Below are 126,475 nucleotides of genomic sequence, written 5' to 3'. Positions count from 1 at the left end.
ACTATTTTTATTTATGAAATCTAGATTTCATTATATTAATCAAACATGCTTTATAATTTTCAAAAAATTGAAAGCGAAAACTATTTTCTAAAAAATAAATAAAATAAATTAAATTAAATTAAAACCAAACAGACCCTAACTATATTTTGCTCATTTCATTTTCATCATTGGAACAACATGGTTAAAAGGAAATGAATGTATAAAAAAAATGGAAACATGTATATCATTTTTTACATAAGTTAATAGTGTAATCAAAGTGATACTATTGTGTTCTAATTGATGGGAGGTTTCAACTGAATTCAACTGGAGAGATTAACCCCCTTACCCGAGCACCGAATGTCGAAGAGGTTCGTCAAACGTTGTTCATGGGATCCTATGAAGGTCCCCGGAATTGATGGTTTCCATGCGGGTTTTTTTCTAGAAAAATTGGAGTATTTTGGAGGAAAGTATAATCCAATTTGTAACCCATTTTTAAGCAAAGGTGAGCTTCCTGAATGGGGTAATAAAACCTTGTTGTTTGTCATTCTGAAGGTTGAGAATCCGCAGAGGATTTCGTAATTCTGATCTATTAGTCTTTACATGGTGCCGTACAAGGATTATCATAAAAATCCTGGCCAATTGTTTGAAGCCATTGCTACCGGATTGGATCTCTTCTAATCAATCTACATTCGTTCCTGGGTGGAATATAAAGGACAACGTAATCCTAGCTCAAGAGGTTATTCACTCTATGAGCATCAAGAAGGGAGCTGAGTCTTGGATGGCGATTAAAGTGGACTTGGAAAACGCCTGCGACATATTAGAGTGGGAATTCATTCAGGAAACCCTTTTTGAGGTTGGATTACAACCAAAATTTTTTGGATCATGATCTGTGTTAAAACTGTCTTCACCCAGGTTCTCTGGAATGGTGATATTTCGGAAAGCTTCAGACCCTCGAGGGGAATGCGCTAAGGGGACCTCTCTTCCCGTACTTCTTCGTTCTATGAATGGAACGTCTTCCCCATGCTATAGAACGTCGTGTTAATAGAGGAAGCTGGAAGCAAGTTCGTTTGTCAAGGAATGGACTAGGTATATCTTATTTCTTCTTTGCGGATGACTTAACTGCTTTTTGCGGAAAATACTATGGATCAAGTGATGGTGATTCGAGAGGTTCTGGATCTTTTTTGTTGGTGCTCGGGTCATTGTGTTGGTAATTTTAAGACCCAGATATTCTTCTCCAAGAATTGTGATGATAATAAGAAGCTCTTGATTGCAATTTGAAGTAGTAGCTAACTTAGGGAAGTACTCAGGTGTCCCTCTTCTCAATGAAAAAGTGACTAATGCAACATAAAAATAACTTAAAGACAAGGTGGAAAGCAGATTATATAATAATTTAAAAATTATAAGGGACGACCACACTCACCCAGCTCTTGGATCACTCTCTCAAAAAACTCGTATTACTATAAAACTCCTCCAATAATGGCCTAGAGTTTGGTCTTTCTGCCTTCCTAATTTTCCTTTTTCTTGGTGGATGAGTAGAACCATAGGATATTCCGATTGTTTTACCATGCATGTAAAATTGTCTGCTGCAAATAATAATTGGTAGGATAATAAATTCGTTTTATTATAATTTGTTTATGATTTATTTTCATGTTTATAAATATTTATTAATAAAAATCAATTCAAAAATTTAAAACATAATTAAATTAATAAAATAATTAAATATTAATGTGTCGTTATTGATATATATATTTAATTTTATATAAATATTCATCAATAGTGACAAGTATCTATCTGAATTCAATATTTAAAATTTATTATTAAATTATTTCAAATTACAATAAAGATCAAATTAATAAAAATTTTAAACATTAAAGATTTATTAAATTATTTTAAGTTGAGATTAATTTAATAATATATAGTTTTTAAAAATAAAATTTATAATTATATTATATTATATCATATTTTCATTTTTATTTAATTAAATTTTAAATACGACAACATGTAAAAAATATAAACTAATATAACGTTAAATATAATTAAAAAAATAATCAAACGATTAAAATATAAATATAAATAAAATATTAAATAATTAATTTACCCAAATAAAAAAGGATAAACTATACCAGATACTACCCAACTATAGTTCCTTTTCATTTCGACCACCATTTTTGAATTCTTGTCAATCAGACTACCCAACTATTTAAATGCATTCAATCAAACCACTAATTGTTAACATTTAACGGACGTGATGTCGTGGTAATTAATAAAAATGATATAATTATATATTTGATCCTCAATATTTACACATTCTTTCAATTTAGTCCTAATTTAATTTAATAAATTTAATCATCTAATCATATTATAACACATGTTGGAAGCGTAGATAGGCACTCGATAATTTATAACACTCAAACTTTTTATTGATACGAAACAAAATATGTTACAATGACACTACCTCAATATTACAATACTGTAATACTAGCTGCGGCTAGTTTACAAACACAACATCACTATTTTAAGCTTTGCTAAGCTCTCTTAATTCTCTCTATTTTTTCTCTCGTATGTTTTCTTTTTCTCACTACTCACACATAACTTGGACCTAAAACACACATATTTATAGGAGACTTAAACCGACTTAAATTGCTTCTAAAATCTTCTAGTCGCGTCATTTGCTTGTTGTACTTTCCAATTTCCAATTGTTTTGTTGCTCACAAAAGTTCCACGTTTCAAATAATTCCAAGCCGACATATTTCAGTTCTAGTTGCTTCTTCACGTTGAAATGCTTCATTAGCATGCTGCCAAAAACTAATAAAAGTTGATGCCACCTAACTTTCAATTATTTCCAATATATCTTTGCCACATGTGATTGATTCTAAACTCTTCTTTAACATGTTGAGTTTGACTTTCCAACACTCCCCCTCAAACTTGACTTTCCATTCTAAGCTTTTCTTTGAGTCGGTTGAATATATATGCTCTCAATAGTTTTGTGAAAATATCTGCTAGTTGATCTTTAGTTCTGCAGTAAATTAGCTCCACATTTTTGTTCTTCACCTGCTCTCGTATAAAGTGATACTTTGCATCAATATGCTTGCTTCAGCTATGAGAGACTGGATTCTTGGCAAGGGAAATTGTAGACTTGTTGTTGACATAAATTGTAATTGGTTCTTCTTGTGCCAAATTTAGCTCGTTTAAAATATTCTTTAACCACATTGCTTGGCAAGAGCACGTTGTTGCGGCTATGTATTCAACTTCACATGTTGAAAGAGCTATCGTTTGTTGCTTCTTTGATGACCATGAAAAATGCTGCAGAGCCAATATGAAATAGATATCCAGTTGTGCTTTTCTGATCGTCTAAGTCTCCCCCATAATCACTATCAGAATAACCAACCAGCTTCGAATTTTATGAATGTGTGTAGAACAAACCATGACCTGTTGTACCTTTGACATATCTGAGGATTCTTTTTGCTGCAATCTAATGATCTTGTTTCGGATTCTCCATGAATTTGCTTACCAATCCCACAACGTATGTTATGTATGGTCGTGTGATAGTCAGATACCTTAGACTTCCAATGATGCTTTTAAACAACGTCGGATTCACTTGCTCTCTTGTTGAATTCACACTTAATTTGACTCCTGGTTCTGCTGGAGTGGCTACCAGCTTGCAATCTTCCATTCTGAATTTTCTTAAAGTTTCTTCTGCATACTCCTTTTATGATATAAATATTCCTTCTTGCATTTGCTTCACTTCAACTCCAAGAAAGTATGACATTTCTCCAATATCTATCATTTCAAATTCTTTAGTCATAGTTTTCTTAAAATCATTGAACATACCTGAATTATTTCCTGTGAAAATCATGTCGTCCACATATAAGCACACGATCATGATATCACCGTCTTCATTTTTCTTTATGTATAAGGCATGCTCGTATGGACTCTTCATGAACCCGTTTCTCTAGAAATATTCTTCAATTCTTGCATTCCATGCTCTCGGGGCATGTTTCAGACCATATAGAGCTTTCTTCAATCGATAAACTTTGTCTGCATGTCCCTTTTTAATGTATCCAGGTGGTTGCTCAATATAAACTTCTTCTTCTAGGTAGTCATTTAGAAATGCTGACTTCACATCCATTTGATAAATTTTCCATCCTTTTGTGCTGCGAATGATGTGAGAAGTCTGATGGTCTCGATCCTTGCTACTGGAGCAAATACTTCATCATAGTCTATTCCTTGTGTTTGCTTATAGCCTTTGACAACTAGCCTCGCTTTGTGCTTCTTGACCTTTCCTTCTTTATTGGTCTTTGTCTTATAAACCCATTTTACTCCAATTAGGTTATGGCCTTCTGGTTGTCTTGTTAGCTCCCATGTATCATTTCTTTCTATTGATGCAATTTCTTCATCCATTGCATTCCTCCATTTTTCATCTTCAACCGGTTCTTTGTATGTTATTGGATCACTGTTCACAAGTAAGCAGAAAAATGAAACATTAGTTAGCTCATAATCGTTGTACCTTTCTGGCATTCTTCTTTCTCTTGTAGATCTTCGAACTTCTGTGGGAGGCACTTCAGAATCTTCTATTATGTTGCTGGCATCGCTGCTGCTACTTGACGATGATGATATATTTTGTTGAGGTCCTTGATCATCAGCTTGTTCATCATCTTTATCTTCATTAAAAAATAGTCCTTCAACTTTCTTTTCCTCTTTGCTCCACCTCCAATAGTCTGCTTCATCGAACTCGATATCTCTTGAAATTATTACCTTCTTGGTAAGAGGATTATATAATCTGTAAGCTTTGCTTCTTTCATCATAGCCAATAAAAATACATTTTTCTCCTCTGTCATCAAGCTTCTTTCTGGTCTGTTCAGGAACGTGGACATATGCGATGCATCCAAAAATCTTGAGGTGTCCAACTCCTGGTTTCTGTCCACTCCATGCTTCTTTTGGCGTCATATACTTCATGTTTTTTGTTGGACATCGGTTCAATAGGTAAATTGCACATCGAACTACTTCAGCCCAGAAATTTCTCGGTAGTTGCTTGCCTTTTATCATGCTTTTCGCCATATCCAGGATTGTGCGGTTCTTTCTTTCTGCAACTCCATTTTGTTGTGGCGTGTATCTGGCTTTCAGCTGATGGATGATGCCATGCTCTTTGCAGAATTCTTCAAATAACTTTGATGTATATTCACCTCCTCTATCTGATCTGAGTATCTTCAAATATTGATCGCTTTGTTTTTCCGCCATTGCTTTAAATTCTTTCAATTTTTCCAGCGCTTCTGACTTTTCTTTCAAGATATAAAGCCAACATTTCCTGCTAAAATCATCAATAAAAGTTAGGTAGTACCTGTTACCTCCAAGAGATGGTATGTCAAAAGGACCGACTATATCTGTGTGTACTATCTCCAGCGGTCTTCGGGCACGCCATGATCTACCAACTTCAAAGCTTTGTCTATGTTGTTTTCCTTTATGCAAGCCTCACATAATTGATTTGGAGGGTTGATCTCTGGTAGTCCTTTCACCATGCTTATTTTTTATAACAGCTTTAAACCAAAAAATCCAAGATGTCTATATCTTAGATGCCACAGCCATGAATCATCTTTGATCGCGGTCTTCATACACTTGACTTCTCCCGACTCGATATCAATTGTAAAGAGACGATTTCAAGTCATATCAGCTTGGGCTATCAATTCTCCTTCTTTATTTTTGATGGCAAGCGAGCGATTCTTCATCTGCACTTCGTATCTTTTTTCCAGGAGTTGACCAAGACTGATAATATTGCTTTTCAAAGCAGGTACATAATAAACATCTGAAATATATTTCTTTTCTCCATTTATTTGAGCAATCACGACTTCGCCTTTTCCTTTTATTTCTGTGTACGAGTCATCTCCGAACATTACTCGCCCATGAACTGTTTCATCTAATTTCACAAACAGTTTCTTTTGATCACACATATGGTTACTCCATAATTATCAAGATACCAAATATTTTTCTTGAATTCTTCATTTCCTTTATAAGTGAGGAATACACGAGATTTTTCAATTTTTTTTCTTCAGCTATTGCTACGTTATTTCTTTCTTCTTGTTTAGGAGCAGATCTACAGTCATAACTATAATGACCATACTTATTGCAATTATAACATTGTAACTGAAATTTACTTCCTTGTTGATATCTGCCCCTACCTCGGCCACTGAATCCTCATCCACGACCTGATGTTGGATTGCTTTCACACATTTAATCGGTGTCATATGATCGTCTACCACGTCCACAAGTTCCTCGTCCTCCTCTGTATCTTCCACGATAACCACCATGATTTCCTCGACCTCGTGTGTAGCTGCTGCTAGCTTCTCCTTCGTTGACATTCATCTTGCTTTGTAGAGCTTGCTCTAAATTTTCTGAATCTTCATTTTGTTTTATTTTCTGCTCATGTGCTTGAAGTGAACCCACAAGATCATCGATCGATATCTGAGATAAATCTTTTGATTCTTCGATTACCACAACCACGTAATTAAATTTTCTTGTTAATGATCGTAAATTTTTTTCCATCACTCTAACATCGTCGAGTGATTCGCCATTTCTTTTCATTTCATTTACGACCGCTTTCACACCACTAATATAATCATCGATGGTTTCAATATTTTCATTTTTAACATCTCAAACTCAACTCGGAGAGCTTCTAAGCGTACCTTTTTTTCTTTTTCGACACCTTGTAGAGATTTTTGCAAACTCTCCCATGCTTGTTTTACGGGCTTCGCATCAGAAATTTTTTCAAACGTAGATTCGTCTACTCCTTGAAAAATAAAGAACAACGCTCTTTTATCTTTTTTCCGGGATTCCTTCAATACCTTTTTTTCTTCATTGGCCAGGGCTGCTTCTGCTGCTGCATTTTCAGGCTCGCTGTAACCATCCTCAATGATATCCCAACAATCTTGGGAGCCTAGTAACGCCTTCATTTGAATGCTCCAATTTTCGTAATTCGTCTTTGTCAATCTCAGGATTTGTGGTTGAATCATGTTGGCCATCTTCTTCACCACGTTGAACTCGAACCAAGCTCTGAGGCCACTTGTTGGAAGCGTAGATGGGCACTCGGTAATTTATAACACTCAAACTTTTTATTGATACGAAACAAAATATGTTACAATGACACTACCTCAATATTACAATATTGCAATACTAGTTGCAGCTAGTTTACAAACACAACCTCGCTATTTTAAGCTTTGCTAAGCTCTCTCAATTCTCTCTATTTTTTCTCTCGTATGTTTTTCTTTTTCTCACTACTCACACATAACTTGGACCTAAAACACACATATTTATAGGAGACTTAAACCGACTTAAATTGCTTCTAAAATCTTCTAGTCGCGTCATTTGCTTGTTGTACTTTCCAATTTCCAATTGTTTTGTTGCTCACAAAAGTTCCACGTTTCAAATAATTCCAAGCCGACATATTTCAGCTCTAGTTGCTTCTTCATGTTGAAATGCTTCATTAGCATGTTGCCAAAAACTAATAAAAGTTGATGCCACCTAACTTTCAATTATTTCCAAAATATCTTTTAACCTTGTGGTCATGGGATCGAGTCCTACGGAGGGCAATTCATAATTCGGAGGTCTCCCACGGAAGCTGCTCTCAACCTGACGTTGGGGGCAGCCTACTATTCTACCTCCCTCTTACCCCATTACATATGGGAATAAGGGTCAACTAATTTTTTTTATGTTGTCATATGATTGAAGAGTTTTTTTTATATAAATTTAATTCATTTAATATAAAATTTTTTGTCAAACTAGATGGTGACCGTGTTAAAGGAAAAACAAATTTCAACAAATTGATAGGGGTGGGTTCAAACCAATGTACTACCACATGGAGAAGGAAAAGCAAGCATTGCCACTTAGCCAAGCCTTCATTTATGTTCAGGCCTACATAATTTTGTATAAAACCTATTGTGGCTACTGCAAAAAGAAAAAAAAACCCTACTTATTTAGGGATTTAAATCTAAGCAAATTATATGATTAAAGCACTTTAATCACAAATTAATAAAAAATTAAAATAAATTAAGATTTTTTATATTTTTATACAAAATTTAATAATTTTTGTCATAATTATAATTTAATGACTTTAATTTTACATTTGAATTAAAAAATATTTTGACTCTATTCAACAATTTTTAAATTCAAAATTTAAAACTTTTAACTTTTACTTTTGAGTTAAAGAAATTATTTTAAAAATGAAACTTTTAAATCTAAAGTTAAAGAAATATTATTGGACTCAATTCTAAAAATTAAAATCATTAAATTATAATTATGAAGAAAAAAAAATTGTCTTAAAATATAAAAGTCAAAATATTAATTTGTGATTAGAGTGCACTAATCATATAGTTTGCTTAGATTTAAGTCTCTAAATAAGTAGTTTTATTTCTTTACTTTTTTGCAGTAGCTACAATATGTTTTATACAAAATTATGTAAGCCTAATCACAAACGAAGGCTTGGCTTATAAGCAAGGCTTGCTTTTCTTCCTCCATGCCCCAAGACATGGTTCAAACTCCATCCCGTCAACTTGTTGAAATTTGTTTTTCCTTTAATGGTGACATGTGTCATAATATGATTAGATAAAAAAATTATATTAATTTAAATTAAAATTATATTAAAAACTCTCCAAACATATGATGACATGTGTAATCATATGATTAGAGCATTAGATTTATTGATTTAAATTAAATTAGAACTAAATTGAAAGAATATATAAATATTGAGGATCAAATGTGTAATTATATTAGTTTTATTAACTGTGAATTTTCTTTTATATAGTTTACCCTAAAAGAAACATTCAATTATAAAACCGAACTGATGGCCAATCTCTCAACAATCATAACTGCAAGTCTGCAATCACCATCCTCGTCTCCGAAAAAACTCTCCCCTTTTGCCCTATATTTCTTCCCTCAAAATTTCAAGGGATTACGTTGAATATGTGGACGGATCTACTTTTACAAGCTGCTATAATTCTGGTTACGATCTTCATGTTCCTCGCTATGCACGATATTCCTCAAAAGATCTTCACCAAAATCCGTTACAGGAATCGAGCTGGCTACCAAGCTAAGCGCCACTTCGTCCTCGGAGCTCAGCTCCTAGCTCAAGCCAGATCCTCCGAGTCCCGTTCATCCACCGCCTCTTTAGCTCAGAAAGCCGAATCCGAAGCCGACAAAGCCATTTCTCTTGATCCGAAAGACGCCGCTTCCTACATCCTCAAAGCCCTCGCTCTTGACCTCCAGGGCTTCAAGTCCTCCGCCCTTGACTCCCTCGACGTCGCTGTCTCCCCTCTTGCTTCCAAGTCGTTGACTGATAAAGAACGGGGTGACGCGCTGTTTAAACGAGCCGAGTTGAAGATGAGCATGAACCGCCGCGGCAGCCATGTCGACTCAGCGATCGACGATTTGACCAAGGCTGTAGAATTACTCGGGGATAACGCCAGGGCGTTTTGTCTGCTGGGAGATTGTTACGAATCGAAGAAGATGATAACGGAAGCTATGGCTGCTTTCCAGGAAGCTCTTAAGCTCGAGCCAACCTCCACCGTTTCTCAAGCTGCCATTGACCGATTGGGATAGTAGTTTTGACTTGTTCGTTTTAAGATTTTTCAATATTAAGAAAGTTCAAATATTGCTTTGTTGTATTTCACTATTTCGATTTGTTGTACTTTTCTATGAAATTGGAAAACATTCCCGATTCCATTTTTCTCATAAATCTCTCATTGTTTTTAACAAAAAGAAATTTGCAATTTTAAAAAATTATATTTCAGTTTTATTTAAAATGTATTTAAAATTAGATAAAACTGAATTCATAGAATAGATTCACTAGTAAAATAAAATGTTACTTTGTTAGAATTCGAGTTCTAACACTTATCGTTATAAATTTATAATTAAAAAATTATAAACAAATGTTATAAATAAAATTAATTATAATACAAGTTTAATGGTAAGCTTCGAATCGGATATTGTACCTTTCTTCCTATTATTATTATAGCCAATCCTACAGTTTCCGAGCAAGTTAATTGAGAGGAAGAAACACTAGCAAACACGTTGACTTCCATTAGTTTGACCAAATAAACTCCCTGCTTTTGATTTTCATTGAATACTGTTTGTTAACAATAAATAAAGCAGGACTCGTAGAACCAACTCGGCTTCTAACTCAAATGTATATAAGTACGAGGGCTGTCGGATCATGATAAAGGCACAAGTGTTTAACGTTTTCGTTTCAATGGAGTGTTGTTCCAGAATAAGCCAGAAAGCCAATATAAAGCGTAAGAAAAGAGAAGTAGCTCTTGGTGTCTTATAATGGCGTCGAAGTTGAAAAACATGAACAAAGATACAATTTTCGTGGCCTTGCTTGGGGCTGATTCTTGTTGTCTTAGCTCGCTCATCTGTTCATTGGCTGCACAAGAATTTAGACGAAGAGAACGGAAGCAATTCCCTACAACAGTTTGGTGAGTTTAAAGTTCATAGTTCCTCAACTAACTGACTCAACATGAGTCCTTGTTTGGTGAGTTTAATGTTCATAGTTCCTCAACTAATTGACTCACTCAACATGAGTCTGTCTTGAGAAACAAAAATTATCGAAAAAGAGAGAATGTAAAGCTCCAAGCTCTACTTATGGTAAATATCAATGAGAATCAACCATGAGATCCAAATCTTAGTGGATTTTCTTAGTTATGCAAGTTTATCTTTTTTAACTTATGAAGTAAAAAAAATCATCTTTGCATGATGCAATGAACTGGTATCCATTAAGGGAATGTGAAACCAAAATTTTAAGCATACAACAGTAACAAAATAAAACTGTTTTTCATTCTTCAAAATGTTCAAAACCCACAATAACAGCAATCATATCTGAACCCAGCTACAATTTTCCTAATTTCCAATAAGTTATTATAATAGTGAAGATAAACGCTGATGCACATAACAGTTCACTCCAATTTGCTAATTGTGCAAAATTCACAACAGTCTGTAAAGAACATACCTATTCCTTCCATTCCTTTTTCTCTTACCGCAAAATAAAATCCGGACGATTGAGCTACCTTCTACTTTTTCTAGGACCTACCCTTGGCCTGCATTTGCATGGATCCTTTCTACTGCCTGGTTTATCTGACCCAGAGTGGGGTCATCCATTGAAGCTATCTTGTTGCTGTCAGTCAATTTAACCAAATCAGTTAGATCATCATAACCAATAGAATGTTCATGTTCCATGTATGGAGCCGCATGATTGCTGTAAATAGAATTCACAGCTGTTAAAGGCCCATTTTTAGAATTATCAGCAACCTGGTGAGCCAATGCAATATCTGCAGAAGGCATATCTCGCTTGCATGAGTCACTCTCTATCTTTGTATCTAGGGGACTCCCCCTAACTTCTGTACCTAGTGTTTCCGAACTCAGTATAGTAAAAGAATCAGTTTGAACCGATTCTGATTTTAGCAGATCATCCGAGCCAATGACCGAAGTGCCAGTTGTTTTGTCTTGAGAAGGTCCATCGTTTTTCCCATAGTTTTTTCTTTTAAACATTTTCTTCTTGTACCGGGCTTTCTTGGCCTTAGGAACTTTCAAAGTCTCATCAGGATTACTAGCTGTCTCTGTTGCCCTCTTTCTGCAAGGAATAACCATTAGCTGAGAGTTGTTGAATGCCTGATTAGATGAATCCGATGTAGTGGACTGAATAGCCAGTAAAGCAATTCTGGCAGCTTTGATCTCTGCTTCTTTTTGGTTTTTGCTGCAGCTCCAAATACCGAATGCCTCCAATCTCAACAGTACATGAATAATGAGGCAACCGCCCCACTGATTCATCCTTCCGGCACTGATATATGGGCATTGCATAATTCATCTTTTGCGCATACTCCTGTAGTAGATTTTTGCACAAACCAGTCTCGTGCTGAAGCAGAAATCCATAGAACAAGATAGTTCAGAAAATCCAAAACAAAGTTACCTAATAAAGGAAAATGCTAAGCACTAACCAAATATCATAAACTAAATCATAGTAAAACTTACAACAGGTTGAGAGATGCTTTCATTGATTTCACCAGCCTTGCACAACTCCCTGAGAGCAACTTCAGCAGCTGAGTGTTCTGCTGCCTTGCGATTAAAAAATCCGGGCAACGAATCATATCGAACATTATTTACCGTCACGGTTGAGCTAAACGACGGTTCATGGGAAGGGCCTTCCTTAATAGTCTCATATACAGGTGTAGGAAGGCCCGCTTTTTGCGCATACTCCTGCAATTGGCTCTTGAAAACATAGCAATTGGAAACACCTGGAAACAATATGAGTAAGTGGAAACAAATAAGTTGCAATCCCACTTAAATGGGGTATGAAGAATTCTAAGGAATAATACATTAAAACAATCAGCCAGAAAACACAATTCCAACATTGAATCGATATATCATGCAAGATCTCAAAGAATTATTATCTTTGAAAATCTTCAATGGGTCTGAAATCATGAGTATTCTAGGAAAATCATACTGGAACAATCCTCTAAAACAATCAGTCAGAAAACCACAATTCCAACACCGACCCATAATTTAAAGCTTGAATAAAACCTAGACAATCATAGCAATTAATCGCTTGGATTCCCCGAACAAGTCTTTCACAATCAAATTTCACCATTTACAATCTCATCCATGATAATCTGAAGCAAATTCAAGCTCAGATAAACAATAAGTTTGATTGAAAAGAATACCCATTCCATTAGTTTGGAAGGGAGATTAAAAAAAAGGGTGAAATTTAGCAAAGAATTCCCAGCAAGAAAAAGAATTAAAAAAATATGTATTACCTGAGAAGTTCACGTTGGTGGGCATGTCTTGCAGTGATTCTTGGAGTTTTTCGTTTGACTGAAAAATTGAAAGAAAAATCAAACAAAATAAACGTATTTAGGTGGGAAATTGGGCCCGCTGCCAGAAACTTTCCTAGCAGTATGCAACACACTGAATGAGAGGGTTTGTGGAAAACTCCCGTCCATGGTAGTGTTAATGAAGCTGAGAGATCAACACCATCCGCGGTGTGAGACCGGTGTGAGACTGGGGTTAATCGCACGGCCAGTGATTTTTTTTCTTTCTCTTTTTAGGGTAATTATGGATCAATTTTTATCAAATCCCTCTTGCTTCCTCGCCCAGATAAGGTCCTGGGAAAAATAATTTTCCAAGGCAACTATCATATTATTTGCTGAACTAACTTCTTATTGGTCTTAAAAAGCATTGTATTTTTAGAGTTTTTTTATTTATCATTTTAGAGTCTTTTTCATTTATCATTCTTGGAGTCTTTATATTTGGCTTGAAGATCCGTTGAGCACCTGATGTCTTTGAATTGGTACTGTATAATTCACCCTAGATGAAAAAATAATCTCGAGTTAGATTATATTGAGAATTTTCCCCCACATCATTTACTCAACCATTTTGCCAGTCTCTCTATTATAAAAAATATAAAATAATCACTTGACTTAAAAAATAATAAGTTGATTCTTTTGTGTAAATTTTTAATGAGGCATAATATATCAATTAATAAAAGGGTAAAGTATAGTAATAGTCACTGAACTTTTTTAAAGCTTTTATTTAGGTCCCCAATTTTAAAACTTGCAATACAGTCCCCCAATATTTAGTCCGTTTGCAATACGGTCCCCCAACATTTAGTTCGTTTACAATACGGTCCCCTAACATTTAGTCTGTTTGCAATATGGTCCCCAGCCGTTTAAAGCCGTTACACTGCAGTTAGTACGTTTGCAATATGGTCACTAAACTTTTCAGGTGCTTGCATTTAGGTCCCCCAACTTTTAAAATTTGCAACACAGTCCTAAATTTTATTTTAAACCTCAAATTCCTTTTCGATCTCAAATTTCATTTTTCGCTTCTCTTTTCTTATTTCCATTGTAACTTTTCAGTCGGGGATGCAAGGGAAATTCTAATCTAACTTTGAATTATGTGGAGGTGTTGACTTGAATAAGGGTCCATTGAGAGAAGATTCGACCAAGGGACTATCAGGACTATCAACGATTCAAGGTGTAATGTTAGATACATGTCATCTCAGCTGAAGCATAGATGTTCGATGAAATGCTTGTAAGAAAAAAATTGGGTTAGAAATGCAGAGTTGACAAATACTGCTAAGATGAACTAAGTATCATTGTTGAAAGTCACCAACAAAGCTGGAATTATTTTGTATAAATGACATAATAATTTCTTCGTTTAATCATTGTGCTTAAAGGTTTTCCAACAGATGATAAAATATAATGAAATCTCAAACAGCGCATTCAACTCTCGTTTGATTTTTGTTCTTCAATTTTCCGCCATGTAAAATTGTAAACCCAAGCAGTGCTCTGTCTTTCAGCTTTTTATTTACAAAGAAAAAATGGAGGAAGAATTGCTGGAATGCAACACCGATTGCGTTTATTTCTTAATCTATCCCCTCACTTGCAAGAAGGTATTTATTTCTTCTTTTGAGCTATCCAGAAGTAAGTCTTTCTTCTTTTGCACTTTCCCATTTTCAACTCGCATTGTGTGTTTTTTGTTGAAATTTTTATGTTTATGGAACTGTATGTCAATTATCTGGATATTCAGTGTTAGTTTTGAATCAAAACCATCTAATTTTCTTTCTTCTTAATCTAAACTTTTAGTACTCCTTATGAAAGATATTCAGTCCATTAGAATAGAAGTGAAATAGGGTCCTAGGCTAATTTTTTTTTTATCTTCTTGTTTGGTTTTTCTTTAAATCAGGGAATTGGATGTGGGTATCGACATAGTGAAATTGCTAGGCTCAATCCGAGAGACTAATGGTACTAGTTTACTGGGAATTGTATTGATCTGACCTGTGGTTTTCAGTGTCATGTGAGCTCGTATTCTTTTTAATAAGTTCATGTTGATTATGGGATTGGTATATCGTGAACGAATTAATATTTTTTACATGTTTTGGAAATTTTACAGTTGAATTGTATTAATTATATCTTTAGAAGACAATTATGCATGCACTCAACTCGAAAGGCATCATGACAGGGTAGTATATTCGGAGCAGCTACTTGACCCTGTCATGATGCCTTTCAAGTTGCGAAAGAGACTGAGAGGTGAATGTACTGTTTGATATTTCATTATATTTGATCATCTGTTAGAAAATCTTTAAGCACAAGGATTAAACGAAGAAATTATCATATGCCATTTATACAAAATAATTCCAACTTTGTTGGTGACTTTCAACAATGATACATTGTTCATCTTAGTAGTATTTGTCAACTCTGTATTTCTAACCCCATTTTTTTCTCACAAGCATTTCATCGAACATCTATGCTTCACCTGAGATGACATGTATCTAACATTACACCTTGAATCGTTGATGGTCCCGATAGTCTCTTAGTCGGGTCTTCTCTCAATGGACCCTTATTCAAGTAACACATCCACATAATTCAATGTTATATTAGAATTTCCCATGCATCCCCGTCTAAAAAGTTACGCTAGAAATGAGAAGAGAGAAGCGAAAAAGGAAATTTGAGACCGAAAAGAAATTTGGGGTTTATAATGAAATTTAGGACTGTGTTGTAAGTTTTAAAAGTTGGGAGACCTAATTGCAAGCGCCTGAAAAGTTCAGTGACCATATTACAAACATACTAACGGTAGTGTAACGACGTCAACGGTCGGGGACTATATTGTAAACATACTAAATGTTGGGGGACCATATTACAAACGGATTAATGTTAGGGGACTGTATTGTAAATTTTAAAAGTGAGGGACCTAAATAAAAACTTTTAAAAAGTTCAGTGATCATTACTATACATTACCCTTAATAAAATTAGCATATATTTTTATTCTTTATTATAATTTGACCTTAATTGTAAAAATATAACCTTCAACATTTAGACATTACAATAATACATTTGGTAATATTGTTTAAAAGCACTTTTAGTTAAAAAGTTCGTTTTGACCGTGAAATCAATATCAAACAAATAAAATTAAAAAAATATTGTGAAAATTGTGGTTTCAAACCAACAATAAAACTAAAGATTTTTAGGGGTTTCCATTTCCAACTTTCATTTAGAAACAAATTTATATTTTAAATGAGTAATTATAGTTATATCATAATAATTAAAATATTATTTTAAAATTTAGATATTAATAATACTTTTTCTTAATAAATATTATATATAAAAATACTATTAATGAATTATCTTAAAATATTTTTATATTTTTATTATAGTTTAAGTTAGCTTAATATATTTTTTTCTTAAAATATTATTAATAAGTGTAAATATATTTTAAATGTTATATTTTTAATTTATAATATAATGTCTAAAATGGACATTTAATTTTTTTTTTCAAAATTATTTTAACAATAATTCCAAATAGATAAATTTTAAAGTGCACTTTTAAAAAACATTTTTAATTTTTTAATCAAACTTTTAAAATTCACTTTTTAAAAACAATGTTAAACTGATATCTATCTTCTAACTTGTTTTATTTTGGATTAATACCGAAATAAGTGCCTAAATTATATCACTTTTCACGAATAGCTGTCTAAAGTATTTTTTTTATTCATCTTGGTGCTACTCCTTTACTTCTCGCCATTGTTTCACTCTTTCTCTAGTTGTCATTCAGTGAAGTAAGGTGACTAGAGTAACAATTACCTCACCTCATGTTCTTCCCCCTTGATCAGTCGTTCGTTGTTCTCTTTCCTCACAATATAAGGAGATCGCGAGTTAAGGATCACCCTTTCGTCGCCGTAACTATCCTCGGTCGTTCTTGGTCATTGTGTCAGCGAGGTTGCGTGGGAATGCCAAGGCGGTCGCTTTTGAAATCAGACAATGCCTCGGTTGGTCGTGGGGGTTATTACCTCTCCTTTTCTTTTGTTGTTTCTTTCGATCGGGTTGTTTTTGTGGTCTTATCTCTGACCTACCATGAGAGCAGTAGTTTCGAGTTGTTTTTCTTGAATCAACAACCTTTTTTTGTTTGAATCAACATCTTTAATTTCGACTGAAACCCCTATTGCCTAGTTCCCCTTATCGAAAAAATAATTAATTTAATTGTTGATCTAATTGTTTTATTTATCAGAAATTGGTATATTGGATTTTGAAATGGATGTCATAATTTTTGCAACAAAAATGTAACACCCAAATCCCACGGATTAAAATGCCACACAGGATCACCAAAGTGGTTAACCCAAAAATGTTTCCTTGAAACCATACTCACTTAAAAACATTTGTACAAGGTATAAAATCATAAACAATTACAAAAGGGCCCCAAATTAAAAACTAGATAAATAGAATAAATAATTAAAATGTTACAAGCGACTTATTTCAAATCATAACCTCTATATGCAGAAGTATATCAACAAACATAAGATAGGTCTAACAATGTGATCGGAGGAATTTTATGTGCATCTCGGGACAACACACTAGCCTATCTAGAGACGGAATAGTCCTAAGGTAAGAGCCAAAATTTTACGTGCATTGAAACTTATCTCCTTCACCTATCCCGCCTACTCGAGAGTTTTGGGGTAAGGATCAAAATTTTACGTGCACTGAAAACTCACATCTCAAATCCCACATATACAAGCTCTCGAGTGTTGATTACGATTTGAAATTTTACGTGCATCGGATGCGTAATTGGCCAACTTACTACGTCGAGTCTTGAGGCGTTCACCTTAGTTTGGATTCAGTGGCTCTTGCCTTTTTGGCGGACCCACTTCAGACGATGCTAGTAGAGAGTGGTTCTGAGGATCCTTTCGGAGGGTATAAGGTGTATGGGTGCATTTCATTCGGACAATGAACATTATTTTGATTCAGATAGTGCTTTTGACTTGTGATTGAGACTTCTGTTTGTTTGCACTTTAAAGATACACTAAGCTTAATAGTTTACACCCCATAGTTTCTTTCTTTCAAATACTCGTACTTAGGTGATCCGGTACTTGGAGAACCATTTCACCTTTTAGATAAAATTGTTATATTGAGTGTGAAATTTTATTTCTAATTTTTGAAATTTTATTTCTAATTTTTATTCATACTTTATTATTATTATTATTATTATTATTATTATTATTATTTATGTATTTGTTTGGACATTATAATTAATTTTGGAACTGTGTATGTATGTTTTTAAATATTTATTATTTACATCAGATTTTTCTAAGATAATTATTTTAATAAAATATATTGAAGTTTGAAATTGAAAAATGCTTCTAAGTTTTAAATGAAACATGAATTTCATGAGAGACAATTTTCAACATGGACTCTCTAAATCCAACCTATTTAATAAAATAGATTTCGAAACTCAGCCAATGTAGCTTCCAATTTTGTGAAATCGGAATAAAGATTTTCTGTGAGTGTCTTCTCCAATTTTGTGAACCGATCATCGAGGGTAGTCTCAACAGAACAAACCTGAACGTCGAAACTTGAATTTTTGATTGACAATTTGCGATTTTAACTTCTTGTAGTGCTGTTTGACTACGCGTTTGATGTCCTTCACCCATTGTTTCATAATCGTTTGGCAAATCTGCTACGCTTGTAATGTACTAAATGTGAAGGGAATAGCAAACTAAGGAAGTAAAAGCAGAAAAAAGCTAGAAGAGTGACAAATAGCAATAAAAAGGAAAACCAAAACGAAATATTTCATTTCATAATTCTCATTATATTCTCTTAACCCAAAACATATTAAATTTTTAAAATCTATAAAGTGCAAATCCAAGAGCCCACACTAATATTCACTTATTCACTAATATTCACTGCTCTCCACCGTTACCCATTCATCAACAACCTCCACCTCTCATCGGCTCTCTGTCCCTCACCGACTCTCTTTCTCTCATCAATTTTTTTTATTATAACTCCAACGTTTTCATCAAAGGTAAACTTCACATGTTTCTTTTTTGTTTTTTTTTCCTTTTCAAAATGAGTTCTTGATCTTTCTGAGTCTAAAATTTTGGGATTTTTTAAAACGCAAAAGAAGACTCATGAAAGCATTAACAACATATTGACTCGTGTTATGAAGAGTGGAAATACACTTTAGGTAGCAAAATTGTTCTTAAATCTCTCAGAAGCTTCAAATGTATTGTTTCTTTGTCTTTTTAAAATTATGTTTCTTTGCCACAACATTACTGAAATATTCTATTGTTAATATGTTTCTGAAACAATCCTATTGCTAATTTTGAATATTCATAGTACTGAAGTTGAATGAATTTTCTTTTGATTTTTTTGGTTGAAATAGTGTTTAACTTGGATAAGGGGTTGAGGTTTTTTTAATTATAGATTAAATGGGTTTTGAGTGATTATCTTTTCAAAAAAGAAAAAAATGGAAAAGAGATCTAGGCTTGGCAAAATCTCGTTCTTGATTGTTTTTTTAGGCTTTGATTGGTTTCTTATTTTCAATAAAATAGAAGTTTGAATTTTTAATTGTCATTGATCAGCATAAAAATATTTGTTTGAATTTGGAGTGAATTACATAAATCTTAAGAAATGTTATAAGAGGCAAATTTATAGATAAGAAGAATCAAGTTTTCTCACTTTGTTTGTCATAAGTTGAGATCATTTGGATTGGATTCTTTTCCTTTGAATCTACAATCGACAATTTGGTGACTTGAGGTCTTTTGTTGAGGTTCTTTCGATTAATATGAAGAAAACTGTTTTGGTGAATCTTTCGAGCATGCAGGACAAGGGCTGGGATGGTTTTGACTGGTCTGAGTTTTTTTTGTGATCATGGATAGGTTGATTGTTGAGTTATTATTTGGTAGAGCAAGCAGGCTGTTTTCTTTTTACTTGTGCATGTTGTTGTTGAGTCTATATAGGTTGAATTGTGTAGGGGTTTTATTTGGGAAAGAATTTACAAAGTTACCTAAATAAAAGACATTTTATTTCTTTCCACATTACAATTTCCATTAGTTATAAATATTTCCTAATGCAAATAGATTTTTAAATAGTGTAACTTTAGAGATTATATCAATATTTTTAATTAATAATTTTAACATTTATGCAATTGAATCCAAAGTATGAAAAATTAATTAGCAGCTAAAAATAAAGATAATATTAAAAATGTCATTGAATAAAAAATAAAAAATTTTGAATCTAAAAGAATATATATATAATACAATCAACATAAATTATTCATATTATCTATTTTATAGAAGAAGATGAATGAAATTAATTTAATTTTATGTACTTAAAGAAATAAAATATTATAATATATAAAAAACTTTTTTAAAATAATTTTATAATAATAAAATTAACTTAATTAAAAACAAAAGATAAAAAAATACAATGAAACAAATTTCATAAAATATTTTTAGTAAAAATTATCAAACAGTGAAAAATGAATTACACAACATCATCTAAACACCATAAAATACTTTCCATAATTCATTTTTCAGAAATTGTAATTCATTTTCTAAAAAATCAATTACAATGAAACAAACACACCATTGGAGTATAATTTAAACATTTATTTTTACATTAAGTCTTTTGAAAAACTTGAAACTCTAAAAATATAAAAAAAATTATTCCAATTTTTTTTTTTGAAAGATGGTACTTTGTATTAAAAATAACAAAGTAAACCACCTCAAGGACCTCATTAAAAAATCTCTCTAATCCTAAATGGAGAAAAAAGAGTGTACCTTGGGGTGGTAAAGATAAAAACACACATAAAACACTTACATCATTGAGACGGTACCCCCGCCCTCTCACAAGTCCCATTCTTGCACATAATAAGACCACCACACACAAACCGACAAGGTGAATAAAGGACACACTGAGAAACAAACACATACATCAAGACCCGAGGAAAGAACCTAAACAACAGAACGAGACAACAAAAACCATAACTTGGCCAGAAGCAACATACTAAGAAAAGCAAGCTCACTAAACGACCCTAATCCAAAAAACAATAACCTTAAAGCTCGAAATATAACTTCCAATCACCCAACAACCACCTTATTTTCCACAGAAGGAACAACACGCGAGGGCCTACATATCAGAGCACCATCTCCGATGAGGTACAACATTTATGCCCCACTTTGTCCACTTGAATTGTCTTCATTGATAAAGAACTTCACCCATGCATAATTGTTGCGGAAAAGGTCTTGCCGCCATTGTTTACTCCAAAAGGGCCTAACTCCGTCATCGCGCCGAATAAAAAGAACATGCTGGTCTTGCTAAACATCCAAAGGAAAACACACCCAAAATACAGAAAATGCCAAGAATCTCATACCAGAACAGCAACAAACATCCAGGGAACGAAAGCTTCTCAAGGCTACCGGCTAGCCCAACTCGACTGGTAAAGAAGAAAATAAATTCCCATCAAGAACAGAACTTTCAAAATCTGAATTTCCACACGGAAATATGGATCACCCGATAAGAAATGTCCACTAACATCGAACGCCGCTCATAGATGGCCCATTGTACAACATTATGGGCACTTCTAATAAACAATACCAGACAACCACCACATTTCCACAACAGAACTGCATGCAGATTCCAACTTTTCAGGGCACCAACTTCACTTTTTTGTCACAGTGGAACAATGAATCTTTCTTCAAAATAGTTACCTCGAAACCAGCATATGCAGCAGATCACTCCTTCAACCTAGGGAACAACTTATCACCGACTACTGTTGTAATCACCGCTCTACCACCGGCCAAATGCCATCAATGAACACACTAAGCATTACACAAGCCCAGGAACGGACAGATGACAGCATCAAAAAGCTACACCAAGGAACATAACACTAGCAAAAGTAAACACAAAACAGCTGTAGTAACAACACACAATCGAACCGGCCGATCACCAAGGCAGAAGAACGACACCACGCACCTACACACAGGTCACTAAACAACCACACCCACCAAACAGTAAACGAAGAACGGAAGTAATCCACCAAAAGACAGCTTGTCAACCAAAAAAAATTGAGCCACAGCAAATCAGATTAACAAAACAACCTACTAAAATCCTTACACTAACTGCTATATAAAAACTACTCCAACTCCTCTTAAAACCCCGATAAAACATAACACCTCCACAACCCCTGACAGCCTCGCATCAAACTCCATACATTCAGGAGACGCTAAAATCTTAAGAACATAACTTTCAGAACCAACGTCAATAACGGAACCAAACCTAGATCTACTCGACACCTCTTCTATGAAAAAACACACTCAGAACCTCGCCAAAGCGACCCACAAACTGCCCTAAACCTTGCCCAATAAAATATTATAGATGGCATATCCACAAACAATGAACAGATTCCGACGAAAGACCAACAACACTTTCCACCTACTGTATTTCTCAAATGAGCAATAGACTGGTTTGATAAGGTTTATGCACAAACAGCTTGAATGCAGAATTCACAATCTCAATCAGACTCCAAAAGCTGACTAGAAACCCACCCAACAAACCAATACTTTGCAAAACTAAATCGTAATAAAACCAACACTCAAGCACGAACCAACAATCACTTAGAACCAGGAATAAAAACACAAAAGGCAGAGAAATCAACGATCTCACCATGCTAGAAGAGAGACCCAATCAATCGAGTAGCAAAATAGGGGATGAAATCCAACGAACCCTAATCCCCAAAAAAGCCAGGTCAGAGCCGACCAATTCCTTGTTCAAAGAACAAAAAATTGTGTTGGGCTTTGGAGATCTTGAGAGAAGCAGTCGTAGGAGAGCGAAAAACAACGAGAGCGGCGGTGGAGGCGGCCACCACAACCCAGACGACGACCCTTCTTTTTTTTTTTCTCTTTCTTTCTTTCGAACTACTGCTACCTTTAAGCAAATGTAATCATTTAATTCCGATAATTAAGTTGCAATTAACTTTCGACTGATAAATTTATTTTATTTTGTAGATATAATTTATATTGCAACTAAAAAATTAAAAGTAATTCAAACACGATTAAAAAATATTGCAAATATATCAAGATGAAGACCAAAAAATTGTTTATATAGTTCGATTAAATGATCTACCTTTGTGAGACCTTTCTCTAAGTACATTATAGTACAAATTTTGTTAAGCAATACAATCTAATCAATTACAATTAAACAATTTATACCATTGTATTCACTCTCTCAATTCCTTAAGCCTTTGCTATAGATGGTTAAATACTCTCAATAGTTTGTAGAATAAATCTTGTCAATAATAGAATTGAAAAATCTCTCAAAAGATAATAATTGTGTTCATAATATTAACCTCAATTCGACACATACGAAGAAATTAACCTATCCATTGGATATACGTGAAGCTTTTTGTAAAAGGTTGATGAAGTTCTCGAGTAGTACCTAAAATAATCATCTTGATTTGACAAATTTTAAATCGCTTGATTTTCTTATATTTTGAAAGTCTTGGACGTGAAACATATACCTTTTAGACGAGCTAAATTTTCGTTAATCTTTCGATAAATCTCCGTGATACTAATAATAAACTATTTTCATAAATATCCCTAAAAATCTCTTCATAAAGTCAAAAGTTAAACATTAAAGCACTTCTTAAATGCTATAGTTTCCTTTCGCAATTTAAACTCTTATATTTATTGTACATTTAGACGTTCAATATCATATCTAAATCAATAACATAAAATAGTTCAAATATTTTAGAAATAGTTGGCAAGACAAACAATATATATATATATATTTTATTTAATTATTAGTATCTTATTTATTGATTGGTTAATCTAAATTAGATATTATAAAAAAATTATGGACAACCTTTTTTTTAATCAAAGTGGAAGTCGCCTAGATAAGACTAGGTTTTACAGTAGGGTGGACAATAAAGGTCTCTCAAGAAGATGCTGCAAATATATTCAGGGAAGTGTAGCTGGGAAGCGCAAGTTTGGCGATAGCATCTGCTGGGAAATTTTCTTCACGTGGTGTCCAAACAATGGTAGTCGACCACGATCTACGCCGGAGTCGGTTAATAGCTCTCACCAAAGGAGTTGCGGTAGATGCCGCGTTGCGATCTTGAAGAAGCTGAGTTGCTTGCAGACAATCAGATTGCACAATAAGGGATCGAAAGCCAAGAGTTCATGCTACTTGGAGTCCAATTTGAACAGCCCAGAGCTCTGCTGAAAGACAATCCATAGCTCCGATTGTTTTATTAAAACCAAGTAACCAGTTACCAGAGCTGTCACGCAAGATGCCACCTGCAGAACTATAACCAGAGTTCGCCAAAGATGCACCATCAACATTCAGACAAGTGTAGCCTAGGTTAGGTCTATTCCATTGAATGGAAACCGCAGTGGATGGTCGAGTAGGGGACGCCGTGAGAATGAAATGGATATAACGTGCCCAAGAGAGGCCACGATTGTAAGTACTTCTGCATGGACAACCTTTTTAATCTAATTTGGTACACTTATAACATCGGAATTTAAACTATGATCATATCTAAGAGATTAAATGTGTCGTCTTATTAGACTCATTTATTGTTAGTTGAACGAATAAAATATTAAAATTATTAACTAATTTTTTCTTATTAATTTATTAATCATGCGGCAGATTTTGAGTTGTCAAATGTATCTTCCAGCAAACAATTACCTGATTCAAAATAATTTAAAATTATTGATAACCTTAACAAATTTTATTGTGAAAATATAAAATTGGAGGATGGATTTTGTTTTATTTTTTCCTTTATTGAACCCGTTAAGTTCCCCCTAAATTTAATCGTTTTTATTTTTAATATTTGTAATTTGTTACGTGATTATTATTTTTCCCAATAGAATAGAGATATAAGTATAGTATATCATAACAATATACAGACTAATTCTTTCTGTACAAAGATTTTATTTTAAAGGTAAAAATATCGTATTGAGCATTCGACCAAAATATACGTACCCTTTATGAGATTATCCCTTTTACATACAAAGTCTTCGAAAATGACATATAAGCAAACAAATTATACTAATAAGCAGCTGCAATAGCTTTAAACTAAATTAATATTATTAAATTGTATTTAGACGCATACAAAATCTAAGGTCTATACTAGTTGATATACAGTGAAAACTTTCTATAATTCAACAATGAGGATTGATGTGATTTCTATTTGCTAGGTGAAGCTTATGATCTAGGTGTTATTTGAGTCCTTTAGGAGACCACCAATTAATATGCGATCGGAAGATGCAGAGACTGCGACGTCAATGTCGATGCATATGGTCTCTTTTTGTGATTTTTTTTCCTATTGGGTTTCTATAATGTAATATTCAAATTGTAAGACTAGAACTGTCTGCACGTTAAGTACGTACATGTTATAATTTAAGGGTAAACTATGTAAATGGTCACTAATTTTTTATTAAATATTTTTATTGAAGTTTCAAAAATAACAAATTAATCACTCGTCGTTAATTAAAAACTTACTTAGCCTGTTAATCGCTGATGTGGCAATCTTTTTGTCTGCTTTTTTTCATCTAGCTTTCTCTTCCTTAAGTCTCCATCTCAGATCTTTCTTTTATGCTAGTCTACTACACGCCATGCTCCGTCTCTCCCTTCTACAACACCGTCTCCACCATCTAGGTAATAAAGTTTTGACAGTGAGTATTGGATTTTTCTCTCTGAGCACTGAATCTCAAAAAGACGTGCTCTCTCAGGATTTCAAAGTTACATAGGTGGCTAGGAATAAAAAATGAAAGAAAAAAAATTGGTCGTGTCTTTGCAGATTGCATCTGTAGAAAGATGAGGATGGCTTCAGTTGCCAAGCTTTTTGTCATCGGACATTCGAATTAGCGGTTACTCGTAAAGGCATGACGGAAAACATTGTCAATCTCATATTTGCCACACAAAACACAACTAGTTCGGTTCTCACCTGGTACTTTTATAGTTTCTCCAAGCATCCTTGCATTGAAGCTAAAATCAGAGATGAAACATCTGAAAGTAGCCCGCAAGAACTGAATAAATTACTTATGGAAGAATTGTACTGCATAAAATATATATTATATAAAGGATTAATTCATTATAATGATGTATGCAGTTCCATAATAATAAGGAAAGCAAATATGCATACGCGCTCCATGATACATACATACCTGTTGGCTGCTGATAATCTGATGCAACAACCGGTGATGCTGATACATTGCTTGGTATACGCTTAGACAGCAGGTCTACGGTAGGAAATTGTGGGAGGTTGAGGACTACCTTTTTAACTTTTCTAGTTCGTTGTCTAGATTTGTTTGATGCAAACGCATATAATAATTAATGAGTAATTACAAGTATCATACTTGAGAATAAACTAAAGTATTGAAGATTAACTCACTGAAGAATGCCCAGCTCCATACATGTTTCGTACTGTAAAGTGAGAAAGAGCAAAAGTAGTTTCTTTCTCTTATTGACGTGCGTTTACTACGGTCCATCTCTTCAAAGCACGTTTAGATTCAAAGCACGTTTAGATTCCTTGTAATGGCAAAAATTCCAAGTTAGTAATTCGGGTCAACCCGAGACCCATAAATTGAACCAAAGGACCCATTAGAATGGTTGGACTTAATTAAGTTGAGAGTGGGCTTGAGTTGGGCCCAAGGGTTAGTGGTGATTTAGTTGATTTTAGAAGCAGAGGGACTAAAAGAGCAAATTACCCATTTTTATTTCAAAAGTTGAAAACCTCTTCGTTATTATATGTTTTACTTGAACCACACTCCCTAAAAATCTCACCAAACCCTCATCCTTTCATCTCATCTTTCTCATCTTCTCCTTCCTCCTTCTAGTGAAGATTTCAAGCTTAGTTGAGTTTAGTTAAGGTAAGCATGATAATCTACAATATAAGAGCTTTAATTTAAGCCTCATTTCTCAAGTTTTACACTTAGTTTCCAAAAATGGGTTTTTGGGGTGTTTAAGAGAATTTATGGATTCTAAGTTGTTTTTTATATATTCAAGTTCTTGGAAGTGTCATTATCTTTAATCTAACCACCTAGTAAGTTTAGTAATTCATTTTCTTACTTTTGATTAGTGAAAGCTCAAGAGCAAAGGGAAAAAGAGAAATTGTCGCTTGAGTGATTTGAGGGCTTTTCTAGCAACCAAAGAAGCAAGGAAATACACTCACAACTTCCTTGTACAATTTGTGAGTCATTTAAAGTGTTTTATAGCTATAAAGTTGAGTTGAGTCATGATGAGTTATTTTTATGGTAGATTACATGATTTAGAGTTATAACATGTTTTAAAGTCTTATTTATGACCCTCTATGATCACATAAGACATTAATAATAATTGGGAACCTCAAAATAGCAAAGTGGGCGAGTTTGAGTGTAAAATTTGATCATAAGTAAGGCCATTTTGAGCAAGAGGTATCGTTACTATAAGAATAATGTAACATCCCGAAATCCGGGTCAGTGACTAAAATAAATTTTTTTGAAATTTGGATATCAATTTAGGAAAAATTGGAAGGTTTAAGGATTTTAATAAGAATATTTCAATATTGGATAAAGGGTAAATATGAAATGATTATAAGGTTATATTGGTAATTTGGCTTGGAGGATATTTTTATCTCCCTTATTTAGGAAGATAACACGTGGGGATGGGGAGAGTTTTCTGGAAAGCTTATTTCTTCTTCTTCCTTCTTCACGTTGGCTTCCATTGTTAAAGGTAAGTTTGATTTTAGTTGTTGATTTCTTGAATATTAAGTAGGTTTTGATTATTGGGTGTTATATAAGCTTAAGTAAAGCTTATATAAGCTTAAAACACCAAGAGGAGAGAATTAGAAAGGAATTTCTATTAAGAGTTTAGAAATGAACTTTTGTTATAGAAAGGTTTTTGAAGTTCTAAGGATGGATTTGACTTGTCAAAGGGTTAATTAAGAAGTTAGAGGTGATAGAATTGAATTAAGAACACATGAAAAATTTGATGAAATTCTTTGATTCAAGAATTATGGTGAATTATGAGAGATGGTGAAGTGTTATAGTGTTATAAGAAGGTTTACGTATGTATAGATAAGTTTTAAGGCATAAGGAGGGGTTAATAAGTAAAATTTGAGGACAAAGTAAGAATTTCGGGCTCAAAATGTAATTTCTGGGTTGTGTGCATCGATGCATCTTCAATGTGTATCGATGCACTCTCAAATAAATAAACATCGAATGCAATTAGTGCATCAATTCATAAGGAGTACATCGATGCACCCCCTTAAGATTAAAACATCGAAGGTGATTTGTGTATCGATGCATGGATAGTGCATCGATGCACATGTTAAGGGATACATCGATACACTATAGAATGTACCGATGCACTTCAATGGGAAATGGAATAAATCTTTCTTTCAGTCTAAGAAGTGATAGATTATAGTATATCAATTGGATACTGATAGTATAAATATATGATTGTGTAGACATCGATCGGAAGCAAAGTTCAGATAGGTGGTCAGAGTTAGATACGCAAGAAAATGCAAGAGCTTGGTAGTGTTATTGGAAACCAGGTGAGTACATGATATTAAATGTATGTTATGTATAGGGAATTAAGACTTGCGATGAGTTTAATTCCGTTATTATGTGATTAGGGGTACTGAAGCATAAACATGTAGTGATATGGTACTAAATGTATTGTATATGAGTAAATGCATATGTTTAATTGATTAAATGAATCTTTATATGTGAACTATGTAAATGTATGTATGTGTGATAATAGGTTATGTGATTCCATGAGATGAAATATAAGTGAAAATGATATGACTTATATGTGTTATACTATAATGTTACATGATATGCTATGTATGCTAAATAAGTGATGTGAATACATGTTAATGTAATAAGCTAGGTTAACTTTTATAACTGAATGAAGGGATTGCATGAGAATATGTATATGCAAACATGTGTTATGAGATAAGAATCATGACTATGAGCTATGTGAAAAAGAATACAAGTAAAGGTGAAAAACTATGTGATAAGTGAATGTGAATTACATGGAAATATTATATGTGAAAGTGAACTATGTGCCTACGTGAATATGTGAAAAGATATAAAAGGTAATGCCTATGTCATGTGTTCTGAGAGCTAGGTATAGTTGGCATGCCAAGAGTCGAGATTCAGTGGTCCTTCGGGACAGAGTGGTCCTTCGGGACATAGTGGTCCTACGGGACAAATTTCTATGCGCCCCTAGTGGGATTTATACGAGCTGTGGTCACAGCATTGTGCACAACTTCTATGTACTCACATACCTTAAGTTCTCAATAGTGTGCATGGGCTTTGAAAAGAAAACATAATTTGATATAATGATAGTGTTTCTCGTGAAATGATACATGTGATACGTGATATGTATAAGCGATAAGTTAGGATCATATGATAATAAGAGTAACAAGTACATATATGTAATGGTGATATGAGATGTTATATGGTTATGTATGATATGATCATAGTGATTATTCATGTATTGTTGTGTTTTGAAGTTATATTATATGTTTATGTTGAATATATGCTCATATGATGAAATTGAATTAATGACAAGGAAATAAGTAAGGATAAACATATAAGTGATGGGTTCAATAGGTATATAAGTATAATGTGTATTATATAAGATGTTCATGCGTTTGTTAGTTTAATTTATGCATTTACATGTCTCACTAAGTATATGGCTTAGCGTGTAAGTGTCATACACGTAGGTGTGGTTAAGCCAGAAGATCAAGCTTCTGACCCGTAAAGCAACATATCTCCGCGCAAAGTTTAGATCAGAAATATTTTGTAAAGTATGTCTTGTCATATAATTTAATATGTTGGCATGTAACTAAGTCATTAAATATGTACGCTCTGATGGAGTCTGTTAAGGTTTTAAACATATTTATGTAAATGAACTACTTTATAGAATAGAAGTTTTAAATTTTTTATGGTTTTTATAAAAGTATATGCTTTGACTGGTCAATGTGATACTTTGGACTCGTATCCGGGTCGGGTACGGGTTGGGGGTGTTACAAATAATACCAATATTATTCTTCCATCAGTGTAATATTTCTTAAGTTATAGAGGGAGTATCGATACTCAGAGAGTAAGTATCGGTACTGGGGCATTTTGAAAACATTGAAGTCAAATTTGGTATCGATACCCTGGTTAGTATCGGTACCTGAGTTTTGAAGTATTAATACTATTATAGGGTATTGATACTATCATTTCCTTATCAGTTGAAAATAAAGTAGAGTATTGATACCTAAGAGAGGTATTGATACCTAAGAGAGGTATCGATACTAAGGGATACTGATAGGGCCAGTATCCCCTCGTATATTTTTTGACATAAATTTTTAGGGGATTGTAAAAATGAAATGAGATTCCCAAAAATCTATAATTACTCTCAAATAAGACTACAAATGAAAACAATCATAATGCTAAATTACACTTAGAAATGAGATCAGTTAGGGTGATATAAAACTTTCATTGATTTATGCTCAGGAAACGATCAGAACACCCTAGTTCCTTTAGTAAAGATAACAATGTCGATGTATAGAATCGGTTTGAATATCATTAGGTAGTGCGCGAGGCACTTTAAACTGACTAAAGGTCTGACACCCGCAAATGGTGGGTTAGTCGAAGTGTTGTATCGATGTAGAGATTACGAGCTACATACTTCGTAGATTAGAGGGGTGTATGAGCTTCAAGATACAGAACCCTCAACCGCACCATGATGTCTACCATAGAGTAGAGAGTGAGTATACAAGTATACTCACTGATGCATGAGATCTGATAGCTTGAGCTTTTATCTGATGCACTTTTAGTATGCTTTAGTTGTTAGTGTGACATTGGGCTAGGTAGCTCAGTGTTTGGAATTTGTTTCCTTATACAGATTAGTAGAGGAGCAGTTGAAGAGCCTTTTGTTCAGCCTTGATCCAGACCAAGAATCATAGCATAATACGTCTCTAGTTCTTCTTTAGAGGGCATGTATTTTGTAAACATTGTTTTGTATATTCGAGTCGTAACTTATTTTCAATAATGGTCTGTATTTTGAGATTTATTTATTTTAGGGAGCTCCTAATGTAAACCATTTTATTTAAATTGTGATTGATTTATTATATCATGAGTATTACAAATGATTATTTTAAATTGAGTAAGTAAAGAAAATTTTTTGTTAGCCACTTTGGTGGTTTCGTCTAGCATTCTAATGGTCAACTACGTGTCGTATATGTTTAAAGTGTTACATTCCTAGCCTCCTATGTAGCTTCAAAAGCTTGGGAGATAACTTCTTTTCGAGATTGGTGCTCATAGAGAAAAATCGAATACTCATTGTCAAAACTTTATTACCCAGATGGTGGGATAGGGTGTAGAAAGATGAGACGGTGCATGGCGAGTAATAGACTACAGAAAAGAAAGATTTGAGATGGAGATTTAAGGAAGAGAAACTAGATGAAACAAAGTAGACAAAAAGGTTGCCACGTCAGTGATTAACGAGCCAGGTAAGTTTTTCATCACCAAAGTCAATGAACATTAATCGACGAATGATCTATTTATTATAAACTGATAATATTAATGATCAATTTATTACTTTTGAAATTTTAGAGGAGAAAATAAAAACTTACATAAACATTAATGACCATGTAACGTAGTTTATCCATAACTTAATGTACACGATTTAAAAACATTTGACGCTATATTTGAATTTATATTTAACGTTTACACACTAATAGGAGAGAGAGAGAGAAAATTTATTGATGTAATATAATATTTTAAAAGTTTAATTACAATTATTTAAAATATAAATATTATTTAAAGTTTTGACGCACTTACTTTTTTTCCTGTCAAAAGACGCATTAATGTTTAAAGAAATAAAGAGTGTAACAGTGGGGAAAACCTAGAAAGGGAAAATGACAAATAAAAACATAAAATCTGAAAAAGACAATCTTTTAATTTGCAATTTTGGTGCGTTTCTCAATGACTGTTCTGTAAGAATGAATTGGAGCACGGAAAACTAAACAGAGAAACGAACACCCACACAAATTTTGGCGAATTTTCCGAAAAATCACCTTAATATTTTTTTATTCTATGTCAGACATCGTTCTGACTTAATTTTTTAATTTAACACTTTTTGTAGAAAGACGCATCTTATGTCTCGCCTTACGCCACGTGTCGGTAAGGCGCACTCCTGAAGTTCGTCTTGTGAAATGTGTAAAAATTCGATTGTTAATTTTTAAATACTTTTGAAATAGTACCTAATATGTAATTACTTTTTAGGGTGATATTTGTATAAAAACGTCAACTTTATTTATTATTCTTTTGTAAATTATTTTATAACTCGATAAATTTTAATCTCTACATAAATTACACAATACATATAATCTAATATAGGAAACTTTAAGGGTAAGTATTTTAAAATATAAATAATTTTATAAAGTTTTATAACTAGTATTTCTTTTTCAAGATGATGATGATGATGATAAATATTTTATAATTTAAAAAATTATAAATTTTATATATTTTTGAAAAAAAATTGACTTTTAATTCTTTTTTATTGTCTTTTTATTGATTTTTAAAAAAGTGAATAATAATTCATTTGATCTATCAATTTTAATTAAAAGTTTATTTTAATATTTTAATATTTTTAAACATTAATATTAAAAGTCATAATATTATTGTTAGAAAATAATATCACACAAAAATAATCATAAAGTTGACGTTTTCTTGAATTTTATTCACATTTAATTCTTTTTTATTGTATTTTTATTGATTTTAAAAAAAGTTAATAATAATTCATTTGATCTATCAATTGTAATTAAAAGTATAAAAATACAATAAAAAAGATTAAAAGTGAATAAAATTCAATACAAAAAGAATATAATTTTTTTCAAAAATATATAAATTTATAATTTTTTAAATTATAAAATATTTATTATCATCATCATAATATTAAAAAAGAAATACTAGTTATAAAACTTTTATAAATTATCATATTTTAAATACTTACCTCAAAGTTTTTTCCTATACTAGATTATACTTATTATTTAATTTTATGCAAAAATCAAAATTTATCGAGTTATAAATAACTTGTAAAAGAATATTTAAAGATTTAAATGTAGAAAAAAAAATCACACATAAAAAATAATTAAATAAATAAAGTTGACGTTTTTACGTAAATATTACTCTAAAAAATTAATTACATATTAGGCATCATTTTAAAAATATTTACAAAAGTAGCACCTATGTTTTTTACACATTTCACAAGGTGCGCTTCATGGGGCGCAACTTACCCCACGTGACGCTATATCAGCATAAGGCGTGCCTCTGAAATGCGCCTTTCCACAAAAAATATTAGATCAAAAAATAAAGTCTGAACGGTGTCTGACATAAATAAAAAAGGTTAAGGTGATTTTTCGAAAAATTCACCGCAAATTTTTTTCCCTACAAAAAAAGCCATCCCTAAAAAGTTTTTTTTTTAATTTAAAAAACAAACAAATAAAGCCCGGACAGACCCTCATTTTGCTCTATTGTATGTTTTTGGGTCAATTTCAACCATTTCTCTCTTTGGGTCCCTCTACAAAAACAAGCACTTTCAAGTCCACCATCTGTAACTCTGACCACTCTCGCACTGAATCTTCCATTGTTTCTACAAAAAATTTATTTACTTTATTATTTTTGAAATTATTCGGGGGTTAAAGATGAGTTCAAGCTCGGATTTGGTGAGTTTTATTGAATCGGTATTGGGAGTGTCGTTTGGCGATTCGGTAACGAATTTTATTATAGTGATCGCCACGACGTCGTTAGCGGAGATTCTGGGGCCTTGACGTTTCTTTGGAAAAAAATCAGCTTCTGAACGGAGTCGTGATTTGAAACCGTTGGTAGCTACTAAGCCTGTTTTTCACTCAAGGATGATGAAGATGATGGCGCCGCTATCGCTACTACCAAAACTAAAGTTACCGTTTTCTACAGTACCCAGACGGGAACGGCAGAGGGATTTGCTAAGGTAAATGAATTTTGCAACTGCAAAGTTCTGATTTTGATTGTCGTGTATGGTGATGGATTGATTTTTAAAATGCAAGACTTTTTGGCTGTTGACTACTTGAGTGGACTGATGCCTTTTTGTTGATTGAAAATCGAAGATAACTGATGTCAATACTGTTAATTAGCTTTAATTTTAAATTTTTAGTTACCTATTCGTTGTGGAACATTGGGTTGTTTTATAACACGTACAGATCTGGATAATGAAGTAGCTAAGAGATTATGAAAATGATTTCTTTCAAAGTTAATTTCTTATTAAGAAATTTAGGGGTAAAGCCAATATTTGAAGTTTATTGCCCCTCTTGTACGGTTTCAAACATTTTTGGGAATGTAACTGATTTTTTAGTTGTATCAAATTTATTATTCATAGGCAATTTACTGGAAGTATGGATTTACTAAGTTTTCGTGTCTGTAGCTTTCTGTCACTCAGAGCTTAAATAAATCGGGACTTGGCTATAGATAAAACATGTCATCGATAGTTCTTGATGGTATTGCTAATTGTCGCTAATTTGGCTACATGGGAGTGTTTTATTTTTCCCCTCCTTTTCTGTTAGTCGGTGTTACACTGGGCAACAAATCGATGTGTGCTTGGCACATTGTAATGAATCATTGGAAGAGTCGCCTGTTTTGATTTGAATGTTCTTTTTTTATGAGAATTTCGTAATTGCAGGCTTTAGCAGAAGATCAAGGCAAGATATGAGAAAGCAGCTGTCAAAGTTGTTGACCTGGTAATGTATACGGAACTATTTTGCTACTTCGTTTTCTTACTTGACAAAATGGTCTAGTAAATACTGTTACGTCCATTAAATTGTGTCTTTTCATGTTAGGTTGTTACGATGTGGATGATGAACAATATGGAGAGAAACTCAAAAAGGAGACTTTAGCCTTTTTCATGGTGGCCATGTAAGATATATTCTTTTTTCTACCGACGCTATTCTTGGTTTTTTTTGTTTTGGCATTATATTAAGTATGGGCCTTGGGGTATTTAATACAGTTGAGTATGATTGTAGTTATGGTGACGGGGAGCAAACCGATAACGCTGCGAGATTCTATAAATGGTTTACTGAGGTTGGTTGATACCAAAAAAGAACATTCAAATCTAAACTTTGTATTATGCCAACTTTGCCATTTTTTTATTTAACACTCGTAACTACACTATTTTATTATACTTAAGGGTGTTACATTTAATGGTATCAAAGCTAAGGTTTAGTCGATTATAGGCATAAACCTGAGTCTAGAGTGTCTTTAGATGTGTACATGCCAACATAGTAGTGATAACTTCTTATATGATAGTAATAAGTATGATGCTATGCTAATAGAGTTATTTGATTATATTTTATTAGATGTCCAGAAAAGATAGCTCTCGGTGAAGCGGGAGATGATAGATTAGCTGAGAGTATAATTCACCTGTCCTGGCTAGGCAAAGTGAAGTACTGACACCTTTTGGAATGCATGTACAAGACCAAGATGTCTTTTTCAGGACGTTGGACGCAATCTTGATGTGTTTCCAACCTCCTGCCTCCTCAACGCAGAGAATGAACGTGGTAAAGGAGTTAAAGGATTTGGAGCTCCTGAATTCAAAGGTGAAGCCGAGGAAGGTCCAATTGTTGCGGACCTTTGGCTCAACGATGTGAAGATAATGTTAGAGGGACTCTATTATTCTGATATAGAAAAGTTAGACGAAGTAGTCTCCTTGCTGCGTGGGCAAGCGAGAATTTGGTGGAAGAATGTCACTTTGAGGATGTCAAGTGATCATATAACCTGGTATTTGTTCTTAGAAGAGTTTAAGCACAAGTATATAGGAGATCAGTTCATCAGGCAAATGAAACAAGAATTTTTTAATCTGAAGCAGATGAACGCACTATGTATGAGTATGAGTGTGAATTTAACAAGTTAAGTCGTTTTGCGGCGGAGTTGATTCCAACTGAGAAAGATGTGTGTGAATGGTTTGCAAAGGGTTCGCGCCCAAGATTGAAGGAGATATTAATTGTGTTGAACTTGTCTTCGTTCCAAGAGGTAGCGAATCATGCAAATGCTCTTGAGAGAGCTCAGAATGACTTTGGGGAACATAAAACTCAATCTTCTAAACGAATTGGGGCTTCGTCGAGTTTTGCACCCTGCACCCCTGAGAGAGAGAGATTTTGATTTTCAATCTTAAGCACCATCAAAGTCGATGGCATCTTCCATTAAAGAACCAAATCAGATTAGAGTTAGACAGACTCAATCTGGAGGGTCTGGTGATAAGCGCATAGCATAGTCAAATTATACAATGTCATATATGTGGAAGAAGTCATAGTGGAATTGTAGAGTGGTCAATGGAGCCTGGAGAACAAGACATTACATGAAATTGTCCGTTGAGGGCCGGAGAGCCTGTACATTTGGAGCGATATGCTTCGATCTCAGAAGGACGGGGTAGAGGTAGAAATTAAATAGAATCTTCTACTAAACAGGAAATACGCTCCACGACTAGAGTATATAATCTTAAGATCAATAAAGATTGTGATGATCCAGAGACAATAGCAGTATCTTTATAGTGTATAGTAAATGTGTTATGATATTGGTTGATCTGAGCTTGCATGTCCATATATGAGTAGTGAATGGGTAAGAAATTGAGAATTTAGTTAGAAGTCATTTGTAGTAGTATTGAAGTGACAAATCTATTAAGGCACATTACTCAAGTAAACAAGATATGTTGGAGGTGTTCCATTCGGATTCAGGGAATTGAATTATTTGTTAATCTAATGAAGTTATTTTTCAAGGGATTGGAAGTAATATTGGAAATGGACTAGTTATATAGTTAGCATGCAAATGACGATTGTAAATTAAAAGAGGTACAACTAATCAGCTTAGACGGATTGGAAATCTAATCAGCTTAGACGGATTGGAAATGTTAGTGTTAGAGGACAGATGTTATGAGGAAAAATATTAAAGAGCAGTGATGGGAATATGGTTGAGGAAGAGTTTAAGAATGTGTATATTCGTGATTAGTTTAAAAGATAAAGGTAGATGAAATGTTTGAATGTGATCTAGAAAATTGTATTAATATAAGTAAGAATAAAGGTTTGATAAGTTAAGGAATGAAGGATAAGTTATTTTAACTGGAAAGAATATCTATAGACGGTTGGATAAAGGGTTACATTTGGCTTTAAAGAATTGGGTTGAATAATAAGTAATGTGATGGTTCGAGTAATAGAGTTAAGGATTGATATATTAACGGAAGTTAAGGATTACCAGAAAGTTTAAGACATAGAAAGGGATCATATTTTGTGATTGGAATAAGGATTTACAAAGGAAAGTTTGTGCAAATAGTATTAACTATTGAAATTATGAAATTTCGATAAGGGTTTTGTTTAAGGATAATTATAAGTGATGAAAGGAGTACGGGAGCATAGGAAAAATATATGATCTATGAGACAAGGAGATAGTGATTATAAAGGATTAAATAGATAAGGAATTAAATGAAAAATGGTGTAAAGTGTGAACTATAAGTTTTGATATGGAAGTAAGGAAATGATAGATAGTGTTGTGGGAAGATGGTTTGATTTTTAAAAATATATATATATATATGTTTTCACCAACTATGATGAAGAGTAAAGGTTATAGTCAGGAAGATAAGGATTTAGTTATACGTATTAAGGAAGTTAAATATAATTGAAGGAATGTTTTCTCTCGTTCAGATAGTAAAGGGCATGTCTGTTATGTTTAAATGATATGGATTATAAGAAAGGTAATGGAAGTCAGGTTATAATAACTAGAAGAGATCAATTAAAGAAGTATTATGTGATATGAATAGGAAGTGTGTAGACAATAGCTTAATCTATTAGTACAGTGAAAATTGAGGACGAATTTTCTTAAAGGAGGGGAGATTGTAACATCCTTAATGTGGTTAGGGACTAAATTGAAATATTTCAGAACTTGTTGATCAAGTAGATAAATTGAAAAGTTCAGGGACCTATATGGTAAATTTTGTATAGGATTAAATAGAAAAGAATGAAATATAAGGGTAAAATGGTCATTTGGTAGGAAAGATAATTTAATTGAGAGAGGATATATATACATATATATGGTTCCACGTGTAGAGGGGAAGGAAAATATCAAGTCTCCAGAGCATTCTTTCTTCTTCCTTCTTCCAGTCGTGAGTTCAAGCTTGATAAGATGAGTTTTCTGATTAGCTAATTTCTTGTTGAATTTAAGTTTGAGTTATGATCATAAATGAACTAGCCTAAGGAAGCTTAAGTTGTCTTAAAAAAATGATGATGAAGTAGAGAGATTAAAATTAGGAGCAATTGAATGAATTTTGGAATAGAGTTCATAATAAGAATTGGAGATTAAATTTGACTTGTCAATGAATAAATTAAGAGATACGAGTGTTAGAATGGATTTAGAACATGTTGAGAAATTGATTTAATTCTTGAATTTTTAGGGATTGATATGATTTTGAGGTTTTAAGATGTAATAATGGTATTAGGTGGTTTAAGTAGGTATGTAAGTTTGAGGATATGAAAGGGATGGAAATAAGGCACAATTTGAGTTAAGTTGAGTTATTTTCGTGCATTAAATGGGAATTCTGGTTAGGAATGTATCGATACACTAAAGAGTGTACCGATACCTACCTTAAATAAAAGATGAAATAACATTTCTTTTAGTTTAAGGAATGAATATAGAGTCTATCAATTCGAATATTGATATGGATCCATGTATTATTGTGTAATATATAACGTAATCTCGTTCTGGAACAATCGATGATTAAGATCGATTCAAAAGTAACAAGGTTAAGGTGAATGCATAGAGATATAGTTCAAAGGAATTATGACTTGTGATAAGTCTATTCCTATAATTAGTAGTTATAGCATAGTCATTATGAACATGCATACATGATGGTTACCATAATATATGCATAAGTCATATACGTTATATATATATATAGTTTATAGTATTGTTAAATGTTATATAATTCATATGAATAGATTAAAGTACATATGTTATATGATACGAAATAGATAATTATATTACATATGCTCTGTGATAAAAGTAAGACATATGTGAATACATGAGTAAGATATGAACATGAATGTGAATAACAATAATGCCCATGTTATGAGAGCTAGGGGTATAGTTGGCATGCCAAGAGTCGAGGGTTTCATAGGTCCTTCGGGACATACACAGAGGTCCTTTGGACAAATTTCACATGCCCCTAGTGGGACCCATACGAGTGTGGTGACAATATAGTGCACAACATCAATTACTCACATACCTTAAGTTCTCAGGAATATACATGAGCCTATAAAAGATATCAAATGTATTTACATGCATATGTTACTATTATTATTGTTTATACTGTATCATAGTGTGACATGATTTATTATTATGATTATTACATGAGTAAGTACTTGCATGTTCATATTCATAGAAAATGCATTATTATATTATTCTATGCCTCAATAAGTCTATGACTTAGCGTGTAAGTGATTTACACATAGGTACCGAAAAGCAAGAGGATCAACCTAGGATTGGCGGAGCAGCATATCTTCACTCAAGGATTGATCAGAAGTAAATTAATAGTATGTTTTTGTTGAGTTAAAAGTTTTGGCATGTACAAAAGGGTAATAATGCTCTGATCGATTTGTAATGTGTCGAACTCAGTTATCTAAATATGGTTTTTGTGTTAATTAAAGTTTAAAGTTTCGTATAGTTTTATAAATGTACAAGTTTTGAAAAGTCAATGTGGCACCTCGACTCGTATTCGGATGGGGTACGGGTTGGGGGTTTTATAATTTTATTCAGAAGTATATGGGCAGGCTACTCGATGAATAATGACATCTTTAGCTAAAACAGAAGAAAGACTCATATACTCACCACCCCAATCACTTTAAACAACTTTGACACACACCAAACTAAGTCAACATCATTTTCTAAAACTGTTTAAAAACAGCCACAACTTGTGACCTATCTGTTAGAAGTATACCCAAGAATGCCTTGAATATGCATCTACAAATGACAAATAGTAGCGATAACATTAGACATTGCATGGGTCAGTCCCCAAATATCAGTGAACACAAGCTGAAACGGTTCAGTATATAAACGTAGTAGAATTAACAAAAGGCAATTTATGGCTTTACCAATGCAACAAGCTTCACACATGTTATTCATATCCTTAGAAAGCATATTACATCAAGTGTTTTACAAACATTAGTAACAATGTTATACGTTACATATCCTAATCGACGATGCCAAAGTCTGAAACTATTTGCAGTAACAGTTGAATGAGCAGCAATACTTCTACCAGTACCTGAAACTTAATCTCCCGAGAAAATATACAAACCACCCTCAACACGACCACGTAGTAGAATATCCTTAGTAGAAACATCACGAACACAACATCCATGAACATGAAACTCAAAGTACACTCCATTGTCCCTAGCAAACTTGGATGCCGAGAGAAGATTTTGTGTTATTCTAGGCACATGAAGCAGATCATTTAGCAACAACGATCTGGTTGATGTTTCTAAGGTGGCATCACCAATTCTATTAGCATGTAAAGAAAGACCATCACCAACTATAAGCTTACTTGGGACATAACGCTCTACTCAATGAGTGATATTACCTGACTTTGGTGTTGCATGATGAGTGGCACCCGAATCCACCACCCATTTATCTTGAACTGGTCCAGAAGACAAATGTTCAAGAGAAGTACCTTTTGTCCCCGACTGAGATCGATAATTATTCAAACAACATTCACAACCATTATTATCATAAGATACATATTAGCTCTTATGAGTCACTCATGTACTGAGATTGACTGATATTGGAAGACACATATGAAAATTCTCATCATATTGATGCCAGCACCGATCAACAAGATAACATGACTTCTCACACAGCTGACATTGAACTCGCGACCTTCTAATCCTCGACCACTCCTGCCACTAGATCTCTCACCAGAATACGTAGGCTGATGAGATCGATGATAATACGAGTATGAGTGCGAGCCATCCTTAGCAGGCTCGAGGCCACGAGCAATATTCGCACTTGCCAAGACTACCTCTTCTTGAGCAGCACAACCCTACTAACTGCGTTTCAGCATCAATGGGATGTACACACTTTTTCTAAGGGAAGAGACTCTCCACTAGTAGTGATCACTGCCATGAAGGGTTGATACTCCCGAGGTAACCCTTTTTAAAATGCTTGCTACCTGACCAACTGTGGGAACAACACTGCCACAAGATGCCAAAGCATCACACGTTTCTTGACTCGAGACAAATACACCCGTATACTATCTTCACCTTTCTTGAGAGACTGCAGCTTGCAATGCAAATTCATAACTGATGTCGATGATGTGGTGGCAAAGATTATAAGTATTCCAGCAGAAGCAGTCTTTACTCCAACAAACTGAAAAGTAAATGATTATTAATAGTGGACAATAACCAAGAAGCCAACACATTGTCTTAGGCTACAAAGTCCTCATAATCTTCATTCGGAATCATTGCACCATTTTCATCCGCAACCAACTCAGGTGGAGGCTTTATCGCACCAGTAAGCAGTCGTTCAAGACGATGATTATGAACGATAAGTAGTACTTATTGTTTCCACAGCAAAAAATTCATCTCATCGAGCACCACATTAATCTTCTTGTTTGTAAACATCTTTATTCTGCTGGATGAGGAAACACTTCACCAAACGACATAAATCAAGCAACAAAAGCACAAGAAATGTCACCAAGATTTTGGCGATTGATACCATATGAGAAATCAACAACTTTGTAAACTTTCAGAAAGTATATACAAGCATACATTTACGAGAGTTTGCATGTGTTTTATACAGCTTACAATGATAAGCTAATTGTTGCTAACTACACTAACAATATCAAGTATCAAACTAACAACCTTACTGCTAACTAACATCAAGAACTCATCCAGCTTCAACCACCCGAGCACACTACAATAACTGCACCTAGTTGTACCTCAGCTATACTTAACACAATATCCATGTCCTCGGTAAACATCACTGAGCTTCGATGTTCCTACAATAATAGTTTTACTTTAAGTGACAAGTAGATGAATAGAGAACTTAAAGCGGAGTAAAGTGGAATTTATCGGTTTCTGCAACTCATAATTATGTCTTTCGCCATTAAAGTCAGGGATGCTGGAATCCATTGTTCCTTGCATGGAATGCTTAACATTTACATTATGTGCAAGATTAATAAAATGGATTTATAACTCTATAGACATATAAAGTAGGATATGGAATAGAGAATTGATAATAATCAACAGATAAAGTGATACCTTCACTTTCAGTTGATGAACAAGATCAACCTTCTATGCCTCAAGTTGTCGAGACAAGCTACTAACTTTCACTACCTTTTCCTTTAGATCTCTTATTTTCGATCACTCTTTCTTTATCTCACAATGAACACCTTCAAAGAAGGGACGGTAAATTATTAATTGACACAAATAAAAACAAGATCCATGTTAACTACCATTATAACAAAGCAAAAGGTGTAGCAAATCAATTAGTTAAAAAATGGAAATGGAACTATTAGCATGCAAATTTTCTATTTGGAAATATGCATTACCTTGAGGTTGATGCTAATTGAATAGATATTTCATAATATGTTTTGCATCGGCAAGAGACCGGACATGATTCCATCGTCTCTTCCATTGAAAATACGTCCACATTCTTCAGCTTCAGGCAGCTGTGAAGCCATAGAGACCAAAGTGTTAGATGTAGCAGCAACATAGTATCAAATTACGGTTACGGATTTGTTGCGAATGCGGTTGCGGTGTCGCGGTTGCGGATGTCGTGGACGTTATGTAACGTGTTGTGGCTGCCGCAGACGTGATATCTTCCTTAAAAATCACAATACGTCTAAAATATTATTTATACATTTTATAGTTATCTTTTAATACACTAATATTAATATACTTTTAATATTTTTTTGAAAATAAAAATTTATTAAAACGAATATAAACCATAGAATTGTTATCATATTGGATAATTAGTAATAACAATTTTAATATTAATGAATAACATATAAACAATATCACTAAAATCATATCAAATTTTTTATATTGTAACATAAAAATGATCATTTTACATAACATAAAAAAGGAAAAAAATGCATAACTACAAATATAAAAATTATATCATACAGTTCACCACCAAAATGAATGGCGTAACGAATCTAAAGCATTTTCATTTTCGTTATTGTCTGGTTTTGATTCCTTTATATTCCATGTGAAGAAGACACATTATGTGCATTATAAGATGCATCATTGGTAAGAAACATGTTGTATGATAAAATTTTAAAGAAAATAGAGTAGATAAAATTTTAGAGTTTCATAGTAAATAGATAAAATACATATATTATTATAGTATTATAAAGTGAATTCCTCTCTTTTACAAAATTTATACAATAATAAATAAACATGTAATAAAAAGACACTTAATGTTAATATAAAAATTTAATTTAAAATTAATCATGTCAATTTTAGATATAAGAAAAATTCAATTTAAATTTAAATTTTAATAAATAATTTAATTAATTCAAACTTAAGTAAGTAATTTTAAACATAACTATTACGATATTATTAATGATATATATTCATAATCCAGTTTTAAGAATTAAATTAGAACAATTCATTTATGTAATTTTATATTTCAGATAATTTAAAGTTTGTGTTCTTATATCCTTCCAATCATCACTTTAATCTTGACTTTTGTAACCAAATCAATTCTTCATTCTTGTACAGGTCCCATAATTATTTTTTCGCTTCCACTAGTGACTTCAAAGGAACCGAAGAATGACCTTGCTGAATAGCCAGATTCATCTCCTGGATTGATTTCTCAAGACTAGAAATTCTTCCAGGTAACTCTAAATGCTTCTTCCCTGACCATTTCTTCACCGCAAGCTTCACTCCTTTGAGCAAATTAGAGATAAGCTTTTTCTTCCCTTCTGTACGAAACTTAAGCAATTCCTCCTTCAACATCTCATTAAACCCTGCCTCCTCCATGACATAGTTAAACATCCTAAATGGTTTATGACCCCAATTCATTTCGCTATTTTCCAGTAATGTCGCATTTGATCGGAGACTAACCTCGGGAGTAGGTTTTGACTAACTTTAGGAAAAAGGGAAAAGAAATCTCTGATCCACCAGAAAACGATCAACTCTTACAAAGGTTGGAACTTCCATGTTGTTACACCATGTGAAACGTTCTCTAGAAAAAGGAAGGTTCACCAGATTCGCCTTGCAAACAAAATCATTGAAAACACCCAAGGAAAAAGAATTCACAGCTCCACTTATTTTCTTTTCCTGCGATAATACCGTGTTAAAGTCTCCGCCCAAACACAAAGGGCAATCAAGTTTCTCCAAAAAGAATAAAAGATCCCCAAAAAACTCCTCCTTTTCTGAATCCACACTCGGATTGTAAACGTTTATGAAACAACAATTACCAGATAAACATTCCAAAATGCCCGTGGTTGCCACAAATCTCCTATGAATGTATTTCGCCTGTGCTACAAACTCGTTCTCATTCTGCATGGAAATTAACCCGCCAGAGGAACCTATTACAGGAGACACTATCGAACCATGCAAAAGTTTCCCCCAATTATTCTTAAAATGAATAACTCACTACTTCAGTTTTTGATTCTTGTAAAAATATAAATGTAGGCCTTTTCTCGTCTGCAAAGCTCCTTACCGCTCTAGTTTAACCCTCCTACCCAAACCCCTAACATTCCAAGACATTAACGACCACTTACCCATTATCAACACTCCAGTACCTTATGGACCTACTCCAATTAACTTCCCCCATACAACTCCCTCTCCTTAGCCAAAAAAACGATTTTGCTCATAAATTCTTTCTTTCCTCCTCTAAACGTGACACTCAATAATTTACTTACATTCTAGCATTCTAACGCCTCTATCTCTCCATTCGACCTATTGGAGATAGACAAGAGGTTCCTTGACCATTGCAACTCTTAACTCCCCCTCCTTGATCTGGAATATACACGATCGTAGAAGCCACTCTCAGCTCTGTCGACAGACGCACACCTACCAGACTGTAGCCGCTGAGACGGTGAAACATGCCCATTCAGATTATCTGGTCGATGCTTTGCAACATTCTTCTCTACTGCAATGTTATCATTTTCTCTTAACAGTCCTAAATTATCATTATCAAGCCCGCACGCAATAGGGCTATCCAGGCTCCTATTGAGCCCATTATCCTGCACAAGAGAAGCATGGCCATACGAGAATCCATCCAAACGCCTCCCACTTTCACTTCCCCCATTAAAATCTCCCGACACAACCTGCTGGATGGGGCCACACCTTCATTAATTGACTCTTCCCTCGACAAGCCTGTGGAAGGAATTAATCTTGAGCCGCCATTATCATTAATACCCTGAGAAATCCCTGTGTTGCCACCTACCCGGGAGCTCCGAATCCAAGCCTCCACCCTATCTTGAGAATTCGACTCTGACTGTTCCGATGAGTCCTCATTCCAGGTATCTACTGACACATCTTCATCCACTACATCGGCTAGTTCAGGAAAGAAATCCTTGCTACATTCAACCTTAATTTTAATCACATACGTTCTCCCGTTCGTTTTAATAGTGATTTGGGATGGAACATCAAAGGGACTCTCGACCCTCAGAAGCAATTGTGCAACTCTACAATCCACCCTTAGGATATTTTCTTTTAATTTAGGGTTTAGGAGTAGCAACATCACTACTACAATCAACATCAATTGCACCAACATTTAAATAAGGAATGTTATCAATTTCCTTTTTTAAAACAGCAGCGCCATGGCACACATGAAACAATGTAAAAGAATTGCTATCAGAGCAGCAGAGTTATATATAAATATGGAGAGTTCACATTCTACAGATCTTACAATCATCCTACAATGAACTTGTGAATAAATATTGCATGTAACATTGTCTTAAAGAGAATATGAGTTATACTATCTAACCCATCCAACCAACATACACAAAAAAAGTGGAAGAAAAATCAACAAAATCCATACCTAATTGCATGTAGAAAAATAAGCTTCTACTGTAAGGAAACAATAAACCAAAACGCAAGCCATCCAAACAGGATTACATGTTTTCATGCTAGTGAAAGAAATGAGCATCAACTTGTTAAATACAACTAAGTCTTATCAAGTATGTTCGACCAAAACAAAGTTAGTAGTACGCCAAATTTTCGGAAGTGGATTACAACGAACAATCAATCTACTAATAGCCATAGCCACCAACTTGGAAACATTGGAGCTCATCGATAAGCCACCTTCACCCAACTGTGAGACCTCAATTTAAATTTGTAAAGATTGAAATCATACATAATCACTACGATTCAGTCATTTCATTATATCGCCTTAATCTTACCAAAAAGGAATGGTGATCATTAACCAGCAGCTTTTTCATAGCCTAATCAAACTTATTTAAAAAATAAAATAATAAATATAAAGTTGAAATTCATTCTTTTGATTTATAGGCGTACCGTGTTCGAGAATTTGGCATTTGAGAGTTCAGGGTTTTCCAAATTAGGGTTTTGACTTTGCTCAAGTATATATCAGTTGCCAATTCCAAATCCCGTCATCTTCCTTCAAGTCGATCACCTCGAGACCGTACTTCACAGGCGCGTAAGACGATTCAAGGTACTACTGGAGGAGGAGTTGGCAACCCGTTGAGTTGGAAATAGAAACTAAACGAGTTAAACGTCGATGAGAGATGCACTCGATCTTCCGATAAACACTGCCCTACTTTCATTGAGCCAATTAGAGTAAAACAACCCAGCTCGAACTCGAGGGAGGAAAAATATTGAAAAACGTGATGGTTTTGGGATTTAATCAATCACGCGAATGTTTGGAGATTGGCCAACACGATTCAGTAAGCTCACATAATTCAGCGTATTTGATTCTAACCTCTGAATGAAAACTGTGTTGAATGATTCAGCAAAACACTACTGAATGATTCGGCATTAAAGTACATTCTTAATGATTCAGAACAATTATCAAACAATATGTCACATTCAGAACTAATTCATACAGAGTCTTTGAATCATTCCGCGCTTAATCATTCTGATTTAATCAAAGAAACCCTAAATATATTTCTCCACGCGTACAGTTTGCTAAAATTATATAGGAGTTTAGTCTAACAGATAAAAGGATTTATATGCAGCTGACCCCTACGAAATTCTACTAAATTTCAAAGTTGCCCACAACTTTCCCTCTTACAATAAAAGGAAAACCTATGAGAACTGTTTGCGAAGGATCATTTCTTACAACTTGAGCAGCCAGATGGGATGTTTGCAGATCTTGATTCTAAGTCTTCAGTTGGTAACTGATAAGTGCCATGGAATTTCATGGCTTGATTGTTGTAAGAAATCTAATTTTACATCATAGCTTGATATGGGCGTTGCACTTCGACAACCGCAACTCGACAACAGCTTCTTTAACGCTTAAACAAAACAATCTAGCTTCTTTCTATGGCAAAAACCACTGCATGATTGGTTCTATCTCAACACTGATGGGGCCACGGGGACTGGGAGGGCGCATGGATAATGGGATTTTCCTGACTTATCGGAGCATCGGATTCGTTGCAAACACTACGCCTAGCTTGGAGAGCTTCTAAAGATTAAATGTGATTGCAAACAAATTGTTCAACTTGAGGAAGACGATGGTGCTACCCGCTCTTGCTGGTGCGTGCTATTTCGAGTCTTCGACGACGTGCATGGGTAAATGAGATCGTTTTAGTCCCTCATCAAAAAAAATGGTTGCTTATAAGATGGCGAAGCTAGTTGATCCTCGTCGTTTCCAGCAGATTAATACGAAAATGTTATAGATAAAACTGAGACATTGAAGGCCCTCCATACCGTATACTCGTTTATGTTTAACTCCTTGGGTTAAATTTCTCTTCAATTAAAGAAAAAAGAGACCTACTTGTGAAAGTAATACATTATTTTCGATAAAATTAGAATCGATATATCAATTATAGCAAGAGTAGGGTGCATAGCACGTGTTGGTGGGAGTGTGTTGCGTTTTTTTTTTTGGTGAATTGTGTAGCGTAATATTTTTGTTCATATATATTTAAAATTTTAAAAATTATCAATTACTACATTTAAAAGTGTAATTGACTATTAACAATTTTTTAAGGATGTTTGTTGTGAAAGTGTTGATTGAGAAGATAATAAAATATATCTGATATTAATATATGAAATGTTTTTCATTTATCAACACATTACAATCTTGCTATCAATTATTTTTAGTTTATAAAATTTATGAAATTGAATATATACTCTCCCCTCAAAACTTTGAACAGCCATTTAAAATCCCTTGAAAAAATTAGAAACCTTTGAGACAATTTATTACGTTTCAACTTTTAAAATTATCTTATTCAAAACAACTCATTAAAAATTCAACAAATAATATTACTTATATTTTAAATTTTACTCTCACTCTTTTATATTTATCAAAATAAATCAGTCAAATTTATCAATCACATTTTAAAGATAATTATATTATTTTCTTTGATTAAATATACCTCCTAAAATTATGTGTATAGAAAAAATAATTTGTTAGGCTGGCGAATCCAACATGTGGATGTCATATGGCATCTCAAAATATTTTGATAATTTTTTAATTTAATATATTTTAAATTTATCACTCAAAATAATTTTTTTCTAAATTTAATACACAAAATAGTTTTTCTAGTCCCATCCGTGAGAGATTATATGATTTCGAAACTCTCTTTTATAAGTCTCGAAAAATTTATGTTATAAAGAATTAAAGATTAATTTTTTTTAAGTGTTTGCTTCAAAAATATCTTCTAAAACGCAGAGGTGCAGAGGAGGATGGATATTTTTTACCATTCAAATTACTTTTTGAGTCCGACGGAGCAAGTAAGAGTTCGACGGAACAAGTAATTTAGTTCTGCGTTACATAATGTCTTATTCTTGTCTTGAAACTCACTATTCACGTGGAAAGACGAAAAACACCCTTTCTTTCCCACTCATAACGTTCTGTAATTGTTTGTAATTTAAAGAAAATGTTGACCCCAATTCGTCTATACGTACTTCAAATTTCTTCCTTTAACAAAAATTAAATTTCGAAATTTACCCTACATAATCGAAGATCCAATCGTTTTCTCGCTCTACAACACACTCTTACGCTCCCCTTTTGGAAAATGGAGGAAAGCGGAAACAGAGCCGAAGCCATTCGTCTTCTAGGAATCGCCGAGAAGCTTCTACAAAGTCGTGATTTTAACGGCTCGAGAGACTTCGCAATCTTAGCCCAAGAGACAGAACCGCTGTTGGACGGTTCCGATCAGATCCTAGCCATTGTCGACGTTATCCTAGCAGCTGAGAAAAGAATAAACAACCGCTAAGATTGGTACTCCGTTTTACAAATCGATGGCCGATCCGACGACAACGATCTCATCAAGAAGCAGTATCGTCGCCTAGCTCTCCTTCTCCACCCGGACAAAAACAAGTTCCCTTTCGCCGATCATGCGTTCAAGCTCGTAGCCGATGCATGGGCCATTTTATCAAACAGTTCGAAAAAATCTGTTTACGACAAAGAATTGAGCTTGTTTACGAGGATTGATTTAAGCGGCGGCGATCGTTCGAATCAATCCGGTAAATTACCGGTCTCGAGAAGAGGACCAAATCAGGATCGCGGACAATATTGGATGCCGAATACGAATGCCCAAAAAGACAATCAGAGGTCGAAAACGTCTACGTTTTGGACAGCTTGCCCGTACTGTTATAGGTTGTTTGAGTATCCTAGGGTTTACGAAGGTTGTTGTTTAAGGTGCCAGAATTGTGAGAAAGCTTTTCACGCTGTTGATATTCCGACATTGCCGCCGTTGGTTCCGGGGAGAGAAGCTTATTATTGTTGCTGGGCGTTTTTTCCGTTAGGGTTTGTGCCTGGAAGTCCGGAAAGTGAAGGAAAAGCCCCCACCGGTTTTCCGAATTGGATGCATCCTACATTTTCCGAAGTGCCGCCGCATCAGGGCGAAAGAAATGGAGGCTATGAGCAAGTTACACCACCTGCAGCAGTGCCGCCGCAGCCTCCTTCGACCACTGCAGTGAAGGTGGTAGAAAATAAAAGTAATGTGGCTGTGGTTTCAGGTGGGAATGTGACCAATTCAGGCCCAAGGAAGAGAGGGAGGCCGAGGAAAATTCCCCTGTGAGGTTTGATCGGTAATGAAATGTGGTTTCTTTTGTAGCTTTTTTGTTTAGACCAAACCTGACCGAAATGCAGGAACGTTCAAGGCGGTGCTGGAGGATATCGGTGAACTGAGAAGGTAGAATAAGGCAGATGCTGTAACATTGGAATGTTTGGAGTTAAATTTGTAGGTATTGCTGTAGTTATTGCTCTGTTTGTAGATTGTTTTTATGTACTGGCTAGCACATAGGTGATCATTGTAACACCGGTATATTCAGCAATGTCAAGTCAGCTAGCTCTTTCACCATTGATTATGAGCAATTTTATTTATCGGCGTTTCACGAACGTGGACATGAACTTTTGCTTGCAATTGAGAAATTTGAGATGTTTTAGAACATTACCGCAATTGTTTTCATGAACAAAGTACTTGTTCTTTGTGTGTGTTTCATATTGAAAATTGAAACATTAGTTCATTTCATGTTTCATGGATTACATGATAATTGATGGATTGGTGCATCTTGAATGATTCAGATGACTCACTGCTAACGTATGTTAATGACGATGCAAGTGGTTTCAGTTGATTTTAGGCCTTTCGCAACTAAAACCCGAGTTTTGCTTGCCTGGTAGCCAATCTGATTGCAGTTTTCTTTATGTTAAGGGCTTGTTCGTTATCGGAACACTTTGTAATTTAATGCCTTGACCTAGCGATGAGAGATTGTTCCCAAGCCACTTGGTACATTTGCCCTAAAACCTTGAAAATGTGCTGCAAATTAAGTAGCAGATAATGATCAACAATTACCGATAAGCTCTAATCCTCTATTACCTAGGATTATTACGTGCTAGTCGGTAATTGTTGATTCATCTTTCGGAAAACAGTTCTCTTACTTCGGACAATGCATACCATATGATGCAATTTTTGTACAAGTTTTTTCTGATATCTTCAACACAACTGCAGGCATACACAAACACACGCACACATATAAACTTGGCTTGAAGAAACATTGCCTTGAACTTATAAGAAGCTGCCATGTTAGAGGGGGAGACCGACTTTGAGCAACTTGCAAGTTTCCTAGAGCTATGAAGTTTTATTAGTCAAATGCATTAAGCTCCGTTTTGATCTGCATAAGTTCTTTAACATTTTAAAAAGAAAAGACCTTACTCAAGGCTTTAGATGGCCATTGCTTCGCACCGAATTATATAAAGAGAAGTTGATGCCTTAGCGTGCCTTTTTTTTGTTCTTTGAATCTTCATAATGTCGTTACTCGACTTTAGACTCGCAAGGGAACTGAACTTTGCTTCTTAAACCTTTCATTATATTCACAGGATTACCATATTCAAAAATGGATTTATGTCGAATTCAATGTTCACATCTCAAATGCTTATTGAATTAAAATCTTGGATACTTTCTAGAAATTTTCATTCTTTTGCTCCAAGCGGACATTTGATATCATGAAAACTTATAATCTGGACTAGCAAACACGAGTGCTGGTGCTTCTAAAGGCAAGACGTCTAAGCAAGATGAGACTCCCAAGAACAAGCCGAAGAGCCCTAGTACCGATAAACAGGCAAAGAATAAAGCCGACGAGCAATCTAGGGTCAAGAAGATTCAAAGGAAAAAATGACCAAGCTGCAGAGAAAAGAAGCCGAATAGTAGAAACGCCAAGGAAAAGCCCAACTAATGAACAGAAAAGGGGCAAAACTTCGAAGCAAGGTGAGGAGCAGAAAAAATCGAAGACAAATAGCCCAACAACACCCGAAGAGAAAAATCTGTTAAGGACGAGACTGGTAGCCAAAGCTCCTGTTGTTTTCCCCAAATCTTTTTCCTACAAGTTCTTAATTTGTCCCAACAAAAAAATTAGTTCTTAAACCAAATTGTATTCCTCAGCAAGGAACTTCACCCCGGAGAATCTCCCAAGACAAGAACCCGAAGAACAAGAGTGATGCAAGGTCTGGGATTGGTTGCACCCTCGGGTTCAACATTCGACAAGAACGGACTCGTATAGCCAAGTTTCTCATAACAAGTTGCCCATGGAATGGAATGGTACTATTTCAGTCAATTTGTGAAATATAATGGCTTAGATGGCATAGCTATCGACTGTAAACCAACAAAATTTAATTCATCCATAGCCATGGGCAACGATTGGGAGTATGCCTTCCAAAGACTCGTACCTAACGGAATGCAGATATTGAAATCCGAATTTCATACATATTCAAAAGGCTGCATGTTTTCAGCTAAATGCTCTTATTGTTTCTAAACTCCTCCCAATTATTGGTCTTGCTCAATGCCACTTTTTCTCTCCATGTTATCGACTGAAGGAACCAAAGATGAAAAAGTTTAGAGAGGCATTGTCCGTGCAAAAGTTACAGATGATGGGCTGCTTTTAGGGACACCCGTAAGAATGAACAGTGTTCGAAGTTCCCTTTGCCCTTAAAGGACCTTCCATTTTGCTGTGTAAGAGAAGCAAATGTCCCATCTATTTACCATCTTTTGGTTTCCATTTCTTTCCTTAACTTTGTGCCTAACCTTTTTGTTTCACGAGAAGAGGGGAGAGTGTTTTCCGAGTACGTTTTTTAAACTGTCGTTTTCTGATGTTGATCCCCTCACAGCCTTGCGTTTTGGCATTGGAATATGGGAAGGACGTCCCCAGAGCTTTGCCAGCTATCACTCGGATCTTCACTTGTTTTTCTTTCTATGTAGAGTTACTTTCATTAATAGCTCAAACAATGCATTCTCTTGTTCGTAGTTTACTGCTTGTATTTAAATCTTTGAGAGTTATAAATATCATGACAAATAATTTGAGTTGGCACAATCTGAATTATTATTTAAATGTATGAGGGTGAGAGGGATGATAATCTCAAGGAAAAATGAAAAAGTAGAGAATTTATCTTAGGAGAGAATAAAATTTCCTTTCTATTTTTTATGGCGGTTTATATATTTATCTTAGCATTAGTGTCAGGTTCAGGGTAATGATAATTATTTGTAAGCTGACATGATTGATAGATTTAGCCGTCATATAGTGGATTTTGTTGATGATGGAATTGATTAGATTAAGGACTATAATATTATGGAGGAAATAAAATTATGAAGGCTTCTCAAGACTCTTAAATCTTAATAGGCGAAAGATTAAACATAAAAATATTGTTTACGAAAGATATCCGGAAGAGATACAAGAATAATAACATTTTTTTTATTAAATTTAATTACATATACATAGATGTTAATTATTTCTGCTTAAATGACTTGTTCTATTGCTTCATAATTACTTGCATAGGAGACTCAAATCGTTGTTGGCTTAGTGTCGGTAGAAATAATGTAATGCGGAAGAAAGCAAAGGCACGAGACACAAGTAGAGTTGGGTCCGAAAACATTAGGGACGTAAAAATCTAACCTCACTTGCAAAATTGACTATAATAGACTTGAGTCAAAATTGTTTGTGACCCGAGATGGTGATGATCCGAAACCAATTCGAGTCTGAACTGGTGTTGACCCGAACCTGAGTTGGACCAAAACATTTACGACCTGCACCGACCTGAGAACGACTTGAACCCAAACTCGACCTGATAATGTGACAACCAAACTCGACCTGATATGAACCCGAACCCGAGAATAAACTGGTAATTAACCAATATTACTCGATATGTTATCAACTTAACCTGTTATAAACATGATTGTAACTGACTGAACCTGTAATTAATCCAACATATTATTAAACTGAACTGGTATTTACCTTACTTGTAAGTTATCATTGATAAAGTTAGAAAATTATAATTTTCTAATATTACAATGTGACATAATACTTCTTCACAATTTATAATGCATAATTAACTATGATAATTGAATTAATGTATTTACTTTTTATACTTATAAATTGTAGACTATAAATATATTCAAAAAAAATTATTAAATTAATGAGTTGGTATTAATAATAAGTTTAAAATAAATTAGTAATTATCATCATTATATTACTAAATTGACTTTATATATTTATTATGATCATAATATTAAAAAAATAATTATGGCTATTAAATTAATTTTATTAAATGATTCATGAATCATTTTTATGTAATAATTAATAACTTAAATATAATTTATCTTAAATTTTTAATTTATATATTAAATATTATTCTAGTTATTGATAATATTAGAATATGAGAATAAAAATTTAATAACTTTATAAATATTGAAACTAAAAAAATGTATAAATGTACAAATTAAATTTATTACAATTCAATACACCAAAATTACAATTAAATGAAGTAAATAAAATTACGTTGAAATTTAAGCTCTCAGATCATATAACAAAAGTTTTACAAGAGTGAAAATCCGACTTTGCTACCAGTAATTTTTGTTTATCTCAAAATATATAAATATTGCCAACATGATTAAATGGTGGGCATTTTTTTAGCTTTAAAAGCCAAAATAACACCAACATAATTTAACCATGGGTAACTAATTAGATAAGAATTTACAATAGTTCAATTCTACCAGACCAATAACAACAATTTACAAGGCAACAATCAACTAACAAGCAACAATTCATCATTTAGACCAAAACTAATCAACATTCAAACGATTTCTAATCAGTATTCAGACAAATTCAAATCAACATTCAGATCAAGTCCAATAAGCATTTATACCAATCCAATCAATGGTAAAGCCAAGGGGAATACGATGACCAACAATGCCAAACATTTTCAACTTTACTAAACCTACAGAAGTTAAAACAATGGTAAAACATTCATTTATATGCTTGTTGAAATTTATGAAAATTAATCAAAAAGCACTAGCATGCTTGCTTAAATTCATGAAAATTAATGAAAAAAACAATAAATGTAAAAGCAGTAGCACCCTACAATAAATCATTTCAAGTATTAATGAAAATTATGAAATAAACACAATAAAGAAATTACCATAAAAATGAATAATCAAGAAAGAATTATTCACAATTCATTCAAATGTTCTTGTTGTAAATATAAAAGTAGTAGCACCCTACAAAAGAAAAAAAATTATTTAATAAACAATTTAAATGGAATAAACATAAGAAAAATAAAGCAAATCAAATATTTACCTTTAAAGGGAAGAAACAGTAGTTATAGTAAGATACTCTTCATCCCTTTCTTCTAGTTCAAAATCATACAACCAAATTCGAGTTGTTACAAAAATCTCAACATTTTTAGGTAAAAGTTTGGCTCTCAACTTGTTCAAAATACGACCCCCATGCTAAAGGAAAATTTTGAAGCAACTAAAGTAATTGGAATGACCAATATATCTCTTGCCATGTGAGAGAGTACCAGATAAGAAGCATTTTGTGATTTCCAATACCCCAAAATGTCAAACTTAGCATCTTCATTACGAGGAACAAGAGGCAAATTAAAGTAGGAATCAACATCTGATTTTCCAGTCATTGAAGCAGCTAAATTAGCATCAAAATTCTAAAAAGACAAATAAAATAAAATAGTTAGAATTGTGAAAATAAAATAATCAAATTAAAATAATTAAGATTATAAAAAATTGACCTGAAATATATCGGATTTTTTAAATGTTCAAGGTCGATTGGAAGAACTTGACTCACTTGTCTCTAGAGATGTATTACTTTGGACATAAGAAGAACTAGAAAATATATATATATATATATATATATATGACATTTACCCTTCGTTGAACCTCGTCCTCTATATAAAGAACAATGTACAACTCCTTCAAGAGTTGTAATTTATATCGAGGATCAAGCAAAACAACAATAGACATAATCAATGAGTGATCAGACCAATATTTCTCATATAATTCAGACATGGGTCCTGCCATTGCAGAAATGCCTTGACAAGGATCATTGTGAGTATCACACAACAACTTTTCAATTGCAACAACATTAGCCAAATACAAGTTAGAGGTGAGGTACTCAAATCCAGATAACAAAGTAGTAATTTCATAAAATGGCTCAAGAAAATCACAAATTATTTTAACAATTTCCCACTCATATTCAATAATAGCATCTAAGTCATTTTCCCTATTCACAAACAAATTAATGGCTAATTTAGCATCAAGTGCCCTATGAATCATTAAGTAAGTATAATTCCATCGAATAGGAACATCTAGTAATAATTTACCATGAAAAGAAGATTTACAATCTTTAACAGCTAATTCAAAGGCACAAAGTCGAGAATCAGAATAATCAATAAACTTAACAATTTCTCGTAACTTAATAACAAAAGAATCAATTACCTTAAACATTTTTGAACTATCAAGTTCAAAATGTGGGCAGCATATCTTACATGAAAATATTTACCATTGCATGGAAGAGGAGAAATAACATGCAAATTATCTCTAAGTCTTTTAACCATTTTATCATTTGCAGAAATATTGTCAAGAGTTATGGTAAAAGCTTTTCTTTCAAGACCCTACTCGCATATCATTTTTTTCCCAAACTTAAAAATTTACTCAGCATCATGTGGTGGAGGAAAACGCCAAAAAGTTAGTATTTTAGAGTGAAGTATCCAATTATTATCAACATAGTGTACAATGAGAGCAAAATAAGAACGTGAAGTACAAGCAGACCATCCATCACATGTAAAACATATTCGACTTGAAACAGAATGCATTGAATCAAATAGGTACTTATTTTGCTTTTCATGTTGTAACATGCAAAACTTAGTAATAGTATACCTCGAAATATCCTTCACATTAACATTAAGGTAATGATGCAAAGCTCTAAGTTTATCATGCTCAACCATACACAAAGCATAACCATGACACATAATAGCCTCAACAAACAATTCACAATATCTATTTTGATCAAAAGAACTTACCATATTATGATTTTCAGCCAGGAAATCCTTATAAGCTTGGCATTTAGCAGTATGGCTTTTAGGGTTAGATGTACTAATATAAGAACCAGCTTTATACCTTTTTGATTTTGCAATACTTACATTGGGCATAAAGACAACCTTCGGGAGACTTAATAAAGGTATAATGGTCCCAAACAGGAGAAGTTCTTCTCCTGAATTTTGATAAAGCCTTAGTCTTAGAGGAAATAATGTCATCAACTGCTATAGAATATTGATCATTGAAATCTTCTTTAAACAAAAAAACAAATAATCATTTGTTAGAATAGTAAATATAAACAGAAAACAAAATATAAATAAATAACAAAAATAAGTAAATAAACAGAAACTAAATAATAAAATAAATAAAAAAACAAATAAAACAAATAAAACAAATAAAACAAATAAAAAACATAAAATAAATAAAAACATAAAACAATATAAGAATCATCTAATTCAAAGTCCTTCACATTAACATAAGAATCAACTAATAAAAAACAAAAATAACAGAAAACAAGATTGAACTTATAAAAACAGAAAACAAATAGAAAACAAATAGAAAATAGAAAATAAAAACATATAATGTATACATAAAATAAATAAAAAATAGAAAACACAAATAAAACATAAAATTAAAAAATATAAAATTAAAAAAAATATAAAAATAGAAAACAATTAGCAACTAAAAAACAAATAATAAACAGTGGTTTTTTACCTCTTTGGGATTGTTGATCATTTTGATCTCTTAGGTCCACTGCATGAGAAAAAACCATAGTCATTTGTTAGTTACAACCCTCAAAAAAAATAAAATGAATACAATAACAGAAATAAAAAACAAATAAATAATCATTTGTTAGAACATAAAAAATATATTAAAAATAGAAAAATAAAAAAACAAATAAAAAATTAAATTTCTTTAATTTTTTTTAGGTTTACAAATATCTAAGAAATTTTAAGTAACATATTAGTATTTTCTAAAATATGTACATAATTTCAACATATATAATAAATTGATGATTATATTGTATGTTTTCCCCGTTTTATTTTCTTTTAAGTTTATATTTCTGCATGATTTTGTGTTATACTTGAGATTTTAGTAATTTTAGTTGAATTCCTAGTTCCTGGATAGCTTTTGTGTAATGTTATTATTTTATGCCAATTGATAAGTTTTGAAATTGACAGGTTCAAAGGCTTAAACTTCTCGTAGTATCATATATTAAATCACTATTATTAGATCTGTCAAATTTTATTAATTTAGAGCATTTTCATTGTTTTATTAATTTATGTTTTCTAATTTTTTAATAATATTGAACTATCCAATTAAATCAATTGAATCAATAGGTCAATCAAGTTAAACCAAACTAACTCGCAACACAAACACCTTGAATCAGATCCCATAACAGCCTGAAATTACATTTTAATATAACAACTCATAATTACAAATGAATAGTGTCATAACCATTTTCTAGGCGGAACAATTAAATATTGTTTTTAAAAACTGTTACGACTTTTAATTTTGGAAAATTTGGGTGATTTTGAATTAAATTGGATAGAGTCACCATCGACTTTTGGGTTAGGTTGGTCGAATACCTAAAAATGTCTTTTAAAAACAATTTTAAGAAAAATCATTTTTTAAGACAAAAGCTGGTCTGTGTTTACCAAAGATTCGATTAAAACGGGTTCGAGAGTCGGTTACGCGTGAGGAATGATTAGCACTCCTACAATGCCCAAAATTGGTATTGTGTCGCTTACACGTTGTCTTAATGGTGGAAATCATAAATCGAATATATAGTTAAAAATATTATCCGTTTATTGAAAATTAATTAGTTTGCTTCAATAAAATTAATTACATAAAATTTCTTTTCAATTGACATTAATACTTAAAATACTAACGTAATAAAATATAAAATTAGTGATAAAATAACAAAAATAGAAATTTAAAATACCAAAATATCACAAACAAAAACTTAAGGTATTAAAATAATAAAAATAGATAATTTAAAAACTAAAATATTAAAAATAGAAAATTAAGGGTCTAAAATAGCAAAAACATACACTTAAAAGATTAAAATAGAAAATAATAGCTTTAATGACTAAAATATTAAAAATCAACATTTAAGAGACTAAATGGCAAAAACAAAAATTTAAAGTATTAAATTACAAATAAAAATGAACTAAGTTTTCAAAATTGAAAATGCTAAATAATACAAATATGAAAATAACCTAAAAATGAAACTTAAGATTAAAATGTAATAAATAAAAAACACGAGGGCTAAATCATGATGAACCCAAATATAAAACAAGGATTAAAACGATAGATTTATAAACGTCATAACCAAATTCAAATAACATTAAAAATACACAAATACATTAAATTAGTGAATAACATGTAAGATTTATAAACATTATGCCCAAAGTTAAATATTAACATAACATGTAATAATATGACTAAAATATAAATAAAAAAAACATGAATGCTCGAAATAAAAGTAATAAAATTATTTAAATGACTAAACATCAATATTACAACACACAGGGGACTAAAAGTGCTATTGGACCCCTAACGAAAACACGCTGAAGGTCCCTCTACTATGCGACGTCGTTTAGGGCAAATTATATAAGCCCAAAAATGAGCATTGTTTAACACTCTCCTTTCATTTGATTCATTTTAAACCAACGAAGAGAGATAGAGAGTTCTCTTGAACTCTCTCAAATAATGAGAGAAATACCACGGCGGTCCCTTTTTCCAAAAACCACACAGAAAATCCTAGATCTAGGATGATACCTTTCGAAATATTAGAAATACGGTGGTCCCTTTTGACTTCCTTGTGTCTCATCCGATCAAGGTAAGGATTTCTCACCCTTTTATTTATTTCGATGATTTGTTTGGATATGGCTCTCCTCTGTTTTTTCTCCGGTTCCATCCCACTGTTCGAATGCCTCCTATCTCGAATATGATTGCATGCATTTATAGTGAATATTGGTTGTTGTGTAGTGGATTTTCCACTAATGTACGGATAGTGGTAGGGCATGATATCAATTTTCTGGATTTGATTTGGCTTTAAAAATGCTTAATGGATCTCCATTGATTTTGTGTTTTTTAGTGATATTTGGCGTAGGCAATGACAATGGTTACTTTGGATGGCTCGACGGTCGGCTCGACGTTCACTGTTGTGTTCTGCAGCGTGTTCGGCGGCGTCTTGGACGTTGGCAACGGTAACGATTGGATGATAGTTTAGTTTAGGGTTTTGAAACCCTAATCTAAACTGAGTTAGTCATTGGGTCGGTTTGGGCTGGATCCGGGTTGACTTCGGGTACAGGGTCTGGTTCGGGTACTTTCGAGTCGGGTCAAATCTGGGCCTGGATCCTCAGCCGGGTCAACTATTGTAGTTGGGTTCACTTGGTGGACTGATGGGTTGTATTTGTTTTGGGCCTCATTTGTTAGGCTTGGATTAGCCTGCAATCATATGTAATAAACTAATTAATAATAATAATAATAATAATAATAATAATATAAATATAATATTTTTATCCCGGACAAAAACAGGTGTCTACAAATAGTACAAAAGGAATAATAAATAACAGAAAACAAAACATACTACTAAAAAATAGAAAATGAAAAGAAATAAAAAACAAATATAAAAAACAAAAAGTAAATAATAATAAAAAATACATAACATAATATATATATATATATATATATATTAACACATTTTAAAAATAGAAAACAAAAACCAAATAAAAAAATAAAACATTGTGATTTTCTTGTGATGGTGGATCATTTTGATTTCTTTGTAGGTCTCCATGAGAAAAAAAGATAATTATTTATTTGTTAGAACCTAAAAAACAAAAAGTAAAAAAACCATGACTTTTTACCAGAGAAATTTATCTCATACAAATGAGAATCCATCGAATCTTAAAAAATGAAAGGATTCAGTTGAAAAAATGAAAGTAACCAAGAATAGAAGATGAGGAGTTAAGAAGATGGGTAGTCACGAACAGTAGGTAAAGAATCAAAAATTTTTGGAATGAACAATTGATTTTTTCTTGGGTTTTATGAAGAATAGAACTATAGAATATGAGGAGTCAAGAAGATGAGGACTCGAGCAGGTGGAATATTTCAGAGATTTCTTTTCCTGATGAACAATGCTTATGGGTTAGATCTAAAAAATTAGAAATGAACGATTTTTTATTTTTTCGAAGATGATGAGTCGAGAAGGTGAAGGATTCCAGAGATTTTTTTTGGATGAACAATGCTTATTTTCTGTGTTAGATCTAAAAAAAAGAAAAAAAACTATTTGAAAAGAATAATGAAGAACTGATGAAGGAATTTGTGTTTTGATATAAAAAAATGAAAGTTTTTTTTTGGGTTGGACAGTCTTTTTTTTTTTGGAAAAACAGATGAGGAACACAGATGAGTTTTAGGAGTTTGATCTAAAACAATTTTTGAAATCTGGAAAAAATATGTTTTTCTAGAGAATGAAGAGAATTTTTTTAGAGAAATAATTTAGAGAGAGAGAATTCATAAAATGAGAAAATTAAAATTGAAAATCAGTAAAAAAAATGATATTTATATTACATTTTAATTCGGGCTTCTAGGCCCACGCTTCTATGGAGACAGTAGTTTTGTCTATTAAGTTTAAATTATTTCAATTTAATATTTTATCTTATTTTAATTTCTTTTAATTTTAGCTTGAAATTTTATATTTAATTTATTCCTACGCATATATACTTTATACTTATATATATATATATACTAATATTATACTTCAATACTTTACACTTTATATATATATTATATACTTGTAAGTATAATGTATACTTATATTATATATATATATATATATATATACTTATATTATATACTTATAAGTATAATGTATACTTATATAAATATAAAATATATTATATATGATATATATATCTATATATAAATATAAATATAAACTATAGTATTTAGTTTATATATAAAGTAAAGTTTATATAGTTTTTATATATAGTTTACATATTGTATGTATGGTTTATATATAGTTTATATTAATAAACTATATAATTTATACATAGCCTATATAATTTATAATTATATATAGTATATAAATATAAAATATACAGTTTATATATAGTTTATATATAATTTATATAGTTTATTAGTTTATATATATTGCCCATATGTAAACTATATAATTTATTTAGTTTATATGTAGTATATATGGTTTATATATAATTTATATACTACTATGTATAAACTATATAGTTTATATATAAACTATATATAATTATATAAATTAACCCTAAACCATATTATATATATATATTATATATATATATATATATATATATATATATATATATATAAACTATATAGTTTATTAATATAAACTATATATAAACCATATAGTTTATACTTATATACTACTATGTATAAACTATATATATCTTGTATAAACTATATGGTTTATATATATAATATTATTATATAGTTTATATATATATTATAATTGTTTCAATTTGTTTCTCAATTTTTTAAATGAATGCAATTTACTCCATTTTACATATTCTCTTCACATTTTATAATTATTTTGATTTGATCCCTTTGTGTTGTTTAATTTATTTAAATTTTTATTTGTAATTTCATATTTGTTCAATTTAATCCTTAAAGGTATATTTGCATATGAAATTGGCTCATGCTTATTACTTATTTATATTTTTGTAATTGGCCCATAACTTTTTAAATGGATATAATTTAATACTTTTTATATTAATTTTAACCTCACATTTTAAAATTATTTTGATTTTGTCCCTCATCAATGCGTGTTGTTTAATTTATTTAAAATTTTACTTGTGATTTCATATTGGTTTAATTTAATCCTTAAAATTATATTTTTATAAAAAGTGATCCATAATTATTTATATTTTTAGTAATTTACTCTAAATCGTATACAATTACAAATTGCAATTCAATGTTCACGAAAGACGAAAAATAATTAGTCAAAAAAAATGATCCAACCTGAAGTCAATCCGTATCCGGTAAACATCCGACCTGAATTTTATCTGCTAATGGTGTGACCCGATTTGAACGAGATTTGACTGAAGTCCATTTGAACCTAAATTAACCTGGTGTTTAATTGTTTCGGACATGAACTGTTTTGACCTAAATTGACATCGATCCAAACTGAAATTAAATCAACCTAAACCCAAACTGAATGTGATGTCAAATTAACATGAAAATGACCCGAATTGATTTGATCTGAACCCAACTTAATTTGAATCCAACCATCAAAATGATCTGACACGACTGATATCCGATTTTACCTGACCTAATTGAATTCGACTGAAACTTAAATGATTACCTGAATTTACATCCTAGAAAACATGCCCAATCGACACAAAGGAAATGACATGTTCATAAATAGGGAGGGAGTTTTTAGAACGGTAGAAAACGAGGAGGAAATCATTTTACTAATGTTGTCGGGAGGGGTCACTGCCATAGATGTTGATCTCACTTCTCTACAGTGTTCAAGATTTAGTGGGGGTCCACCCAACACTCTCACATGCAATTTCTACACCTTGTTACCCAGACTTTCAAGATTTACATGACCAAATTATTGTAGGCAAAACAACAGTTGGAATTTGCAATAAAAACCGACTGACACGGTGACATCAGGCAGGCATGAATGATGAACCATCATAACAATGAGTAATATATCGTGTTGAAGCGACCAAAATATACACATATGCAGGTGCTTATGGCAGCCAGAAACGATGTCGATCAATATATAAAAAGTGAAAGAAGGGAATGCGTATGGAAGTGAAGCAATGTACATAGTCGGGCCGCATCACCATTTCCATGATAAGGTCCTGCCCTGCTGGGACAAAAGCTGTCGGCGCCAGCCACCGTCATTCTTGCTAGCCGTGGCTGATCTTTTTCCTTTTAAAACGATTGCTTATTTTCACGTCCCCGTTTTCCTTCCATCGTTTCAATAACAGTCAAAATTACCGACCGAGTTAATTGAGTCATTATCAAGTCCCACCTCGGATAACCATTGTCCACATTTTACTCAACAGTAGCAGTAAAAAAGAAAGAAAGAAAAAGCCAAGTGCTTGTCTAAGTACTTTTACTTGGTAATTTTCTAGACTACAGTTCTCGTCTCGCTTCACTCTATTTTCTTCTTTTTCTTCTTCTTCTACCCTAATATCGTAAGGGGGATTGTTTCCTCTGAAAAGTTTCTGTGGTGCTGAGAACGACAGCCCCGTCGCGTTAATGGAAGGTGATGACGATTCCATCAAGGCTTTATCAGAGAGAAAATCAATGGAAGCCTGTAAGAGTCATAAGGAAGCTGAAAGGAGGCGCAGGCAGCGTATCAATGCCCACTTATCCACTCTCCGATCTCTCCTTCCCAACACCACCAAGGTTCTTAACAGAACAAAAATATAGTATTTTGCTATTAAGGTTAATGTTTTTTTAATTTGCTTGTTTATTTTTTGGAGGGACAGACGGATAAGGCCTCGTTGCTGGCAGAGGTTGTCCATCACGTGAGGGAGCTAAAGAGGCAAGTGGAAGACGTAATGCTGGTCGACCGTAACGGTTGTTGCAGTGATAACCAAGCGGAGCTCGAGACGTCGAGGCTGTTTCCCGGGAATGCGACGAGGCGGCTTTGAGCTTTTGCGACGAAGAAAGGAAGTTGTTGAAGGCGACGGTTTGCTGCGAGGATAGGCCGGGTTTGAACCACGATTTGAGTCGGGTTATCAGGTCGGTCCAGGCTAAGGTGATTCGGGCTGAGATGACGACGGTTGGTGGGCGGACCCAGAGCGTTGTGGTGATGCAATGGAGCGGGGATGAGGAGCAGATTGGAGTATTCAAACGGGCTCTGAAGGATGTGGTGGAGAACCGGGTTTCTATGTTGGCCCAAGGAACGGGAAGTAAACGGGCTCGGATTTTTGGGTAGAATAATGAAGCTGGTCATGGTTTTTGTTAGGCTGAGGCAGTATTTGATTTTCTTAGAAATAAATTAGAAAATTTTAATTATTATAAGATTAAATTGAATGTATATATAATATATATACTCTTATTCGGTGATAAAAAAAATATCTTAATGTTTTGAGTAATTTGGGATATTTTATTATAGTAATATAAGAGAGGAGCCCTTAAGTATTGCTAATAGATTTAGAACTGGGTTTTCCTTATATTCGATTTTAATTTATTTAGTATTGCTATTTGTAGACACATGATTTTTGACATTATATTATGTATATATACATAATATTATTAATCTTGTTTTTTACATTTGCAGGCCCGAAACCAGGTCACACGTGGCCCAACAGCGCACAATGGTCCAAGCCCAACATACACGCAGGTTAGGGTTTCCAGAACCCTAGCATCCCAAACAGCGCCGCAACAGTCAACCCAGGTTCCCACGCCTCACGTCTCTCTCTGAGTTTCACAGCGCACGTCTCTCACCTCCAACAGCTCCAAAGCGTTAGAGTTCGATTAGGATTCAATAGTTCTAAAAATAGTCTTTTATGTTGCTATAAATAAGTGTAGAGCAAACCTATTGTACACATTGGGTGAATACGAAATACAAGCAGAAAATTACTAGTAATTTTGAGCGAAATCAGAGCTTTTCTTTTGCAAATTTTCGAAAGAACAATAGGTAAAGTTCTTACCTTTTGATGGTTATCTTGCATGCTCGTCTGTTTGCTTCACTTCCTTTTTTTTACCCAAAGTACGCTAAACACCTCGATGAACAGGGGGGTTTCGAAGTTTTGGAACCCAGATCCACACCCCGAGGCTTTGTTTTGAGGAAACTAGTTAGATTTTTAAAACGAGAGAACCGAGATCTTCTGAAAAAAATTAGAATTTTTAAAACGCTAGGGTGGCCGGATTCTGGGCACCAAGAACACGGCAGCGTTGTTCATCTTTTGGATGAAATAAAGAGAGAAAATGAATAAAGGGGGGAGGGCTCGATTCAAAATGAAGGAAATGGCTAAATCTTTTGCCAATTTTTGGCCTTTATACGGCCCGTTAACCCGACCCAGATACACGCCAGAACCCACGTGTTTTGCTTTAAAATAGGGTAAACTACCCTTTTGATCCCTCGTTGATTTCAAAGAACTATTTTGACATTCGAATTGAATTCATACCTTAAAATTGCTTTGAAATTTGAACTCTAGTTCATGGTTCTTTCGATTTAGTCCCTGAGCAGTTTAATTCATTTATTTATTTTTTATTTAATTTATTTTTTTTGAATTTTATATTATATTTTATTATATATGCGTATTTATTCTTTAATATATATATATATATATGGTTATTTATTTATCTTTTCCTTTGTTTTTATTTACTTATCATTACTATTTTTTAGAATATTCCATTTTTCTATATATATATTACTTTTTATTATTTCTTTATATATATATATATATATATATATATATATGCGTACATGTATATTTTATTTATTTATTTTTATTTTTTACCTTTTCTTCGTTTTGTTTATTCATTTTATTGTTATTTCCTTTATCTTTATTTTTATTTATTTATCTTTTTTTCCCTTTATTTATCTTATTCTATTTTGTTTCTTTTTATTCCTTGCATTTTCACTATCTACATATTAATTGTATTGTTTACTTTTGATATTTATTTACTATTTATTTATTTATTTATTTATTTATTTATTTTTCTCTTTTTTATTTCACTTTCTTTATTTTCAATTTATCTTCATCCCTTTTTTTCTAACGTTTTTCTTGATTCTTTTGAGGGTACGTTTTCAAAACGGTTAGAGGTAAGTAATTTGGATCGTCATTTTACCTTTTAATGTAAATTTACAACTTTCTTAATTAAGACAACTGAAAATTACGTAGTACCGAAATGGCAGTTCAAGGGTGATAATCCTTCCTTGACTGTAACCGACTCCCGAATCCGACACATCATTGGTAAGATGCAGATTAGGTAAGAAATAAGGTATCCGGTCAACCCATTTTTAATAAAATAAATGATCGGTGGCGACTCCCAAATCATTTTTCCTAAGTCAAAGCCCAATTCCGGGTCCACTCGAAAGACGGTTACAACAGCTTGGTGACTCCGCTGAGGACACAGGTAAGTGAATCAGGCTAAGGTAATTTCCAGTTGTCTTTTTAACGAAAAGGGTAAGTTTAAATTTTTAGGTAATATTTCGATCGTTTTTACTTACTTTTGATTATATTTTCGAGTAAATAGTTGTACTAATCGTTTTCTCATGATTTCAGCCTTCAAAGTTTTTTTCACTTAAGGCTCTAAACCCGAGCTCCAAACCCGTTTTAAGTGGGGGTGAAAGCGACGCCTTCGTGTGAATTTATTCTCCGTATGGGCATAAGGGAATGTGTCCTCTTGAGTTTAACTTAGTCCACACAAGCCTGTGATGGGTTTAGGAATAAGGGTCTGGCAAGCCCAAGGGGGCACCGGCAAGGAGAACTCGGGTACCATTTTTTAGAACCTAAACCGGGAGGACATGGTGCCCACCATTGAAGAATACACTACACTGTTGCATTGTGAAAACATAAAACTAGAGCGAGCCTACATTAAACACATTAAAAGTCAGCCTTTTAAGAATATATTAGCCAGGGTTGTAGGAGTAGATGAGAAATGGGTAATTGATCGGACTCAACATAGAGGCAACAGGGAAGGAATTGAATGGTTCCACATAAAGAAATTAATGAAAAACCACCCTGATGAGTGGAAGACTATAGACTTGTTTGCACTGGGTCTGTACGGTTTGGTTATCTTTCCGAAAGCTTTGGGTTGCATTGATACAGCTGTGGTGGAGCTGTTTGAACAACTTCCAAAACGAGTCAACCCAGCACCGACCATCTTAGCCGAGACCTTTCGGTCTCTTAATCATAGTCGAAGGTCTGGCGGAGGAAGGTTCATTGAGTGTGTTCAGCTCCTTCAAGTCTGGATTCACAGTCACTTCTGGAAGAGTAACGGGGTTGCCTACCGACAATTTAGCACCACATATTCACCTTTGGGAGAGTTTATCACAATGAAATGGCATGAAGGTGCTTCAAAGGAAAAGTGGATGAAAGTTTTTACACATCTTCAGGATCGGGATATTACCTGAAGAGCCCCTTGGTTGTTCTTCGGTGATGTTCTTTTCCGGTGTGGGGATTCTGACACTATGACCTTACTTGGACTTTGGGGCGCAGTTGGGTATGCCGTTGCTAGCACTTAGACAATATGGGGCACATCAGTTTTCCCAGCAATAAGCGGACTAGCTAGATCAGAGTTTGTGTATCACGGTGACAGCTATAAGAAAATGATCAAAGAAACAACCGATTCATGGAAGAAAGTATTCATGATGGATGTTGTAGCTTCCAGAGACATGCTTACTCCAGATTATGTGGAGTGGCGAAGATTAAGGAAAAATGATAACATTTCGGTGCCACACAGTGAAGACACTCGGACTATGGAGGAACATCTCAGGCCTGTCCCTTTTGGACTTGAGATAGCCAAGGCAAAATTTGAAGATGTGAATAACGAGCTGAAACAGAGGATTAAGGAACTTGAAGCTGAACATTATCAATGGAAGCTCGATGCCGATTCTCAGAAAGGTAAAGCAGACAAACTGAAAAGGGAACAGAAAAGAGTCTGTTTTGAGCTCGAAGACTTGAAAAATGGTTATCAAGATAAAGTCAATGATAACTCCAAGTTAAAAGTAACATCTGAATACTGGAAAGACGAAGCTCACGGTCTGAAAAGGAAGTTTGAGGGGCCTGATGAAAGAGCTTGGAAGGAACAGCTGAAGACTGCTCAAAGACGCTTGGCAGATAGTTAACATCAGAACCAACGCTTGAGAATTTGGGTGGCTAACTTAGAGAAAAAACATGAAAAGGATGGCAAGGCAATAGCTGAGTTAGAGGCTATTGTAGATGGCTTCAAGAGGCAAGCGAACGAACTTCAGATAGTGCCCTTGGATGGAGGTTTACAGTGGCGTTTCCTTTGGGAGCAAGCACAACGAAGGGTGAGGGCCAGAGACGCAACCATCCGAGATTTCCTAGATCAAGTACAGAAGGTGGCTTGTCATCTTCACGGCCTGGCAAGAGAAGCATGAGTGGTTCGACAAGGCATTCAACCAGTGACAGATGAAGGCAGAAGACTTGTCAACCTACTAGAAGCTGTTAAAGGTCTAGAGGATTTAGTCCGAATGTACCTTTAATTTATTTTTATGTCTCTTAAAAGATAAAACATTTTTGTCTGAATAAGGATTATTTATAATAATGGACACTTTTCTGGATCAATGCCTCCAAATTGCATACATCATACATTGCATATTTTGCATTTTATATTCCATGCTGTTTTTTTATTTTATATTTTCTATGTTTTTACATTCGTATTAACTAACAGAACATGTCTCAGACACTAAGCTTACCACTGCAAGCATTAGTTACGTATCACCCACACAATACTCTAGCAAAAAAGAGACAAATGGAGGCTAGAATGGAGATGATCGAAGAGAACATGGCAAGACTACAAAAGGAATTGGAGGACAAAATGGCTCAGAACAGTCAAAGTACCATGGAGTCCATTAAGAAAAGCCAGGAATCCTTAGTTGATCAAATCGTGGCTAAGTTGGTTGGTTTAAACCACAAGAAAGTGCACCCGGAGTGGGTGCTTCTGAGGGGGTAACCATTTCTCCGACCCCACAAGTGGTTGTCTAATTCGGGATCTTACCCGGGCTGCAAGGTGACTCATCTGCCGCTAAAGGGAAAGTTGTATCGGTGGCAAATTTATAGACTTCTGCGGCAAATCCTGACAGTCATCCGGACGACTGCCATATCCTGGATTTTGACGAGGAGGATAAGGCAAATAAAATGGAAGAGAATATCATAATGCTCGAAGATCAGATGAAGATGGTCCAAGGAGACCATGATTATTATAGAGTGGACGCATTGGAGCTGAGCCTAGTCCCAGATTTGGTGCTTCCACCAAAGTTTAAAATCCCGGAGTTTAAGAAGTTCGACGGGAACAGCTGCCCTTCAGCCCATATCACTATGTTATGTCGAAAGATAACAGGATACGAGGGAAATGACCAACTCCTGATCCATTGCTTTCAGGAGAGCCTGTCCGGTTCAACTATCTTGTGGTAAACCAGCTTAGCCGAACTCATATCAAGACATGGAAAGACTTAGCCAAGTCTTTCTTAGAGCAGTACAAGCATATCAATGATATGAGACCAGACCGAGTTATGTTGCAGAGCCTGGAGAAGAAGCATAACGAGAGTTTCCGACAGTACACACAGAGATGTAGGGATTTATCTGTGCAAGTGCATTCACCCTTGGATGAAAAGAAAACTAGAAAGCTGTTTGTACAGACCCTGAAGGTACCTTACTTCGGGCACCTGGTGGCAATCACATCGGAAAGTTTCTCAGATCTGGTTATGGCTGGCGAAATGGTTGAACTGGCCATAAAGCAAGGAAAGATTGACGGAGGTGACTCCGGTAAAAAACCTCCCATAAAGAACAAGGACCGCGAGATCAACAATGTCCACACCTACAATGCTAACAAAGGTATTACGGTCTCGAGTTTAAAAACCACTGCAACTGTACCATCTGGTACTTCTAATCAAATCCAGAGAGAATAAATTAGACAAAGGGAGCAGTTCGATCCCATTCTCATGACGTATAAAGAGTTATATCAACAACTCTTTGACATTCACGCAGTATCACCCTACCCAATGGATCCGATAAAGCCCCCATATCTGAAATGGTTTGACAAAAATGCCCACTGTGAATATCATGGAGGTGTGCAGGGGCATTCAATTGAAAACTGTCTCGCATTCAAGAGGCTTGTACAACGAATGCGGAACAAGAATTGGATTCATTTTAACTCCGGAGCACCAAACATCGCCCAGAACCCCTTGCCTAATCATCCAGAGACTGGAATCAACGCAATCACCACTAAGAATGGCAAGAGAGTCAAAACTTGTATTTCGGAAGTTAAAGCTCATTTGGCTTGGATATGGAGCCAAATTGTAAAAGCGGGGCTTCTTACACCCCATTCACGTGCAATAAGGATTGAAGATGGTAACCATTGTTGTTACCACAACGAAGAGGGGCATAACATGCAAGAGTGCCCAGAATTCAGATCGATAGTCCAGCTCATGATGGACCAGAAATAGCTGGAATTTTATGAAGAAATTTAAGATTCTTTGGAAGCAGATATTTATGCCACTAGAGAATCATCAGACATAATATTTGGTAGGGGTAGTCCTTTGATAATTACCCCTAAGGAAAATACGACAGTAAGAACACCAGCCAATGTGGTGATCACAGCACCTCGGCCTTTTCAATACAAGGACAATCGGCAAGTGCCATGGAAGTACGAATGTCAGATGAGTACTTCCAAATGATGTGATAGCAAAGTGGGGCAAAGACCACTTGAGCCATTCAAAGAAGATGTGTTAGTTGTCAATGAACCTATAAAGGAGGAAGAAACTAAAGAGTTCCTCAAAATCTTGAAGCACAGCGAGTACAACATTATAGAATAGCTCCACAGCGAGAAGCACTGTTGAAGGTCCTTAATCAAACGTTCGTGCCACAAGACATACCAGTCGGCAAGATGGATCGACTGGTGAACAATATTCAAGCTGATAATCTCATCTAGTTTTCAGATGATGAGATTCTATCCGGAGGAAGAGGTCGAACAAAGGCACTGCATATTACTACGTATTGCAAGGGGCACGCTTTACCGAGTGTATTGATTGACAACGGCTCAGCCCTGAACGTGATGCCTTTAGTGACATTGAAAAGGCTGCCAATAGATACCTCTCACATGAGAGCCTGTCAGAACGTGGTCCGAGCATTTGACGGGACCAAAAGAGAGGTAGTCGGTAAGATCGAGGTACCGTTGACCATCGGACCAACCACCTATGATGTTGAGTTCCTTGTGATAGATATCATGTCGTCCTATAGCTGGCTTCTGGGAAGGCCATGGATTCATCAAGCAGGTGCAGTACCCTCCACGCTACACCAAAAATTTAAATTTGTTATTGACGGGGCCTTAGTAATTATCAATGCTGAGGAAGATATCGTGGCAAGTGTGACCACGGAGTCCCCATATATCGAAGTAGATGAGAAAGCGGTGGAATGCTCCTTCCGCTCCCTAGAGTTTGTTAATGCCACATTCATGGCAGAAGGAAGAAGAATCCCTAAGCCCCGACTTTCCAAGTGTACCAGAATGGAGATCGTGCAGACTTTGGGAAGAAGCGCCAGGACTGGGAGAGGTTTTGGGAAATATTTGCAAGGAATGATTAGTCCAATCCTTCCTATTTAAAAATTAGACCAGTTTGGGCTCGGTTTTCAGCCCAGTTATCATGAAAAGAGAAAGAAAGTCCAGAAGAACCGGGATAGAAGGATAGCCAGGTTAACTGGAAATAAAATTCAATGGAAGCATATGACATTCTCGCCTCTTTACCATACATTCAAGTCAGGTTGTTATGTGTTCGAGACCACCTCGTCCGATTTAGAAGCAGCTATGGAAGATTTGAACATTAATGTCGTGACCACAGAAGATGTTGACAACGAAGACAGATCCGGGATATGCCCCCTGCCACATGGGTTCGTGCCTAGAAGTTGGTCGATGGAAGAACTACCTATGGTTTACAAGAACCTTTCAGAGTAATATTCGAACTATCTCTATTTGCCTATACCCAGGGCAATAGGTGATCTTTTGTAAGAGTGAATAAACATTTGGTTTAATTTCAATAAAAGATACATTTTTTTCCTATGTCCATGGCAAACAAATTTTATTTCTTTTTGGATTCATTGTCTATCTTCTACATTTCAACACTTCATTTCCATTTTTCTTTCGAATTTGATTCTTGACGGTTCCGAGTGGGATATTTCCTCTCACACACATATATATTCTTTGTTCCTTCAGGACCCCAGATAACGATAATGTATGCATTGATGATCTTGATCCGAAAGTAGATTTTGAATCGGCCATTTGTCTCGGGGAATTTGATGAATGTGACACTGAAGAAGAGTGTAACTTGCCTACCGAATTATTTAGAATGGTAGAAAGAGAAGAGAAGCAAATACTACCACATGAGGAGGCGATCGAAATCCTGAATTTGGGCACTAAAGATGACAGAAAGGAGGTTAAAATCGGCACAAATCTCTCGGCTGAAGCAAGACAAAACCTGATAGTCTTACTTCAGGAGTATAGAGATGTGTTCGCCTGGTCATACCAAGACATGCCAGGACTAGACACAATATGATAGTTCATAAACTGCCAATTAAGCCATAGTGCAAACCCGTGCAATAGAAACTGAGAAGGATGCGACCAGAAATGCTCCTTAAGATTAAAGAAGAAGTCATGAAGCAATTCGATGTCGGTTTCCTTCAAGTGGCCAAGTATCTAGAATGGGTGGCCAACATAGTGCCAGTACCGAAGAAAGACGGGAAGGTTCGTATGTGCGTCGATTACCGGGATCTTAATAAAATAAGCCCTAAAGATAATTTTCCTCTGTCTCACATTGACAAGTTGGTAGACAATACAGCCGAGAATGCTTTCTTTTCATTCATGGATGGATTTTCGAGATATAGTCAGATCAAGATGCATACCGAAGACATGGAAAAGACAACGTTCGTCACGATGTGGGGAACTTTCTGCTACAAAGTAATGCCATTCGGATTGAAGAATGTCGGTGCAACATATTAGAGAGCTATAGTGACCCTGTTTCATGACATGATGCATAAAGAAATCGAAGATTATGTCGATGACATGATTGTCAAGGCACAAATGAGAATGATCATGTCGAGAATTTGAGGAAGCTCTTCCAGAAATTGAGAAAGTTCACACTGAGATTGAACCCTAGCAAGTGCACCTTCGGGGTAATATTCGGGAAACTATTAGGCTTCGTGGTCAGCAGAAAAGGCATCGAAGTCGATCCCGATAAAGTCAAGGCTATCCAAAATCTGCTTCCTCCACGAACACAGAAGGAGGTTCAAGGTTTTCTAGGTAGATTAAATTACATAGCACAGTTCATATCTCAGTTAACCGATAAATGTGATCCAATCTTCCGTCTTCTCCGAAAGAACAACCCTAGAACGTGGGATGAAAAATGCCAGATTGCATTCGAAAAAGTAAAGGAGTATTTGTCTCACTCTCTTGTCCTGATGTCCCCTATCCCGGGCAAACCTCTGTTCTTGTATCTTTCCATATTCGAGAACTCCATGGGGTGTGTCCTAGGCCAACATGATGAATTTGGGAAGAAGGAAAGAGCCATCTACTATTTAAGCAAGAAGTTCACCGATTGCGAGGTCAGATATCCTCCTATCGAGAAGGTTTGATGTGCTTTAGTCTGGGCTACAAAAAGACTCCGACAATACATGTTGTATCATACCACTTGGCTGATTTCCAAGTTAGATCCCCTGAAGAACATGATGGGTGTACCTACACTATCTGGAAGGTTAGCCCGATGGCAGATGCTCTTGTCTAAATTTGACATCGAGTACGTAAGCCAGAAAGAAATCAAAGGAAGTTTCATATCGGAGTTCTTGGCAAGTAGAACCGATGAGAATTACGAGCCTTTGGACTTTGACTTTCCAGACGAAGAATTGATGGTTATATCCTTAGAAGAAGCAAGTAATTCAACGGACAGTTCCTGGAGAATGCATTTCGATGGTGCATCAAATGCATTAGGACATGGCATCGGGGCAATCCTAATCTCTCCAGAAGGGAATCACTACCCATTTACCAGTAGACTGAACTTCGATTGCACCAATAACATGGCAGAGTATGAAGCCTGTGTCTTGGGAATCCGAGCTGCATTGGGGCAAAACATAAAGATCTTGTGGATATACGGGGATTCAACGTTAGTAATCTATCAGCTTCGCAGAGAGTGAGAAACCAAGGATACAAAGCTGATGGAATACCGTAGGCTAATACTGGATCTGCTTGAAGAATTCGATGAAGTCACCTTCCACTACGTGCCTAGAGAAGAAAATCAAATGGATGACGCTTTAGCTACCTTGGTAGCCATATTCAAGACTGGCAGGGAGTCTGAAATGATGCCAATCAACATGCAGTCGTATGAGTACCCGGCTCATTGTTACCAAATTGAAGAAGTGAAAGACACTAAGCCTTGGTACTACGATATTCTGCAGTATATTAAGCATCGAAGTTATCCAGAAGAAGCCACCGAAACTGATAAGAGAACCCTTAGAAGGATGGTAACTGGATACGTCCTTGACAGAGAGGTCTTATACAAGAAGAGCCATAATCAAGTCCTGTTAAGGTGCGTCGATGCTGAAGAGGCAAAAATGATAGTGGAAGAAGTACATGATGCAGTTTGTGGAGCACATACAAATGGACATATGATGTCAAGACAAATAATGAGATGCATATATTTTTGGTCCAACTGGAAAGTGATTGCATCAACTATGCTAGAAGATGTCATAAATGTCAGATTTATGGAGATAAAATCAATGTTCCACCTCATCCACTTCATGTAATGACGTCGCCCTGGCCTTTCTCAGTGTGGGGTATGGACGTTATCGGGCAAATTCTTCCGAAGGCTTCGAATGGTCACCGTTTCATTCTCGTAGAGATTGACTATTTCACGAAATAGGTAGAGGCTGCATCATATGCCAGTGTCACTCAGTCCACCATTTGCAAGTTCCTGAAAAAAGAAATCATATTTTGGTATGGTCTACCTGAAAGGATCATCACCGATAACGCTACAAACTTGAACAACAAAATGATGAATATTGCTTGTGAGTAGTTCAACATAAAGCATCACAATTCTACAGCTTACAGACCAAAGATGAACGGAGCAGTAGAAGCAGCAAACAAAAACATTAAGAAGATAATGGAGAAAACGACTGAAACTTACAAAGACTGGCATGAGAAGTTGTCTTTTGCTTTGTTCGCTTATCGAACCTCGGTACGAACCTCGACTGGGGTAACTTCATTTTCACTAGCTTACGGAATGAAAGCAGTGCTACCCATTGAAGTAGAGATTCTGTCACTCCGGGTCTTGACAGAGGTCAAACTGGATGATGCAAAATGAGTAAAATCCAGATATGATAAGCTTAACCTGATAGATGAAAAGAGACTGAACGTCATTCATCATGGTCAAATCTATCAGAAACGAATTATTTGAGCACATGATAAAAAGGTGCGTCCGAGGTACTAAAAAGAATTTGGCCAGTCCAGAAAGATTTTCGAGGAAAATGGACGCCAAATTGTGAAGGACCTTATGTCGTGAATAAGGCCTTATCTGGAGGAGTCCTTGTCCTGGCTGAAATGGACGGACCTGAACTGCCACATCCCATCAACTCGGATGCAGTCAAAAAGTACTTCACTTAGGATAAAAACCCGAGTGGGCGTCCTAAGTTGAAAAAAGGAAAAAGAAAAAAACAAAAAAGAGAAAAATGTTTAGGGTGAAAACCCGAAAGGGCGCCCTAAATTGAAAAAAGAGAAAAAGAACAAGAGAAAAAAGAAAAGAAAAATAAGGTGGATTCAAGATGAAAACCCGCGAAGGGCGTCTTGCAACCAAGGATGGGTCCAAGTTAAAAATCCGAAAGGGTGATTTGGATATCAGTTCAAGAAATCTAGACAGTGGAAGCATCCCGGCATCTGAATCTCCCACAAAATCAACAAGTCGGAAAGGTTGCACTCTCCAGAACGTTGTCGCATTTTCAAAAGTCCCTTGGCAAAGGATATGTTCAAAGTCACCTGACGGCTTTTCAGCTCAGAAGTGCTCGTATTATCGAGATCTCATACTTCATCATGTATTTATTTTCCAAAATGTTTGTCATGTATTATGTGTTCTTTTTCTCCCTTATGAATAAAGATGATCTTTTCTCTAAATCAATTCCTTTTGAGCATCTTGAATTGAGCTTAAACTCAATGATTTATCTACTTATGCAAAAGATAATCACATATTATTGTACAAAGATTCATTGAAAAGTATAGGTATCCGAAAGCCGAGGCTCATGCACATACTTGAGATGGTCGAGAAGCATTTCCCAAATCAAGAAACAAATAGAATGTGCACATCAAATTTGAACATTTGAAGAATTCAAGATTAGGAGTCAGAACTTCTAGATTCCAAAATCAAGAGTCAACACGACAGGCAACCAGAGATCGAGATTTCTCTCCAGTTCCCGGAATAACATATGTTGCATATACATTTTAGGCATACCTAAGAGCATTGCATCCATAACATCGCATATATGAATATCTTTTCAGTTTTATCTAGAGCCAATTTCAACTTCGCAACGAAGGAGATTGGACTCGAAACGACATAATTTGCTCGAGAGTAGATTTCAACTTCACGACAAAGGATATCGAGCTCGAAGCTAAACTTCACAATAAAGGGGTCATCCACGTTTTTAACTTCAAGACGAAGGGAATCGTGTCCACCCGCAACATACAATACTTGGATTTTAACTTCACAACGGAGGATATTCAAGTCAAGGCTCAACTTCACGACGAAGGGGTCATCCGCAATTTTAACTCCACTACGGAGGATATCGTACCCACACATCCACGATTTTAACTCCACCATGGAGGATATCGTGCCATTCGGGGATCAACTTCACGACGAAGGGGCTTCCCAATTTCAGAACCAATTTCAACTTCACAAGAAGGATATTGGACCCAAGACAACACAAGCTCAACTTCACGACGAATGGGCGACTGATTGTCAAACAAACAACTTTCAGAGTCAATTTCAACTTCACAACGAAGAATATTAGACTCAAGACAACACAAGCTCAACTTCACGGTGAATGGGCGGCTGACTGTCAACAAACAATTTCCCAGTTCCAGAACCAATTTCAACTTCACGGCGGAGGATATTGGATTTGGAACAATACTTAGATTTCAACTTCACGACGAAGGGGCCACCTGCGGTTTTAACTTCACGACGAAGGGAATCATACACACAAGCAACATCCATCTCTAGATTGGATTTCAACTTCACGGCGAAGGATATCCAACTCAAAGAAGGAGTGTCTGTCAATAAACTTTTCAGTTTCAGAGTCAATTTCAACTTCACGGCGGAGGATATTGGCCTCGAAACCACGCAACCTACATTGGATTTCAACTTCACAACGAAGGATATCCAATTCCCAGGCTCAACTTCACGACGAATGGGCCATATACAATTCCAACTTTACTAACGGATTGACTCAACTTCACGACGAATGAGTCATCGTAACACAGCCATACCGAAGTCTTCAGGTCAAGTTTCACTTGACGTTGAAGTATCTTGAGCCAGAAGATGATCCAGAGACCACTCGCCAAGTGCTTTGAGTCTGATTTCAACTTCACGACGAAGGATTTTGTGCTCAGAATTTTCCATTTTCGACTCAACCTCACGACGAGGGAGTTATTTTGCGATTTAAATTGACAAACCAATCTTAATATCAGATTTCAACTCTACGACAGAGGATATTCGATAGGGACAAAATTTGTGTCTTTTAATATTTGTTCTATTTTCGTTACACGACAATAAGCAAAGAGGGGCAGCTGTAGACACCTGATTTTCGACATTATATTATGTATATATAAATAATATTATTAATCTCATTTTTTACATTTATAGGCCCGAAACTAGGTCACACGTGGCCCAACAGCGCACAATGGTCCAGGCCCAACATACACCCAGGCTAGGGTTTCCAGAACCCTAGCATCCCAAGCAGCGCCGTAACAGTCAACCCAGGTTCCCACACCTCACGTCTCTCTCCGAGTTTCAAGGCGCACGTCTCTCACCTCCAACATCTCCGAAGCGTCCGGTGAACGAAACTCATTCATCATCAACAACCAACATCAAATAGAAGCGTTAGAGTTCAATTAGGACTCAATAGTTCTAAAAATAGTCTTTTATGTTGCTATAAATAAGTGTAGAGTAAACCTATTGTACACATTGGGTGAATACGAAATACAAGCAGAAAATTACTAGCAATTTTGAGCGAAATCAGAGCTTTTCTTTTGTAAATTTTCGAAAGAATAATAGGTAAAGTTCTTACCTTTTGATGGTTATCTTGCATGCTCGTCTGTTTGCTTCACTTCCTTTTTTTTACCCAAAGTACGCTAAAGACGCCAATGAACAAGGGGGTTTCGAAGTTTTGGAACCCAGATCTACACACCGAGGCTTTGTTTTTTAGGAAACTAGTTAGATTTTTAAAACGAGGGCACCGAGATCTTCTGAAAAAAATTAGAAATTTTGACTTTTTCCGCCGATGACTGACGGCCGTCGCTGATCAACGTTGGCGACGAGGCGGCGCTAGGGTGGCCGGATTCTGGGCACCAAGAACACGTCAGCGTTGTTCATCTTTTGGATGAATTAAAGAGAGAAAATGAATAAAGGGGGAGGGCTCGGTTCAAAATAAAGGAAATGGCTAAATCTTTTGCCAATTTTTGGCCTTTATACGGCCTGTTAACCCGACCCAGATACACGCCAGAACCCACGTGTTTTGCTTTAAATAGGGTAAACTACCCTTTTGATCCCTCGTTGATTTCAAAGAACTATTTTGACCTCCGAATTGAATTCATACCTTAAAATTGCTTTGAAATTTGAACTCTAGTTCATGGTTCTTTCGATTTAGTCCCTGAGCAGTTTAATTCATTTATTTATTTTTATTTAATTTAAATTATTTTTTGAATTTTATATTATATTTTATTATATATGTGTATTTATTCTTTAATATATATATGGTTATTTATTTATCTTTTCCTTTGTTTTTATTTACTTATCATTACTATTTTTTAGAATATTCCATTTTCTATATATATATATATATATTACTTTTTATTATTTCTTTATATATAGATATATACATGTATATTTTATTTATTTATTTTTATTTTTTTACCTTTTCTTCGTTTTGCTTATTCATTTTATTGTTATTTCCTTTATCTTTATCTTTATTTATTTATCTTTTTTTCTTTATTTATCTTATTCTATTTTTTTTCTTTTTATTCCTTGCATTTTCACTATCTACATGTTAATTGTATTGTTTACTTTTGGTATTTATTTACTATTTATTTATTTATTTTTCTCTTTTTTTATTTCACTTTCTTTATTTTCAATTTATCTTCATCCCTTTTTTTCTAACGTTTTTCTTGATTCTTTTGAGGGTACGTTTTCAAAACGGTTAGAGGTAAGTAATTTAGATCGTCATTTTACCTTTTAATGTAAATTTACAACTTTCTTAATTAAGACAACTGGAAATTACGTAGTACCGAAAGGGCAATTCAAGGGTGCTAATCCTTTTTTGATTGTAACCGACTCCCGAATCCGACACATCACTGGTAAGATGTAGATCAGGTAAGAAATAAGGTATCCGATCAACCTATTTTTAATAAAATAAATGATCGGTGGCGACTCCCAAATCATTTTCCTAAGTCAAAGCCCAATTACGGGTCCACCCGAAAGACGGTTACGACACTATTTATATTTATAATAAAGATTTCATGCTTGTCTAGTTATTTGGTTATTTCTTATTGTTTGTTAACCATATGTGTAAGAATTCTCTGTTAAGCATGATAATTAAGTATCAGCATTATAATTTTGTATGTGATCCACTTATAAGTATGAGATAGTTAGAATTTATAAATGAGAAGGGGCTAAGTTTTATAGTTAATTTAAAAAGAATACTAAATTGATTGAATATGTAAATATGAAGGATTAGATGTATTATTATACATTTTTTATTACTGACATGTGTTAATTAATTAACGTCATGTAACTTGATTGACATGAAAATAAAAATTTTATGATTAGAATAGAATTGACCTTATATTTTAATGAGCAATAAGATATTTTAACCTAAAATTTATCAAATTATCTATTGCATTATTTTAAAAATATTTTATAAAAAATAATTTAATGTATATGAAGAGAAACTACTAATAAAATTTAGGCTTAAGAGCTAATTTTATTTCTTTAGTAGATTAAATTTATCATTTTCGACTTTATGGTATTTTCGCATCAATTTAGTCCTCCAAATTTCTTAACTACATCATCCTAAGCTCTAAGCCCTAAACCATAACCCTTAAACCATAAACTTTAACTTAAATCCATAAATAATAGTAAATATTTTAAATATTGATGCGATTAAATAATTCCGATGACTAAATTGACGTGAAAAATATCATAAAGACGAAAATAATATATTGAATCTACTACATAGAAAAAATAACTCTTAACCTAAAATTTATAAGAATTCAACCTCTCACCTCGTATACCCCAACAAGGTAATATGCTTGGTAATAAATCATATCCAAATGAAACCTTCTACTGGCATTTGGATTGTTTAGTCGTGTTGGAAACTGACCAAACAAACAAGAGATACGTTTATGGGACACAAGACTATGCAAAATCACACGCATATGAAAATGATGTAAACTTGAGAACCAAATAATCAAATTAAAATATAAAAGGCCACCTTTCATATTATTATTTTATATGATGAAGCCAAAGCCACCCGCTTTGTAACTTTGCATGAGTAATGATTTTGAATAATGGAGGGGAAGTGGACCATTTTTTCATTTGCTTGGATAAGCTTGACTTGCTTGTCCCCGTCACCATCTCAATCATGCCAACAATCCTGGAAAGAAAAGAAAAACAATTCGAAAACTTACGTGAAGTGGAGAACTGATGAGACAGACGAAATAAAAGAGTTAAAGGAAATCACGTTATGTAGCAAATGCCAAGGTGGGAAGAGAAATGGCCTGGTTTATCCGTAAGTATTATCATCTTTAATAATCGCAAATTCAAGGTCACTTAGTCTGATGAAACTTATCATTTGAATCCAGGCTGTAAAGCTCGATCGCTTGTATCAGCGACAAGGCCACTACGTGATGCCCTCGACTCTTTTTACTGCTCGCAATCACACTTCTCCATTGCAGTGTTCGCCTTTTTCCAAGGAAATGGCTTCGTTCAAAGGCGGAGCGTTTTGCCAAACAATTTATTTTCTTCCTTTTCCCCACTACACTTCTGATAATTGTTTACTTGGATAGATGGGATTGATTGAAGTCGACGATATCCAATCAGGGTCATCGTCTTCACCGGAGATCTCTTGGTACATGGCTTTAAAATTCTGTTTTTCTCCCCAGATTGTAGTGAAGATACCCATTGGGCCTCTTTAAAATAGAAAATTTGTAGGTTGCTTGCAATCAATGAAATTCCATAACCAGACACCATTCCATTACATATTTTTGCCTTGGATTTTCTGCTATTTGTACTTGTGTATTAGCTGCTTGGATCATAGCTTTCTCCATACACAGCAGGTCCTCGGTTTCGGCTTTGAAGGCTTCAAGCAATCCCGTTGGACTAGAAGAATTTCCACATGTGAATGATCCTGGGGAAAAGCTAAACCTGTTTGATGAGTTGAAACAGAGGTTTCTGAGTTTTAAAAAGCACAAATTTTTGTAAGTCCATCATAACAGTAAGATTGCAAATGAAGGTTTCCATGACCTGAAAAATGAAATGAATTTTCCTTTTTGAGCAGGGAAGAGTTCCAGTATTTTCAAACCCTTAAAGAAGCTCAAACACCCAAGGTTATATAAACCAAACTCACTTTATCTCTTTCCCTGACCACTTAACTAACAAATCCAGAAACAGTTTATGGTAATTGCTTGTGCAGATTCTAGGTTGTGTCCTTCTACAATCCTTGGATTTCGACGGGGAGAAGCCTTCATGATCCGTAATGTGGCAAATCTTGTTCCTCCACTCGAGGTATTTAGCCATGCTGCTTCAATTTCATTGAAACTCTCCTCTCCTTCAAGTCCTTAAATCCTTATCATATACAACTGAAAAACCGAAGTAGATCACTCACTAAAGCATGGAAAAACATAGTAATAGGTTTCATTATTCTCTCTTTTCGGCAGAAAGGACCATCCGAAACCAATGCTGCCCTTTGTTGGAAGCGTAGATGGGCTCACGATAATTTATAACTCGAACTTTTTATTGATACGAAACAAAATACGTTACAATGACACTACATCAATATTACAATACTAGCTGTTGCTAGTTTACAAACTCACAAATATAGCTTTGCTAAGCTCTCTCTATTTTCTCTAATTTTTCCTCACTTCTCACTTGTATTTTTCTTTCACTTACTCACACTCCCTTTGCTACAAATTACACATATATATAGGAAAACTAAACCGATTTATTAGAAGCTCTAGTTGCTTCTCAATTTTTCTGCCGCCTCACTTTCTCTTGTCTTCATGCTGTGTAAATTCAATTTTGCAATCTAGTTTTGCATGTGCTGCCAAGTTGCCTTCCATGTAATAATATTTTTTATTGTTGTCATGCTTTGTTGTTGCCACGTTTCAACCAACTGAAAAATATCTTTGTAGACATTGAGTTTGAATTCCTAACACTCCTCCTCAAACTCGACTTTCCATTCCAAGCTTTTTTTTAAATCGGTTGAATATATCTGCTCTTAATGGTTTTGTAAAAATGTCTGCTAGTTGATCTTCAGTTCTGCAGTAAATTAGCTCCACATTTTTGTTCTTCACCTGCTCTCGTATAAAGTGATACTTTGTATCAATATGCTTGCTTCGGCTATGAGAGACTGGATTCTTAGCAAGGGAAATTATAGACTTGTTGTCGATATAGATTGTAATTGGTTCTTCTTGTGCCAAATTTAGCTCGTTCAAAATATTCTTTAACCACATTGCTTGGCAAGTGCACGTTGCTGCGGCTATGTATTCTGCTTCACATGTTGAAAGAGCTATCGTTTGTTGCTTCTTTGATGACCATGAAAATGCTACAGAGCTGATATGAAATAGATATCCAGTTGTGTTTTCCCGATCGTCTAAGTCCCCCACATAATCACTATCAGAATAACCAACCAGCTTCGAATTTTCTGAATGCGTGTAGAATAAGCCATGACCTGTTGTACCTTTGACATATCTGAGGATTCTTTTTGCTGCAATCCAATGATCTTGTTTCAGATTCTCCATGAATTTGCTTACCAATCCCACAGCATATGTTATGTCTGGTCGTGTGATAGTCAGATACCTTAGATTTTCAACGATGCTTTTAAACAACGTCGGATTCACTTGTTCTCTTGTTGAATTCACACTTAATTTGATGTCTGGTTCTGCTGGAGTGGCTACTGGCTTGTAATCTTCCATTCTGAATTTTCTTAAAATTTCTTCTGCATACTTCTTTTGTGATATAAATAGTCCTTATTGCATTTGCTTCACTTCAACTCCAAGGAAGTATGACATTTCTCCAATATCTATTATTTCAAATTCTTTAGTTATAGCTTTCTTAAAATCATTGAACATACCTGGATTATTTCCTGTGAAAATCATGTCATCCACATATAAGCACATGATCATGATATCACCGTCTTCATTTTTCTTTGTGTATAAGGCATGCTCGTACGGACTCTTCATGAACCCATTTCTCTGGAAATATTCATCAATTCTCATGTTCCATGCTCTCGGGGCTTGCTTCAGACCATATAAAGATTTCTTCAATCGGTAAACTTTGTCTTCATGTCCCTTTTTAATGTATCCAGGTGGTTGCTCAATATAAACTTCTTCATCTAGGTATACATTTAAAAATGCTGACTTCACATCCATTTGATAAATTTTCCATCCTTTTTGTGCTGCAACTACTGTGGAAGTCGGATGGTCTCGATCCTTGCTACTGGAGCAAATACTTCATCATTGTCTATTCCTTATCTTTTCTTATAGCCTTTGACAACTAGCCTCGTTTTGTGCTTCTCGACCTTTCCTTCTTTATTGGTCTTAGTCTTGTAAACCCATTTTACTCCAATTGGGTTATGACCTTCTGGTTGGCTTGTTAGCTCTCATGTATCATTTCTTTGTATTGATGCAATTTCTTCATCCATTGCATTCCTCCATTTGTCATCTTCAACCGCTACTTCGTATGTAATTGGATCACTATTCACAAGTAAACAGAAAAGTGAAACATTATTTAATTCATAATCGTTGTATCTTTCTGGCATTATTCTCTCTCTTATGGATCTTCGAACTTCCGTGGGATGTGCTTCAGAATCTTCTATTATGTTGCTGGTATCTCTGCTGCTGCTTGACGAAGATGGTAGATTTTGTTGAGGACCTTGATCATCAGCTTGTTCATCTTGATTGATAAGATCATCATTTTTATCTTCATTAAAAAATAGCCCTTCAACTTTCTTTTCCTCTTTGCTCCATCTCCAATATTCTGCTTCATCGAACTCTACATCTCTTGAAATTATTATCTTCTTGGTAAGAGGATTATATAATCTGTAAGCTTTGCTTCTTTCATCATAGCCAATGAAAATACATTTTCTCCTCTGTCATCAAGCTTCTTTCTGGTCTGTTCAGGAACGTGGGCATATGTGATGCATCCAAAAATCTTAAGGTGTCCAACTCTTAGTTTCTGACCACTCCATGCTTCGTTTGGCGTCATATACTTCACGTTTTTTTTGGACATCTGTTCAATAGGTAAATTGCACATCGAACTGCTTCAGCCCAAAAATTTCTCGGTAGTTGCTTACCTTTTATCATGCTTTTTGTCATGTCCAAGATTGTGCGGTTCTTTCTTTCTGCAACTCCATTTTGTTGTGGCGTGTATCTGGCTATCAGCTGATGGATGATGTCATGCTCTTTGCAGAATTCTTCAAATAACTTTGATGTATATTCGCCTCCTCTATCTGATCTGAGTATCTTTAAATATTGACCGCTTTGTTTTTCCACCGTTGCTTTGAATTCTTTCAATTTTTCCAGCACTTCTGACTTTTCTTTCAAGATATATATCCAACATTTTTTACTAAAATCATCAATAAAAGTTAGGTAGTACTTGTTACCGCCAAGCGATGGTATATCAAAAGGACGGGCTATATCTGTGTGTACTATCTCCAGCGGTTTCCGAGCACGCCAGGATCTACCAACTTCAAAGTTTTGTCTATGTTGCTTTCCTTTGATGCAAGCCTCACATATTTGATTTGGAGGGTTGATCTCTGTTAGTCATTTCACCATGCTTGTTTTTTATAACAGTTTCAAACCAGAAAATCCAAGATGTCCATATCTTAGATGCCACAGCCATGAATCATCTTTGATCGCGGTCTTCATGCACTTGACTTCTCCCGACTCGATATTAATTGTAAAAAGACGATTTCGAGTCATATCAGCTTGGGCTATCAATTTTCCTTCTTTATTTTTGATGGCAAGCGAATGATTCTTCATCTGCACTTCAGATCCTTTTTCCAGGAATTGACCAAGACTGATGATATTGCTTTTCAAAGCAGATACATAATAAACATCTGAAATGTATTTCTTTTCTCCATTTCTCTGAGTAATCATGAATTCACCTTTCATTTTAGTTATGTATGCGAGTTATCTCCGAAAGTTACTCGCCCATGGACTGTTTCATCTAATTTCACAAATAACTCTTTTTGTCCACACATATGGTTGCTGGCACAATTATCAAGATACCAAATATTTTTCTTGAATTCTTCATTTCCTTTATAAGAGAGGAATACATGAGATTTTTCAATTTTTTTCTTCTTTAGCTGCTGCTACGTTATTTCTTTCTTCTTGTTTAGGAGCAGATCTACACTCATAACTATAATGACCATACTTATTGCAATTATAACATTGTACCTGGAATTTATTTCCTTGCTGATATATGCCTCGTCTGCGTCCTCGAAATCCTCGTCCATGACCTGTGTTTGATTGCTTTCACTTTTTTGATCGGTGCCATATGATCGACCACCACGTCCACGAGTTCCTCGTCCTCCTTTGTATCTTCCACGATAACCACCACAATTTTCTTGACCTCGTGTGTAGCTGCTGCTAGCTTCTCTTTCGTTGACATTCATCTTGCTTTGTAGAGCTTGCTCCAAATTTTCTGAATCTTTATTTTGTTTCATTTTCTGCTCATGGGCTTGAAGTGAACCCACAACCTCATCGATCGATATTTGGGATAAATCTTTTGATTCTTCGATTTCCACCACCACGTAATCAAATTTCTTGTCAATGACCGCAATTTTTTTTCCACACTCTAACATCATCGAGTGATTCGCCATTTCTTTTCATTTCATTTACGACCGCTTTCATATGGCTAATATAATCATCGATGTTTTATGTATTTTTCATTTTTAACATCTCAAGCTCAGCTCTGAGAGTTTGTAAGCGTAGCTTCTTTTCTTTTTCGGCACCTTGTAGAGATTTTTGCAGAATTTCCCACGCTTATTTTGCGGTCTTCGCATCAGAAATTTTTTCAAAGGTAGATTCGTCTACTCCTTGAAAAATAAAGAACAATGCTCTTTTATCTTTTCTCCGGGATTCCTTCAAAACCTTCTTTTCTTCATTTGCCAGGGCTGCTTCTGCTGCTGCATTTTTAGGCTCGATGTAACCATCCTCGATGATATCCCAACAATCTTGGGAGCCTAGTAACGCCTTCATTTGAATGCTCCAATTGTCATAATTCATCTTTGTCAATCTCGGGATTTGAGGTTGAATCATGTTGGCCATCTTCTCCACCACGTTAAACTCGAACCAAGCTCTGAGGCCACTTGTTGGAAGCGTAGATGAGCTCACGGTAATTTATAACTCGAACTTTTTATTGATACGAAACAAAATACGTTACAATGACACTACCTCAATATTACAATACTAGCTGCTGCTAGTTTACAAACTCACAAATATAGCTTTGCTAAGCTCTCTCTATTTTCTCTAATTTTTCCTCACTTCTCACTTGTATTTTTCTTTCACTTACTCACACTCCCTTTGCTACAAATTACACATATATATAGGAAAACTAAACCGACTTATTAGAAGCTCTAGCTGCTTCTCAATTTTTCTGCCGCCTCACTTTCTCTTGTCTTCATGCCGTGTAAATTCAATTTTGCAATCTAGCTTTGCATGTGCTGCCAAGTTACCTTCCATGTGATAATATTTTTTATTGTTGCCATGCTTTGTTGCTGCCACGTTTCAACCAATTGAAAAATATTTTTGCCGACATTGAGTTTGAATTCCTAACACCCTTGAGTTTGCAGTAAAAACTCTTGAGGTAAATGACTAGAGATGTAAGGTCAGAATTAGGCAAGGGAAACTTTCTAATTTGGATGTACAAAATGTTTTTTTTTTTGTCATCACCAGGTTGAAAACATATTAATCATCGGTCACAGTTGCTGCGGTGGAATTCAAACACTTATGAGCATGCGAGATAATGGCGACTCCAGGTGATGATGATGTTCTCTGTTTTAGCCTAATGAAGCCGTTTCAAAATTTTCAGCCTCAGCTTTCTCATTGCGCCTTTAATTGTTCTGTCTAGCAGTTTCATCAAAACTTGGGTTTCTAATGGGAGAATCGCCAAGAACAGAACAGAATCTGCAGCAAACCACCTTAGCTTCGATCAACAATGCCGACTGTGTGAGAAAGTCAGCACTATTTTCCCAGAATTTGGCACCAGAAACTTCGTAGTATAGACTAAATGCATTGAATTCGTGGCAGGAATCTATAAACCGGTCGCTGTTGAACTTGCAAACATATCCATGGATAGAAGAGAGGGTGAAGAAAGGGGCTTTTTGTTCACGGTGGATACTATGATTTTCTAAACTGTACATTTGAGAAATGGACGCTTGATTCCACGGAAGCAGTGATGAAGAGAGGGGAAGGATTTTAGTCAAGGGTCGACAACTTTGGTGCTGACGGTTGCCTTGTTGCTGAATTCTGATTTTCCCAGAATTTATTCACTTCTTACATGTTGCTACTACCCTTGGATCTTCCACACTGTAACGTATTTTAACGTTGCACTTTACTATATTTTTAACCAAATAACAATACAAGATTTAACACCTAATTAATGCTCGATGACTAGAATGGTAGTAAGATTCTGGGTTCAACTCCAGATCTAATTGGACTCGATATAAAGGGTCAAAGTGAGGAGACAAGGGTCTTTTCCACGGTCGGTCGAATTTGATTTTAATCTCGTTAAAGCTTTAATAATTCAATTTAGTCCTTATTAGCCAAAGTTCAACTTAAAGTTCAAACATTATATCGAACCAGTACAATTACTAGAACCAATTTATGAGAACAAAACTCAAGGCATACTCCAATGTGAAATGTGAGGGATTTTATGCTTTGCACGCAATCTTCATCCAAGTTTCTGGGCTAGGACTGCCAACTTCTATTGCAAGCGCAATTACAGAACATATTATTGTCACATAAATATTTCTCCTAGGTGATAAAGGAATATATTTAAATTATGAGATGTGTAAATAAAATTTTGAAATCCTTATGGGGTCAAAGTAATGGCTTTTATACAAATTGATACCTGGTCTTTGCACTTTTTATCAAATTGGTATCTGATTTTTTTTATATTTCAAATTGGAAATTGAACTTGGAAAAAAATCACAAATTGTTACTTGTATTATCTTGGTATCTCAACTAATCAAGTTGTTGATATGGTGTTAAGCGATCACAATGATGACATCATTAAGTACCATATTGATGGGTTGGTGAAATTCCACATCACCATCAAGTACCAATTTGAGAAAATTTCTAAGTTTAGGTACCAATTTGAGAATTATTTCCAATTTCAGATACCAATTTGAGAAAAAAAGGTTCATATACTAATTTGAGAAAAGTTGCTAAGTTCAAGTACCAACTTGTATAATAATCCTAAAAATTCAAGGCGGTGGAAAAAATTAGAAGAAGCAAAACCAGGAGTAAAAAGGAAATATCGAGGCAGCAGTGCGCAGAAACAAAGCAAAATCAATATCACAAGCCAATTTAGAGAGCGAAGCAAATCGGAGGAGACGAGTCGAAAGAAAACCGAAAACCATGATCTCCCAGTTCTTCGTTCTCTCTCAGCGAGGCGACAACATTGTGTTTCGCGATTGTCAGTCCCCCTTCTCTCCCCTTCTTATTTTCTCTTTGGATCTAAATTTCATTTTCTGTTTTTTATGCTTTATTCTCATCGGAAGATCGCGATATATGGATTGGAATGAGATCTTTGTTTTTGAATTTCTGTTCTCAATAATGTGTGATAATTGATCTTTTAGATCTGAATTATTTCATATTCGATTCTTGCTCTGTTCAATTGGATGGAAAAAATTTCATGTAAAATAGTCCTCCAATGCTACAATTTGAAGTATAATTGATGTTAACTTACCTTTCAAGGTTTCTGTTTGCCTTTTTTTTTCAACCATGGTTCTCAAAGTCATCTAGATCAGCTTTCAGTTTTTTTCTTTCTGGATAATTTTGTTCTTTTTGTTTATCCAAGTAAGTAATTATATGCTACAATCATGCAGAGCAGGGATCGACACATGATTTTATATTTGGGGTTGAATTTATAAAATTCCAGGGTGGAAAATCTAAAATATATAATAGTTTTAATTTTTCATGGTGTGACTGCCCTCACCCCGCCCTCGGTCCATCCCTGATGCAAAACTGTTCCAAAGAACCATGCATGTATTCTCCTGTCTATACAATTTGTCTAATTACCCATGCTGTACAAGGTTATGTTGATTCTAGCATCTTTCAATCTAATTGTCACCATTTCCTTTATCTTGCCGATCAGCTCTTGCTCAGTTCTCTGCTTGTTTTTAAATTCCCTATTATTCCTCTCCCTCCATATCAAGTACACATCAAATAATGGTAATGAGAGCCTTCCCTATCAGTTTTGTAATTTCCCATTTCAACTCCTGCTGCCAGGGGGAAGGATGCCTTTGCAAAGAGGATAATTGCAGTACTTCCTTAGATATCACCCTTTAGTATGAGCTTCCCGTTCTTCTTTACTGATAAACTAATGACTTAATCTTTGAATTGATTTTACATTTTATGTTTTTGTAAAGTCAAAAGGAATCGGATTGGAAGCTATATATCAATTTCTGGATACTGAAATTCATGAGGCCTGCGGAAATTTCTTGACTTTTATTTGAATTCACAATTGGCACTTAAGCATGTACCTAATGCAACATAATTATTGATTATATTTATAATTTTGATTTATACTTGTGGTTTGATTCTATTGAATGCAAATATGTTTACAGCCTAAGATATGATACTGATCGAATGATTGTTACTGCAGATCGAGGTGAAGTAGCAAAAGGAAGTGCAGAGATTTTCTTCCGGAAAGTGAAGTTCTGGAAAGAGGATGGACAAGAGGAGGCACCCCCTGTCTTTGTAGGTATTCTATTACTAAAGAATGTAATATCAGGCGTATGCTTTTATGTCGACTGAAAAAATTGTATGCAATAAATGGATATGCTCAGTTTTTGGATTGATTTAATCACCTCTTATTTTTTTATTTTAACCAATGACTGGTATAATCCAATGCACATTTTACTTGATTGTTTCAGCATACAAGCTGGTGCAGTGCTCTAATACTTTTTTATCATTTTTTTTCCATTGATAGAATGTGGATGGTGTGAACTACTTCCATGTGAAGGTTGTTGGGCTGTTGTTTGTTGCGACCACAAGAGTTAACGTGTCACCATCTCTTGTCCTGGAACTTCTACAAAGGGTTGCTCGTGTTATTAAAGATTATTTAGGGGTTTTAAGTGAAGATTCACTGCGGAAAAACTTTGTTCTTGTATATGAGTTGCTTGACGAAGTCATTGTAAGCTCTTTTCATACTAAACTATTTCAGTCGGTATTTATATATTTGATTAAAGGCTTGCTACTCTTAACTAACTACCAAGGGATTACTGAATTATGGCTTTGCTCAAGAAGTCAATATGAGATTATGATAGACTGCACTTTAGAATCAAATTGTACATCAGAAAATTTAACCTTTCTCTTCAATGAAATATGCTTAAGCCTTTTTTAACTTAGCTAAAGATATGCAATTGTTCTTATGAAAAGATTTTAACAGATCCTGCTATTTTTTTTCCTTTTTCACTAGGACTTCGGTTATGTGCAAACAACCTCTACTGAAGTTCTGAAGTCCTATGTTTTTAATGAGCCAATTGTGGTTGATGCCGCACGTTTGCAGCCTCTTGGCCCAGCTGCAATCTTTATGGTATGATGAGACTACCTGGTTATCAACCTTCATATAAAGGGTACTCTCTTATTTTATCAAAATGCATTCGTGAAGTAATTCATTTTGTCAATGTTGGATGTATGCAGCAAGGAACCAAAAGGATGCCTGGCACAGCTGTTACAAAATCTGTTGTAGCAAATGAGCCTGGAGGTCGTAAAAGAGAGGAAATTTTTGTGGATATAATTGAGAAAATTAGTGTAACATTTAGCTCTAGTGTAAGTAACTCCTTTTTCTTAATTTGACATTTTATCATCTAACACATACAATTATTGGTCATTGGTTGAGTTGGTGTACAGACAAAGTTGGTCTCATTAACCTTTTTGTGGATTAGGATTAGTTGAACTATAATCTTTTTTTCCCGTAAAACATTTTTACCTATATGTTCGTTCTTTCTCTCTCTTTCTAAACAAAATAGTGTGAAATAACTAACATTTTATTCTCTCTCTCCCACACCCGTTGTTCATTTTCAGTTAAAGACTTTTTTTTAAATGCTGTCCATATACGTGTTCCATAATGTCGTGCACAATCAAATGAACTGCTTAACCAATTCAACGATATTTGAAACAGGGGTATATACTGACTTCCGAGATTGATGGCACTATTCAAATGAAAAGTTATTTGTCAGGAAATCCAGAAATTCGACTAGCTCTTAATGAAGACCTCAGCATAGGAAGAGGAGGCGGATCAATCTATGGTACTGCCTTCACCCATTCATATCTATATGTATATTATATTTAGAGTTGTCTTTCCATAGAGGTGTTGCCTTCCAAGTTTTCATTGCGGACGGTTGAAGATATGTGGGAATAGTATAATTTTAACAATATGCGCTATTTCTATGTGCTCAATTACTTTTTGCTTGGTGAAATTTTTTCTAACTTTGTTTCAATAGGATTAGTTGGAGATGACCATCCAGCTCAGTTGGTAGAGCACAAGGTTCTTAACCTTGAGGTCGTGGGATCGAGTCTCATGGAGGGCATTTTATAATTTGGAGGTCTTCTATGGAAGTTGCTCTCAACCTAGTGTTGGGGGCAGCCTACTATTACCTCCCCCTTACCCCATTACATATGGGAACAAGGGACAGCCATTTTTCAATAGGATTAGTTGCATATGATATTTAGCTATGATTCTCAATTGCAACTATTATTTTTATATGAATGTTGGCAATATTGGTTTAACCTACTATTTCTCTATTTCAAACTAACGATTTATCATTCTGCTGTGTCTGCTCTTTGTGGTAGATTATAGAAGTTCGTCTGGTTCAGGCGCCATCATACTCGATGATTGTAATTTTCATGAATCAGTGCACCTCGATAGTTTTGACCTGGACAGGACTCTATCTCTGGTGAGTGTAATTCAGATGACAGCAGGCAGAAAATTTTGCAGATTGAAGAGATGTATTTGTATTATATAGTCTCATGTTTTGTTATTGTGGTCCAGGTGCCACCAGACGGTGAGTTTCCTGTCATGAATTACCGAATGACACAGGAATTTAAGCCTCCTTTTCATATTAACTGTTTAATTGAAGAAGCAGGACAACATAAAGTGAGCTTGTCTTTCTTGACTTCCATGCATTATGCTGGTTTCATTATATGTTTTTTTTTCCAAATAATCCATAAGCATGTAATATTTCCTGAAATAATAATAAGATAAGAACCCGTTTCTTTGTGCACATGTAATTCATTCAGTACTGATATAAATTTGAAATTCTAAAACATTTATTCTTGGTTCCAATCTTTTTTTTTTTTGCTATTGAAATTTTTAGGCTGAAGTGATTATTAAGGTACGCGCAGAGTTCCCTTCGAACATTAATGCGAACACAGTCGTTGTACAGATGCCGCTTCCTAAATATACTGCCAGGTATTTTCCTTTTCTCTGTGGACAATGTCTTGTACGGCGGGACCGGTAGATTTCTGTGGATTACATCTTTTAGACTTGGTCTTTCAGAGCTAACTTTGAGTTGGAACCTGGAGCTGTTGGGCAAAGAACAGATTTCAAAGAAGCAAACAAGAAACTTGAATGGGGGTTGAAGAAGGTTGAATTTTTTATAGATTCCTTGAGAAGATTTCATTCTCAAATAATTCAATTATATGGTAGACTTTTCCTTTCAATCTAAATTGTGATTTTGTATTGCTTGATAGATTGTTGGTGGATCTGAACATACACTTCGTGCAAAGCTGACATTCTCACAGGAATCACATGGTATGTGTCATCCATATTTTTGTTGTTGAAAGAATCCTTTTTCTTTTCTTAAATTAAGAAAATGTGTTAAGTTCCTTTCTCAATGACGATATATTTATGGTTTAATTTAGCTAACATCACAAAGGAAGCTGGACCAGTTAGCATGACTTTCACAATACCGATGTATAATGTTTCAAGGCTACAGGTATTGATTGTCTGATTTATTTTTCTTTGTATAATATATGCTATTCAAATATTGCCAATTCCGTGGATCAATTATTGTCTGATTGTCTTTCTTTTTGATGGATAATGCCTATTTGGACTTCTCTTGGGACCTTGTTTAGAATAATAAGGCCAGCCCAGAGCTGCCCTCTTTGTCTCTCTCTATAACAAAAGTGCATTTGCATGTTCGTAAAATTACCCACTTAGATCGGGGTTCACAATTCTTCTGAATAGTAAAACCGACACTCAAGCATTTTTGACAGCACAGAGGACGAGGTCAGCAATGTGAATAGATTTCTGATATTCATACCGCTCTCCTGCTGCAGGTGAAATACTTGCAGATAGCAAAGAAATCCAGCTCCTATAATCCATATCGATGGGTCAGATATGTCACTCAGTCCAATTCGTATGTTGCTCGAATATGATACAATGGAACATCTCTTTCTTTCTTTTTTCATGTGTCGTACTTGTTGGCTCCTATATGGCATTTTTTCTTTTTTCCATTTGCATGTAGCCAAATTTACCTGATATCTTTGTTAGTGGTCTTTGTATTTACAATCTAGTACAATTTGTGTATGTTGTGGTTTAAACCAATTCGATGCTTGTGGAAATTATTTATCATCGATCAAGTTTAGAGCTGTTCAACGGGTAGTTCTGTTGCATAAAAGCCTAATATAAGGCTAAGGAAATACGCTACCGGAAATGTTAATATTTTCGTTAGAGTGTCACCTAAAATGTTATTTTTTCTACAGAAAATGTGAATTTCGCTACCTAAAATGAATATTTTCGATATTAACATTTTCGATAGAAAAAATATTTTAAATAGCGTTCGATATTAATATTTTCGGTAGAAAAAAATAACATTTTAGGTAATGTTTTACAAGAAATATTAAAAAATATTAAAATTTTCGATAGCGTCTTTTGTTAGACATTCCTGTTTAACTAACAATGATTTATCCTACTTTTGAAAATCCCGCAAAAGTTAACTGGAACCGACACCGTTGCAGACATGATAATTCTTGTTTGAAAAGATAAACAAGCATTCCATGCTCGACTCTTTTTTCCTTGTGCACAGCCCGCTCAGTTTCCTAGCAATGAAATTTCATCTTCCATCAACTTTGCTTATATTAGGTTTACCTGCCCAGGGGTTATAAAAAGGACTTCTCTTTCAAAGTAAGCTTGAATATATGTTTAAACATTTACTATACTGTGAAATTCTAGTATTAGTAAGTTGTAGGTTTGCTATCTATACTTTTTGAATCTGAAATGTTATCTTGATTCAAATTATAGTTGCTGAATTTGTTAAATGAAATTTTATTATTATTTATTGTCCTATGTATGAGTTATAGGTGTCTATGTTCTCTATTTTGATATTTTTAGTCCATATAACTTATATTTTGTTCTATACTATTTGATCTTCCAAAATTTAAGAAGTATATTTGAACAAATTAGAATATAAAGAGTACATCTATAAGTTATGTTTTTAAAAACAATTTTGTATCTTTGAAAGATCGCCTTCTTTTTTTATTTATATATGAATAAATCTATCGAACACTTGGAGCTTAAAATCATAATATAATAAATTTTGATATTTTATATTTTCATTTTAATATAAAATATTTTAAAAACTTCATTTTAAAAAAAATATTAGAGGGTGTCTATATCTTTTTGGGACAGGCATGCACTTGTTGGAATGTGAGATAATCAATCCAAGTGACTTCACTTTCAAGGGAACTGCTTCAACACTGATTATTCCACTATCTTATTGTATAACAAATTTAATCGTAAAATTTGTATAGTTTATCGTGGAGACACTCTGCTTTTGTTTTTCAACCTTTGGTCGACTAATAAGATGCCAAAAGAAGGAACAGTTGGGATTGGGTTTCTTGTTGACCTTTTACCCAGTTGGTTAAACCGATTTCCTTCTTCAACAAATCACTTCCAGTTCCAGACAACAATAGCTTATTAATCCTGAAGTGTCCTTATTCTTTAATGACTTGAACTTTCCACCAAGTCATATCACAAACACTCTTTAAAGAGAAAATCCATCGGTTCATCTTAGAAATATTATTTTCATATTATCTTAGATTTGTTAAATAATATATAAGCACGTGTTTTAATTTGATTCATTATTTAAAAAAATAATAATTTCTGACTAATAATAATCATTAAGTTTCAAATGACGTTACTATTATTGACAATGTTTGATTTTTATAATCTCTGTAATTTTTAATAATCATTTCTTTATATGAAAAGAAATAATAATATGGATATTTGGCTTTATATATGGCAATCTGTAAGCAAGAGCTAAAGTATTAGTGAAAGCTCATATTTTGGCTTTCGCTCTGTCTTAAAATCTGTCGTCTTACGGGATCAGAATTAAATTACGCATACCTTAGTAAAACTAAACCAAGGTTAACCATTATCCATCAGTTACTATCGAAACTATGTAATATTAGTTCTGTTTGTTGTCTCATGCCAACATTAAATGCTTTTACTTTACTATATTGTTCCAAAAAAAATCTTTTTCCATTTCAGTTACTCAAATTAGCAACTTATTCCTTTTAAATATCCTTTCATTACGTGTCATTCCAAAGTTATCCCATGTGTTCTTTATGAACAGAAATCTGCTACCCCCTTCTCCCTGCCTCTTGACCTAAACGTTTAACACGTATTTTTTTTTATTAAATTGTTTAAAACCTTGTTTGGTTTAGTGTTAAGAGTTTTTCCTTTGTTACGTAAAGTTATTTTTAATGTTTAGGAATTTATTTTAATTTTTAATCGTGTAACGATTAAAAGCTAATAATAATAAATAAATAATCAAAAATAAATCAAGTGATCCTTAAATTATTTTAATTTAAGTTTTTATATTTTAAATATAATACCATTTTTAGAGTAATTTTCTTTTTATTTGATGTTAGCTATAATACTTTATATGTTTTTTTAATTTAATTGTATAAAAATTGGAAAATTAATAATAAAAAATAAATATTCAAATTAAAAAATAGTTACAAATAAAAATAATATAACGAAAGTGATTTTTATAATTTTTTTGGTATAACCACCGTTAAATAATTTATTAATCGGTTAGTTTGAACCAATATCTATTTTTTTATAATTTATCTATACAAGATAAGATAAAATAAAATGGAAAAATGTATATGAGGTTCTTTTACTTTTTAAAAAAATCAATATGACCCTCAAATTATTTTTGTATTCAATGTGACTCTTTGACTTAGAAAACAAACACATTGTGATCCTTTGGCCAATGTTTTTTGTCTTTGACTGTTATGATGCAGACCTGATAATTTACGATGTTGATGTGACGATCTACGATAGCTGATGATGTGGTAGATGGCGTAACATACAGGCTAATTTGATTTTTGATTTTGTACGAGGGTTAAAATGGTTTTTTTAAGTCCAGGGCTTATTTAATGTGGCTCTTGAATTACTTTTGTACCTAACGTGGTCCTTTGATCGTTTTCTATAGTTGATCGTTACAGTTTTGGCGTGGCAATTTACAATGCTGATGTGGTGATTTAAGATCCTAACGTGGCAATTCACGATGGTTGATGACATGCAAATGGGCTAAATTAATTTTTTTGTCGTGTTTGAAGGCCAAATTGATTTTTTTAAAGATCACATACTAATCCAATTTTTTTAAATAAAAACTATTTAAAATAAAATATATAAATACTAAAAATAAAATTTAAATTACTAAAATTATATATATTAAAAACACTATTAAGAATTTTAAAAAAATGTTTTTATCAATACACACATTTAATTATTACTTTGAATAATTCTAAGGACTATTCATAATTTTTTGCACATCATATAATAAGTTAGTATATAAAGTGATGCTTAGAAATTGTCTGGAATATGATTCAATTAGTGTATTGATACGAGTAATTTATGATGTTTTCTAATTATATTTAGATACAAAATCTGTAAGTAGACCCTAATCCAGGCAAAATATTTTATATAAGCTTTTATGATATGACTACATTTTACATGTATATATTATATATCATATATATATTTTTTAAATATTTTTAATAGTATTTATAATATTTTCAATACATATATTTAATTTTGGGTTAACTACACGGATGATTACTTATGTTTGTATTTTGTTCGCTTTTAGTCACTGATTTCAAAGTACATAAGATATGGTCACATTTGTTCTTATTTAATTAAGTTATGGTCACCACGAGTTAACTATCATTGAATATTTTGGTATAATCACACATTTGGTCCCTATTATTTACATATTCTCTCAATGAAGTCATACTTTTATTAAATTAAAATAAATTTAATTCTCCAATCGAATGATACCACAGTCATTGGTATCACATGTTGTGTCACCATTCGGTTGGAAGACTAACTTTATTTTAATTTATTTTTATTTAACAAAGCAAAACAAATTGATGGAAAATAAATATGTTGAATTAAAATCAATTAAAATAAAGTTAGTACTCCAATCGAAAGGTGACACGTGACACAACACATGGCACCAGTGACATCATTCGATTGAAGGATTACATTTATTTTAATTTATTAAAAGTGTGACTAAATTGAGAGAATATGTAAATAATAGTGTCCAAATATGTGATTATACCAAAATATAACGTAACTTAATCTGTTAACTGTTAATAGCAGTTAACCTGCAATGACCACATCTTAAATAAATAAAAACAAAAGTGATCATATCTTATGTATTTTGAAATTAGTGACCAAAAGTGAACAAAACACAAATATAAGTGATCATCCATGTAGTGAATACTTTAATTTTTAGTATTTTTGTTTTTATTTTTATATTTAATTTATTGAATTTTAATTTGAAGTGATTTTTATTTTTTCTAAAAAATTAAATAAGTCTTTGAACTTTGAAAAAAAATCAATTTAACCTCAAAAAAGACCAAAAAATTAATTTAGTCATTCTTCCACTTCATCAATCATTGTGAACAACCACATCTACATCGTGAATTGTTAGGTTTGCATCGTAACAATCAACGATGAAAAATATTGGTCAAATATCACATTGAATTTGTTTTCTAAGTTAGAGGGTCATATTGAGTAAAAATATTATTCGATGGTCATATTGATTTTTTTAAAGAAAAATAACCTTATATACCTTTTTACCATTTTTTTTGAGTTGTATAGACATAAATTTATAAAAAAAACACATACCGATTTAGATTAGTCGATTAATAAATCAAATACCGGTGATTATATCAAAAAATTATTAAAAAACACTATCATTATATTTATTTAAAAAATTATTATAAATTTTCTAATCTTTATACAATTAAAACTTAGAAAAATTCATAAAAAGTGTTATAGCTAACATCAAATAAAAATTAAATTGCAGTAAATAAAAGGTATTATATTTAAAATAGAAAAAAATTAAATTGAAAAATTTAAGCACCACTTAATTTTTTATTTTCTATTTATTATTATTGGTTTTTAATAATTATACGATTAAAAATAAAATGAATTTATAAACATTAATAATAACTTTGTGTAAAATAAAAAAACAGACTCTTAATAATATTAAACCAAACTCGGTTTAGAACAATTCAATAAAGAAAGCACATGACAAACGTATAGGTCAAAGAGGCACGGATAGAAGCGAAGAGAAGGAGCAGGGGATGGCCCTTCATATATACACTTATCCTATCCTGAGTGTCTGAGTTCGCTCTTACTTTTCCATTCAACCAAAGGCGGTGCAAATGCAATGCTCTAATAAATTTGCCTGTTGTGTCAATTCTCTCTCTCTCTCTCTCTCGTGTGTGGACCCTACCTGGCCCCCATCCCCATTAGCCTCTACTTGATTTCAAAGTTCACCAACCCTCCCTCTCTCATCTAAAACCTTCCATCCCCATTCATTTTATTATTCCTACCGCCTGACAAATCCAATCTTCCAAAACTCTCCCCCATCCTCCTGTTTCTTTAAGAGATATCTCCTCTTATTTATTACAAAGTTTTATATATTGACAAATTTGTATGTTTTTTTTATATTATTTCAAAGGATGAAAGGTGAATATGTACAAGGCAGGAATCAAACCCCAACGACATGTTCTCTAAGCTCCACCAACACCAAACTCATCCTTTCTCTCATCAGTTCCAGCTCTCCCCAGCCCCCGAGTCCGATGACACCAGCCCTAACCAAGGTCCCAAAGATGTTTCCCCCAAAGCCCTTCTCTTCCCAGCGGCGGTGGAGATGGAGCCAGCATCGAAATCGTTCGCAGACTCAGGGGGCGTCCCCCGGGTTCCAAAAACAAGCCCAAGGCGTCCGTCGTCATCACTCACGAGCCCCAGCATGCAATGAGTCCATACATTCTGGAAATCCCTGCAGGAAACGACATCGTAGAAGCTGTCTCCCGCTTTTCTCGTCGCAAGAACATTGGAATCTGCGTGCTCACGGGATCCGGGACTGTTTCCAACGTGTCTCTCGGTCAACCTTCTTCGGCCACTCCAGGAGGCACCATAACTTTCCATGGCAGATTCGACATCTTATCCCTTTCCGCCACGTTCTCGGCCCAAACCACGTCGTGCCACGTGCCCAACACCATACCCATATCTTTGGCCGGTTCTCAAGGGCAGATCTTTGGAGGCATCGTAGCTGGTCCGCTTGTGGCAGCTAGCAACGTGTTTTTAGTAGCTGCTACATTCAATAACCCTTCCTATCACCGGTTGCCCGGGGAAGAAGAAGGGAGGAATACGGTGTCGTCTGGTGGTGCAGGTGGGCAGTCGCCGCCATTGTCTGGTGGTGGGGCAGATTCTTGTGGCGTTTCGATGTATAGTAATCATTTGGGCGGATCGGATGTCATTTGGGCTCCAACTGCTAGAGCTCCACCGCCTCCTCCGCCTTACCAGTGAGTTCAAATCTTTAGCTTTTCAGGCTTGCTTTTAAAAAATTTCATCGTTGCAAGTAGTGTGAATGAAGGGAGGATTAGATGTTTTCCCCTTTTCTGTGTTTGTTTAGTCTTTTTGTACTTCCGTTCCATGAAATGATAATTACGTTTGTTTAAAATTTTAAATAATGTATTGCTTATAAATTGATCAAAATATTCTTCGTTTCTTTTCTTACTAATTCAGAAAAAAAATGTACTTAAAAAATCCATATTTGAAGAAGCTTCAAAAGCGAAGTCATTATCGTTTGATAGAGCCAAGACAAGCCTAGAGAAACTTGGACATAATGTAAGGTTAATACATGTTAGATAATGGACGGATTCTATTAAATATTTGTAGGATAAAAAATTGGAGAAGCTGAGCCTGAGCAGAGCTTTGCTTTGAAGTTTGAAACTTTATCATGCGGCAGCACCGCTTGGTAAAAGATAACGTTGATGATCAGATTCATTGCTTTTTAGTCGGCTTCTTCATTTTAATAAAAGCGTATGGCAGAAGAAAACATGGCAAAGGTTAAGCCTCCCAGTTTTAGAAGAAATTGGACACGCTTTTATGGGATACGATCTTCAAGTCTTACACCACTTCCGTAATTTACATTTATTTCTAATTGTACTTTGTTTTCTCTTTTTCGGGTGTGATGGGAAAAGTAAGAAGACGCTGATGACAGCGTTGGGGTTTGGGGGTGGAATTGGGTTGTCAAACTGTATAAAATATACTAAAATAAAATCTTTGATCATTGAGGCCACTGCTTTTTCACCCCCAATGAGATAGGTAAAAGGCAAGTCCGTTTGGCACTGAGTGGTCTTATTCCAACGTTTATTGCCTTCGTCTCTCATTTTCTCTTTCTTCTCTCTATTCTTTGGGGATAAATAATAATCTATCCTTTTATGTAAATTTAAAGCATTAAGTATTTTAATTACATTTTATTATCATCATATAAAGGTATTTTTATAAAAAAAATATTTATTTATTTATTTATTAGATAAATAACCCCATCAAGAATTATTTGAAAAAGTAACATCTAAAATAACCCAATTTAATATTTGGATTAAAGACATCATGTTTTACAAAAACGCGAGATTCACGAGAAATTGAATTGATCGCGATATGTATTTTATGAACCTCACGTCCTATAGAACGTGAGATCCTAAATTTAAAAAAATCATAATTAAAAAATAAATAATAAAAATATCCTATATTAGAAGAAGGTAATTAAAATTAAATTTTAAAAATCACACTTATTAGAATTTTATTATTATATAAAAAAATATTGATTAAAAAGATGGTAATTAAAAAAATGATATTAAAATATCCTAAACTATTTAGCTACAAGAGACAAGTCAAGATTATTGCATAATGACAATAAATCCAAGAATAACCAACAATAATAGAAAAGATGCATAAATATCATAATCAAATATTATAGAAAATATCTAACAAAATATCCAAAATAAAATACTAAACGATGTCATAACAATCTAAAATAAAAATATTCAAAGAATAAATGCACCCTAAAAGTTTAATATACTCTGCAAATGATTAATCCTAAGCATCCGAGTGAGAAAAGGAAGATGAACCTGAATGAGGAAACGACCCCGAAAAGCAAGCCTCCAAACCGTCAATACGAGCTTCCACGGCACCAAAGCGGGTATCAACATGATAAAGAACTTGATCAAAGTAGGTATCAACCTCATGAAGAACGTGATCAAAGCGAGTGGCCATGAAGTCGTAAAGAGACTCTAAAGTGACAAAAAATCGAGGAGGAACAACATCAGCGGGCGCATCAAACTTCGTGAGTGATGAGATCATAATCGGGAGAAATGTCATCATGTTTTTTTACCCAATTTATATTTTCAAACTTAAAGCTCGTTTTCTTAACCGAGGTGTAATCAAGTTTACTAGAAAAGGGCACAAGATGATCAAAAGAGACAATAACATTGAGTCATTTGGCGATTATGTTGACCTAGTCAAGAAAGATGATTTTGGCAATGTTTGGACAGTTCTTTGTGCGAAAATGATAAAGCCACCAATAGTCAAAGCGGCGTATACGAGTGGTGTTACCACTCGAAGGACAGAAGAATCAAATGATAAAGAGGTGTTAAAGATGTTCCTCAAATTCAAGAGTGGTGGGATTATTACCTACAATAAGTTTAAAAGGAATAGAAGTTTCTTCTCTATAATGATATCATAAGGAATGCTTAAATTTGTACCAATGGATTCAAGAGTAAACTCGCGTTCAACGCCTATAAAAATAACAAATGCCAAAAAATTTATCGGAAGGGATTTCCCTAAGAAAAGTAGCATTGCAAAAGAATGTCCGTGTGCTTTAGGACACGAGGTTGTAAAATACACCTCACAATAAATTTAATTTCTCGTGGATCTCACATTATACATAACACGAGGTCTTTAATCCAAATATTAAATTGGGTTATCTGAAAAGTTTATTAATGTTGGATGGACCTCGTGTCCTACAAAACGCGAGGTATTATTACGTGGGCAATTTAAGGGTTATTTTTCTAAAATAAATTGTTGATGAAGGTAATTTTTCTGTTAAATGAATAAAAAATGGGTTTTCTAATAAATATGCCTCATATAACTATATCATGTTTTAACATCATTGATTTAAAAAATTTATTCCTATGTTAATTAGTTAATATAAATTAAAATTATATATGCATATATATAATGAATCTCATCAATTCAACTTAATTTATTTTAAAAAGTAAACTACCCAAGATTAGGGTTTTTTCTCTACCCAGGATTAGGGTTCTTAGTCGTTGAATCTATTTTGTTTTGTCTTGTCCATTTGTGATTGGATCTGGTTGTTTAGAATTTGATTGGAAGTGAATGGGGAGATGAGAGATATCACGTAAGAACTGGAATGTTTGGATTTAGGAGCAGAAGAGGATGAAATGCTTCAATTAGAACAATCAACTACCCCTTATTATCTCTTCTGAGAATTGCCTAGTGGGTCGGTTTCTAACAATGGTGAATATTAACGTCCAGGCTATAAAAACAATGATGGCAAATGTATGACACCTTATTATCTCTTCTTAGAATTGCCTAGAGGGATACCAAGTTAGGTTTCCAGAGTTCTCTTCTCCTTCTTCCTTCCTTCATACGCGAGAGCTAAGCAAAGGTGAGTCCTCTTGTTGGTCAATTTCTTGTTGAATTTAAGGTTGGATTATGATCATTAGATGATAATTAAGCTTAAGGAATACTTAAGTCATCTTATAATCAAAGGATGAAGGAGTTAGGAGAGATTAGAGATTAGGAGTTCTTGAATGAAATCTTGGAATAAAGTTCATAACTAGAATTGGAAGTCAAATTTGACTTGTCATCAACATAATTAAGGAATATGAAGTGTTAGAATTGAATTTAGAACATGTTAAAAATTGAGTTTTATTCTTGAATTCTATGTAGAGAAGTGGATTATGAAGTTAAAGATGTATTAAATAAGTATAAAGTGAGTTAAGCATATGTAGGTGAATTAGTTATATGTGAGGGGACGAAATATGAGCTTTTGAGCTAAGTTGAGTAATTTGCGTGCTCAAAATGTGAATTATGGGTTAGGGTGTATCGGTACACATTCAACATGTACCGATACATCCAGAGTAAAATGCATAAAAATATTCAAAGTGTACCGATACATAGGAAGTGTATCGATACCCCCTTAAGATGAAATTTTTCGAATGTAATTTGTGTATCGATACATAGGTAGTGTATCAATACACACGTTAAGGGATGTACCGATACATTATAGAGTATATCGATACCTACTTTAAATAAGAAATGAAAGCACTCTTTCTTTTAGTTTAAGAAATAGAATATTAGAGTATACCAATTAGAATACTGATATGTATCAATGTATTATTATATAGATATAGAACGTAATTTCGTTCTAAAACAATCAAATAATTAGGATCGAATCAAAGAAAATAAGGCTAAGGTGAGTGCATACCCTAGATAGAATTGTACGGAGATAAAACTTGTGATAAGTCTATCTCTTATAGTGGAATTTATGATTTTATATTCATGTCAATGCATATATATATATTATTGTTATAGTGATTTCATGCATAATTCATTTATGCTTTAATATACTATTAAATGAATGAATGCAATTATAAGAGAATCAATCTAGGTATGTGAAACAATGGAAGTGATCATATATGTGTGCATGTGAAGTGAATTATATGTGTATATGAAAAGTGATAAAAGAGAGACATGAAAATGAGAAATCTATTTATATTTAAGCTCATGTTATATGATATGAGAGCTGTAGGTATAATTGGCATGCAAAGAGTCGAGGGATTATCAGTGGTCCTTCGGGACAAATATTCAGTGCCCCTAGTGGGAATTTATTCGAGCCGTGGTGACAGCATTCGTGCACAACCTCAGTGTACTCAAGTACCTCCTGTTCTCAATAATGTGCATGGGCATCCAAAGATAAATTAAATGAAAATTATTATAAGAAGTTAAAGTTCATTTATGTATATCATATTTATATATGTTATAGTATAATATATACATGTACATTGCAATGTCATAATAGATTGATGGTAGTACATGTTCATGATTTTATTATTATATGTTTATTATTATGCCTCACTAAGTCTATGACTTAGCGTGTAAGTGATTTACACGTAAGTACCAAGAAACAAGAAGAGCAGAAATAGGAGTGGCAAGGACAACATCACTACTATAAGATCAGATCATAATTAACTGATAAAGTATGTATTTTGTTGTATATAGTGTGTTGGCATGTAAGAAATGTGTTAATTACGAATGCTCTGATCGATTTTGTCTTGTTTTAGTCAACTTATGTAAAGTAACAACTTTTATTTTAATGAAAGTTTAAAAATTTCCTTGATTTTCTTTAAGAGTCAAAGTTTGAAAAGTCAATGTGAAACCTCAGACTCGTATCCAGGTCGGGTACGGATTGGGGTGTTACACTTTTGTCCCCTACAAAATCTACAGTAGAAACAAGACTTGATACGACAGTGGAATATTTCATTGAGAGCTACACCACGGCTCAGGGCATTTACCTCTAGTCCATGGTTAAGGGAGGAAGAAGATAAGGAGAATATTGGGAGACTGAATAAGGAATGAATGAGCGATGGTTGGACAGGTAAAAGTAGGCATACAAAACTATGGGTTAATCCTACAAATGTAAAGAAGAGAAGTTTGGGTAAGAATTTTGATATCATAATGGTATGGTTGAGGAGGAGTTGTCAATCCATAAAGTAGAGGTTTCTAAACGTCAAATGAACTCTCTAGTGGAAGGTGTTATAAAAACAACTATTGAAGAGGGAAATTCTACTTCGTCGGTAGGCATGAGGACACAAGTCGACCGAACACCATGAAAATCATCAACTGGAATGTCCGGGGTTTGGGGATGAATCGGACGGCCCGTTGTCTCTGGCATATACTAAGAAACATTAATCACTCTAGTTTTTTATGGATACAAAACTACCGTGAATAAATATGGATAAGGTGCAAAAGAGATGTGGTGGTTTTTTTAATGGTATAGAGATGGATTTAAAGGCTATATGTGATGTTTTATGTTTAGCTTCGAGGGTGGATGTAAGTGTTTCTTTACATTCGTTCTCGGCATCCCACATTGATGTTTTGATTAATAATAATGATAATGGGGTTTCGTGGAGTTTGACTGGATTTTATGGGGTTTCTAAAGAGGCAAGGCGTGTTGCGTTGTGGAATTTGTTACGATTTTTGAATGACATTCCGAATGTGTTATGGGGTGAGTTGGGAGGCTTTAACGAGATTTTTTTTCTTATGAGAAGTAATGAAGATAGATTCAGAATGAGAGATAATGAGGGCTTTCAAATACAGTGAGTGAGGATTGTGGTCTTTAAAACATAGGTTAATCAGGGGTTTGGTATACATGCGAGAGGGGTCAAATGACAGAAAATAATATACGAGAAATATTAGATCGTGGTTTCGTAAACGATACATGGTTGGCTCAATCCCCTAATTATCTATTACAACACTGCCCACAAGTTTTTCGGATCATTGTTCATTATTTCTTAAAATGGATGTGAAGGAATCGAGCCCACATAGGTGGCATTTTTAGTTTGAAGTGTCCTAGTTAATTGAATATTCTTGTGAGGGAGCAATCGCAAGGTTGTAGGGAAAAACGTAGGGGTTGATACCCGAAAAATTAAATTTTGTCTATCATGGCTTAGATAGTTGGTTCAAAGAAATTTGTAAATAGAAAGGTATGACTGAAGACAGTAGTTGAAGACACTAGTTTTTTTATTTGATTATTATTTATATTATTATTATTATTATGATATATTATTATTAAATAATAAATAATTTATTTATTATTACAGGCCCAATTATTAATTTCGGAGCCCAATTTAAAGGCCCGATTACAAAAACCCAGGCCCAGATCGAGAAACCATAACCCTTTTAGGGTTTTCTGAAAATCCCATACACCCAGCCGCCGCTTCTATCAACCGTTGGATCTGAAAGATCCAACGGTCCACAGGATACCAGCGTGAAGCCCTAGGGTTTCATAACCCTAGGTTATCATTCAGCCGCCGCTGCTTCCAGACGTTCCAGCTGCCAGTGCCACGCCACGAAGTCGCCGCCTCGCCAGAAGCCTCCAGAAGCCAACTGCCCCTCCACATGTCGAGCTCTATGGTGAGTCACCACATAGCTCGGTAACTCACCGAACTCCATTCCTTTAACCGGTCCGAGAGCCACACCGTCGATGGCTATAAAAGCCATCGACCACACCTGCAACAGGGGGAAGAGGGAGGAAGAACCGGAGATCGACAGCAAAACGGAACAAAAAAATACCCAGCAAGACACAACACAGTAACGACGAGAGCAAACATATCCAAAGAAAACGAAAGACAGAAGGAGAGAAACGGAGAAGAAACTCACCATCGAAGAGATGCCGAACCACCGTGGAACCACCGTGGAATCAAAAGTTCGGAGGTAAAAAATTTAGATCTACAAGAACCTAAGGGTTTTTAGGGAAAACAAAAACCAGATTCGGTCTTAGGGCGTTTAGATCTATATTTTGGGTAAATTTGAGAATTTCCGGCCACCGGAGGCGGTGGCCGGCGGCAGGGGTCACGGCGGCAGACGGTTGCCGCCCGGTGACCGACTTCCCTCCGATGAGGGAAGCTAGAGAGAGCCGAGAGAGCTTCTTCTTCTCTCGTTTGTGAGAGAGAAGAAGAAATGAGAAGAATGAGCTACTGGCCCTTCGGGCCAGCTATGAAGGGGCTTAAATAGCCCTCCCCAAACGACGCCGTTTTGGGGAGGGATCTGTTTGTAATTAACTAAAGGTTAAACTCTTTTCGCAGCCATCCTAACTTGTAATCTTTACATTTTAGTCACTAAATCAATTTATAATCATTTTAATTTGGTTCTTTAATTTTACTTTTATTTATTTTAGTCCTTTCTATTAAATAATATATTTAGGATAAATACGTATTTAGTCCTTTAGTTTTAATAAATCATATTTTAATCCTGAGTTTATATTTTTAATCTGATATTTGATTTTTTATAATTTTCTTTTAGTCACTAAATTAATAAATAATGAAAATAGCATGTTTAATCCCTATAATTTTAAATAATTAATATTGAATTAGGTTTTTAATTTTAATTTTATTATAATTTAGTCACTAATTTTAAATATTTTCATTTATTTTACTGCTTTTAGATATATAGTTCTAATTGTATTTTTATTGTTTTAATTTTACTTGTTTATATATTTATATATTTTTATTATGTAGTCATAAATATATATATAATAAATAAATATTTATTTTAAATAAATTATTTTAATATTTATTTTTCAATATCGAAGAAAAGGACAGTCTTAATACAACTGGATGTCCTATTCTGGTATTTTAAAATTAAAAATTATAAAAAAATATTATTTAATTTAAATTAATATTTATCAATATCAAAGAAAAGAGCTGTCTTAAGGCACCTAGAAGTCCTTTTCCGATATTTTTAAATATTTTTTATATAATTTTGAAATAATAGGATTATAATATAAATATATTTTGAATTTTTAAAAATTTTAATAATAGAGACAATTTATAATTAAAAAGTACCAATTTTGGGCGTTGTAGGGGTGCTAATCCTTCCCTAAACGTAACCGACCACGAATCCCTTTTCATTATTAAAAAGAACAAATTTTTGGTTATAAACGCAGATCAGTTCAATTTTTTAATTGATGTTTTCTTAAAACTCTTTTAAAAAATTAAAAAATAATTTTTAGGTATTCGACCTACCTGACCCAAAAGGCCGATGGCGACTCCCAAATTATTTTCAAAACCATTTATTCACATCAATTTTCCCGCCAATTAAAAAAAAATCGTGCCCGGACGAAAACCGGTTACGACAGTAGTTTTTTTACATTTGGTTTTTTTTATTATTATATTTATTATTATTATTACTATTATTATTATTATTATTATTATTAATATTATTATTATTATTATTTTATTACAGATACAAATTCTGGTGGCCCAACAAAAATCAATCCAAGGCCCAGATCAGAACAAGCCAGTAGAACCCTAAAATACAACTAGGGTTTATATCTCATCATCCAGCCGCCGATGTCATCCACCGTTGGATCTGGCACGATCCAACGGTCCAGAGATCTCCAACAAGAAACCCTAGGGTTATAACCCTAGAGACCACGCGGCGCCACCCCTGAGGCCAACCAGACCCACCGACTCTCCTCTGCCAGTTACCCCACGACGACGACGCCTTGCTGCCACGACACCACCATCGCCGAAGTCTCCAGATGGCCACCCACGTTGCTGCTCTAGGGGTGAGTCACCACATAGTTCGGTGACTCACCGAACTCGACTTTATACCCGGTCCGACGAGAGCCTCATCGAGGCTATAAAGCCATCACCTGCAAGACGAAAAAAGGAGGAGACAGAGAGGACGAACGACAAAGATACTCAGCAAGACACAACACAGTAACGACGAGAGCAACCATATCCAAAGAAAACGAAAGACAGAAGGAGAGAAACGGAGAAGAAACTCACCATCGAAGAGCTGCCGAACCACCGTGGAATCAAAAGTTCGGAGGTAAAAAAAATTAGATCTACAGGAACCTAAGGGTTTTTAGGGAAAACAAAGACCGGAGGCGGTGGCCGGCGGCGGAACTTGCGGCGGCGTGTGGCTGTCGGCAGTTGTCGGAATTCCCACAGACGAGGGAATTTAAGAGAGAGGGGAGAGCGTTTTTCATTCTCTCTCAGTTAGAGAGAATGATAGAGAGCAAATGAGAGAATGGCCCTACGGGCCAGCCGGTTTCGGGTATTAATACCCTCTCCCAAACGACGCCGTTTTGGGGGAGGGTATTTCTATAATTTCATAAAGGGTAAACCCCGTTCGCAGTACCCCAAATTTGTATACCTTACAATTTAGTCACTGAAAGCAATTTTTGATTATTTTAATTTAGTCTTCTAATTTTATTTTATTTTAATTTAGTCCTTATCAGCATATATATATATATATTTAGGTAAATATCAAATTTAGTCCCTCATAGTTTATTAATTATTATTTTAATCCCGTATTATGAATTATGGTTAAATTACACTTTTAATGCCCATCTTTTATATATTTCGAATTAGTACTCCAGTTTTATAATTTTATATTTTAATCATTCAAATTTCATTTTTGATTATTTTTTTAATATTTTATATTTTAATACTATATTTTTTAATTATTATTTACAATATTATTTTATTATTATTACTTTTATTATTCTTATTATTATTTATATAAATAAATATATATATAATAAATAATATTTGTTTATTCGTTAAAATCTTATATTTCATAAATTACTTTTTTAATAATCATATTTTAATATATATTTATTTTTCAATATTAAGAAAGGGCAGTCTTAAAACAACTGGATGTCCATTTTCTGATATTTTTAAATAAATAAATATCCTATTTTTTAAATCATATATTAATTATTTTAATTATATATTTATTTTTTAATATTGAAGAAAAGAGCTGTCTTAAGGCACTTAGAAGTCTTTTTATGATATTTCTAAATAAATAAATATTTTATAAATTAATATTTTCCATAATTATAATTTTGAAATAATAGGATTATAAATTAAATATACTTTGAATTTTTAAATTTTTAATAATAGAGACAATTTATAATTAAAAAGTACCAATTTTGGGCGTTGTAGGGGTGTTAATCCTTCCCTAAACGTAACCGACTACGAATCCCTTTTTATTATTAAAAAGAACGAATTTTTGGTTAAAACGCATATCAGTTTATCTTTTAATCGATGTTTTGTTAAAAACTCTTTTAAAAGATGATTTTTAGGTATTCGACCTGCCTGATCCAAAAGGCTGATGGCGACTCCCAAATTATTTTTTTTTTAAAAAAACCATTTATTCACATCACTTTTCCCGCCAAGTAAAAAAATTCGTGCCCGGACGAAAACCGGTTACGACAACGACGACATCACAATTAACGTGAAAGCTTGATGATCTTGTGAAGTTATCGCCTACAGATAATGTGTTGGGGAGATCATTGATACAAAATTGCAATTGAACATGGAGGCAGATAGAGATTAACTTTATTGGGAACAACGAGCTTGTGCAAATTGGTTGAAAAATAGGAATAATAATACGACGTTTTTCTACCATTTTGCATCAAACTGTAAGAGACACAATCGTATTCGTGCTCTTGATTCAGATTAAGGAAATTTAATTGAAGAGGAAGACGAGATGACATATCTAGCACAAAAGTTCTTCAAGGAGTTATTTATGTCAATCTCTTTACAGATTGATGAAAGTATTCTTGAGGGTATCGAGACAAGTATAACGTGGGAGATAAACAATTCACTTTCAAGCCCTTTTACTAAAGAAGAGATGGCGGCTGCAATGAAATTTCTATATCCTCTAAAGGCTTCGGGTGGGGATGGTTTGGGGGCTCTATTTTATCAAAGATTTTGGCATTTGATTGGGGATAAGGTCGCAGAATATTACATAGCTCTTGTTGAGGGTAGAATGGATATGTTAGCAATCAATCACACCCACATTGTGTTCAATCAATCACACCCACATTGTGTTGATCCCGAAAGTAGCATCTCCGACGAAGTTAACTCAATTTCGTCCATAACCTTATTTAATGTCTTATACAAAATAGTCTCGAAAATACTAGTTTTGAGAATACAAAGTCTTTTGCATTGTTGTGTTGATGAAGTACAAATTGCTTTCGTTCTAAGCCTATTAATCTCTGACAACATAATCATTGCATATGAACTACTACATTCATTTATGAAGAAAAGAGATTGAAAGGACTATTTTTCACTGAAGTTGGACATAAGCAGGGCCTATGATAGGGTTGAATGGAATTTTCTCTGGGTAGTGATTTCAGGTATGTATTTCTCCTCGTTTTGGATTAATACCCTGAAGATATGTGTGACCACGATTTCTTATTATATTGTGTTGAATGGGGTGCCAAGAGAGAGCTTTAAACCTCACATGGGTCTCAGGCAGGGTGACCCATTGAGCTCTTATCTTTTACTCATTTACAGTTAGGGGTTTTCAGTATTAATTCAATGAGCCTTTCTCAATGGTGAATTTCAAGGAATGAGAATAAACAGATATGATCCGACGATTACTAATCTTTTGTTCGTGGATAATAAACTTATTTTTGGAGAAACAACCACACAAATGGTGTACCTGATAAAACAAGTATTGAATGTATATGGTAGAATTTCAAGGCAGCAAATTAACTTTGACAAATCGTGTATCTTCTTTATCTTAAATGTTATAGATAACAATAGAAGGGATGTCAAGCTTGTTCTTGAGGTGTCAAGATCTTCGAACCCAGAGAAATATTTGGGTTTGCATTCCTTGTTGGATGAGATAAGAATAGAGCGTTTGCAAATCTAAAAGATAAATTTCAAAGCCGAATTAAGAGCTAGTATGTATGGGTGTTGAAGATACTAAATTTTTTTTATCCATATTATTATTATTAATATTATTATTATCCTTATTATTATTAATATTATTATTATCATTATTATTATTATTATTATTATTATTATTAATTTATATTAAATATATTAAATACATAATAATAATTACAGACCCATTACATTTGGACCGGCCCAGTTACAAACCAACCAGAACCGGTCCAGATCCAACCAGAAACCCTAAATATTTGGGTTTCCAGTTAGGGTTTCCTAACCCTAATCTAACCAGCCGCCTCAGCTCATAGCCGTTGGATCTGGCAAGATCCAACGGTCCAGATGGCTCCAGAGAGGAACCCTAGGGTTTGATACCCTAGGGCCACGCGGCGCCGCCCCAGCTTCCACGCGGCTGCCGACAGTCTTCTCGCCGCCTCCGCCGCTGCCACGTCCCAACCGAAGACTCCAGAAGATAAAATGGCAGCCGTCCACGCCATGGCTACTCGGTGAGTCACCACTGGTAGTCCGGTGACTCACCGAGAGCCCTTCTTCGGACCGGTCCGACGGCTACAATGGTGGTGGCTATAAAAGCCACCACCCCACCTGCGAAAAAAAAGAGAGGACAGAAACTAGAAACAGAGAACGGAGAAGAAAAAGACAGAGAAAAGAAAAAAAAAACAAACTAATACCAACGATCTCAGCAGCAAAGAACCAGAAGAAAAAAAGAGAGAAAAAGGAAGAAGAGACTTACCGAGGAAGCGTCGACCACCGGATCTCGTCAGAACCTTCGAAACATCGAAGGTATTTTTGTAAGATTTGCTCCGATTAGGAGCCTTTTAAAGGAAGAAAACACCGGGACCGTCCTTAGGACGGTCCGATCTATCTATTCGTATAAAAATATTTTTTTCCGGCCACCGGATGCGGTGGCCGGCGGTGATATTCACGGCGGCTCACGGTGGCCGACTGGTAACCGGCTTCCCTCCGATGAGGGAAGCTAGAGAGAAGGCAGAGAGTTTAAAACTCTCTCAGTGAAGAGAGAGAGAAGAAAATGAAAAATGAAGGTTGGCCCTTCGGGCCAGCCGGTTTTGGACTCTTATAGTCCTTCCCGAACGACGTCGTTTCGGGAAGGACTATGCGCGTAATTATGAAATAGTTAACCCCGTCCGCAGTCCCTCGTATTTGTAAATTTTACATTTTGGTCACTAAACTGAATTTATAATAATTTTAATTCAGTCTTTGAATTTTAATTTTATTCATTTTAGTCCTTTTTATTAAAATAATATATTTAGGATAAATAACAGATTTAATCCCTCATTTTTAATAAATAATATTTTAATCCTTAGTTTATATTTTTAATTTATTTTATTATAAAATTTGAATTTTAGATAATTTCATTTTGGTCACTAAATTATTAAATTAGAAAATAACATATTAAATCCCTATAATTTTGATTAATTATGAATTAGATTCTTAATTTTATTTTTATTATAATTTAGTCAGTTTTTATATGTTTTCATTTATTTTATTGTTTTTAAATATATTGTTTTAATAGTATTTGTATTTTATTTTATTATATTGTTAAATATTTTTATATTCATAAATATATAATAAATAGTAATTTTTAAATATTATTTTTAATATCGAAGAAAAGGACAGTCTTAATACAACTGGATGTTCTATTCTGATATTTTAAAATTAAAAAGTAAACAATATTATTTAAATTATATTTATCAATATCAAAGAAAGAGCTGTCTTAAGGCACCTAGAAGTTCTTTTCGGATATTTTTAAATAAATAAATATTTTTTTATATAATTTGAAATAATAGAATTATAAATTAAATATATTTTGAATTTTTAAAATTTTAATAATAGAGACAATTTATAATTAAAAAGTACCAATTTTGGGAGTTGTAGGGGTGCTAATCCTTCCCTAAACGTAACCGACCACGAATCCCTTTTTATTATTAAAAAGAATGAATTTTTGGTTATAAACGCAGATCAGTTTATTTTTTAACTGGTGTTTATTAAAACTCTTTTAAAAAAATAATTTTTAGGTATTCGACCTACCTGACCCAAAAGGCCGATGGCGACTCCCAAATTATTTTCAAAATTATTTATTCACATCAATTTCCCCGCCAAAATTTTAATATTTCGTACCCGGACGAAAACCGGTTACGACAGCTTGGCGACTCCACTGGGGATCGGTCAAACTTTTAAAAATTAATTATAAATTGTCTCTATTAACTAAAAATTAAAAATTCATATATTTAATTTTTAATTCTTTCTTTTCAAATTTTTTATGTATTTATTATTTTTATAATATTTATATGTTTTATTTGCAAGTAGTTTATTTTATTAGTTATTTTGTCAGAGGTATGAACATTTCTCCTCACACACAACACTTGCATTGCATAACATAAAGCTCTATAATTGAGTTGTCCCTTTTAAGTGGGAGTGAAAGCGACGTCTTCGTGAGAATTTATTCTCCGTGTCAGACCTAGCAAGTAACTTCCGGGGTTCATATGCTCTCTGTCTTCGTGAGAATTTATTCTCCGTGTCAGGCATAGAGAAATGTATCCCCTCGAATTGAACTCGATCCACTTTAGTCTGTAATGAACTAGGATTGAGGGTTAGCAGCCCAAGGGGGCACTAACAAGGACAATTCGGGTACCTTTATTCCTAGATCTGAAACCTTGCATATAAAAAACCTTAGAAACTCTTCCGATCAGAAGTCATGCCGAAATTTTGTCCAAAATAGGTGTACACACAGGGGAAATGAATTCTGTCTTTCCTGTTAATTTATTTATTGTTTAAATTACATGTTTATTTAAATTATTTAAATTCAGAAGAGCATGTTTAAATAAAGAATATTTATGTTATTATTAAATTCCTTTATTATGTAAACTAATTTATTTTCTTTTTGTGTGTTATTTATTTTTCTGTTTGCATTGCATCATACAGGATAAAAGACATTGATCCTTGTGTTAATTGTCTCATTGGAAAGCCTTCATCTATGGATAAAAAGTGTTCAAGTCAAGTAATTCTAAACTCAGAAGTAAGACAGTGGGCTGAGGATTTACAAAGACAAGAAGGAGACAGTTTGCAGGATGATTATGTATCTGACTTGGCCAGTTATGCTTCAGTTTCACTAAAAAGAAATGATATGCAAGATTTGCGGAGCATTTGGGAAAGTTGGGATTCAAACAAAAAATTGCAGTTTTATCAGACTTACGGAGACATCCCATATTTGCTCTATGTTGAAGTTGATGATGAATTACTCAGAGCCCTAGTTCAATTATGGAATTCAGGGTACAATTGCTTCACTTTCAATAAAGAGGACTTGGTCCCTACTATTGAAGAATATACAACTCTGTTACACCTTGAAGGTGCTTTGGAGAATCGAATATATTCAAAGTCAATTAAAACTCAACCTTTTCGAGTTAAATTAGCAAAGATTGCCGGAGTACGAGAAGAATGGGTAGCATCCCGTACAAAACAAAAAGGCGAAAGCGAAGGCATTGCTTGGACCAACATCAGAGAGCTTATTCAGAGTCATCCAGACGCTAAGTACGATTCGATCTATTTGCTCTGGGTATATATGGTATGGTTATCTTCCCAAAAGTATTGGGATATGTTGAAGCTGCAGTGGTAGACTTGTTTGAACAGCTACCGAAGAAGATTAATCCCATTTCTGCAATCCTAGCAGAGACTTTCAGATCGTTGAATGCTTGCAGAAGGCTAGGAGGTGGACGATTCTCAGGGTGTACCCAATTGTTATATGTTTGGATCCGTAGTCATTTCTGGAGAACAGAAAAGGTTTCATACCGACGCTTTAATACGGATTATTCACCATTAAAAGAATTTCTAGAGCAGGAATGGCCGAAAGAAATTAAGAAAGATATGTGGATTAATGCCTTTCGAAATCTGCAAAGCAATGACGTTGTTTGGCGCGCCCCGTGGCAAATCCAAAGGGAATTCTTTTACAAATGTGGTAATTACAACTGGATAATGTTGCTCGGATTATGGGGAGGAATTGGATATGCACCACTTCTGGTTATAAGACAGTATGAAGGTCGTCAATTTGTACCTGTCACTGCTGGACTACAGTCATCTGAGTTCGCATTCCACAGCAAAAATTATAAAAGAAATCATGGAAGCCGTTACAGCTTGGAAAACAACTTTTTGTATTCGAGCTAAAGCAGCAAAAGAAATGCTAACTCCTGATTATGAAGATTGGAGATCTGTCAGAAAAAAACGAAAATATTCCTCTACCAGATCAAATGAGGATATCTCTATGGAAGATCGCATTAAGGTGGTTCCATCAGAGATTGAAATCTTGAGAGCTGAGTTTGAAGCAGAAAGAGATGGCTGGTCGAAAGAGTTAGAGCAAATGAGACAAGATAAAGCTATGTTAGGGGTTGACATTGACTTTCATTCATCACAATGTACAATGTTGGAAAAGATAAAGAAAAAGGTGAAGATGAGTACAGAGCCTTACAGAAAAATTACCAGGAGTTTATAAATCCCGAAAAGCATCAGGACCCAGCCAATCGACGGTACAGATGACCAGAGAATTGAACATTGAGAAAAGACGAGTTGAAGATCTGAAAGGAAAGAATAGCCGTCTACTCAAAAGCCTGGAAAAAGGAAAGCAAAAAATGGAAGATTTCGAGGTCGACAGAAGAGAGCGAATTATAAAACACAAGGCTGAACACCGTGAGATCATGAATGAAATGCAAAGAGAAAAGGATCGAGCCAAAGATTTAGAAGAGATGAAGAATGATATCTTTGTTAAATTTGAAAGCGAGAAAAGTATCATGTTCAAGGGATTTGAATCTGAAATGAACCAGTTGATTGCTGAGCTTGAAGTCAGAGGCCAAAAGATGGAAGAATCCAATGTTGAAAAGAAAATGGGAGTTAGAAAGAAAAAATTTCAATACCAGACTTGAGGTAGAGCAGGAAGTATCTAGCAATTGGATGCAAAGATGCAGAAACAAAGATGCTCAAATCCAGAAGCTTAATCAAAGAACGCAAGAAGCACGAACAAAACTTGAAGAGGATCTGGATCAGTCTAGAAACAAAAACTCAGAGTTTAATGCTTACATTTTGCAACTTGAAGAATCATTGTTTCAAGAAAAGGTTCGTCTAGGACCTAATGATCTCAAAGAAAGTAATGAGGAAAATGCTTCACTGCGAAGACGCATTAGAGATCTTGAAAAAATTCTGCACAATTGTCAAGTCAGAATCACTGAGTTAGAGCAAACTCTTGAAGGGACGAATGAACAATGGCAAAAGTCAACTGAGTTCTATGTCGAAAGAAGTGAAGAAAGAAGCAATATGGTGTTCGAGGCCATGGTACAAATGAGCGAGGTTGCCAGATATGTTGGGGAACTAGCTGTTGAAGCCGAAATAATTGAGCATCAAGTTGATCCAGTTTCTAAGTGCGGAAAGAAGGTGTCATGGTTAATGAAAGAAATTATAGAGCTTAATAGGAAAGCTACGCCTTATCTGTAGTTATGAAATATTATAAAGAAACTTTTGTATGCCGATGGAAGTTGTTCTATGCCAGTTAACTTTTTGGGATCAATGTTTTTACATACATGCATTTTGCATACATTCATCATTCATTTCATAATTTTCACTATGAAATTATTTTATTATTAAGTTAAAATTCATCAATTAAAATTTGAAATAATATTAAAAAAAAATTCAATCGCAGTTACTCTGGCCAAAAGAGAAATACTACATCACTATAGTACTAGACAAGCTACTAAGAGAATTATGGAGGATAAAATACAGCGTATTGAGGAACAGCATCATAAAGAACAAGAAGAAATGAGAATGAAGTTGGAAAAAATTGAAGCCAGCATTGCAAATTCACAAGACAGTATGATGAAGAAAATAGAGGATATGTTTAAAAGGCAGGCTATCAGTGGAAAAATGCATGAAAATCCTGTATCTTTCGACCAAGAACCCATATATCCTCTAGGTTTTTCACCAGAACCAATTTATCACTCTGGTACTACCCCTATACAAATCAATGCTCGTACATCTGCATTACAAGAAGCTAAACCACATGAGGATCAACAAGTAGATCCTGCATCTTCAAGCAAAAATCCGCTTATATCCGATGTGAAATAGGGGATCTTAATACTGAGCATTTGATCCCAGATTTGAATGAGCTGAATGAGAAACAAAAAGTAAATGAAGAACTGACCAGACAGATCAAGAACTTAGAGAACGAATGAAATCCGTGGAAATAACTGAATCATTCTATGGATTTGATGCTAGTGAGTTAAGTTTGGTTCCAGACCTAATCCTCCCCATCAAGTTCAAAGCTCCCGAATTTGATAAATATAACGGTACTACATGCCCTTCATCCCACATTACTATGTTTTGTCGAAGAATGGCAGGATATGTGAAGGACGAAAAATTGTTAATTCACTGCTTCCAGGATAGTTTGACAGGACCGGCTTTAAAATGGTATACTCAATTGACCAAAGCCAACATTAGATCCTGGAAAGATTTGGCTAAAGCATTTTTAGAGCAGTACCGCCATGTGACAGACATGGTCCCTGATAGATGGACTCTCCAAAACCTGGAGAAAAAGAATAATGAACATTCAGACAGTATGCCCAGAGATGGCGACACTGCGGCCCAAGTTCAACCACCTTTGTCAGAAAAAGAGGCCACAGTGATGTTTGTCCATACATTGAAGGCTCCTTATTTAAACCATCTAATGGGGAATGCAACCAAAATTTTGCAGATTTGGTCATTTCTGGAGAATTAATTGAAAATGTCTTGAAAAGTGGCAAGATCGAATCAAATGATGGGTCTAGTTCCAAAAGACCTATGTACCGGAAAAAGGATAATGAAGTCAACAATGCAAATTCCTACAGCAAGGATTCATCGAAAAGTGTTACAATAACCCAGCCAAGGGTTAAGAAGAGGAAACAACACTAATCGAGCAGAGTCCAGAGGATCTCGAAAAGAAATGAAAGGTTGTCTTTTACACCTTTACCAGTACCGTATGCAGAGATCTATGATTCGCTGTTAAAAGCAGATGTTATACGGCCTTATCCTTGGTTCCCATGCAACCACCATTCCCTCCTTGGTATGATACAAAGGCACACTGTGTTTACCATGAAGGAATTACAGGACATTCTATTGAAAACTGTCTAGCATTCAAAAGGGTGGTTCAAAATTTGATCAACACTGGGAAGTTGGAATTCAATACACCATCCATCAAGTCATCCATTGCCAAATCATGGAGATAAAAACGTGAATGCAATTCAGGAAGAGAACAGAAAGAAAGCAAAGACTGACATTTCTGAAATTAAATCTCCTTTTGTTTGGGTATCCAACAACTCTCTGTAGCCGGTATAATTCCACAACAATTCAGGCCAAAGCAGAATGAAGGCAAGAATTATTGTGAATATCATCAGGAGCAAGGGCATAAAATTCAATTATGTCTTGAGTTTAGGGATTTGGTGCAAAAATGATGAACAACAGGGAAATAGAATTCTTTGAAGAAGAGCCAGGAAGAAAATAAGATAATGTTTGCTCATCAGAGGATTCTAAACCAGTCAAAGAATAAATGATCCTGTGATCATCAATGTAAAAACATCTACGGTGATTCCTGCACCAATAAAGCCGAAAGTAGTTATCACCACTCTACCATTTCCATATAAAGATACCCGCAGGGTACCTTGGAATTATACTACTAATGTTTCAATGGTAGGAGGACCTGTTTCTTTAGAAAAAACAGAAGAGAAAATACAAGCCTGAGTACAACATCGTCGTCTGAAGCAGTGAGCGAGGTCGGTTCTTTACAAGAAGTGGGAGATGTTACTCTCCCGAAACATCCAATGCTTCAGAACAAGCGAAAGCAAAAGGAAAAGCCATGGCAATACCTCAGAAGGTATTTGAGGATGAATCCCTTCCAGCATTCAATGAACCTGTGACAGAAAACAAGCTCAAGAATTTTTGAAATTCTTGAAACATAGTGAGTATAGTGTGGTTGAACAACTACACAAACAACAGGCGAGAATTTCTATTCTTGATCTTTTGATGTATTCAGAAGCGCATAGGAATGCTTTGATGAAAATCCTCAATCAAACATTTATCCCCGAAGATATATCCCTCAATAAACTTGACAGAATTGTGGGACATATAGCCCTGACAATTACATAACATTCACAGACGATGAAATACCAGAAGGCGGAATGGGGTCAGTAAAAGCTTTGAACATCACGACACATTGTCATGGTCATGTGTTGCCAGGAGTATTGATTGACAATGGATCCGCTCTCAACTTGATGCCCTTAGTTACACTTCAAGAATGCCTCTGGATCAATCACACATGAAGAGTTATCAGAATGTGGTACGAGCATTTGATGGTACTCAAAAAGAAGTGCTTGGGAAAATGGAAATACCGTTGTTAATTGGCCCAGTCGTGTACAATATTGACTTTGTGGTTAGGACATCCACCCCACATATAATTGTCTATTAGGAGGCCATGGATTCATTCAGCAGGAGCCGTTCCTTCTTCATTACATCAGAAATTGAAATTTGTTGTTGATGGACAACTAATATGCGTCAGTGCTGAAGAAGAAATCATTGCGTCTGTAACAAGCGATGTTCCATATATCGACACCAATGATGAGGCTCTTGAATGCTCTTTTCGAGCTCTTGAATTTGTAAATGCAACCTTTATTGCGGAAGGAAGCAAAATTCCATATCCCAAATTGTCTGATTGCACCAAGATGACGGTACAACAAACTTTAGGCATCGGAGCTAAAGCTGGGAGAGGTCTAGGAAAGAATCTTCAAGGGATTTCAGTTCCTATCAGTATAAAGATGAAAAAAGACCGTTTTGGGCTGGGATTTAAGCCCAATCTTCAGCAAAAGAAAGAGATGAAAAGAAGATGTGAAGACAGAAAGGCAAAATTGAAAGGGGAGAAATCCTTTGGAAACACATGTCTTTCCCACGGTTGAAGACCACATTCAGATCAGGGGAACAATTAATGTAGAACAGCAGCTTGTTGAAGCCTTTAAAGAAGAAAAGTTGACAAAGATCAAGACATAGTTGAAGAAGCTATGAATGGATTATTTGTCAACATGATCATGAATGACAACAAGACTGGCAAGTACTGGGATAGGATTCGCCCATGTTTTCCTGGAGAAACACTCACCAATTGGACCGCTGAAGATCTTCCTATAGTTTTTAATATTAATGCAGAGTAATATTCAGAACTAATCTTTATGTTTAGCTCAAAAATATGAAAACTTTTTGTTATTTGTAAAAGAAATTATGTTAAATATAAGAAATTTTCTTTAAATTTTCAGATGGCAATCATTCTTTACATTTTCTTACATTTTTACATTTATTTATTTTCATAAATTTACTATATTCTTTCGGAAATGTTCCGACTTAAATTTGCAGGTGTCACCGTGTTAATAGCATGTTTATTCCTAGATTTAATCCAGTGATAAATTTAGAGCAGCCTATATGTCTGGAAGAAATCAATGGTTGTGAAGATGAACTGGAATGTGATATTCCTACTGAACTATTAAGATTGGTAGAAAAAGAAGACAAACAAATTCTACCCCACAAGGAAAGGGTTGAGACTGTGAATTTGGGAACAGATGAAGACAGAAAAGAGGTGAAAATTGGTACTACTCTGACAATCCAGATAAAGCAAGAATTGATAAATCTCCTTCAAGAGTTCAAGATATCTTTGCATGGTCTTATCAAGATATGCCTGGTTTGAGCACAGATATAGTGATACATAAGCTTCCAATCAATCCAGAATATAAACCATCCAACAAAGCTCAGAAGAATGAGGCCAGAAATGTTGTTGCAAATCAAAGAAGAAGTGATGAAACAAATCAATGCAGGTTTCCTACAGGCATCTAAATACCCAGAATGGGTAGCCAACATTGTTCCCGTACCAAAGAAGAATGGGAAAGTTCGAATGTGTGTGGATTACAGAGATCTCAACAAAGCTAGTCCGAAAGATAGTTTTCCATTACCCCACATAAACACATTGGTGGACAATACTGCAGGGCACGCATGGTTTTCATTTATGGATGGCTTTTCAGGATATAATCAGATAAAATGAATCCTGAAGACATGGAGAAAACAACATTTATAACCATGTGGGGCACATTCTGTTATAAAGTGATGCCATTTGGATTGAAAAATGCAGGGGCAACATATCAAAGAGCCATGGTAACTTTGTTTCATGACATGATGCACAAAGAGATTGAAGTATATGTAGATGACATGATTGCCAAATCCAGAACGGAAGAAGAACATATTCAAAATCTGAGAAAGCTTTTCCAGAGATTGAGGAAGTATCAATTAAAGCTTAACCCTGCTAAATGCACTTTTGGGTAACTTCTGGGAAACTTTTGGGATTTGTAGTCAGCAAAAAGGAATTGAGATTGATCCAGATAAAGTAAAAGCAATTCAAGATCTTCCACCACCCAACACAAAAAAGAAGTTCGAGGCTTTTTGGGGAGATTAAATTATATCTCGTTCATTTCTCAATTGACTGACAAATGTGATCCAGTGTTCAAATTACTTCGAAAGAATCCTGAAGTCTGGAATGAAGAATGTCAAGAACTTTGGATATTATTAAGAAATATTTATCCAATGCCCCCATTTTAGTATCACCAATGCCTGATAGACCATTAATTCTCTACTTAACGGTCTTCGAAAATTCGATGGGATGTGTACTAGGACAGCATGATGAATCGGAAGGAAAGAAAAAGCTATTTATTATCTGAGCAAGAATTTACTGATTGTGAAGTTCGATATCCACCAATACAAAAATTATGTTGTGCCTTGGTGTGGGCTACTCGAAGACTCAGACAATATATGTTATACCATACTACTTGGTTGATATCCAAACTTGATCCTTTAAAGTTCTTAATGGATCACCAGCTTTGACAGGCAGAATGGCTAGATGGCAGATGTTATTATCTGAGTTTGACATTATCTATGTCAACCAAAAAGCGATAAAAGAAGTGTCATAGCTGATTTTCTGGCCAGTCGTGTATCAAATGATTATCAGCCTTTGAACTTCAATTTTCCCGATGAAGATTTGTTGTGCATATCCATGAATGAAGAATCAGAACAAATGATGAATTTGCAACTTGGAAGCTTTATTTTGATGGAGCATCTAATGCTTTGGACGAGGAATCGGGGCAGTGTTGATTTCTCCAGAAAATGTTTATTATCCCTTTACAAGTAGACTGGAGTTCTTTTGCACCAATAACATGGCGGAATATGAAGCTTGTGTCATGGATTGAAAGCAGCTATAGAAAGAAAATCAAATTTCTCAAGATATATGGAGATTCATCGTTAGTGGTGTATCAATTGCGAGGAAATGGAAACAAAAGATCCCAAATTATTGGAATACCGAAATTTTACCCTCGAATTATTGAAAGAATTTGAGAGGTTACCTTTGATTATCTCCCTCGAGAAGAAATCAATGGCAGATGCTTTGGCTACATTAGCTGCTATGTTTCAGGCAACTCAGAAGGTTGATATGATGCCAATCAAATGCAAGTATATGAAATTCCTGCACATTGTTATAGTGTGGAAGAAGAGGTAGATGGTAAACCATGGTATCATGATATCCTGCAATATATCAAAAATCAAAGTTATCCACCAAATGCATCGAAATTGATAAAAGAACCTTGAGAAGAATGGCTGCTGGATATTTTCTTGATGGAGAGATTATGTATAGAAGCAGTGATCAAATGCTGTTGAGATGTTTAAATACCAGCGAAGCTCGAAACGTCATTGAAGAAGTACACAGTGGAATATGTGGAACACATGCAAATGGTCTTTCTATGGCCAGAAAAATAATGAGATATGGATACTATTGGGCTACCATGTACACAGATTGCATTGATTACGCAAGGAAATGTCATAAATGCCAGATATATGCAGACAAGATTCATGTACCCCCATCTCCTTTACATGTAATGACAGCACCCTGGCCATTTTCTATGTGGGGAATAGATGTCTTGGGGCAATCACACCAAAAGCATCAATGGACATTGCTTCATCCTTGTGGCAATGATTATTTACCAAATGGGTTGAAGCTGCTTCATACACCAATATTAAGAGGTCCACAGTCTGCAAATTCATAAAGAAAGAGATAGTTTGTCGGTATGGCCTACCAGAAAGGATCATTACAGATAATGCTCTGAACCTGAACAACAAAATGATGACCGAACTTTGTGCACAGTTTAAGATCAAACATGCAAATTCAGTGGCATATCGTCCAAAGATGAATGGGGCAGTTGAAGCAGCAAATAAGAACATCAAGAGAATCATTACAAAGACTACTGAAACTTACAAAGATTGGCACGAGAAGTTACCTTTTGCTCTATGCATACCGAACTACTGTTCGAACATCTACTGGGGCAACGCCTTTTTCTTTAGTCTACGGGATGGAAGCAGTCTTACCAATTGAAGTTGAGATTCCATCGCTCCGAATATTGAGAGAAACAAAATTGGATGAATCTGAATGGATCCAAGCTAGAGTTGATCAATTGAACCTTATTGAGGAGAAAAGATTGAAAGCTATTTGCCATGGACAGATGTATCAAACGGATGATGAAGTCTCATGACAAAAAAATACATCCAAGAGAATTCCAAGAGGGTGATCTAGTATTAAAAAAGATCTTGCCTATACATAAAGATTTCCGTGGGAAATGGATGCCTAATTGGGAAGGGCCATACGTTGTGAAAAAGGCCTTTTCCGGAGGAGCGTTGATCTTGGCAGAAATGGATGGAAAAATTCTGAAAAATCCAATAAACTCGGATTCTGTCAAGAAATTTATGCTTGAAGAGAATAAAAAAAAAAGAAAATAAAAAAAAAAGAGAAAAAAGAAAGGGTCAAGGTGAAAACCCGCAAAGGGCATCTTGTAACCAAAGGAAGGATTTGAGTTGAAAACCTGAAAAGGCGGCTCAAATGCAGGTTGATATTAGGCATCTGGCAATTGAACCCTCTTAAGATTTTGACAGTTTGGGAGAACTTCACATCTACAAGCATTTCAACAACGTTTGAGATCTTCCAGACAAAAGCTTACATCATCTCTAAATTGTGTCAACTTGATTAATTTAGAAATACTTATGCTTATAATTTGTTGAGACACTTGAATTTTATTCTTATGCTTGTCATAACTTTGAATACATTCTATCTATTTCAAGTTCAATTTATTTGAGATTCAATTATTTTTGGAAATTCAATTTATTCTTTTCTATTGAATTAACATAATTTGAAATAATTTAAAATTTCTGAATATCACTTTATGTTAATACTTTTAAATACATGGAATACAAAGTAGCAAATCATCACTAGCTTAAAGCCATGAACA

The 126,475-nt window shown here is 34.4% G+C and overlaps 3 protein-coding genes, 2 long non-coding RNA genes and 4 pseudogenes across 5 annotated transcripts; 7 read left to right on the top strand and 2 right to left on the bottom strand.

The window, feature by feature from the left end:
* Positions 1 to 8,928: 8,928 nt before the first annotated feature.
* Positions 8,929 to 9,564, top strand: LOC120216314. The gene has a single exon (XM_039213776.1). It carries the CDS (start codon positions 8,929 to 8,931, stop codon positions 9,562 to 9,564), a length of 636 nt encoding a protein of 211 aa, XP_039069707.1.
* Positions 9,565 to 10,780: 1,216 nt separating this feature from the next.
* Positions 10,781 to 13,080, bottom strand: LOC120216450 (annotated as a pseudogene).
* Positions 13,081 to 29,829: 16,749 nt separating this feature from the next.
* Positions 29,830 to 46,711, top strand: LOC120216449. The gene is made up of 3 exons (XR_005525056.1): positions 29,830 to 29,839; positions 30,232 to 30,248; positions 46,593 to 46,711. It is a non-coding gene; the product is annotated as an uncharacterized LOC120216449 (long non-coding RNA).
* Positions 46,712 to 48,878: 2,167 nt separating this feature from the next.
* LOC120216313 lies at positions 48,879 to 50,003 on the top strand. The gene has a single exon (XM_039213775.1). It carries the CDS (start codon positions 49,500 to 49,502, stop codon positions 50,001 to 50,003), a length of 504 nt encoding a protein of 167 aa, XP_039069706.1. The 5' UTR covers positions 48,879 to 49,499.
* Positions 50,004 to 63,895: 13,892 nt separating this feature from the next.
* On the top strand, positions 63,896 to 64,915 carry LOC120216332 (annotated as a pseudogene).
* Positions 64,916 to 81,519: 16,604 nt separating this feature from the next.
* LOC120216447 lies at positions 81,520 to 88,578 on the top strand (annotated as a pseudogene).
* Positions 81,638 to 88,224, bottom strand: LOC120216448. Its single transcript, XR_005525055.1, has 3 exons — positions 88,213 to 88,224; positions 86,343 to 86,353; positions 81,638 to 81,767 (listed from the first exon to the last, which is right to left on the bottom strand). It is a non-coding gene; the product is annotated as an uncharacterized LOC120216448 (long non-coding RNA).
* Positions 88,579 to 89,499: 921 nt separating the features above from the next.
* Positions 89,500 to 94,748, top strand: LOC120216446 (AP-4 complex subunit mu-like). Its single transcript, XM_039213875.1, has 13 exons — positions 89,500 to 89,667; positions 90,859 to 90,953; positions 91,186 to 91,389; positions 91,675 to 91,791; positions 91,899 to 92,027; positions 92,380 to 92,506; positions 93,051 to 93,154; positions 93,250 to 93,354; positions 93,575 to 93,669; positions 93,757 to 93,844; positions 93,951 to 94,011; positions 94,122 to 94,195; positions 94,539 to 94,748. The coding sequence occupies exons 1-13, from the start codon at positions 89,610 to 89,612 to the stop codon at positions 94,635 to 94,637; spliced, it is 1,356 nt and encodes a 451-aa protein (XP_039069806.1). The 5' UTR covers positions 89,500 to 89,609; the 3' UTR covers positions 94,638 to 94,748.
* A 5,370-nt stretch (positions 94,749 to 100,118) lies between these two features.
* On the top strand, positions 100,119 to 101,286 carry LOC120216324 (annotated as a pseudogene).
* The last annotated feature ends 25,189 nt before the right edge of the window (positions 101,287 to 126,475 follow it).

Source organism: Hibiscus syriacus, unplaced genomic scaffold (genome assembly GCF_006381635.1).
Source record: "Hibiscus syriacus cultivar Baekdansim isolate YM2019G1 unplaced genomic scaffold, ASM638163v2 tig00110160_pilon, whole genome shotgun sequence".
Lineage (NCBI taxonomy): Eukaryota > Viridiplantae > Streptophyta > Magnoliopsida > Malvales > Malvaceae > Hibiscus > Hibiscus syriacus.
This window is presented reverse-complemented; position numbering and strand designations above follow the sequence as displayed.

What these genes read in the sequence shown, in the direction of transcription:
- LOC120216313 (XM_039213775.1), top strand. Translation starts at nt 49,500, where the DNA reads ATGCCGAATACGAATGCCCAAAAAGACAATCAGAGGTCGAAAACGTCT.
- LOC120216446 (XM_039213875.1), top strand. Translation starts at nt 89,610, where the DNA reads ATGATCTCCCAGTTCTTCGTTCTCTCTCAGCGAGGCGACAACATTGTG. An exon ending in AGTTGCTTGACGAAGTCATT is followed by an intron (nt 91,390 to 91,674) that starts GTAAGCTCTTTT and finishes CTTTTTCACTAG; the next exon opens with GACTTCGGTTATGTGCAAAC. An exon ending in ATAATGTTTCAAGGCTACAG is followed by an intron (nt 94,196 to 94,538) that starts GTATTGATTGTC and finishes CTCCTGCTGCAG; the next exon opens with GTGAAATACTTGCAGATAGC.
- LOC120216314 (XM_039213776.1), top strand. Translation starts at nt 8,929, where the DNA reads ATGTGGACGGATCTACTTTTACAAGCTGCTATAATTCTGGTTACGATC.